The sequence below is a fragment of the Pholcus phalangioides genome, unplaced genomic scaffold (assembly GCF_987345545.1).
Source record: "Pholcus phalangioides strain wild (caught in Gottingen) unplaced genomic scaffold, Ppha-v1.0 ptg000030l_1, whole genome shotgun sequence".
NCBI lineage: Eukaryota > Metazoa > Arthropoda > Arachnida > Araneae > Pholcidae > Pholcus > Pholcus phalangioides.
In genome coordinates, this window is record NW_028301620.1 from 5,112,956 (window position 1) to 5,224,593 (window position 111,638).

General features: G+C 36.3%; 1 protein-coding gene across 1 annotated transcript; it reads right to left on the reverse strand.

Moving 5' to 3' along the window:
* Positions 1–41,288: 41,288 nt before the first annotated feature.
* LOC149067464 (WD repeat-containing protein 44) lies at positions 41,289–111,050 on the reverse strand. The gene is made up of 21 exons (XM_089252730.1): positions 110,785–111,050; positions 96,129–96,255; positions 92,528–92,564; positions 89,302–89,424; positions 82,157–82,612; positions 80,136–80,270; positions 76,498–76,686; positions 71,708–71,844; positions 67,648–67,743; positions 66,559–66,635; positions 59,487–59,656; positions 57,622–57,666; positions 52,675–52,768; positions 52,215–52,282; positions 46,134–46,232; positions 45,936–46,058; positions 45,368–45,559; positions 45,129–45,233; positions 43,062–43,177; positions 42,257–42,378; positions 41,289–42,138 (listed from the first exon to the last, which is right to left on the reverse strand). Exons 2-21 carry the CDS (start codon positions 96,197–96,199, stop codon positions 41,930–41,932), a joined length of 2,664 nt encoding a protein of 887 aa, XP_089108856.1. The 5' UTR covers positions 96,200–96,255; positions 110,785–111,050; the 3' UTR covers positions 41,289–41,929.
* Positions 111,051–111,638: the final 588 nt, after the last annotated feature.

The window sequence follows — 111,638 nt, forward strand, 5'->3', positions numbered from 1 at the left end:
CGCACATGATGCTTCTCTCGGAACCTTTGATAGCTATTAGGCTGTTCCGTGAATCCCTTGATTGGGCTGCTCAACGTAACTCAAACAAATATTTGAATATTTATCCCCTCCCCAAAAACAAATGTCCCTACTGTCGTCTCAAAATCATCATAGAATCAGGGCAAAATGAAAGAGGGCTTAGGCACTTTTTCTAATAAAACATGTTTTATTGCCGTACATCATTGTGCCAGATCTTATCGTGGTAGCGCCTTTACAATTAGGTCCCCGCATCACCCTCACAAGGGAGGGGGGCTGGGGGGGGTGACAGAGCTCCAGCCCAAAGGTGGTTTTTCTCTTTCTCTCTTCTATCATTGTTTGTTTTTCACACTAAAAATTCCTAATACACTCGAATCCCGTTAAAGCGAACTCCAAGACACCAGAGAAATCACTTCGTTATAAAGGAATTCCAGGTTTTTGCATTGTTCTTATGTAAACTTATCTGAGAATTAGAAAAGTGTTCGTTAAAACGAGATTTTTTTTGCTATAACGATATTCGTTACAACGCATTCGACTGTAGATGGGCCCGTTAACAGTCTGACCTGAGAGCCCGCTAAAGTTCCCAGCCTAGGAGATTCCTCTACTTTCTTTTTCTTTTCTTTCAAACCGAGCATATCTCAGGTCTATCGCCATGGGCACCTAGTGAGCTCTGCTGGAAGTGTGAATGTGTGTATCTAAAAGTTTGAATGCGTGTCTAGTGTTGTGTCTGATTTTTCAGTGCTGCCATATATATTTCAAAAGTGAAGTGTAATGATTGAATATTTGTACCATTTGTAGATCTGTTGCTCTCTATGGTGAGACGTTTCAACGGGGAGATCGATTCGCATTTGCTCCTCGAAGTTGGCAACCACAGAAAACCTAGTTCAACCGCCGACCCCCACTACGGCGACAGTGGGGTTCTAACCCGAAACCTCGCGAGTCATTATGATCACTTGACCACCACAGCGGGCTAGGGTTACTACTGCAAAATGTGAAAGCCATTGGTTCCCGTGCTGTGCCCGGATGAAACTCATGTTTTTAGATGGTCCTGAGTGTTCCGTAAAATGCTCGTAAATTCTGCAATCCAAGAATCATTTCTAGTGGATAAAAAAATTTCCGAACAACCATTCAAGATATTTGATTATAACCATCACTACACAGAAGAGAAGCTCCCGTACAAGAGCTCTACAATGGTATGCTTTAACTGAAATGATCTTTGATACTAATCTCATTGAATCACAGGGTGATCATCCGAGTTGTTGATGAATATCTTCCGAGTACGCGAAATCAAGTACTCGGAAGTACTTTCTCAATGGTTTAAGTCAACACCATCACAACCCCCCCCCACCCCCAGGATAGGCCTGGTAGGGTTCTAGCACAGTGTCATGCCATCACAGGCATACGTTTGGACATTTTTTTAATATATATATTTTTTTGTGCTCGACCCCGATCGCAAAATCGGCACATACACCTCTCCCAAGAATGTGTGTGTAGTCGCTGAAAAGAACGCGTGGTGCCTTTTGCCGGCAGAAAGTCATTATGGCGCAGTGTCAACGTTGAATCAACGCCAGGGACTTTAGGCTTGGTAACAACCAGAAAGCACCGGTTACAGTGACCACTACAGCACAGAACGACAGTCACATACGCCAGCGGCGAGCTCGGTCACGTAAACTTGGCGAGTTCGTCATCGCCAATGTGTGAAAACGTCGAGTTTGGTCAAGTACAAACCGAGAACACAGATGATGTAAACAGCACATCCGGTTGCCCATGTGAACTTTTCCTCGAAGCTCATGTGCGCACCGTCACTAATTTCGAAATGAGATTAAAACAATATCAAAATTCTCTCGAGGGACATCATAGATTCATCAATATCAACATCAATTCTGTCAAAATCAAGATCATCTATCCCGTACGACGCATATACAAAATATGAACTTTGTTTTGAATTATCGCTCGTCGACGACTCACCACGAGATTCCAGACCGCTAAAAACAAACTATAGTCCTATAGTTTGTTTCAGGTTAACTTTGCAGTGGAGAGAAAGGTAGAGAGTGTATTCCTTCGCCGCAAAATATAGTTCCATACATCGGAGGTTTATGATGATCATTTATATAGAATATTTCAAATTTTTTTATGATTTTGAAAAAGATACTGAAAAAATACCGTTTTGAACCAATGTATATTCGTTTAAAATTTTTAAATTAGAAAAATATTGGTTACCATTATCAAAAATCCATGGCGAGCTCAAGAACATTTTGGCGCGATTTCCAAGAAATTTTCCCCGCCAATATCACTGTCGTGCTTTTTTTTTTTTGATTGCTCAGTTATATATATATATTATATCGTCATTTTGTTGAATTTTTTCCGATACAATTTTTCATTCAGTTTTGCATGTAGTTATAGGCCTACACACCCAGACGAATATTCAATCAGGTTTTTTTTTCTCGCGAAAATAACCTCCAACGAATTCAGATATTCACTCACAGATTACAGGAAGTGTCCCTCTTTCACGACAGCGCCGATACCGTTGTGAGGCTCTCTTTATGGGGGTAGGTTACGGTTCCAGACCCCCCCCCCCCTCTCTTTTTTTAATATCTATTTCTTGCCGTGTTCGTAGGATAGGGGTGGTTTCTGAATTCCAATAGCCGATAGCGGAGGGTGTTGACATAAGTAATGTCTCTTTTCACCACACCAACTTCCTCCCCCACAGCAGAGGCTGCTCCTCCAGATGACCCTTCAGTGTCTCTCCAGATAAATATAAATAAGCAAGAGAGAGAGAGAGACCCACAATGGTTTAGGCTTGCAGTGTATTTTTTTCTTCTGTGACGGTTGTATCTTGCTTTTCACCAGAGATAGACACGCTAAAACGTTCTCCGTTCTTTTTGGCAATAATGCATAAAGCACGTTATTGAAAAAGAATAGGAATTTCGGATTGCAGGTGGCCTGATGGAACACATGTTGGAGCAACAACAATTAATAAGATAGTTCTACAACGTCAAGTGAGGATTCCATAGAATGGGAATCCGTGAAAAATGACTAAAACTGTAGTGATAATAAGTGGCATCGACGTATATGCGTTCGGGTGGATGAGCGACGGAAATTTCGGCAAGAAAAGTGAGTAAAAGAATTCTAAATTTTGCCTTATCATTTTTATTACTATTATTTGGGGCTATTCCCAAATTCAAACGTCAAAACCGGTTAATAAGAGTTACTAAGATACTTTTCAATAAAAAAAAATGATTTCAAAAACCGCAACTTTGATTTCTGAAAGTATCGACAATGATTTTTTTTTTTCATTAGCTAATTTTTTGTTACTAACTGACTGCAATTTTTTCTACAAGCATTACGTTACACGTAAAAAATATTTTTTTCTGCGAGATTGGCGAGAATCAGCCATACCTTACCAAGGCCGCGCATCGATACATAGGTTAAGAGGCTTTCGTTGCCATAACAACGAGTGATGCGGTTCCCTCGTAGCTTCCTCTTCACTGCAAAGTTAACCTGAAACGGACTATAGTGTAAGTGATAGTTAACGTTCATAGACTATGATATTCTCGACAAACTCCTCCGGGAAAAGCTTCCCTCATTTTTTTTTTTAATCTTTTTTTTTTGTGCACATTTTATTTTTTCCCTTTTTTAAAGTTATTTACGCAGAGCCTAATAAGTAATATTTTTAATCGCCCTGATATTTTAAAGTATGAATTTTAACAAAATCAATTCCTGCTTGAATGTCAAAATTTCATTTGTCATACGGAAGTAGCTATTTGTTCAGATTTAATATCCTTCCTTTTGCGTATAATAAACCTAAACTAAATTGAACCACCCTGTCGATCGGCCTAACTTTTTTGTATTTTGTCATTCCTTGTTGTTGTTTTTTTTCCTTTTCCCTTTTTTTCTGATTTTCACCACCACTCAAGGTAAGACGGACATCAAATCTCATTCATTTAACTTAATTTTTTGCACTAACTTTCATCACACACGGGAATCCGGGACAAATATTATTTTGTTTTATTTTTTAAACACTATAAATTCATTATATAGGAGGCTACTAAATACCTCAATCCAAAGAGCCTGGCTCGAAGTTGTGGGGGGGGGGGAGGGGAAAGGTGAGAACCACCGAGGTTCTCCCGGGAAAGGAAAAACTTTATTCCTGCATTAAATGTTTCCTTTTTTTCAGATAGTGGGCACATTATTTGTTATTTCACCTGCAACTGTATTTTCAAATACAGTTCTAACGTGTTTCAGAATGTTTTGCTTTATTTTTGGGAATCCCAGTATATTTGATCCCTTTACTTCTATTATTTACATTAAGCAAAAACAGCAATAAAAGATTGAAAAAATGATCAAAGTTATCTAATTGCAACATATATTTGATAAAGATGATGAAATGCTTTAAAAGTATATCAGAAATATCTGTTCAATATGATTCGAGCCACGATGAAGTGTTAGCAGGTGGACCACGCTAATTATTATTAATCATTTACAAATGTTATCAAATTAATTGAAATGCAATTCCCTCTCAATATATCGTGTTCGATCTCAACTATCAACGTGTTCCTGAAATAATGAAAAAGTGAGTGTAATAAAGTGAGTCCTTTCTGAACAATTTTTTCCCTTTAAGATTTATGTTCGTAAGTCGAAAAATTTATAAGTGCAGGAGTGACTGCATAAAATTTTTTGGAGGGGCTACAAAAATTTGTTTGCACTGGGCCGCGAAATTCCTAAGCCCGGCCCTTAGGCTACTAATGCCTTCTACTTCAGTATCTCATGCTACAGTGCATGAAATAAGAAAGGCCGTGTCGTATCTCCAGTGGCGTATATGGTAGCGCACTTGCCTGGTTTGCAAGAGGGCCTGGGTTCAATTCCCGACGGATACCAAATGACTTTTTTCTCGAGTTCTCAACTCGGTATAATATTCAGAAAAATATTTTTTTACTTCATTTAGATATAGAGTCAAAAAACATCGCCTTTTTTTCATCAAAAAACTTTTTGGAAAGGAATAACTTTCAATGCAAATATCTGAGCATTTGATCCTGTGAATATTTCGTGGTATAAAAACAAATTCAAGTACAAAGTTATACATATCTCTAATGTCTAATTTTTTACAAAAATTTTCAAAAAAACGCATTAAAAACAACTTGAGCACGTGATGAAATTGATGTAATTGACTCAAAAAATAAAGAAAACTCTTCAGTTCATAAAATGATGAAAATGATTCGAGATCCATTCATAAACACTTAAGTTATGAAAAAAGATTTAAAAATTTTTAATTCACTTTTGAATAATATTGTGTCAATAAAGCACTGAACAGTTTTCTTTATTTTGAATCAATTACATTGATTTCATGCAGTTTTATCACGCGTGCAAGCTGTTCTTATTAATCATTTTTTTGAAAATCCGTAAAAACTTGAGTATTAGAGATATGCAAAATTTTGTAGTGTCGTAGGATAGTATGCACAATGAAATATACAGGGTGGGCAAAAAGTCCTAGAAACTTTAAAAATTCATAAAAACCGGAAAAATAATCGAAGTAAAAATGGTTTGCAGGGTTAGCATCGCTAGGTCACTGGAATTTTTTAAGAAAGGAAAAAAAACTTAAAAAATAGCCGATAGGTGGCGCTGACGTACACAAGTGGGGGAAAAAAAAAAAGATACGCAAATAACGAACAGAAGGTCTCCAAATCGTTTATTGTTATATACACATTGCAGGCGAGTCACAAATCCAGCAACGGCAGAGTACAGCAGGTCTGGATGTATACATGGCATTTCTCGGCGGATCGCATCTTTCATTTCCGACAGATTGGATGGACTGGACGGGATTTGAAATATCTCCATAACCAGAAGTCTGCCGGTGTCAAATATAGAAACCTAGGAGGCCATGGGAACCTGCAACGCCTGCTAATGATTTTGTCTTCCCCGAACGTCTGTATCAGGATTGCCTTGACCGGAGTAGCAATGTAACTAGTTGCTCCATCTTGCATAAACGTGACGGTAGAAAGCGCATCTCTTTCGCGCAAACATGGCACGACCTTTTAGCGCAGAAGCGTTAAATAAACGCTGCACATTCACCGTAACCGTTCTCCATCCATTTACTGGGCTCTGCGTTTCTAAAAAAGAGAAAGGTCCTATGATGAACGAACCTGTGTGAACCCACACCACATTGTCACTTTTGGGGAATGCAATTGTTTCTGCGTGGATTAGACGTCGCCCAGATGCGACAGTTATGGATATTAACTTTGCGATGAAGTGAAAAATGAGCTTCATCTACCCACAAGATGTTAAATACCCTGGTGGGATTCTGTTAGATTTTGAAGAAAGCTCACCTCCCAAATGCTTTCCCCTGTACGGTATCCGCTGGTAAAAGTTCATAGCACGACTGCAATCTGTATGGGTACAGGCCAAGGATTCCATGAAGAATATTGCATATCGAGGATGGCAGTAAGCCGAAGCGTCTGGCAGCTGCACGAGCACTGCTGGTCCCTGCAGCTTATTCGAACACCAAAACGCTTCCATTTCGGCTGCAACACGTGGCGAACGTACCTTCCTTAAACATGGTCATCCGTCTCTTACACGATCCTCGAACGTTCCAGTTTTCTCAAACCGCTAAACAAGCTTTATGAGGCCTGTCGTTGTTAAGGCCCTTTTCCAGCCCCCACATTCTTCTGAACTCAGAATTTACGCAAGACAATGATCGCTGATTCCTGGTTCACGTAAAACAACTTCACCAACAAAGCTTTGTCCTTCGCACTCAGCATCCTTGTTCACATAAACGGTTTACAACGGTGAACTATTAGTGGATTAGGAGCGCAAGTTCTTATAATCGTCTCATTTTTATATTTCCACCGAAGTCGCTCGTACCAGCGCCACCTATCGGCTGGTTTTAGTTATTTTTTTTGGGTCGAAAAAATTCCCGTGACCTAGCGATGCTAACCCTGCAAACCGTTTTTCATTTCGGTTATTTTTCCGGTTTTTATGAATTTAGTGGATTAGGAGCGCAAGTTCTTATAATCGTCTCATTTTTATATTTCCACCGAAGTCGCTCGTACCAGCGCCACCTATCGGCTGGTTTTAGTTATTTTTTTTGGGTCGAAAAAATTCCCGTGACCTAGCGATGCTAACCCTGCAAACCGTTTTTCATTTCGGTTATTTTTCCGGTTTTTATGAATTTTTAAAGATTCCAAGGACTGTTTGCCTACCCTGTATGTGGTGAAAATTTTGAATAAATCAATGGATAAATAATATTTCTACATAAGAAAGTTTTTTGGCATGTTAGAAGGTAAGAGACTCTTTAACTCTCTATAACAGTTTTCCAACCCTATTTGTCCCATCGCCCCTTCTTCAGAAATTTTTTTTCTCCCAACGCCCCCCCCCCCAACGCAATCTAACCCATAGAATCCTATGCTAAATCCGTAGCTTCTACCGCCCCCCTGAAACATTCCATTGTCCCCCCCCCAGGGAGCGTTAACGCCCACGTTGGGAATCACTGCTCTATAATAACAGAAAAACGAAAGCCGATGTAAAGCAATTGAGTCACGTTCTCATTGAAGTCAAACCAATCTCGAGGTGATTTGATGTGTGCGTGATTTCAAATTTCATTTCCATTTCTTAGCAGCAAAGAGGAAAGAGAGTGTTTCGATTTTATAGCTCTCTCTCGAAATTTGTAGCATGGAACTTGGAAACGATGATGATTACAACGACGACATGATTTCGGCGTGGTTTGAAAACAAAATTGGGAAGGAGAAGTACCAAGAGTTTCTGGAAAACGTCATGAAAAAATTCCAGCGACGGGACCAGAGATCAAGAGAAGTTGTTGCAAGGCGGGCGATCATAAAGGTAATCGAGGAAGATGAAGAGTTACATGGTATCCTTGGAGCGACGGTCAGGAAAATCAAGACGGAGGAAGAAACCAGGAACAGCGCCAACTGATCCAAAGAAACCTCCATTTGGACTGAACAGTGCAGTTACTTCGTGATTTAGCAGTGACTACAGAGGAACTAAATTCATTCTAAATTCTAATAAAGTATATCGAAGATATTTTTTAGGGAAGGTTACATTTAATCTCGATAAAAGATTTAAGCGATATTTAGTCATAATCGATGTTTCTCATGTTCGTGACACTTGTCTTCAGTGGCGCATAGGCGCAGATACGGTGGGGCGTGGGGGGCATTGAACTTGCCCATTGAGGCTGACTTAGTGGGTCACCCTGTATGGGCAGCTAGTTCGAAGGGGCGACAAATTTTAAGAATGAATTAATGAGAAATATAATGGGAGAAATGGTAGCAGAATTTTATAAATAGTAAAATCACAAATTCACTTCTGCCTGGAGAGTGGAAGGCTAGGTGAGTGAGTGACCAAACGAGTGGCCTAAGTAGTTTGCAAGTACGAGAGTGACGGCCAGGTCGGTGAACGATCAAAGCAGCGTGCAAGCATGTGAGTGACCAAAGAATTGCCCAAGAGAATGAGCGACCAGGAGGTCGCAGGAGCTTCCGAGGTGAGTTGTATGAACTCACTTACAGCCAGGGGCTCTCGAGCTATGCGTCGCGAATCAGACTTGATTTGATTCACGCGGGCTTCCAAGACGGATAGTACAAATTTACTCACAGCCAGGAAATCTTGAGCTATGGATCACGAATCAGACTTAATGCGAGATAGGTCGGACGAATCCACTTACAGACATAGATTCCTGAGCTATGGGAAGTGATGAAAACTTGATTCGCAGGAGATTTAATGAGATGGGTCGAGGGGTCATACGAATCGACTTACAGCCGGGGGGGGGGGGGGGCTTGAGCTATGAGTCACGACCAAAACTTGTCTCAGGGACTTCTGAGATAGCTCGATTGAATCCACTTACGGCCAGAGCCTGAGCTATGGGACGTGGTCCACACTTGATTCCACATGGAATTTTCCGAGATGGGTCGTACGAATTCCCTTACAGCCAGGGATTCTTGAACTAAGGATCGTGACAAAAACTTGATTCGGCGGTGTATCCTTGATGAGTCGTGCAGGTCTACTTACAGTCTGATATAAATGCACTTATTGCGTCACTGGTTTCACTTATCTCGAAAAACAATCAATCCCATGGGTCGCGAAGCTAATCGTTTTGTCGATTTTAGGTCGAGTCAGAAAAAGGTTAAGAACCCTTGATTTAGAGTGTGTGTGTGTAAGCATGAAAGTGGTTTAGAAGCCCGCGGCCCGGTTGATATATATATATTTTTTTTTGTGAGTAGAAGGCCCATTCACACACACGACAAATGGAAAATAAATGAGGAAAAACGAAACAGGGAATCACTGACGGCCCGGTTTGGCTAATGGCAGGGCCCGCCGGTTGAGAAACACTGGCCTAGAGAATGTGTGAGCAAGGGAGTGACCAAAAGAGCGAGGGACCTGGGCAGTGAACGACGAAAAAGTGACCATTGAAGTGCTCAAGCATGTGAGTGACTAAAAGGGTGACTAACTGGACACCGGCGTATTTACAGTGGGGGTGGGGGGTGCTAAGCGGGCTCGGCGAGGGCTTAACGAGTATTGTCAAGGGGGGAAATTTTCAGCAATAATTGGTCAAGAAAATTAAACTAGAATGTGAGAGAGGGGTGACAAATTCTATGTAGCTCACGACCAGCAAAACCATAAATCTGCCTCTGCGAAGCACGCAGCCTGATAGGGCCAAACACTGGAGGACGAGTCTGACTATTGCCACGGCCGGATAATAGATTCTACTGTACAAACTGGATGGTTAAAATGCAGATACGGTCCACCTTCGGCAACATAGTTTGATTTAACAACTCGATTTTTTTTTTGCCAAGACAGCTAATCAGTGTTGCGTTGATATGACTCACTATCAAAGGACTGGTTTCTGATGAGTCAAATCCTTTTTGGACATCCGCCCGGTTAAGATTTATTACTCCATATCGAAGTGATATAGGATGATTCCCCTCCTAAGGGGTACATATACAGGAGTACGCGGGATTTTCTCGGGGGAAGAGGGGTATCAATTTTTTTTCTTCTGAAGGGTGGATTTAAGTTTTTTTCCAGGGAAATAACACCCCTCAGCTCGCCCCTTCCCTTGCGTATGCCAATGTGTACATACAAACATCCTACAAGTTATCTAATAAATTAAAACTTGAATTTCCGTTTCTTATTCGACGAGCGTGGCCGAAACATTTTTTGGCCAGGAAGTTCTTATCTTTCTTTTTATTTTCCACACTATAAATTCTCTATTGCGTGGCCATGAAAACTGATTAGGCTCCAGATCCTAGTAAGAACTTGTGAAAGAAATAATTTCATAATTATTGACAAATTAATTTCATAATTATTTTCTCAAATTTCGGAATTAGTGAAAAAATAATTACAGAATTATTTGGACGAATTTCAGAATTGATAAAAGGAATATTAAATCGGTAAAAAAAAAGAAACTATTTCAAAATAAATAAAAATTCAAATTTCATGAAAGGAATATAATTTCCTTTAAAAAATTAATAATTTCCTAATAAATAAAAATGTAAAATAATTTGGGGAAGGCTCTGTTTGTAAACGAGGAATGCCACGATATGGCTTAGGGGCACGCGGGCTTCCAGGAGAGTTTTAATTTGGCCCGCAATGACGGAAATTTTGAAGACCCCTGAACTAGGTCATTCTTATGGTTACTCCCATACTCACAAAATCTCTAGGTCATGGGTTTTTAACCTATGCCGAGGCACCTTTAGAGGTCCGTGTGCACTTTCGGGGGCTCTACAATCGTTCCAGGACAATGAAATAAATCAGTAAACTCGATTAAGAAAGGAAGTTCCGGCATAGCAATTCTGAGTTAGAAAGTGCTCTGCGAGTCAAAAAATAAGGTTGAGAACCACTGCTCTAGGTCATTCTTATGGTCACTCCCATGGTCACACACTTTCTAGGTTACGCCCATGGTCACACACTTTCTAGGTTACACCCATGGTCACACACTTTCTAGGTTACACCCATGGTCACACATTCTCTAGGTAACTCTTTTAGTCCCTCCCATGTTCACATACACTCTAGGTCACTCTTCGATCTGGTCATTAGCTCTATAGGTCATTCTCAAGTCACTCGCTGAAATATTCTTCTGTTTTTTACGTCACTCTTTTTGTCACTCACATGTTTTCAAACTCTCTAGGCATGTTCCCTAAAGGGGTGGTGGCTGCCAAGGCTCCAGCCCGAGGTCAGCGACGATTTTCATCATTTTTTTATTTTTCCACATTATAAATTTGTTATAGAGGGACCCGTGGCAAGTGTGACCTTTCTTTCTTTTTTAGGGCATCCAAAAATCCAAGCCTAGAAGTTCTGCTGCAGAAGGAGGGGGGGGGGCTGTGGCATATCTACACGTCACTTTTTTTTTCATTTACATGCTTGCACACTGTTTTGGTCATTCGCATGCTTGCAAACCCTCTAGGACAGCGTTTCTCAACGTATGGTCCACGACCATGGCATAGTAGGTCCGCAGGCGGACCTGATAATGAGATTCTAACTGAATGAAAAATAATATCCATACGGGTTCAAATAAAAGTTGTACCTTCATATTTAGGTTCACCCATACCTCATCAAGCAAAATGCAGGAAATTGCTAAACACGGGATATTACTGATTGCAGCCGAAATATAATTTATGATTAATTTACTAATTACTGCAAAAATGAGTGAAGGGTGGAGCAATAAGGGAATTGCAATTAAAAAATATATTCGACTAAAAAGAGCATTGCAATTAACAGATGACCGATGGATGACCATCGCTATGGTCCATGGTATTTAAGAAATTATCTGTTAACGAAAGGTGTCTGCTAACTGGGAACGCTTGTTATAGTCAGGAACACAACTAGGGAGATCTGGTGCTCCAGGTGCTGGAAAAGAGTAGGGAGGTTTGTTATTCACCGTTTAATCACTCCTTCAACATTACACTGAGGTACGAAAATTCACTCTTGTCCCAGTTGCCTACGTTTATACAGTAGTTATACTACAACAATAATAGATCATAAAACAACACAAAATAAATCATTCTAAAAGAAAATAATTAAAAAATATAACCATTCTTGTTAATCAACTGAAAAATACATGTGATATGACCAAACGTGAATTCGGTGTATCCCAACCGAGTAATTTTTTTTATATTTGTATTTACACACACATACACACATATATATATATATATATATATATACAGTCTAGTCCAGGTATTCTGAGAATACATATTATGGTAATACGGCATAAAAAAAAGTTTCGGAATATAGGGGAATCTCAATGTATACGCAGTGACGTCGTAACACATGGGCCCGACCCGTCCTTGGGGGCAAATGAGGTCTAGAAATTATCGAAAGTACACGTGTAAGTTTGGCAATCGGTTTTAGCAAGGTGTAGGGTCTCAGAAAAATCACTTTGCCAGAGGACCCCCATGATGCTCTTAAGACGGCCCTGTGTATAGGAATTACAGAAAATTAATTGTACCATAAGGGGGAGGGAATCCCCCATGGGTCTATGTCACAGATTTCCACCTGGTGTTCTGTTTTTTAGGGCTCCGCATCATCAAACGCTGCGAAACCCTTAAAATCCCAGCACTTGGAGAACTTTCAGAGAAGAAAACTTTCTGGTTACTGACACTCGAAAAACTGTTCTTTGTTTTGAATTTTAACGAGGTAGTTTTGTCGTTTAAAAAAATCCGGACCACTTGGAGGGCTAGAACCTAGAGAATGTGCAAGCATGAGTGAGGGACGAAAACATCGACCTAGACGGGGTGAAAGTAATAGTAATAGTGTAATAAAGTAATAGTGAAAGTAAAAAATAGTAACTTCGACACAGAGGCATATTTACGGTGTGGGGGGGGGGGGAGACTAAGTGGGCTGTGGTCCAGGGCGACTAATTAAGAGAATGAGTAGTCATGAAAACTAGGCTAGAATGGGTGAATGGTGACAAAATTTGTGCAGTCCACAGGCCAGAAACGATAAATCCGCCTCCGGAGGGGCTCCAGAAAAAAATTTCATCGGAAGGCCCTAAAATTATGTGGTTTTTGTCAATTTCTCGAATTTCCAAGTGGAAAAATAAGGAATTTACTCAAGCGACACCTGCTATTTATCATAGCACCTTATTTATTTATCGTGGCACCAGAAAAGGCCATCCGGGCCGTGCTTGGTATAATATAAGGTATAGCACGTATATGCTTCATTCAGATAAAACCATAAAAGTGGTTATCAAGGACTTAGAAAGAAATACCCCCTGTGAAGTGATCAAAGAGCCGCTGGAAGCCGAGGGCTTCGAAATTATAAATGTTGCTCAGTTAAAAAGCCATAGAGGACAGGGCCCCAGACAGAATAGTTGTACCAATTCCGATTTGGCTAGTGGAAATGCCCGAGTTGAGATGTATAGAAAACGCCAGGGTGTGGTCCAGTGTTTCAATTGTCAGGTCTGGCGACATACATCGAAGTCATGTCATAATGATCCACGCTGTGTCGTGTCCAGGGGAACATCACTCCTCTGAATGCAGTCTGAAGCGGGGTGAGCAAGACCCGATATGCACCAACTGTGGAGGAAAACACAGTGCAAATTACAGAGGCTGTTTATCGTGTCCCACTAGCAAAGGCAGAATGGCCAGAAATGAAAACACGACAAGACGTGCAGATATACCAAGAAACAGACCAAATATTGGTATGCATAATCGTGAAAATGATAGACAATCCGACAAGTTGAGACCAAGTCACAAATCTCAATATAAATCTCAAGATGACCATGATGATGACTGCTCAAGCATCAGTTCAGCTAGAGGCTGGCCCAAAGGAAGGAAGGGAAGGTTCAACGAACCTAAAAGTACTTCTACTGTACCAACGGCCGAGGCAGTGCTAACTCATGATGACGAGAGTGTCGTGGTTCAGCGGGCTACCGACGAGATGGTGCCTTTTGCCAAAATACTGAGGTCCCCTCCTCGATGAAGTGAATCACCGGCAACAGCTGTTAGAGACGTGCGGGTCTCCAAAGCAGCTTCCAATAGCAGTAAAGTAAACTGCAATGTGGTGAAACCAACAGCTTCGAATCAACGATCTGACATGTGTGGTGGCAACCGTGTGGAAAAAGAACCCACGAAAATAGCAAATAACGTTATCAATATGAACTCTAATAGCATAATTTTCCCGATTCAACAACTAATATCTATTACGAAGGACTGCTTTCTGAAAATCCTAAGAGCTACTTCAAACGAGGAGAAAATAGAAATCTTCTTCAACTGTTTTCTAACTGCAGCTGAACACTTATTTGCTTCAACACTCACAAATGTCTAGTACACCAAATGTTGTGCTGCATAACATGAAGATCATGGCCAAAGTAGCAAATTATGACTGTATCAGACAGAATAGAAGCTTTGGTCCAGGAGGAGGAGTAGCTATATATGTAAAGCGACACATTAATTATGATATTATTCAGCTACCTCCCTCGACACAATGTGAGGTGATAGCAATAGAGATCTACGTAAACAATCAAAAAATTAGGATAGGAGTGTGCTATAAACCTCCGAGAAACACTATAGACATTCCACTTTTTAACGAATTTTTCAATTGTCAGTACCCAGTGATAATGTGTAGCGACATGAATGCTAAATCCTTTCTGTGGAACTCGAACTCTACAAACACCCAAGGCAAGGTGCTCGAAAATTTTTGTACCGAAAGAGCATTCAACCTTATGTGCTATACACTCCAACTCATTTTCCTGACCAGGCTGGCCAGTCATCAGATATTCTTGACATAGCGCTTGCTAAGAACCTTACATTTGCTATGTCGGTTCACGTTCAACCTGTCACGGATTCTGATCACAACCCTATATTTCTGGTAGCGGATTTCAATATTCCTTTTATATGTAAACCAAATAAAATAGTGATATGGCCATTATTTAAGCGGAAGCTGGCCAGAATCACCTTGCCTTCCTTCACGGGTAGCAATATTGTTCAAATTGAATCTGACTTATTGTTTCTCACAGAAACCATCACTAACACTGCTAAGGAATCCACCCGAGATGCTCCCACTAATAATCCACTGGGTATTCCCCGCTGGATTAAGGAACGCATCAAATTAAAAAACAAATTTAGGAGGAAATGGCAAAGAACGTTAAATCCGTACTACCAAGATAGATACAGATCTATAAAAAGAGAAGTATCTAGAGAAATCAAAGAATTTATGAGTGAGCGTTACTTCAGCTTTTTACATGAGGCAAATTGTGCTGATGGCACGTTATACAAAGTGTATAAAACATGTAAGCCCACTTATTCGAGGATTCCTCCGATTGTCGGCACAAGCGGAACAGTATATAGTGACAGTGAAGTATTCTTTAGGGATATTCCCCCAGAACAACCCTCTGCTTTATTTCCTACGAACACTGAAGAAGTAACAAACATTATCAAAAACCTCAAAAAGAAAAAAGCACCTGGTCAGGACACCATCACCAACAACACTATCAAGAATCTCCCCGAAAATATGGTTCGCCAGCTGGTCAACATATTCAACGAATTACTCCGTACAAACCACTTTCCGGCAGAATGGAAACTCACTAAAGTTAAGGTCATCCCCAAAGCTGGGCATGACCTACACTATCCACAGAATTGGCGCCCAATCTCACTTCTCAGTTCATTAGGGAAACTTTTTGAGAGAGTGGTAGCCATCAGACTACACAAATTTGTAGAGGACAATAACATTATCGGTCCAGAGCAGCACGGTTTCCGCAGCAAGCACTCGACCACCACTCAATTATTGCGGTTCGTAGAACGAATTCAAGAAGCCAAAATTTATAAAGACACTGCAGCAGTAGCCTTTTTCGATTTAAAGAAATCTTTTGATAAAGTTTGGCACAATGGGCTGCTGTTTAAGATGATTCGCGTGGGAATGCCGTATAACATCATCAAATTTGTGAGCAATTATCTCGACTCGCATTCTTTCCGAGTACAGATAAATGACTCAATATCTAATTCTAGACAGATTCGTTCATCAATAGCTCAGGGAAGTGTGTTAGGTCCCATCCTACACAATTTTCATATGAATGACTTTCCAGTTGCCCCTAAGGGTTTCACCGCTCTTTATGCCGACGATAGTGCCCTTTGTTGCACAGATAAGGACCCTGGCAAGGCCGTTTCAAACTTGCAAGAAATGGTAAGATTGGTCGAGCGCTGGTGTGTGCAAACCCGTGTTGAACTGAATGCAGATAAAAACAAATTCATGTGGTTCACTAACAAGTCCTAATTACCACAACAAGCACACATAGAGGTACAAGGAGTTATAATCAACCCAGCCATTCACAATAAATATTTGGGGGTGATAATGGACAAGAGATTCAGTTTTTCCCGGCAGTGTGTTGATGCCATCCGTAGGGCGACCGTGGCCTCGGTCATGCTCAACAGACTAAGCCACAGGCACTGAAGTCTTTCAATTCGAAATAAAATCATTCTGTATAAGATGGAAATTAGACCGATTCGTCTGTATGCTGTGCCTGTCTGGTTGTTCTCGAAGAAAATGAATATCATCGCTCTGGAGAGATTTCAGAACAAGACTCTGAGGAGATACACCGGACTACCTTGGTACGTTAGAAACGTTAATATCAGACGTGATTCCGGAGTGGCTGATGTAACGTCATATGCAAAGAAACTGGCAAAGAACTTATTTGATAAATTGAACGATTCTGAATTTCCACACCTTGCGGAGATTTCATCATACGACAGTAGACACAAAGCACGATTAAAAAGACCAAAAAATTTTCAACACATGCCACGACCTGTGTTGCCAGGTCTATGAAGATTTGAAAACTTTTGAAAGAAAAAAAAAACCCTTGGGTCTCAGGTGAACCTACGTCTTCACCCACCTTATTAGAATCTAACTACCATTGCAAAGCGCACTACTGCACAGGAATTGGCAGAGTCATGATGAAGGGGGTTTGATGGATTATAACTATCCATTGGAACCCCGTTTCACCAATTACGGTTTTCGGTCACTTGATTGCGGGATGTCGGTTTTCTTATATACTGAACAGAGGACAGTCACGAATTTGGATCTTCATTTTTTGTGTTGCCTTCAGCGGCATCGTGAGTTTTTTGGCGGCAAAATGGTGGTTGCTGTAAGTGGTGAGTCTGCGGATTTCTATTTTACTGAGCAGATTTTTGCGCTTGCATAATTATGGGAAGTAAAAATATGTCGCAACTTTGTTTTTTGCACGGGATTTCTTTTGCCAGCTATCGTGCGGCATGGGATAAGGTCTCTAATGCTTATATTTCATTGATTGAATATGACATGAATGCACGTGGTGACGACGACGAGGCCCCAAACGAAGCTAGCGCTAGGCACGACCTCATAGTCACAATACTGAAAACTCTTAATATGCATTCGTCCCGTACGAGGCATACAGAGATTAAATCGTCTTTAAGGCGCGTGCAGAGGTAACAATTATTTCTGTGAACTGATTGAACTGGGCTTCAAGCTCGTAAATTGTGAAATTGACTATGACAAGTACGAAATTGAAGATGCTATGATCTGTAAACTAGGTGAAGTGCTCGACGCTGAGGCGTCATCTTGCGAGTTATATCGCAAAAACAGCCCTTCTCCCCGTCAATCATCTGATGACGACGCTAATAGTGTCAATGGAAAGGGAGCTCAAAAGAAAAAGAGGTAGAGGAAGAAAAAGAAGAGAGACAACGGCCCTAATGACATTATTAGTGAGCCCATTACTGTTGAAAGGTGTGAGGTGCCCCAGGGTACCCTGTGTAATGAAGATTCAAATGAATCCCCCCCCCCTAAGTGCATACGCTGTGGCCAGCGCATCAAAGGTCGATCCGACCAATGCCGCAGCAGTATGTAATGGCGTAGTTGCTCCGGCCAATGGGCAAACAGCTACTTGTGACGTCATTGCTACAGCCAATCAGGGCTCGATCAACAACAAGACGCGCAGGAGCGAAGCCGTTGAAGCTATAGCATCACCAAGTACCGTAGGAATTGCGGGAAATACGGGACAAAATATCGATAACTCTGGAAATAATACAGAAAATAAAGAAATTGCTGATCCAGATCCTGATAATCCTAATCAATGGAGAGAAGTCTCTCATAAGAAAGTTGGCATTCCTCCCTTAACTCTCACTAAATACGGGGACTGGTTACAATTATTGCAAAAAATCAGAAGCACTTGCAAACAGACTTTTTCGGCAAAAACAGCCGGTAAAAACATGATGTTATTCTTGAACTGTGAAGATGACCACCGTGCGATTACGAAAATGTTCGATGCGAATAATATAAGGTATAGCACGTATATGCTTCATTCAGATAAAACCATAAAAGTGGTTATCAAGGACTTAGAAAGAAATACCCTTTGTGAAGTGATCAAAGAGTCACTAGAAGCTGAGGGCTTTGAAAAATATAAATGTTGCTCAGTTAAAAAGCCACAGAGGACAGGGTCCTGATAGAATAGTAGTGCCAATTCCGATTTGGTTAGTGGAAATGCCCCGAAAAAATCGGAGCAAGGAAATCTACAAGCTGACATCTTTGAACTGTATCAAAATTCGAGTGGAGATATACAGAAAACGTCAGGGTGTGGTCCAATGTTTCAATTGTCAGGCCTGGCGACATACATCGAAGTAATGTCATAATGACCCACGCTGCGTCAAATGTCCGGGGGAACATCACTCCTCCGAATGCGATCTGAAGCGGGGTGAGCAGGATCCGATTTGCACAAACTGTGGTGGAAAACACAGTGCAAATTATAGAGGCTGTTTATCGTGCCCCTCTAGCAGAGGCAGAATGGCCAGAAATGACAACACGACAAGGCGTCCAGAAATTTCTAGAAACAGACCAAATTTTGGTTCCTACCGTCGTGAAAATGTTGGACATTCCGATGAGTCGAGACCAAGACACAATTCTTAATATAGATCACAAGAAGATCCTGATGACGACTGCTCTAGTGTGAGTTCAGCCAGGAACTGGCCTAATGGAAGGAAGGGAAGGTTCAACGAAACTAAAAGGACTTTCACCATACCAACAGCCGAGGCAGTGCCAACAAATGATGGTAATGAAAATATCATGGTTCGGCAAACTCTCGATGAAGTGGTGCCTTTTGCCAAAATTCTGAAGCCTCCTCCTCGACGAAGAGAATCACTGGCAACAACTGTCAAGGAAGTGTGGGTCTCCAAAGTGGTCCCCAGCAACAGTACAGAAACTGCCCGCAGTATTGCGAAACCAACAGCTTCGGTTCAGAGCCCCAATGTGAGTGGTGGCAACCGTGTGGAAAAAGAACCCACGAAAATAGCAAATAACGATATCAATATGAACTCTAATAGCATAATTTTCCCGATTCAACAACTAATATCTATTACGAAGGACTGCTTTCTGAAAATCCTCAGAGCTACTTCAAACGAGGAGAATATAGTAATCTTCTTCAACTGTTTTCTAACTGCAGCTGAACATTTATTTGCTTCAACGCTCACAAATGTCTAGTACACCAAATATTGTGTTGCATAACATGAAGATCATGACTTGGAATGCCCAAAGCTTGGTCTCGAGCATGACTGAGTTCAGAGACATCCTTGACACTGAGGGTGTTCACTTAGCACTGGTGGGGGAGACGTGGCTCCGTCCTTATCACACTGCAAAAGTGGCAAATTACGACTGTATCAGACAGGATAGAAGTTTTGGTCCTGGGGGAGGAGTAGCTATCTATGTGAAACGACATATAAATTATGATATTATTCAGCTACCTCCCTCATCACAATGTGAGGTAATAGCTATAGAGATTTTTGTAAACAATAAAAAAAATTAGGATAGGAGTGTGCTATAAACCTCCGAGAAACACAATAGACATTCCACTCTTTAACAAGTTTTTCAACTGTCAATATCCCGTGATAATATGTGGCGACATGAATGCAAAATCCTTTCTGTGGAACTCGTGCTCTGACTCGTACTGGTCAGGACGCCATCACAAACAACACTCTTAAGAATCTTCCCGAAAACATAGTTCGCCAATTGGTCAATATATTCAATGAGTTGCTCCGAACAAATCACTTCCCGGCAGAATGGAAACTTGCTAAAATTAAGGTTCTTCCCTAAGGCTGGGCAAGATTTACATCATCCGCAGAATTGGCGCCCAATCTCACTCCTTAGTTCTCTAGGAAAACTGTTTGAGAGAGTGGTGGCTAGCAGATTACATAAATTCATTGAAGATAACAACATTATCGGTCCAGAGCAGCACGGGTTCCGCTGCGGGCACTCGACCACCACTCAACTATTACGCTTCGTAGAACGAATCCAAGAAGCCAAAATTTTTAAAGATACTGCAGCAGTAGCCTTCTTTGACTTAAAGAAATCTTTTGACAAGGTCTGGCATAATGGGCTACTGCTTAAGATGATTCGCATGGGAATGCCATACAACATCATTAAATTTGTGAGCAATTATCTCGACTCGCGTTCTTTCCGAGTACAGATAAATGACTCAATATCTAATTCCAGACAGATTCGTTCATCAATAGCGCAGGGAAGTGTGTTAGGTCCCATCCTACACAATTTTCACATGAACGACTTCCCAGTTGCCCCTAAAGGCTTTACGGCTTTGTATGCCGATGATAGTGCTCTTTGTTGCACAGATAAGGACCCTAGCAAGGCCCTTTCAAATTTACAAGAAGTGGTGAAACTGGTCGAGCGCTGGTGTGTGCAAACCCGTGTTGAACTGAATGCAGATTAGACTAAGTTCATGTGGTTCACGAACAAAACATCACTACCACAACAGGCATTTATAGAGGTGCAAGGAATTATTGTCAACCCTGTCACTCACAATAAATATTTGGGTGTGATTGTGGACAAGAGATTCGGTTTCTCCCGGCAGTGTGTGGATGCCGTTCGCAGGGCGACTGTGGCGTCGGTCATGCTCAACAGGCTAAGCCACAGGCACTCAAGTCTTTCAGTTCGAAATAAAATTATATTGTACAAGATGGCGATCACACCGATACTGTTGTATGCAGCACCTGTCTGGCTGTTTTCAGGGAGGATGAATATCACCGCATTGGAAGACTTCAAAATAAAATCCTGAGGCGTTACACCGGTTTACCATGGTTTGTCAGAAACGTCAACATCAGAAAGGATTCTGGAGTGACTGATGTAACATCTTATGCTAAGAAGCTAGCGAAAAAACTATACGATAAACTTAGCAACTCTGAAATTCCACATCTCATGGAGATTTCCTCATATGACAGCAGAGATAAAGCACGTCTCAAAAGACCAAAAAATTTTCTTCATATGCCCAGGCCTGCACTGCCAGGTCTGTGAACATTGTACGAAGTATACAAAAACATTGCACATTGCTCTTGAAAACGAGGTGATGCTGCATGTCGGTACATTTATTTATATATATTAATACTCATATAATTATAATTATGCGGTGAGAGTACTCACCTTGGCCCTGATGAGATTCCTTTTGAGGGGGGGGGGAATTGTAAATACATTTAATCATTTTTCCTACCCGCATTTTTTCGTGATATTCAATTTTATCCTTGTGAGATAAGTCTTGCGAAAGCAAATTGCACTGGAACAGTGTAATACTCAGGAGTATTCTCAAGTATTATTTCTCAAGTACTTATTTATCAAAAAAAAATTTTGTCTCAGGGTCTCTTTGGGTCTCAGGTGAACTTAAGTCTTTCACCCACCTCGTTGATCTTTATTTTCTTTTCATTTGCAAAGCGCACTACTGCAACAGGAATTGGCAGAGTCATGATGAAGGGGGGTTTGATGGGTTATAACTACCCATTGGAACCCTGTCTCACCAATTATGGTTTTCGGTTTTCACTTGATTGCGGTTCTTATGCTTTTTTATTACAATGACAGGAAGGTGAAAAAAGTCATGCTTTGCGAGCGTACTAACATTAATTGTTAAAATTTTGCAGCAAATTGGGTTATTCAGTCTACATTATTGCTCAAAAATTATTTACTGATATCATACTATATTGCTCTTTTTCATGTGGCACACCAACCAAAAACCGGTCACCAAATCCACTCATAGAATCATAACAGTTGCGTTTTTTCTTTGATAGGTGGCAGAAGGAGCTCCAGTCTAATGATGTTTCTCAATATAATATACATCCTTAGGGTGACCATACGTCCCGTATTTCCCGGGACAGTCCCGGTATTTTCTGTTTTTTTGGCTGTTCCGACTTTTTAGCAAAAGTGTCCCGGTTTTTCCCGTATTTTGCACGAAACCTACTTGAATTTTTATTCTTTATTGAAGTCAAAGATTGAAATTATTTTCAAGTTATAAATTATATTATGATACCTACAAGTATAAATGAGTATATGAATCTCCCACATTTGCCTTAGTGAAATTTTTTTTTCGTGGAATTCATTTTAATCCACTGCAATTAGCAGTAATGCTGCATTTCCCGTCATTGTGATTTCTCCATTATTTCAACAATATTTGGCGACTTTGTTCGGTTTTGGCGTCATTTTTGGCAATAATTGGCGATGTCCCGTATTTTCCCGTATTTTGAATCCCAATGCCCCGTATTTCTCTTGAGGAAATATGGTCAGCCTATACATCCTATACTATAGAGCATTTTCTAAAAGGCATGTTTTGGCTGATAAAATTCTGTTTTCACCCGTTTGTTAGTTATGAACAAAAGTAACTAAGAAACCATTTTTTCATGGCTAATAAATAAGTTCACAAATTACACGTTTACACTCGGTTTGAGATAACCGAGAAAGTTCCCGTGTACACAGAGTTTATTGCTGCTCAGAAAAATGTTCCTTAGATTGTATAAGGTAGCATGTTGTTGTTTTTTTTTTTGCTTTTTTTTTTTTGTCATTCTGCACAGATATTGAAATTCTGTGCACAGAGAAATAAGTCAATGTGCTTCCCATTTGCAAGAAAACAAAGTTAGAGGACACACACACATTTTAGTAGTAGGTTTTTGTGCAGATCTACAACATTTCCATAAACATTAATTAATTTTAATGTAGAAATAGTATTTTTCCTTTCCCCGTGAGCATTTCGGTGCTCGTCGTGCCTCCCCCCCCCCCCAGACTCTGAATTGTTTAGTGGGTTTTCCTCTATAGTGAATTTACAATGTAAAAAAAATAACAATTTAGCTATAAAAAATAACTTTTATGATATTTTAACCGATTTCTGTTAATTTTAATGCTTTCCAAGGGTGGTAACTCAAAATTTCTCAAAAGAGCAATTTTTGTACCCCCAAACCTTTTTTTGCTCCCTCCAAATGTCAACCCTGCTTACGCTTGCATCTATACACTGCCCCTGAATAAGAGGAGGTGGTGACAAAATCCTTTTTCATTTTGCCACGCTTTTCTTGGGATAAATATTCAAAAATTTGTTTGAGTCCCCCCCCCCCCCATCGATGTTGATGTAATACTTGAATGACTCCTTATCCCAATATTGACGAAGTTAGATTTAAAGCCCTTTACCTCCGGCATATAGGATTTATTCATCGGTTTGAAAAAAACAAATTATTCATTCATTTCACGAAAAAAAAAAATATTTAATTTATTCATTAATTAAAAAAAAATAAATTTATTTACAGTATTTTTTCGAAAAAGAAAAAAAAAAATATTTTTTTGTAATAAATAATGACACTGTTCCAACAACAAAATTGTAAATTCAACAAAATTAACCAATTTGTATGAAAACAAAAATGGCAGGAAAAATTGATAATTAGCTCTAGTTAATCTTATCGTGCAAGTGTCGATCGTGGTGAATTGTAATGCTGTAGATCAGCGTTTCCCAACCGTCTGAAGTTCGCGGCACCGTCGGGAATAACATTAAAAACCTGGGGCACCCTTCCTTGAATACCGAATGCAGTTTACTATGTGGTAATGCTAGTGCTGGTGGATTTACGCGAAAGTTCTAATTAAGAAGATGTACCTGTTTCTTCTGTAGTGTTCGGCATATCCAAAAAAAAAGTTCAGCACAATCCAGGAAGAGAATTGGTGAGATGCCCCTTCAATCAGTCAGCAAACGCACCACACACAGGGAAAAAAGAAGAAAATGCAGCAAGTCACATTACAAAGCGAGAAAGAGTAGTTGCTTTCGTTTTCGCGTTCGTGGCTGTCAAACATCTGCTTTACGCGGGTCACCAGTACTGTGGTGATGCTAGTGCTGGTGGATGTCAGATTATTTCGACTTTTATCGACAAACTCGATCAGGGTATCGATGGGATTACTAGCAAATTCGCAGATGATGTGAAGCTAATGGGGGGTAATCGGGAATGAAAGCGATAGGGAGTTGCTCCAGACCAACTTAAACAATTGCAGCATGGGCAAATGAATGGAGCATGACGTTTAGCGTTGATAAATGCATGGTCGCTCATTTTGGTTCGAACAACCCACGGTTCTCTTACGAGTTGAATGGTGTCACTATCCCGGATTCAACTAGGGTCACCGATTTGGGAATTCTCATTGACGAGCGACTTAGGTTTTCTGCACATTGCTCAGTGGTGGTCAAAAAAACGAATAGAATGCTTGGTCTTATTTTCAAAAAGGTCTCTTCGCGTTCTCCTAAAGTCATTCTTCCGCTTTTTCGAGGCTTAGTTCGTCCTGGACTGGAGTATGCTGTAAGGTTTTGGAGACCATGCCTACAGAGGGACATAGACTTGGTTGAAGGGGTGCAGAGAAGAGCTACGCGTGTCCTTATTGGCACACAGGGCTTGAGTTATGAAGAGAGACTTCATTTTTTGAATATGTTTACATTGGATGAACGCAGGTGTCGAGGAGATATGATCGAAGTGTTTAAAATTTTCAATGGGATGGATAGGATGGACCATGAACTTTTAGTACACCGCCAATCGACTGCTTTTACAAGGGGACACCAGTATCGATTGGTGAGGGACAATGCAAGGTTATGGTGTCGCAGGGAATTTTTCTCTAATAGGGTTGTTAATAAATGGAATAGCTTACCCCCGGAGGTAGTAAATTGTAACACAATTGACACGTTTAAAAAGAAATACGATAAACATGTTGGGGTAAATCGAGAAGCTATCCATACTTAGAATAAGACAACCATAAGTATTCTTTATGGGCATTGTATAATATTTTATCATGTGTATATATTGTTTATAATTTGTGTTAATTGCATTTTTAATTGGGTTGCTGTTTTTTTTTTTGAAATATATGACATCCATATTTTTATGGGCATCTTTTTATCAGCCACCTCGTTGGGCATTTTGCCTGTTGTGGCGTTGTATTTGCATAAAATCATGTACTGTGAATAGGGATACGTAAATTTCGTATTTACGAAATAACCGCGATAAATGCGAAAATTTGCCAGTTCTGACAAATAAATGCAAAAATTTGAATTTTTACTACTTTTCTGCGAAATCTCGATAATTAAAATTTTATCGTTAATTTTTCCGTTTGTTTCTAAGCCAGTGTTTCTTAACCGCTGGGTCGCGGCTCGGTATCGGGCCCTAATATCATTCATACCGGGTCGCGAGTGATTAGCCGTTTTCTTTTTTCTCATTCATTTTCTGTTGTTCGTGTTTGACTGGGCTTTCAACTAACAAAAATGAATGAAACTGGGCCGCGGGCTCGCAAAGGTTGAGAACCACTGAAATGAATGAAAGCTATAATTGACACCTTAAAAGAATACGAAACTAAATATGAAAATAAAGGATCTAGTATCAGACTCCGCGCATTACATGACTGCGTGCTTCAAACTATTAAAAACTCTTCTTGGTGACAACATTTTGCACTACCAATTCTGGGTGCATAAAGGGGATTTTGTGGGTGACGCATTCATTAAAGAATTCAAATAATTTAATTCTGTTGTGGCCAAGACGAAGATAACTTTTTTGCACTCAAGCAGTGCGTATTTAAGCTACCAAAAAAGTAAAAAAAGTATCACTGTATAACTAGGCTATTACTGGCAGCAAAATTCTTCCCGACGCCTGTAGTAACGAGGCAGAATTCGTGGTTCAAAGGTGTCATTCATTTGAGCGAATATCATATATTGCTGCTCTTCTCAATAAATATGAAGACGATTACTCCAGCATAAGTTTCTAAAAAATAAGTTTTGACACAATGAAATTATAGCTCCTAAAATACGAGTTCTGTAGGAAAATTATGCTAATCGACAATTTGAAAAGATCAAACTTTCCATTCGCACGTTTTGTGGACTAAGTTAATAGATTTGAAATCTTTTGGGCGCAAATTTCAAGGGCATTTTTACGAGAAAAAAAAAAAAATTGACAAATGAGTACAGTTTTGATCGTAGTCTGCTTCCCTCACGAGTGCCGTTTCTTCGCTGCCAAATCTCGCCATCTTTGCGGCATAATTATGTCGATTCCTGTAGCTGCTTTTTGTTGCTTAATGTATTTAACTGCAGTTTCTAGAGCCTTAACTCAGTCGTTATGTGAAATTCCGGAAGCTCAACAGTTGGTGCTTGATCTTTTTCTTTTTTCTTCTTCTTTTTTTGCGGTGGGACGTCGGATAATACGGAAGGTCGGATAAACGAGACTACTGTATGCTGGAATTGATAAACGCATTTCTGCTGAAGACACAGCAGCCGAAAACAGTTAAAATAAGTTGTCTATACACATGGCATCTAAACAGTGTAGTCTTAATGCATAGGTCCGACCGAACACGGCCCAGAAACCTCTAGTGCAGAGGGGCAGCATGAAAATGAGATCTGGTTCAAATTATGGAGAGAAAGCATTTCTAGCAAGGTAGGGGGGGGGGGGGGCTCAGAAAAATCATTTTAGCCGAGGGCCTATGATATATACCTATATATATGCTATTTTTTTAAATATATTTTATTTTTAAAAATTTTTATTTTTTGTGAACAAATACATTTCTGACCTGAATTTTTTTTGCGAATAAATGCAAAATTTGTGATTTTTAATTTTTTTTTTTTTTGCGAAATTTACGTATCCCTAATTATGAACTACGTATATAAACACAAAAAAAAAATGACCAATAAGAAATTTATAACGCAAAAATAGATTTACTGCACTAATTTTGATTAGGAATCTCATCAGTTGAAGTTAGGGCCCTTTCACACGGAGCGGATGCGGGTCCGGAAGAAGTTTTAACAATTGGAATATACTGCGCCTTTCAGACGAGCCGAAAAATCTCTGCACCTAGGAAATGTTCATGCGGGTCCGGACGTCGTCCGCATGTGTCAAAACCTAAGTGCGGGCTCCGCATCCGCACATAGAAGTTTTGACAATAGGTTTATTCGGAGCTATTCAGACGATGCGGATGCGGAGCGAATTCGTCCGCATCTTTGGCTACTTTTTGAAGGTGATTTTTCACGGAATTTTTTTAATTATTTGCCATAAATACCCTTAAAAACACCATATGATGGTCCCTGCTCATTAATATAATGTACCTACATACGTCTATCCCTCCGTTTCCTTCTGAGATGGAGATATAGCAACTTTAACAGCCTTTTGTCCATATTTCACAATTTTATACAATAAAACCTGTCAACAACGGCCACTGACGGGACCAAAATTATAAGCCGTTCTGTTAATTACGAATATTTAATTGACTAAATACTTTAATAACTTTTAAATTTAATTTAAAAATTTTAATTTTTTTCTTTTTAAATTTTTAAAATTATTTAAAAATATAAATATCTGAAATATTATTTTAAATATTTGTTATGTTTTTAAATTTTTAATCTGTTAATTTTTTTAAACTTTAAAAAAAATACTTTTATTAAACAACGTTATCCACGGACGGTGTTCACTCAGAGCCGGATTAAGACGTTTGAAGACCCTAGCACTTGAATATTTTTGGTGGTTCCCCCGATACCTACAAGTTTATTTTACTCGATATTCAGTCTATAAACTGAAAAAATGAAATTTTATATTTCAGAAGTGACTAATCTAAGGATGGGATTTCACTCTAAAAGGTTTATGAAAGTTATTTCATAAAACTTGAAAAAAGTAACTAATAAATTGCAAGTGCAACCGATAATTTTATTAGTTGCTTTTTTAAAAGAATTATTATAAAATTTTTATAGTGTAATCCGTACTTGAGGCCGGGATTATACTATAAAGTTTTGTAAAAGATCTTTTATAAAAGTTAAAAAATTCAACCAATAGGCGCATCGGTTGCATTCAAGCAAATGCAACCGGTGATCTTAATGGTTGAATTTTTCACGTTTTATCAAAGAGCTTTTACAAAACTTTTATAGTGTAATCCCAGCCTAAGACAGAATTGTGATGTGAATATTTCTAAGCACAGACATTTTGAAAGTCCCAACCCCCCCCCCCTTTTTTCATACTTGCAAATTCTTTGATATTTGCTGAATTTTTTTTTTTTTTTTGGAACATCGAATGTTTTGGATGTTTTTGGATTGGATTTTTCGAACATTTTTTTATTCATCTTTCATATTTTTCCGAAAAGACAGATTTTTTTTCAAAATTTTTTGGAAATATTTTAAGATATTTTCTCCTATCGACTACTTGTGAGGATCGGAATGGAGGTATCTTTAGGCTCAATGATAAAAACCACCAAAGAATGCCTCTAGGCTGCCTATGGGCACTGAATCAGGGGTGAAGGAGAAAAATAATTACAAAAATTGCGAAAAAACAGTTTTTATGCACGAATTTCGAACTAAAGATGCGGGCGATTCGTCCGCATCGCTCGTTTGAAAGGGTATGCGGACCCGCGTCCGCTCCGTGTGAAAGGGGCCTTAAACCTAAAGATGCGGGTGTTTCGCCCGCATCTTTAGGTTTAAGGCCCCTTTCAGTGCTCGTGTGAAAGGGTATGCGGACCCGCTTCTGCACCCGCATCCGCTCCGTGTGAAAGGGGCCTTAGGCAGTGTAGATTAGATTTTTAGGTAGATTGCCGAAGATCGAAACCAGCGTTCACGTTCATTCGAAACAGCATCTGTTGCAGTGTATTTCAACCTGTGTCCACGGAGATCTGGGTATCCGTGAGTACTTTGTAAGGGGGTTCTGCAGATCATTTCCATTTACTACCATTTCACGTATGACAAATTTAGTGCTGTGAAATTATAATTCATTACCTCAATTTTTTGACATGCAAAAAAAAAAGAAAACATTATTTTTGGATTTTATGCGGGGGAAGGGTTGCTCGAAATTCAGGTCAGAGCTCTGAGCAGGCCAGAGAATGTTTCCTTCATGATTCGGTAAACCACCGCTTAACCGACATCATTAAAACCGGGCACATTAACCTGTTGGAACAGGTGTTTACAACCCCTCTTACACAGTACAGGAACAGTATAAGTAGCACCAAATTATAAAAAATATTCAGGGATAGAGATATAGGCGTAATAGGCTCAATTGTAGCATGCTTGCCCGGTTTGCAGGAGAGCCTGGGTTGGAGATCAGATGACTTTTCTTTCTGAGTTCACCTCAGCATAATGTACAGAAAATGTGTTTCCTTGATATTCAGGGATGTTTCAGCAATTCGCACTACAAGCCGCAGGAGCCATCGGGTTTCCATAATTGTAATCCCATTGATCAGGTGTGCAAACACATTTTTTTTTCCAATGTGGATCATATGGGAGATTGGAAAATGGTGTAAAAGAAAAAAAAACAGATTTAATAATATTAAAGTTACAATAGAATGTTAAGAAAATTTATTTTTCCACTAAACTCTCTGCAAAAGCATTCCACAAGGATTTCCTCTGAATTTTAAAAAATATAAGAACTAAGTATGTATACAACAAACATTGAGCACAAAACGATACACATTCGAAAATATTAAATCACTTACAAACGTTAACAAGAAATATTTTCCAAAAGCATATAATCAAAAAATGTCAATAAATTTGGAGCAATGAACAGATCCATGATAAAAACTACTTCCATAAATTCTAAAACTCAAGGGAGGTGAGAAAAAAAACTAACCTTCAGTAAAATGAATAACAGCCGTTTGTTAAATTGGGACATCAATCATGAAATGAATTACATTAATGAAAGTAACACTTATCAGTTCTTAACATGTAAATTCTGACACAATGAAAATTTTCACCTCTGGGCTTTGAGAGTAAATAAAGGGGTAAGTTAAGTAAAAAACAAATTCAAAAATAAACAGCCATAAATGTGTGAGTTTATGTGGAGACAAAATGACACAAAATTTTCAAACATATACCATAATATGTGAATAGAATTCTTCTCAACGAAAATTTAATGGCATTTTAATGATGCATGTACGGAACACCTCGAATGCAACACAAGCATCTTTACTGATGATAACTGTCATGGCAAAGCCACTGAAATAAAAACAAGTATACATTTTTGCCATTGGTCATCCAAAGATGTAAATGCAGATTGCAAAAGAAAAAGTCACATGAGGCAAGCTCTGGGGAATAAGTTAGTTACAGTATCGGAATGTGATGTTTTACCAGGTAATCTGACACTAGGAGGGACCTATGAGTCCTTAAACGTCTGCATGATTTGATGAGATGCAAGTGATCCAGATCTCGGAACCAGGCCAAGTCTTGGGTGATCCATCACAACAATGTGCCAATGGCAAAAATGCATAATTGCACTTTAAAGGAAACATCAAATAATCAGGTTCTATCCGTATTCATTCTTACATATAATTAAATAAGTCGCAGAACTTTTTGAACGTAGTAATGTGCAACAATGCTGAAACATGAAATTATCCATTTTCACAACTGATTAAACTTACATATTTTAATATTTCTTTTTTAGAGAGTCAGATTAAGAATGTTTTTAATAAAATCAACAAATAGAAAATCATGAAGACAAAAAACCTCTAAACTTCTCATTTAATTGTATATTTTGTGAACTTTTTTACATGCTGTATTTTCAAATTCAATACATGTCTCAGCAAACACTGTGTAAATAAATTACTCTATTTTAGCTTCTTTTAATTTATATATAACCTGTGGAGATATTGGAACCCTCATTGCATCCTTGCCCGATACTAACAAAAAGAACCAAAGATAACATAAATAGCAAGAAAAGCGTTATAAAGTTTAATATTAATATGTTATCACACACTATGAGTGTCAACTTCAGAGGATATAAATGAGGGGGATTAAAGTGTCAGAGTGGTGCAAGTCGATTAATCCTGATTTTGAGAAAAAGGTTTTACTGTTTTCAGAGTCCCGTGTTAAAAATTTTGCCATTTCACAATCTAGTGGCAAACTATTGAAGTTGAGACCTGATTCATTTTTTCTTTCCATAGTTTAGCACTTCTCAAGTGTATTTATGGACTTAGTCAAAATTGTTGAAAATATGACTAACACCACTCTAACTTTAACCACAATCATGCTGACTGCTGTATCCCACTTGGGGTTTTTTTTTAAACAAATCTCACTGCCTATTAGTTGCCTTTATTTTGTTGGTTCTTCCCTTTATATAACACCGTTGCGAAAAATTTCAACAATATGAGAAGTACCAAACCATGGTAAGCTTGAGATATATTTGTTAAAATTAGGCTTTCTAAACTCATTAGAAGAATAATTTCATCTTTAAACTGCACAAATAGTTTTGAGATACACCTCTTCATCATGGGTCTGTTCTGCCAAAATTTGCATCCGTTTTCCAAACCCTTCACAAAAAAGAAATGTGGATCAGAAAAATGGACTTACAAAATATAAATTAATAAACCAAAATTTGGCATTTCATTTCTTATGAAAAATTAACTAGATCATTTTGCTTGTCACAAAATTCATTATTTTTCATTAAATTAGTGACCTTTTCCCAAAAATAAGGAAAATTTTCACAAAAACGGGGCCCTACAAAAAAGTCTGGACAGACCTCCTGTCTTCATACACGCAAGAGAAAAATTTGCCTTTCCCCCTCCCAATCGTAAATCCTAAATAAATGATTCAGCAGCTGCTCATTGTCTACAAGCAATGGAAGCAGTTTAAAGCTTAAAACACATCTTTAATCAATTTTATAATTTCACCTAATAAGAATAACTCGAGAGTTTCCAAGATATTGAAAACTGCACTTGCTAATTTGGGCTGTCATTAAAATTTTACTTCCAAAGAAAATTTTGTTCAAAGAAGCTATACCATATGCATACAAGTGTAAATTGAGGACTCTTTAATCATTTGCAATTTGTTTTGAAACTCATAACAAATGTTGCATTCATTTATCATATGTTAAATCATTTTTTAAGCCATAAGAGTAAAAAACGTGAACAAATATATTCTTTGAAACTGGAAAAGTTCTCATAGGTGGGTTGTTTTGTTGTAAACAGATTGACAAGTTTCAAGCCGGCACCCAGTACAACTTAATAAACATACAGGGTGAGCGCAACCTGTTCTGCCAACCCAAAGGGCAGTTTCGTTTCAATGAGCCCAAGTGGAACATGAAACACTCCACCAACCCTTCTTATCTCAAACCGTTTTCAAGTTATGATAAATAATGGAATATGGAAGAAAAATGAGACAAGTCCAAAAAAAACAAATTTGTGAAACTTCTGAGAGACCCGCAAGCAAACTAAGCACATATTTGGAAAAAGAAAAAAATTTCTATAAAGTGACACCGATTCCATCCAAATGTCTGGATTTACTGGACAGCTACAAGTGCTGAATAATTAGCAAAGTTCAAAATCAAATTATCGCCAAAAATTTTAATTGCTAATTTTGTAACCCCCCTTCAGCTGAACCCATTCATCACTGAAATCAGTGTTTGCCAAAGTACACCTTAGAGACTGAGGAGACAATTTAATTTTCCACTTCGCCAATATCTCAGCACTTGTAGCTCGCCATTACGATTTCTTCTGCAAAATCAAATTGTCCCTAAAATCTGTAACAGCCAATTCTGAATTGCCGTCTAATATCTACTTCGACGGATGCCAATTTCAGTAATGTATTACAAACAAAAATATAAATCTCTCTTAAGGACTTACCAGAACACTGGTATGATTTAATGTAGGCTCTTTCAAAAGCTGCTGTAACTGACATGTTTTTGGTAAATTTGACTGATTGTAGCTAGAAGGGTGTTTTAGAAATTAACGATTAAAATTTTAGTGTAAATTGAATTTTGAACATTGCCAATCTTTCAGTGCTTGTAGCTCATCATTAAATCCAGATATTTTGATGAAAATGGTATCACCTATTCTATGATTTTTATCTGCTCTTTCCAAATATGTGCTTAGTTTGTGTGCAGATATCTCAGAAAATTTACAAATTTGGGTTTTTTTTCAGGCTTGACACATTTTATTTTCCATAATCGATAACCCACTATAATGGTTTGAGATAGGACAGGGTTGTTAAGATGTTCAACTTGGGCTCGTCTATCACCCCCTTTTGTTTGGCAGAACAGATCATGTTTGCCTTGTATATAGCACAGACCTGCGTGATCCTATTATACGGTTTGAAAAAAAAAGAAAAAGAAGTCTATTATGTAAATCGTATGTGAAACAAGAAAATAGTACAAAGGTTAAAAACTGGGTTAGGTTCCAAATGCTTTTTTTAAATGAATAAGAGACGTACATCTATTAAAACAATGATTAATCAAAAGTAGTATATTAATTTTGCATAATGATTTCTTTGAAGTCATTACTAAATATTATCAATTGAGGGATACAAGGACATTTTATTTCAGGCAAAAACAGAATGATATATTTTCTTTAAATTGATAGAGTTATAGGTTCTATTTTTTTGGAGAAAAAAGAACGTTATTTTCAGTTGTTTGCTTTTCGGTTAGGGATCATCAAAAACTTTATTTAGGAGACTGTATTTCAATACTTTGTGTGTTATCTACACGTGTTACCTTTGAATATTACAGTATTCCTCATTATAATGGATTTCACTTATAACAGTTTAAAAAAATTGTAATAATAATAAAGAATGCTTATTTTTGCCTGACAAGTTCAAAACTTATTTTAAGCATTTAAAAAAGTATTAACTGGTTCAAAAAAGCATTTTCAAACCAGTGATTACACATCGAACGTTGTGTTGTTTTGTGTAAACGTGGATGTGCTGCATGACTCATACCACTAACCATCCAGAAAAATTAAGGTTAAAGCAATATATACATTCACATCTTCAATTCAACCTATGTTAAAGGACATTATTTATAGCTAACTACTGTGCTTTCATTGATGTACACTTCATTGCATTACACTCTATAAGAATCATCTATATACAGGGTGAATAGCAAACAGGGGTATATGAAATTTTACTGGTGAACTGTTGATTTTAGAGGTATACTTCCAATTAGAAAAAATTTCCAAATAGCATGTAGTACTCAGATATGTCATTTATTTTTCAAGAGGGGTTGTATATAGTTATTAAAATATTAACTTTTTATAGAGACCCTGTGTGCCTCAAAACCCAATTAGAAAGTTGTTTCTGTCTCTCCTGATGCCATGTTTTTCAAATTTGAATATCTCAATGAATATTGCACTCAGAAACTTGTAAATTTTTTTTTTTTTTTTGGCATTAGGTGAGACAGTTAAACAACTTTCTGAGTTTTGGGGCACACGAGAACTGTATAAAAAGTTTCTTTTTTTTTTATTTTAATCAGTCAGGTGGTTACAAAGGCATATGCCATCGTGCCGATTTTTAATCTAATTATTTCAATTTTTTAAAACTAATTAGTAGTTATTTCAATTATCATATTTTTTTGTTGATGATTTTAAAAAACAAGCAAGAACATGTCAGTTTAAATGTATTCATAAAAATTTTAATCAAAAAAATTCATTTTATCAGCTACAAACTTTTATTAGACAGCTGACTGGTTAATATCAGCACTTATACCATGCACTTATCTACGTTTAGCGTTCATAAGCGCATGGTCGCTCATTTTGGTTAGAACAACCCACGGTTCTCTTACGAGTTGAATGGTGTCACTATCCCGGATGCAACTAGGGTCACCGACTTGGAAATTCTCATTGACGAGCGGCTTAGGTTTTCTGAACATTGTTCAGCGGTGGTCAAAAAAGCGAATAGAATGCTTGGTCTCATTTTCAAAAAGGTCTCTTCGCGTTCTCCTAAAGTCATTCTTCCGCTTTTTCGATGCTTAGTTCGTCCTGGACTGGAGTATGCTGTAAGGTTTTGGAGACCATACCTACAGAGGGACATAGACTTGGTTGAAGGGGTGCAGAGAAGAGCTACGCGTGTCCTTATTGGCACACTGGGCTTGAGTTATGAAGAGAGACTTCATTTTTTGAATATGTTTACATTGGATGAACGCAGGTGTCGAGCAGATATGATCGAAGTGTTCAAAATTTTCAATGGGATGGATAGGATGGACCACGAACTTTTAGTACACCGCCAATCGACTGCTTTTACAAGGGGACACCAGTATCGATTGGTGAGGGACAATGCAAGGTTATGGTGTCGTAGGGAATTTTTCTCTAATAGGGTTGTTAATAAATGGAATAGCTTACCCCCGGAGGTAGTAAATTGTAACACAATTGACACGTTTAAAAAGAAATACGATAAACATATTGGGATAAATCAAGAAGCTATCCATTCTTAGAATAAGACAACCATAAGTATTCTTTATGGGCATTGTATAATATTTTATCATGTGTATATATTGTTTATAATTTTTGTTAATTGCATTTTTAATTGGGTTGCTGTTTTTTTTAAATATATTACATCCATATTTTTATGGGCATCTTTTTATCAGCCACCTCGTTGGGCATTTTGTCTGTTGTGGCGTTGTATTTTTATTTGTATTTGTATAATAACTATACAAACCCTTGAAACATGAATGGCATATCTGAGTACTACACGTTATTTTGAAAGTGTTTCTAATTGGAAGTATACCTCTAGGATCAACGGTTCGCCAGTAAAATGCCATACCCCCATTTGCTATGCACCCTGTAAATAAAATTTATTCTCTGTGTGCATGTTCCTATACAAATATACAATTCTAGACAGATCACCGCTAAATTTTGCATATTTCATAATCAGGACCTGACTTGAATGATGCTCTACTTTAAAAATTTGTCAGAGCTGGGTAAATGGGCCAAAAAATTGTCAGGTAACAATGGTTTGTGAGCCCCAAAAATGACTTTCGGAATATTTATTTTGGTTACTGTGGTTCCCTAAAAATGTGTTTCAGACATATATATGCCTTTATAATGGTTTATCACTTCTTTAATCTTGTCAGTATATGGGGAAAACCCAGGCATCAAAGGGTATTACAGCTAGTTTGTTACAAACCAGACTTTCATTAACATTGACAAATTTCAGTCCCCCCCCCCCAATTAGTCTGTTATAATGAGATTCTACTGTATTTCATAATTCTGGGTTTTCAAGAATGAGTTTGGAAGTAATGTATTATTTCTCCCATAAAATTCAATGGTGTTTCAAAAACTACTACAGACCAGTGTTTGCTAATATGCATCTAGATGCATGATTCATACATCGAAATTCAGTACTCCTCCAAATTTTGTTGAGGTTCACACATTAATTTTGTTTTTTTTTAATAGAACTATTTCTGTTTTTCACTAAAAAAATTTTTTAAAATACAAAATTATCCTTTAGAACTTAAAGAGAAATGAAATTAATCTTCAAAATTATTTTTTCAGATAACACTTGCTACAGACAAATTCTGAACTTATATAACATTTTTCATTCATCAAAAAGTCTTGAGCATTCTAACCCATTGTACTTTAGAAAAAAAAAAAATTGCAATCAAGCTTAGAACAAAACTTTGTTTACGTATAGGGTTAATCAAGATATATCATTTATCTAAGAATATGTCTGAGACAACTAACACACATAATGGCAGCATTAAGAGAATTAAAATTCCATTTTATATTCTTTCAATACCATCAATGTTGAGGGGGGTTATCAAAAATTTAATGAAGGAATATAGCGACACATACATTACACTTTTAAATAAAACTAATAAAAATATACTAGCTCCTACAGAAGAATCTTGTTTGAAAAAAAAATCTTTTTGAAAACATCACATTATGAAGTTTATGATGCATGAAAATATTCATAAAATTTAATTATAAGGAATGATGATTGCTTACATTATAATATATTTTATGCATTTTTGTTCTTCGAGAGAGAATCATGGCACCAGATACAAACGCATTCATAACATGAGTCAGGTTTTATTCAAGCTTTATATAAAACCTTAAAAAATATAATTTTCCACCATCTAAAATAAATTTTATACCAGTTATCAAAAGCATTTGTAGAGCAGATTAAAACAATGTTATATTTTTTCAAATTGAATATTAAAGTTAAAAAAAAAAATCTGAGTAATTTTCAACACCCATGAAATGGCTATTGGGCACACAAAAATCCTTGATGTAAAAAAATTCATCTCAAAAACTAAACCTAGAATAACATGATATATGGGTGTATGCATGTTATTTAATACAGTTGTGCTATTAGTATATGTTTTCACTTGCTGTGGCATTACCAGAAAGATTTTTAAAAAAATGCTCAGCATCTAAAATGATAGAATAATTTTGATTTTATTTTTTAAATTTCACTAGTTCATACCAGAAATTGAAAATAATTATATTGCTGTGCACTAATGAATCAGCATGTATGAATTAAAACATTTCAGTGCACCAGGGCTGCACAAATCTATTGCCAGACATGCCTAAAATATGAAAAAATTCTTATCGACCATGTATTTTTTCAATCACATGCTCGATGCAAGAACACTAAAAAAATGTGAACTCTTTAGCGTTTTTATGATTATGATAATCGGCGGCAAGGCAAGTGTTTCTCCAGCATCCCTACTTTGTGACATTGAAAAAAAAAAGACCTTAAAAGACTAATTTTTATGTTACTGAAATTACCACAAGGCCGAGATAAATAATTTTAAGACTCACCACAATAAAGCCCTGTTCACATGTGCAAATATTGCGGTCACTGCGGTTATTGGGAGTTCTAGTACCCGCTTGACGACGTTTTTCCTTCATAAGAAAAGAAATGGAGAGCAGTCATTGGTGAAAATTTTTGAAGCGGGTTTTAAACTCACTTTTTCTATTTCCCATGTGAACGGGACTTAACTGTATGGTGTGTAATTAGGCAACTATGGGTTTTTATGGCATATATACAGTGTGCCCAGAAAGCTTAATGGGGCAAAGAAAAATAAATGACCTAAAATGAGCTTGTTATCTGGATACTTTTTATAATTCAATTATGTTTCCATGACCAGGTTGACAAGAAAGCTTTGGTAAGGACTTCCTAAACATGCTGCACAAAAGGTTTGTTGATGGTACCTCCTAAATAATTTTTATTTATGAGCTACTCATTATTATTATTTAATTTCCAGATAGGAATTTGTAAGGCAGTTGTGATGCATTATACAGTCGATGCACCTTTATCTATTTCATTTTTACAGTCTTTAATATTTTGGAACCTGGTGCTGGTGCGTTCCTTGCACCTGTCTGGAACGTAAATCACACAGCTGAGATTATGCAAAATAACTATTACATGAAGTTATTTTGTGCGTTCTTTTCAATGATGAGAAATTATTTTTACAATGAAATAAGTAAATCCAGTACAATAGTATTTAGTAATATCTTTCAGGCACATAAATTTTTGGATATTTGTCCAGCCATGCAGTAGACAAATAAATTAACCTTGTTCCAATTTTGAGAACTAGTAACTAATAACAAATGAAGAAACAAGAAAAAAAAACCTACCACATAAACATGACATAATACCATCATTATGTACGCAAGCGATGAAAAAAAATCTTTTGAGAAGTAAAAAGTTGTGATGAAGGCTTCACATTTAACAAAAAAGTTCGAAGAAGCACTCTGACATGAGTTACTGCTAGCATCACAAGAGGAAATCAATCTAAAATTAATCATTCCTATCGCAAAAATGGATTGAAATTCAAAAATTGGAGCACTGCAAATTAATGTAATGAAAAATAGCAATTTTTATCATTAGAAAGAACAGAAATGATTGAGGTCACTATCATCACAGTAACATGGAAGATCAATATCATACATTTCAGGTTTCTTCGAAACACAAAACAAAATGGTTGCTGAGCTTTATATTTTTTACTCTATGTGACAAAAAGAAAGCCAGACAGAACATTAATGATAATTCAGAAAAAGGGATTGCTAATCTGACAGTATTTAGTGCCTTAATCATGTTAGCTGCTGAGATGCTATAAAGATAATTGTTCTTTTATTTAAAAGGGAAAAAACTATTGTATAACCAATGTATAGTCAAATACCTGCTACAGCCAAATCCTGATTTAATAAATCAGTTAAATCTGATATTTTTTATGAGTTAAATCAAGGAAGATAATTATATCAGGCTGAGATTAACATAAATATAAGTGCAGAAACTTAAAAGAAATGTAAAAAGGAATTCAAGGAATTCATTAAAGTAAAGTTTATTTTGGGATCTGACTGTATAACAGATTTCAAAGGATCAAAGTTTTGGTTTGCTATATTCAGTTCAAAGAGAAAAAATAAATATTTTTTTACAAATATCACGGTCACACCTAGCTAAATACACCGATAAGATAATTATTACTGGGAAAACAGATTGGGTATATCACTGATGACTGATTATATCCATTTGATACTTAAATCAGTTTTGACCAATAGAAATGAATTTTTGCTGCCTGGAAACCAGTTAGCCTCCAGGCCACCTCTAAATACAAATGCAAGAACAAATATGCTGTATTATATGAATATGCAGTGAAACTACCATATAATGATACCATTCATAACAATTTTCTTGTAAAGAATTATAAATTTCAGAGATTCTTCGTAGTGATAATACACATTAAGTTAGATTCTAAGTGTTATAAATTTTTTATAATAATTTTCTTCCAGTCTCTTGAAAATTATTATATAGAGGTCTCACTGTACTATGTAGATACAGTAGAAATTTTATATAATGATTCCCTCTATAACGATAACCACCTATATAATATTGTTTGGTCCCAATGTAATTTCAGAAAAGTTAATATTATTATTCTTATATTGATACATTTCTCGGCTCCCTTGAGGTATGTTATAAAAGTGTTTCACTGTATATTGTAGGCAAAGTCATGTGATAAAACCTATCAGTTCATCTCCCTACCCCTCCCCTCAGTACACCATGAATGAATGACAGAAATGATGAATTCCACTGAGCTTACCCACTGGTGAGATCTCTTCCAGCCCAGTTTTGCCCCGCCAAAAAAAACCTGACTATGGCTGAAGTAAAAAAAAAGCTGCATTTCACATACTTAATAAGGCTTGATACAAAACAGTATTGCATGTATAGGAAATCTAGCGGGCCAAAACTTTGTTCCTTGCGGATGTTTGTTATAAGCTATATTTGCCTATATCACAAGGGATGCACAACATCTGGAAAGCAGGACAAATATGGCCTGCAAAAGGATCCCATTCCACCTGTAAAATATATTCATAGAAAATATCAATCCACAAAATACGAAGAGTACATCAGTTTGCAACTTGCAAGCGGTAGTCACCTTGAATACCTTGCCCATAGAGCAAAAAGTTTGTGCACCTCCGGACTATAATATTAAAATTTAGAGTTATACAAAAATTAATTGTGATGGTGTATTAAATTATTCAAACTTAAAAGAAGGTTCATTAATTATTGCGGCAATCTATTTTTCCAAACATCATGCAGTTAAATAACTGACAAAAGGCAATTAAAAAAATATTTCCTGATCAAATTAGAAAAGAAAATACACACACCAATTCAACAAAGTAAATTTCCTTTTGTCAATTGCTTATAAAAATTTCTAAAGAATAAACAAACACTCAGAGAATAACATCACAATGCTATGAAACTATTTTTCAGTTATTGTGCCAAAGAATTTCTCTTTTCCAAATTTGAGAAAAATTAAAAATACATTACAAAAATTTACGCCTTATGTGCAAATGAATTTCTGTTACACAAATACACAATATATAATGCTTCAGTTACTTGAACTTTACAAACTTTTGTCATGAATATATGCAGCATTCTTATGCAAAAGCATTACTGCTGATTATGTCTTCCTAGAACCAATATTCAACCATATATATGGGGGGGGGGGAACGCATGTAAAAATTCTGTTCAAGTTAATGATTATACATTGATACACATAATAACAATGATTAATTTTCAACGCTCAATTTTTTCATAGTATATTAATATAGTTTTATGTAGTTCAACAGATAAACTTATGAAGTTCAATATTTATAATGTAACAATATATTAGAATTATAGCAATATAGCATCTTTACGAATTCTGTTTACACACACACACCGCACAACATAAAGACTAATATACAAGACAAAAAAAAATTGTACATCAAAATAGACGCAAAAATTTAAGATAACTTGAAACTTTTAAATGAATAAATCTGAATCAGAAATTTCAGTAAAAAAAAAATCAGTTTTTTTTCTTCCTTTTCTTGACATAAAAATTAGAAACTGTATATTTTTGATTGGCCAATCATTAAAATCATATAGACTAGGTTTGACTCACAAAAATAAAGACAGATTGGTTTTGTACAAGCTCAGCTTGTTGCTAGAAAATAAGTTTCTTCTCCAAATATTTTTTTTAAAATTTTCCATATAAACTTTGGCATACAGAGCAGTTTCTTCCCCATTTTTTCACTAACGCACTTTCACCCACAGAAAATATTTTCTTATACTGATTTTCCATAAAAATAGCATTTGCATTTTCAAAAAGTAAATTTAAAAATGACTACTTGCTGTACATATAAAAAGGAAATGCAATGAAAACTATAAAATGGGGAAATTACTGCATAAATAGCTGCAAATACATTAGCAAACAGTTTTGCAAAGCAAAACTGAAATTTTATCAGATACACTCACACACACAAATATAAGCATTTATAATTTGGCCATGCACATAGGATTAGAAATCCATACATGGTTCAATGAGACCAAGATAAAATATTTATTGATGTGTGTGTGTGTGTGAGAGAGAGAGAAAAGAAATATGTATACATATATATATGAACATTTTTCCCCCTTTAATTTTGACATTAGCTTCATAAAATGGACTAGTCAAGATAGCATTTATGTTGTATCTGTAGCACCAGTTTTGGACTTATGTAGGAATACTTTGATCGTTCCATTATAATCTGCACTCACTATCACATAGCACGTTGAAGCACCTAATTCTGAATTTGCACCTCGTACACTTTCATGCTGATCACGTTCTAACTGCTCTAAAATTATTGAAGGGTTTGGTGAAAAAACAGCAGACGTTACAACAGCATTGTGAGCTACAACAATAGGGAAAAAAATCATAAATTTATGAATTAAAATAATTATGCAATGCTTCATCAACACTGTATCGTATAAGATCATTTTTCTAATATTATCATAAACACAAAATTTTACCTTTGATTCGTTCCCAGAATTCATTTCTATCTCTACGAGAAGACTTGGTATAATCATGAAAAGTCTTCCATATATATATAAATTGATTCTCAGACCCACTGACGATATATCTTCCATCATGACTATAAAAAAATATATATACTATAAAAGAAAACCACCATGCATCACATTATTCCTTATCATTTCTGCAAATATCAAATAGGATTTTAGAAACCTAATTCAAAGGTGTTTTGCCTACACTTTGCCGCATTGTGGTCATTTCTACATGTCCATACATAAGCAAAATTTTTTTCACGAGGATTCTGCCTGTAGTCATTTACTTATGATTACCCAATCATAAGTGGCATTTTGGACAGAGGTTAGATTTACAAGTCTTAGCTGACATCCCGATGCGCAATGTGGATAGCACAGTAGTCATAATTCTAGCCCTATCGCGTTAGCCACAGATATATAAATTGTTAAATTCAATTCATTCTGTGGGATGAAAAAGAATTAAACCTACAATTGGAAAAATGAAGATATTACACCATGGTTGCATGGGTGAAATGATTTAGTAAGGGGAAAAAATTTCAGTTGATGCCAAAGGAAAAGAAAAACTTGAAATTAAAAGTGTGACAAAAAAAAGGGGAAATATATATATTTTTTAAGAACTTCAAATAAGAAGAAATTAATCTTTACACACAGTTTCTAAACACCATAGGACATATTTTGATAATATGATGGAATAGATAATACATATGATCAAATAGATAATATAAATGATAATAGATAATACTGAAGAAAGTAAATATAACTAAGCAATTACCTGAAACTGGCTTTGATTTGGCTGCTGAGGTTTACATAGCCTTTATATTTACAGGTCAATGAAAGATCTCTCAAATCATACAAACGAATTCGTGAATCATTAGAAGTAACCAGAATCTGTAAACATAAAACATGTATAAATAGTTGAGTACATTTATAACATACCCTGGATATAGCATATAATTTTGTAATCCCCAATTTTTTGCCAATTCACTTCCACATATTTTTACCTCTGTTATTATATACCTTGCTTAAAACATACACTGTGGATATAACATATCAAAAACACTTTCCTAACCTAGAAAATGATTCAGATATAACATGCTGCAAAGAAAAACTTGGAAAAATTATGCCAAAAAAGTGGTTTATTTGTGCAAAATTCATTGTATTCACAGGGGTGATATCTTGATGTATTCTTTCACAGAAAGTTTTGAAATTTTTTTAATAACAAAAAATTTACTTTAAACAATTACATTTACTACTACTAATACTACTTCTAAATGGTTGTATAATGAATCAGAAGTGAGTGCCCTCCCTTCTCTGGATCCAGAATACATAGCTTCCAAGAGCCAGAAATAATGGTTTTGCCCATAAAATATGGGACATATATTCACTGTATGCCCTTTGCTCACACTAATTTGCCCTTCCCAACATAATCTGGATCCGCGCCTGTGATAGATGGCTAGAAAGCGCTACATGTTAGTATGTATCTGTATTTTGTGGAAAATTTCTGATTTAAAAAAAAAACTCTTTACTCTATTTCTGTGAAAACTGCATTGTTGATGCTTTTCAAATCATTGAATTGCTTTCTCTGATACTTTTGGATCACCAGGTAGATGGTAGTGATTGTGGCAACTGTTGTGATCAAGTAAAAAAGAAATTTCGTCTGTTTTGAAAGCCTCAAATTTCTACATACAAATATAATGCCACAACAGGCAAAATGCCCAATGAGGTGGTTGAGTGACAGAAAATGCAACAGCATGTTGATTGATGGCCAAATTTATGAACATTAGTTTCTTCTTTATTAGTTAATTATAAATATGCCAACTTTGAATGAAAACTATTAGCATGAACCCAAATGTCAGTTAAATCAAATATTTGGTATATATCATATAACCTAATAAATTTTTTAAATTCCTCAGTATATATAATAACAAAGAAAAAAAATATATATATTCTATATTAAATTTAATTATGTGCTGCATAAGCTTATTTTGTATGCGACAATCTCAACAAGGCACTTTGTGCATGTGTACAACTGCTATATAAGATAATTACAAGAACTTGCTTAAATTATGGTTGCTTGCGTTATGGTGTCGCAGGGAATTTTTCTCCAATAGGGTTGTTAATAAATGGAATAGCTTACCCCCGGAGGTAGTAAATTGTAACACAATTGACACGTTTAAAAAGAAATACGATAAACATGTTGGGGTAAATCGAGAAGCTATCCATTCTTAGAATAAGACAACCATAAGTATTCTTTATGGGCATTGTATAATATTTTATCATGTGTATATATTGTTTGTAATTTGTGTTAATTGCATTTTTAATTGGGTTGCTGTATTTTTGAAACATATGACAACCATATTTTTATGGGCATCTTTTTATCAGCCACCTCGTTGGGCATTTTGCCTGTTGTGGCGTTGTATTTGTATTTGTATTTGTATAACACATACACGTCAGTTAAAACATACACCTCTTGAATCACCAAGGGAGTATGTTATAAGCAAACTCGACTGTGGGAATATGCATGAAGGGGATTAAAGTCAGAGTGATATAAATCAATTCTCATTCCGAGGAAAAGAAGGTTTTACTAGAATTACTGTCATAGGTTCCCATGTTAAAAAATTCACTATTTCACAATCTAGTGGAAAATTATTAAAGCTGAGACTTGGTTTATTTTTTATTTCAACAGTTTAACACGTCTAGATCACATTTCTGGACTTAAGTCAGAATTGTTGAAAATGTGACATACCACTCTTACTTTAACCCCTCTCATATAATCTAATTGAGATAAATATATCATATTCTGATATATGTATTTTTCGCATTATATAGTTTTTCTTACTTTCCTATCTTCACCAGGCATAGCTTCTATTCCACTTATTTTGCTGCCATCTTTTTTTCTAGCTCTGGACCTCCTAACTAGTATTTGTGTGTGGTACTTTAATTGCTACACAAATACAAAAAAAATTATACTTTTTTTATAAGCATACAGCAATAATTTTTTCTGAAACAGAATTACAATAACACTGTGTTGGAGATGGAAAAACCAAATTTAAAAAAATGTGCATATTGATCATTTACCTCAGTGTGATAAAATATGCAGCGTCCATCATAGGAGCCTACTACTGCAATTTTCCCATTTTCACAGAAATTTACAGCAGTTATGAGTTTTGTGTGCACATCAAGCTCATGCCACAAAGTCACTTTTTTATCGGGTATGTTCCAGAGCCTGAGTTTGCCATCCAATGATCCACTCAAAAAGTATCTATCATCCTTAAAACACCAAATTGAAAGAAGTGTCAAAAGTATGTCATAAATACTCATATGAAAATTTCAGTTTTTATATTAAAAGTACGTGAAATACATAGAACTTTACAAAATTTTCAAAAAAATATTCAGATATAAAATATTACATCTCAGTGTTCATAGTAATCATCTTAATATAAAAAACTGCACACAGGTACACATAACAATTACAATTTCATCTTTTTAAAGGCACAGTCATTTAGCAAAAAAAAACTTCACAAGGAGACTATATTTTTTTGTAAATAAGAAAACTTTTTGCACTATCTGCTTACGAAATAAAATGATCATCAACCTTCTATAATTATTGAGTATGTGTTAGTGATTAAACAAAATTTATACTTACTCTAGGATGAAAAGCTATTGCTGTTACAAAATCAATATGCTGAAAGCAGCAAAGACACTCTTGCCTCGACATGTGCCATAGTCTCACTGTTTTATCCATTGAAGATGAAAGGATGAAAAAATTCTGCAAAGAAAAAAACTTGATGAAAAACGACATAATCGATTAATGTATTAAATAAGAGATTTGTACAAGACTAACCTTTGACCATGACACATCCAGCAATTCAGCAGTGTGGCCTTTGTATCTACAGAAGGGTTCCTCCATAAAAGGACCTTTTGCTATTTCCTCTGTTCCTTCCTGTAAGCAGACAAAATAGATAAACTCTCATAAAACCCTTCCATCTATAATTATAATCATATATATATAAAAATATTACTCTTTGGTTACAGATTCCTCATAGCAATAATTTACATTAAATCAGATTCCATCTTGTGATGATAAATCCCATATAACAATGCTTTTTTATGGCTCCCTTGAAAATTGTTACACAATAAAAGTTTATATTGCGAGTAACTTGGTTTACAAGTACAATTGTCCCTCAGTATTTGCGGTTTTCATATTTGCAATCTGTTTCCAGTTTTCTAGAAAACGTTGTTGCTATTATAATTCTATATCTGAACATGATATAAGTTATACACGAAAAATAAATGCTTAAAAAATCTCTCATACAGATTTTTCTGGTGCTGCTGAAAACGTTTCTACAAGACCAAATATATACAAGTTCAAAAAAATTGACAAAGGTTGGGTTCATTGCAAAAAGGTGCAAAGTCGTTGCAAAGTAGCCCGAATTACAGAACCTCGTTATAAAGGACTAATAGGGGCTAAAGGATGTCTGTTTTAATGAAAGTTTGGTTTATAAAAAATAATTCTTGTAGGGTACAATGCAACGAGGTGCACAGTAGGTAGCAATGAAAAGTGTTTATTATAAGTATGTCAAATAAAAAACGGCCTTCAACATAGGTTGAATTGAAAAAAATGTGCACGTATACACTACTACTATACCATAATTGAAATAAAATAAAAATAAATTAATTGAGATAAAGTAAATTTAAAAATAAATAAAATGTACATTAATTAGTAAGTAATAATTAATTGTAAAGTAATAATTATTATTCAATATTCATCACTTGATATGATACATCATTTGATACATTTACTTCAACATTACACTATATACTGTCCACTAAATACATTAACTATTTGCATCGCCAAATAGTGAGTCAAAAAATTAAAACACTACTGTAAACATTTTTTTTCCCCAGTGGTCAATAACAGAGTATTTTCTGTATGTAGTTCACGCCCTTTGCTGCCTGACTTTCAGTAAATAATGTAAAAAATGCCAGAGTTATTATGCTATAAAGCAAAATTTCTGCAGTTCTTTGTAGGTTTTTGACAGCACCTGTATAAAACTTCACCCAACATTTTTTTCTCCTGAAAATGGCGACATTCACCTAATCTTCATCCTATTTTAGCTTTCTCTAAAATTTTCAACAAGGGTGTCTATATTAGTGGTGTAAGGTTCAGTTTGTACGTTGTCGTCTAGGTTTATGTAATCGTCAGCACTGCATTCACGGAAAGCAGCTTGCATGAAATTTTGTACAGCTTAGATATCATTTGGAAATTAAACTTTTGCAGTGGCTTCTCCCATAGAAAAGCCAGCTTTTCCAAAAGATTTTTTAACAATTTCAGGAAGTAACTGTCTTACCACATATGGCTTATTAAAATCACAGAAACAGTTTTTGCTAATGTAGGGGCAGGGGCGGATGATGCAGAACTCACATTGGCAAGCAGAGATTGAATAAAAAATGTTAATAGAGTACTTCAACATTTTGTGAGATTCCCTTGGCCTATTAGTTTAGGAAACATCTGTAGTGTTTGTATGAAATTTTTGTTAAGAGCATACAATTTTCCTTTCTGTTTCCACATTAAACAGGTTCAGTTGAATCCAGGTTTCACCGTATCTAACTTAAGACAGAATTAAACTAAGTTTGATAAAAGTTCTTTTATAAAATTTGACAAAAGCAACCAATAACATTATCTGTTGCATTTTCTGTCAGATTCAAATGTATCTAATAATCTTATTGATTACATTTTTCAAGTTTTATAAATAACTTTTATCAAACCTTTAGTGTAATCCTGGCCTTAGTAACTGTCTGTACTGTCTTATGTACTTTCTTTATGTGTACATCTTATATTATGTCTAACTATACATTTTTGGTGCATGTTAAACTATGTTAAGGTTACTAGGTTAATAAATTGACCATGCAATAAGGGAATAATTGTTCAGACACGAACATGCCCACTTCAGCATAATTGTGTCTGAACCTTGAGTTGCATGCAGAACTGTAGCAAGAAGATTGATTCTGCTAAAATAAATGAATTTGGATAATGAAAATTCTGAGAAATCTCAGATAGTGCCTGAATTTTTTTCTCCAAATTTCTCAAACCCTGCAGTAAATGTATCCAAAAGTGTCCTGATCTGTCGAAAATAATACCTTTAGCTATGTAACCAATGTTCAATTCAAGAACCCCCCCCCCCCACCCTCACATAAAGTTATTTTCTTTTCGTTATGACATAATGTTATTTTCGTCTCTTGATATTTCAATTATGAAAGTCTGATGTACCTGCATAGAACTTATAAAAAAGTAATGCAAACATGTAAATATTTTGTGAATAAAAATTCAGTTAACATACATTGGTTTACTTCTTCACAGACGCTTCAATTTATTTATACAAGAATTTGTGTTAGTGAAAAATTATTCTGTATTACAAATAAGCAATAATTTCTGTGGATATGCTTATCACATTACATATCGGGTATATTTGTTAAACTAAGGTCCATAGTAAAATTTTCTGTTCGTGGTTTTTTGTAACATTTTAATATGTGAAACTTGCATCTAAATGCTTTCATAAAAAAAAGGTAGTCAGAAGAATTATAAAAAAAATGTGTTTGTAAGATTCCAAAGAAATTTTTTTTTCACATTTTCGCTCCTAAAAAATTCATTTAAAAAAGTACTTCAAAATTACATATTTTAAACACTGTACTATGCAGCAATTTTTGAAATACATAAAAAACCTCAAAATAAAATGTTAACCTGAAAGCAACACATTTGCTTGGAAAACAAACAATTTTCCCCCAAAAAAACCCGGGTTTTTTAAGCTAAAAACCTAGTCCAGAAGGGAAAATGGGTACCTTCCCAGGGAGCAAATTTGGCAATCCTGGTTATAATATGGTTCATTATAACAAGGTTCTCCAGTGTTCCAATGCCTCAGGGATGGGGGAATGGTCTAATAAGCATGACTTATAAATGCTATCTGTGGAGCACCACATAATCACTATTGCCACATGACTACAAAAAAATAACCTGGTATAGTTAGCACATTAGTGCCATTTCTACAGAATCATATACCCACTTGAGCAAAGCAATGCATTGGGAATCCTATGAGCTTGCTACCTGGAATAGTTACGATTACTATAATTGATATTATAACTAATGTTGATTATTATGAAGGGTCTGGAATGCTTGCATATACCTTGAGTTAAAATGGCCCTGACATCAATTCTGATATAATGCAGACATGACGATGTTGATCAAGCTTATTAAGGTATGCAGCAATAAATCAAGTTAATAACAATTCAAAATACATTCGACCCTCAGTATTCACAAATTTCATATTCACAGCCTTTCCTAGTTTTTTTTGGAAAACACTGTTGAGATACTAATTCTCATATCGGAATAAAATATAAGTTGTACATGTTAAATAAAAATTTAAAAATCCCTCTTAAAGGTTTTTCTAGTACTTCTGAAACTATTTATACACGACTATTGTTTACATTTCTATAAAAGTGAAAAACTTGGAAGGAAAATTTGAAATACTGACAAAGGTTAGATTCATTGCTTCATTTCCCTGTTATTACGGTATCAATGAGTCTACAGTCAAATATATCAAGAAATAAGAACTTAAAATTTCATCAGTTGTTGCTATCACTACACCTATATAGCTCTGGATCCACATGTCTCTCACTTAGGAAGCGATGCTTTTCTGTGGGTGCGATAAAAAAGGTATGCAAGTTATGTATATGAGGATGATGTCACTCTTCGCTACCCATATGAAGGTTTTCAACAGCTGGCTAATGCAAAGATGAGAAAAGAGAGAAAATTCAACTTCCCCTGCAGAGAATCAAGCCTATGTCCTCTCATTTGCCGGGTGAGCACTCTAGATCACTAGACTACAAAAGAAAAGATTTTCAATCTTTCCTCAGAAATCACTAAACGGGACCGTTTATAGACGGTCGGATGTAGTGACACGATACGATCTTCAGATAAGTCGCCATTTTGTGGTAGTGTCAGCAATTATGAGCTTTGGCCTGAGTTAGGTCCGACCAGTCCTGTTCAGCACACACAAGCTCCAAAGAAAGATTGAGAATCATTGCCTTTGTATTAAGAGATGGTATTTTTTCGGGCCAAAATACATTGAGAAATTGAATTTTTTGGATGTTATGCCGAAACTAATATTTAGAAAGAAAAGTGAATTGTCTCCTCCAGGAATCGAACTGGGGTACCCTTGCATACCAGGTTAGCGCACTTGCCCGGTATGCAAGGGACATCGAGTTCGATTCCCAGAGGAGACAATTCACTTTTCTTTCCAAATATTAGTTTCGGCAAAACATCCAGAAAATTTAATTTCTTGTTCCCTTTGTAGTTTAGTGGTCTAGGGCACTCACCTTTCAAGTGAGAGAACATGGGTTCAATTCCCCACAAGAGCAGTTGAATTTTCTCTTTTTCCTAAATTCATCTTTGTATCAGCCAGTTGTTGAAAACCTTCCTAAGTTATATATTGCATAACTTGCACACAATAGCCATCATTATTTAATATGCAAATACATGAGGTATTGATGAAAAGAATAAGTCACATCTCCCAGTATTCTGTATGAACAATGAAAAAAAAAAAAGCTTCGACTACAAAACCATATTTTCTGGATTGTTAATGGAGAAATGTTCTACTGATGCAGAGAGAAAGAAATTAGAGAATTAATTAACAGCAATGAAGAAATCAACCGAGCAGGGATTAATCGAGCTGACTGCTTTTTCCGAGGCTTATTTCGTCCTGGACTGGAATATGCTGTAAGGTTTTGGAGACCATACCTACAGAGGGATATAGACTTGGTTGAAGGGGTGCAGACAAGAGCTATGCGTGTCCTTATTGGCTTGAGTTATGAAAAGAGATTTCATTTTTTGAATATGTTTACATTGGATGAATGCAGGTGTCACGGAGATATGATCGAAGAGTTCAAAATTTTCAACAGGACAGATAGGATGAACCATGAATTATTAGTACACCGTCAATCAACTGCTTTTACAAGGGGACACCAGTATCGATTGGTAAGGGACAATGCAAGCTTATGGTGTCGCAGGGAATTTTTCTCTAATACGGTTGTTAATAAATGGAATAGCTTACCCCCGGAAGTAGTAAATTCTAACACAACTCACATGTTTAAAAAGAAATACGATAAACATGTTGGGGTAAATCGAGAAACTATCCATACTTAGAATAAAACCACCACAAGTATTCTTTATGGGCATGGTATAATATTCTATCATGCATATATATTGTTTGTAATTGCATTTTTAATTGGGTTGCTGTATTTTTTAAATATATGACATCCATATTTGTTATTGGCATTTTTTCATTAGCCACCTCATTGGGCATTTTGCCTGTTGTGGCATTGTTTTTGTATTTAAACCAAAGTGATACCTTATAAAGATGATCAAGATCGAGAATTAGAAAACAAGTTTAATATGAGCAAACATAGCAAAGGTTTCGTAAGTTTAAATTGGAGGTGGATCGTTTCCATGAAATAGACCCACCTACGGTACATTTTGTACATGTAGTAGAATTGGTAAAGGAAGCCTTGTTAGTATACTTTAACAAATAATTGGAATTTAGAAGAAACAACTGACGCACATTGTGTTGTTCTTTCCAGATAGCATCACCTTGAATTATTGGACAACTCCCCACCCCTTCTACTTCTTCCACACAAAGCACATACTTCAAAAACAAAATTCCCAAAAAACAAAATTTTAGGGTTTGGGCAATTCTCAGATTTCCTCTATTTGTCATCATGACTGTAATGTAACTGCTGAGAATACGGAGGGACAACTGTAACACATTATATTTCACAATCATCACGGGCATCTTTTTCTCAGCCACCTCATTGGGCATTTTGCCTGTTGTGGTCTTGGTATTTGTACAAATAAACTATTAAATGACCTTACCTCTTTTACAGCATCTGAATTTGGCGATGACATACAACTGTCTTGAGAAGGTGTAGGTGAAGATTTGCCTGCAATGATGGGTACAAATTATCATAACAGTAAAAAAAACAACATAAACAGAAACATTAATAGTATCACACAATAGTTAGAAAAGAACTAAACATTTGATGGACAGATATCCTAAAATTAGTACTTTACAGTCATGTCATGATTTGTTGATTTGATAATACATCATTTACAACTGATAAATATACATAATCAACAAAAGAAAAAAAGGATATGTGTGTATTTTTTTTTCTTCAAAATCTCAGAAGTTAACAGTATGCTACATAGGAGTTGCTATTTGGGATCAGTTTATATGACACTAAATTTGAGTTCATCCATTTCAAAATGGAAGCTTCATCTACAGAAAACAGTGGACATAGTAGTGATAAATGGACATAAAAACATAAAACTATACCTTCTGCATTGAACTTATGTTTCATGTCATCAAAAAACTTGAAGGAGTCTTTCAAAACCCATATTCGAAGATCATGGTCTTGACCAGCAGTTGCCTAAGAATTTGGAAATTTATTTATTACACAAACACATAATAAATTAGCTTAATAAAATATACTTTTTTATCTTTATACTTTAAACTGCTTCCATCACTTATAGATGATGATCCCGCCTAAGCTAATAATGTCATTTTTTTTTTAAGTAGGGGTGAAACAATTTAATTACTGAATACCATGAAATTGTTGAGGAATTCAGTAATATATTTCAGAGATAAAATTATATTGAATGTAGCAGGGGTGGAAAATATAAAAATGTTTTTTGCAGCAGAAAAAATGATTTTCGTAGGAAGAAAAATGTATTTTTGTAGCAGAAAGTTATTAGTGTTGTAGCACAAAATTCTGACATTAAATACACTGTTTTAGCAAAAGGGATATATACATAGGGTAGCGTATGTATTGTTTTTTTCAAAGAGGCAAAGGTTTCATCTTTATTTCTTCTCAATAGGGGTTAGTTTTCCACTGCAAAAGGGAAAACCCATAATCTCACTGGGGAGGAAATTCTCTTCAATTTTCAGAAAGAAATTGTGCATTTTTTGAAAGACTCCCTGATATTTATATTTTACTCATCTTCTACAATACCAAAAAATAAAAGCTAATCTACTTCAAATTTTTTTAAATAATTTTAACACAATAAAAGTATGCATATGCATTTATAGAATTTTGAGAAAACAGAACCAAGTAACCACTCATTTCAAAAAATGACTATAGGAGTCATTCAAACTAGATTCTTCGTTAGTAAAGTAATTATCTTTCTTGTTTTTGCCACTGACACAAGTTCAAGTTGTGTTTTCTTATTTTCTTATGCCCTCTTTAGTACAAAATTTTTCTAATGACCTTTTATCTCAAGTAGAATAGTAACCGAAAATTCTGATGGTTCTTCATCAAAAGAAATACTTAAAAATCAGATGCGAAAAACTAGTGCCAAATGTGGAAAAAGGTAAAGTTAAATCAGGGTTTGACAAATTACAAAAAAAGGTGTAGGCGTTAGATTTTTTTAGTGCACTAAATATTATTTTTTCACAAAAAATTTGTATAAAATGTTTCATTCAACTTTTCCAGGGCACAGTGACTGCCTTCAGTACTGATAGGTATGCTAATATAAATTTAAAAATTTTCTTATTGTCTTCAGATTTCAATTTAGCAACAAAACATAGAAAATAAAATTTTTAGGGGCCAATACCAATTTCTTAATCGCCACGGTGGCCTTGTACCTGAGATTTGTCAAGCCTTGAGTTAAATCAACCAAAACCGCTATAGTAACTGCCCCCCCCCCCAAAAAAAAAAAACTGAGATGAAAAAACTGTGATACGTCTGAAAACAGGACCGCATTGGTACTAGCAGTTTGGCGAATTTAGTGTTTTCCTCACCCTTATCGGCATGATTTGGCGTAATACGATATTTAGATAAATGAATTTTTTGGAAGTCTGGGAGATAAGATATGAATTCTGGAGACTTGACAGCTATGCCATTGTATTTGTCATTCTTTCTAGACTCTCCCGTTACATCAAAGCATTTTTCGCTGCGCATAGCAAGACAGCAAAAATCAAAGTCAAGAACTCATCAATCAACAGGATCAATTTTTTTCTGGAAAAAAAATAACTGGGTAAACCACGATTTCTGTTGCATTTGAGGCAGTGGTTCTCAAACTCTTTTTATCCTGCGGCTCCCCTTGCTGTCATATGTCGTCAGAACCACAGGTGCCAAAACCCAGGGTCCCAAGCAATACAACTCTAAAGTGATATTGGCTCAAGCCACTGCCCCCACATCCTGAAGCAGAGCTTCTAGGTTGGAATCTGGAACCTTTCACGGGGCCACTTCATAGTGAGTTTATAGCATAAAAAGAGAAAAAATGAGAATCATCCAGGTCCCCACCCTTTTGGAGGGGCCATGGGTCAACCCACTTATGGCCTCAAGAAAATAAATTGCAGCACCTCATTATTCTTCCTTTTACAAGCAAAAACACACGAGAAAACAAATGACAAAATCAAAAAATTTGTTTTCACATCATAACACATTTTTAAAGTTTCCTAAAGGAAAATTTTGTTTTTGGGGCAAGATGTAGCAAAGTTGAATTTTTTTTTTTTTCAGTGGTTTTGTAGCAGAATTTAGCAGACATCCGAAATTGTAGCACTTTGATGCAATTAGCAGATTTTCCACCTATGATGTAGTAACATGGCTATGATATCCAACTAGTGAGTCACCATGTAGCCTCAAGATCAGGCAAGGGGTGCCATGAGATATTTAAAATTCTTATCACGTAAGAACGCAGCAAAGGTAAACAGTTTGGGAATCTCTGATTTACAGCTTTATGGTAATTTCAACCGGTGTTGAAAGAGTTGAATTTGTTTGGTGAAACTAGTACAAAGATATTTTGGGTGACTGAACCTGATAAAGAAATGTTAGCATTAAATACAAATCCTTTTTTTAAAAGGCAATGTTTATAGTTTTTACTTAGTTTATCAATTGAAGCTTTTAAAAAGTATTTCTCTAATAATAAAATTTTCTCTGGCAAGTTTAGTAAGGTTCATATAATCTAGTTCGACCTTCAATTTCTTATCAGGATCCTGGTGAATTCTATTAAATTTATGCCTCTAGTAGCACTTTTGGTGCAGGATCTGAAGAATGAAACTGTAGGTAAAGAGTTATCTTCACTTATCCCGTGCAGACCCCAGCATTGTTTTTTTTAGAATTTTCAAGATGTTTTTGCATTATTCATACTAAAAAAAAAATACATTAAATACATAAATGTCAGCAAATTTTATGAAATTTTGGAGTTTTATAAATAAAGAAATAATTCATCTCATTCAAATTTTTTCAATCGAGATGATGCAGAGTATATTTTTATTCCCATACAATTTTTTTTTCCAGAATTTTATTGCTAAATTTTATATAATACATCACATTTACCCTAGATGCACTTTCTTTAAAATTCAGCTTTAAACTGAACATGGGAGGTCATGGGAATGACATGATGTCATTCATAACGAGTAACAATTGTTCTAAGTCATCTTTAGAGCCGTCCTAAAGCATAAAAGTATAATCCATGTATCTCTGATAAAATGAGAAGGGCACGATGTTCAATGGACAACTTTGAGAGTAAGCTATCGAAAGTCGTGCCCTTCTCATTTTATTGGAGATATGTGGACAATACATTTGTGCTTTGGGACAGCTCTAAAGATGACTCAGAACAATTGTTACTCATCCTGAATGACACAGACTCCCACGTTCAGTTCCCAGCTGAATTTGAAACTAACAATGAACTCTTTTTCTTGGACGTATTAGTAACTAACAGGGTTTAAGCTGGATAAAAAATTCCTTTTGCAAAAAAGCGAAAATGGGGGGGGGGGAAGCTTTAGCAAAATGCAACAATGCTAATGTAATGATTGATGGTTGAATGTCTACTCGTTGCGTACCTCCTGTACGCATTTTTGCGAAAGTGGCTATTACTTTTTTCGCATTTTACGATTTTCTTTTGCATTTTGTAAAAAATGCAACCATAGCTTAAACCCTGGTAACTAAACAGAAATCACATTTCCAAACCTCGGTCTATTGTAAGCCTTTCTCTGTTTCATTACCACCTCATTTCAGATCTTGTCATACCATGCAACAGAAACTTTCAGTGTTTCATACTTATGTCACGAGAGCACTTAACATCTGTTCAGATTGGAACACATTAGGCCATGAACTTGAAACCATCAGAGCAACTGCGAAAGACGGGGGTTCACCACTAGGATTGTGGATGAAATAAATAGAAAATTCTTGAAAGAAGGAACCACAAACAAGGAACCACTTTAGAAAACATTACAGAGAAGTCACTCAAAGAAAGCGTAGTCATACCCCAAGATCCAATACTCTCACTGAAGATCAAACCGGTTCTTAAAAAGTTTAATCTAGCAACCATCGATGTGTCTACTAAAAAATTGTTTCATGCCCCCCCCCCCAAAGATGCTATATCACGGAATAAACAATGGGGCATCTATTACATTCTATGTGGTGATTGCCCTCTTAATTATACTATCTTGATTATATAGGACAGACAAGGAGACCCATAAAAGCAAGATTAAATGAACACACTTGCTGTGTTAAGAATCAGGAATGTGAAAAATCGATCATCACCGCTCACTGTTGGCAAGAGGGCCATAGATTTAAATTTTAGGAAGCAAGAGTTTTTCACAAAGTCCACAGTTGATTTAGATTTCTACGAAGGCACATATATTCAAGTCTTCAAAAATATACTAGTAAACGATAATAAATTCACACCACCGATCGCAACTAAATGGCTTAAATTCATTTCAATCAAGAATTCTAAGAAAATTCTAATAGACCAAACGGGTAGCACCATTTTGCAAGCATCCAATCAGGATACTGCAATGACATCACACGCAGGTTCTCAGCTTCATTCAGACCACTATGTTTGAAGTGAACAAACAGTTTCCTGCTGAGCAACTGAGAATTAAGATTTGGTATTCAACACATGTGGGAAACTCAGTCAGCATGATTAGTGGTTAAATATTTTTCCTCTGAAGACGACGCCCATTGGCGTCGAAACACATTAGGATTTTTTATGTTTTCCGTGTTAATTCGTTAATTCGTTAGTGTCTTCTTATAACATATAGCTTGAAACAAAATTTAACTTGCTGGTCGAACATATTATTTTCTAGAATATTTTGGCTGATTAAACTTTTTAATTAAATTTTTCAAGACACAAGAAGACTAAAAAAATGCCTAATTAAAAAAAAGAAAAAATACAAAACAAATAAATGATAGAAAAAAATAAAATACAGTATAATTAAATACACTTATTATTTTTTTTAAAAATTTAAGAATGTTATGGAAAATAAAATTCTTACAAGAAGACGTCCACATGGAGAAAATTTCATAGTCCAAACTGCTCCCTATCATAACAAAGGTATATCTTCAAATGGGCTATCAGCATATATACACACACACATATATAGACAAATATATAAGAGAAGGGATAAAAGAGAAATTTGAAAAGCTTATATTTAAAAAAATTCAATCATGAAAGGAGTATTCAGCAATACACCATATGCAAACTCAGAAGCATACACAATTTTTTGAAATGAAAAATGCACATTCTTCCAATTCAAGTGCATCCTGGAAACTATTGCTGAGATAGTGATGATTATTCAGTATTAATCAAATGAAAACTGTTTGGTCTGAATCTATAAATTTCAACCCATGGGTGAAAGTCATTTTCTTGACCCAAATAGAAGCAGTACGTTTCTTTCAATGAACTGAGGTGTCATCAAAATGTTCAAAGCATACTACACATGACATTTGTTTGTACAGATTTGAAGGAATATGAGAGTTTTTTAAGGACAAGATTGGCACCACAAAAGCAAGTTCGATTTTGGATGCCATCAATAATGAAATAACTTTTTTCATTCTGCAGGAATAACTTCTTCTAAACTAAGCACAACAATGTTATATTGCCAATTATGGGTAATTTAATACCCTTTATATCCTTTCAAGGGTGAGTTGAGCCAGAAGTGGGTTTCCTTAACAGTGTGTGTATGTAATATTGTGTTAGAAGTTAATGCAGCTATCTGTTGTTCAAATTGCAAATGAAGTGCAGGATTAAATATTTGTACAATTTTGGCGTTCTTCAGGGTATCAAGCCACTGTGCCCTCACAATGCGGGTGAGTACACTAGACCTCCTATATATTATTCACGTGAGTGTCATTTCAGTTAGGTTTCACTGTATTTATATTTTATGTCAGAGTTTAACTTAACAGATAAAAGCTGTTTTATCAGTCCATATTCTGAAAATTTTTATTAGTTTGATCACCGAATGTGTATTTCGACTTACTAGTAATGTTTTAGAACATATTTGAGTAACATGGCTTTATCACTGAGCTTTTACAAAATAAGTGGGCTGAAATATTTCTATATACAGTGAAAATCCTATACAACAATAACTGCCTATACAATTATGCTGATCTCTGGTTCCGATGCACTTTTCATAGTGTTAATGTATTCCATTCTGTAAAGGTAACTCTTTGATAATGATACCATACATTTCTTTGATGACTTGTGTATCGTTATATAGGTTTTTTTACTGTATTTTTCAAATGTAAAGTTTTATTTAAAAACAAGCTTGAAAATTAGAAGCCATTGTAACAATATACAGGCAAAAAAATATATTTTTTTTACCAGCATAATAAACTACTGACTAAACAAAAAGAATATACAGTAGACTCTCACTAATCTGGCACATATCAAACCAGGATATGCCGGATTACCGAAATGATTGGATTACTGGAAGTTAGTTGGCAAAGCCCATTTATAAATAATATAAACTTCTGTGCATAGACATGCAATGACAAGTTTTCCTCCTCTGCTCAAAGAAAAAATGTCCAATTACACAACAGGCTTGGCAATGTATATCTGGATTATCAAAAGTTCTACTGTATGTACAGTGAATCCAGTCTAAGACGGACACTGTATGAGACAGTAACCTGTTTTGAACAGAATTAAAAGATATTCCCATCAACGATTAACGCTTTGACCTTTATAATACAGAAACCTGTCTAAAATGGAACATAATTTCAGTCTTTTGACATTCCATTTCATACAGAGTTAACTGTATATTAAAAGTTCTGGAAAATTTTCTCAAAATTACTTAAAGATTATCAAAATGAATGCAATATTTAATCAAAAATAAAATTAAGTAAAAAATTCTGTACTTACAATATGTTCTCCTGAAAGCTCTTGAACCAATCTTATCTTTTCAAATTCGCTTCTACCTTTGTCCACTGATTTCAGTTTGTTTGAAACTTTGACTTCAATATTAGACTTTGCATCAGAAACTATATCATCATCACTCACTTCTTCTTCACCTCCGTGGCGGGAATGATGAACTTGAAAGAGCAAAAAATCAGTTATATAGGGGTGTAATCATTACTGATTTACCAATAAAATTCAACAGAACAGGATTCCATAAAAACACTTGGCTCACCAATATCGTTTTCATAATCAGATGCATATAAGTGCTGCCAAACAGTTAATACTAACACATTAAAACCTCCACATGATTAATAAGTTTAATGAGAGAGGGATTGTTTTACTGGAGCACTCATCAAACTCAATGCCATAGATAGCAAAATTTGTGCAAAAACCCAGCCTTGTCAAAAACTTTTTTTTTTTGCGAGTAAAATCACACCATATGCATAGGAAAAAAAAAACTTTTCACGTCAAAAGTTTTTTCTACTAATGTCTACATCTGGAATGAAATCTACAAAGAATGTTAACACATGGTTTGTTGCAATTGAAATTATGGAATAACGTAAAGTTGGAGAAAGTGTCAAAACTTGTTTTATTATTTAAAATTTTCAACCGAAAATTACATTAGACAAACTTAAACAAAATTAATTAGACAAACCTAATTAAGATGAATTTTTGCTCTATACAAATTAAATTTTTGTTACGCAGAATAGTAATAGGAAATAATAACTATCTAAATTCAATAAGAACATGCATATCTGGAACACAAATTTAAGGCAAAGTGAAAATTGCATTTCAATTGTGAGAAAAACCAGATTATTCTCTTCAAAATTTCTCTCTAGAAATGTGTTACAGTAACTTTTAGTTTACCAATACTTCTACAACAGTGTTTCTCAACCACCGGGCCGTGACATCAATCGTACCGGGCCGTCAGAATATATTCATTACCCTTTCATTTTTCAAAGCATTTCCATGAATAACTAATTGGTATATTTCACTCTATTATGGTAATTTTATTATTTTAATTTTTCAGTCTAAAAATCATACAAGGGGAAAGATGAAAACCCTCCTCTAGAGTTCCAGAACAAAGGCTTCCAGCCGCAATTATAGAATCCCTCTTCCCCTTATCGCACTGAAAATCCTTCGTTTTGTTGCTAGACCCAAAGAAAGGGAAACATGTCTCTGGTCCTTCCTCCCCTCGAAACTAGTATTTTTTCTTCTTCTGTTGTTTGCATGTTCACGGTTTGCCATTGTCGGCACCACAGAAAATGTCCTGAAGGCAATAATGCCATCCACTCTGTATCCCACATTCCTTGGAGACTGGAAAAACATCTGTGCTACTCGCGCAGCCGCATAACTTCAAAAGGGAATAATTGTGAGTGATTAGGAATTTCCGGGCACAATTATAGAAAACCACCTTCAACCATTGGACCCGTTATTTATGGCCAGTGGTAAAAACCTCTAGCAGTCATTGTAACGATTTAGTATGTGTTCTCAGAAACGAACGAAGTATTTTACATATGCGTGGCAAATGTCAGCGCCTAATCAGTGAAACACTTGCTGCACACAGAAAATAGTATATTTTGAATTTGTCATCAAGGTGCACATAACTACTGGTGATAACTCAAATACTGGGGTTTTTTTTTCAAAAACGCAGTGAATTACGTTGCGAGGGTTTTTGTTTTGATTTATTTTCCAGTGTGGATAGGTTCACAAATCTAAATTTTTGTTAAAAAATAGAGAAAAGTTTAAGTTTTAGAGTAGAAAAATCGCGATCAAATTTTTGTAATTTATCAAGTTACGCAATTTTACATAAGCATCTATCGTGAATATACCGAAAAGAGTGTCTCACCCAAAACTGAACTATTTTCTGCTCTTCAGTGGACTTTTTTATGGTGAGTTACAATATATACATTTTTATTTTATATCATTACCTTCTTTCTAGCTGAGATTAAATACAAAGTTCGATCGTAAGATATATTTTACACTAATTAAGTTATTTAAGTAGTGCTAATAAATAAGTGCTGCGTCGATGTCAGCACAAAAAATTCCATTGTCCACTATGAATGAAAACTTCGTATTTTTACACACTATGCGAAATTATTCTATGAAATTGAATATTAATATATTTTTAGATTGATTTATGTATGACCAATTGAATCTTTTAATGAGGTAGAGGCACCAAAATGAAGAAAACATTGAGGGGGGGGGGCTGAAAGTTGCCATTTGTCCCGTATATACGGTTTCAAGCCCTTATGCAGGAGAGGGAGTGGATCGTTGCATTGTATATTGATTATTGGTGGCTCAGCCACGTCGTAAAATATATTGGGGCGCTCAAACAGCCTCAATACCCAGGTTCCGGCACCTAAGCAATGAGGATGTTTACTGCAGTTGCTGATAAAACATTTCGTTTATGTTTGTCTGCACGTTATTAATACTTTACCGAAAAAAAAGTTGCATCACTCCATAAGATAATAATGGATTCAATTCATTAAATGTGTTTAAATTAATTAATCAACTGATTAAAAGGGTTTAAATTAATTAATCAACTGATTAAAAGGGTTTAAATTAATTAATAAACTAATTAAAAGGGTTTAAATCTATCATTCAATTAAAGAGTGATTTAATTAATTAATTGATTAAATTAGCTTTTAATTAATTAAATAATTAGCTCGCAATCAAAAAGTAATTGGTTGTTTATTAATTATTAACTTATGAAAGAGTAAGCTATTCCAGACCGGGCCGTAGACTCATAGAAATTTGATTCACTGGGCCGCGGTTCCCAAAAGGTTGAGAACCACTGTTCTACAACCTGTAACACTTCCCCCCCCCAAATCTTACTTTAATAATGAAAAAGATTACCTTATTTACCTAAATTTGCTACAAGAGATGCTATGATTTTAAAAAATAGATTGAGTAAATTGACTCTACAATAGATAGACTCAACATTTATCATTTAGCAACAGCAGAAGAAAAAAAAAAGGGCTTTTCCTTGTGAACTCTGAATACATAAGATGATACATCTGATATTCTGAATGCATCTAATATATATGAATAATTCACTTAATTCTATCCCTTTTTTCATTAATTTGAAAGTTTTTATATACTTCTAAGAAATTCATGTCATTGAAGACAACAAAGTAATTAAATATGGTACAGTGAAACCCTAGTTTTATGTTTCCCTGCACCATATATTATTTTTCTGAGATCTCGTCCAATTTTTAAAACAATAATGAAATTTTTTTTTGTTTAACATATTGTTCATAGATTACTTTCTGATTTGAACATGTTTTGTACATGTTGAAATTAACTTTCCATTTTTTAAAAAACATGTGGTGCAAATAAGGTTTCTATTCAATCAAAGTACTGAGTCACTTTTTATATATGCTATGAACAAGTACTTCAAATTGTCCTGCTTCAATTGTCTGTAATAGCCACGACAAACTATTATGATAAGGAGGTAGAGGTCATGAAATATTAACCCTCTGACTGCTCAATTATTTTTTATCAAAATTGCTTAAAAAATTTCATATTTTTTTATTAAATATTTCAAATCTACATGTATTTGAGAGTTAAAGTATGTAGCACATTTTTGTAACCAAAATTTTTTTAATACAGATTTCATGCATAAGCACAGGCTTTCATAAAAATCAATTTTAAGAGTAATCATATAAAGACTAAAGTTCTGAAAATAAAAATATTGATTAAATTATGATTTACTTTAAATAGAGTACAAATGTAAAGTATGCATGTATACTAATGATAATATTCAATATTTACACAAATTACACTAGAAATTAACTTTAGTGTGGTAAATTTAAAAAAAAAAGGGGGGGGGGAAACTGGGTTCCAAACAAAGTCCTATTCCACGTTCTTCGCACCAAATTTGTGTTTTCGTGTTTCTTTGTAATTTTTTTTTTCCAGTTGCAGTTTTTTCGGAGCAACAAACAGCACACTGTCTGCTAGGCTCTTTTTTTTATGGATTAGGAGGTATATGGCTTGCAAAATGAAGAGCTGTCTGTCAATCTTAAAGGATTGAGAGTAGAACTAGGTCTTCCAGGTGTACCACAATCAGTTAGTGAATTCCATGCAAATACAAGAATTTAGGCAACAAGTCACCTGTTGACCAGAACATGACTCAAAATCTAAATATTGTAGACCATGCATTATCAATGATTAACTGCGAGAAAAAAGTGGGATGTGCTTTTAAATAGAGGGGAAAATTACATATACCCGTGAAAATTGCGAGATGAGTAAATGTTTTTTACTTTTATGTTACCTGTGGAAATCGTGACAGCAAATCTCGCCACAGAGAGCAACAGGCCTACAACGTTACATTAATTCAATCATTACACTTCACTCAGTTAGAAAAATTGATGGCAGCACTACACAGAACAAGCATTACACAGTAACAAACTTCACGTTAGGGTCACAACATGTACATGCACATTCTAACATGTACTAATTCATTACAAATTCCGCAGAGGAATGTGGACGAGGCATGTGTGGTTTAGTAGTTTTGCAATTCAACTTAGTTCAATTTTTCAAAAATATTGAAAGAATACATGGAGCTAAGCCATATTTTAATGCCATGTTGTTTTTATTTACTTAAGCATAACTTCAAAAATGATCTTAGGTTTTTCTTTAATCAAAAACTTTTTTTTTGAGTCCACTCATTTTGAAACAGAAGAAATATGAAAGATTCCTAATGTGTAGCACTGGCTTACCACAGATTTTATTTCTTTTTCACTCACCATGTTGGTTAAATTTTCTTGCCACACCCCCATAAGCCATAGAAGAACAACCCTTCTTTCCCAACAGTTCAGCAAGTTAATTCCGATTTTAAGAGATCATTTTTGGAATGTTCTGTACTCTTGTGTTAATTTTCAGAAACTTGTTTTTGAATTTGTTATAACTGAGTTTTCATTTCATCACATCAGATTTGGCAATACATTGTTCCGACATAAACTTACTTAGGGATTAGAAAAATTGACATTATAACAAGATTTTCAGTATAGCAGTATTCATTAAAACGGGATTCAACTGTATTTAATCAAAAATTGATATTATTGGTATACCCTACAATCAATGTACCCTCATATATGATATAAAATCCAATCAACAACAAAACAAAATGAAAAAAATCTTGCAAGATTTTCGAAGTTGAATGATTTAGATTCATTTTTCATAATTGAATAAAATTAAAATAACTTTCCATTCAAAAATTTTGGACAATCTACACTGTTCAAAACAATTAGGGGAGCACATGGTTTTAACAAAATTACTCAAAGATGTATACCGATAAGTAACATAAAATGAATCATCCATAATTTAAAGCCTAGCAGGAAATGGAAGAAGAAAACTTCATATGCAAATCAAAGTTCATGACGTCAAAAACCAGAAAAAGGAGATAAGGGCAGAAATCGGGATGTTGCAGAAACGTCTGTTTTACTGCCGTAACTGTGAAATTCGATTGTGCAGTATTTTTTTTTGAGACAAGGTGACTTGAGGATGTCTCAACAACATGATTTACCGGAATCCATGGCATGGCGTGTTATAGGCAGACTGGAATCCGGGCAAACACAACGTAGTGTTGCGGACGCCGTTGGAGTCACCAGAAGTGTTGTTGCAAGGCTGTGGAATCGATTCCAAGAAACAGAAAATGTTAGACGTAGACCAGGGCAAGGTCGGCCACGTGCCACTACAGCAACTGATGACCGGTATATACGGTTAACAGCCCGTCGAAACAGAACTGAGAATGCTACGCAGCTGCAAAGACGGTTGCTCTTGGCAACAGGACGAAGGGTGTCCAGCCAAACAGTACGTAATCGGCTTCATGAGGGAAGGCTCTATGCACGTAGGCAAATGGTCTGCATTCCATTGACCCCACGCCACCGTGCAGCCCAAAGAAGATGGGCTGCTGAACATCGAGATTGGGAGCAACATGATTGGAGCCAAGTGCTGTTTACAGACGAGTCTCGATTCAGTCTGGAGTGTGACACCCGACGTGTTCTGGTATGGAGGGACAGGGGCACTCGAAATAGCCCCGCATTCATTCGTGAAAGGTCACAATACAGACGAGCTGGTTGGATGGTATGGGGTGGAATCAGCATAGGCGGACGTACGGACCTGCATATCATTCGGAATGGCACTTTGACGGCCCGAAGGTATGCAGACGAGATACTGCGACCTCATGTCATCCCTTACGCTGGAGCCATTGGAGATTCCTTTGTTTTCCAGGATGATAATGCCCGACCGCATATAGCTCGTCTGGTGGAGAACATGCTTGACGCTGAAACAATACAGCGTATGGAATGGCCAGCGTGCTCTCCTGACCTGAATCCAATTGAGCATGTTTGGGACATGCTCGGACGACGCATTGCTGCGCGACCAAGGCCGCCTGTTACTGTCCGAGACTTGCAGAGTGCACTTCTTGAGGAGTGGAACAGTATTCCCCAAAGTCTAATCGATAACCTCATCGCATCCATGGCAAACAGGTGTGCAGCAGTCTTAGCTGTTCGAGGAGACCACACGCCCTATTAAAACTCATGCATCATGTCTAAACAGTACTTTTTTTTATTGTTTACATGTAACCAAATTGTTGCCCTAAATCATCTTTTCATGTTTTTTCCATATTTTCAAAGAATTAAAGCTTTATTCCAAATTTTTTTACGTCTTTTTTCTGTATTGCGCATTGATACGTGTGTACTATCCATTGTATGCCAATACGTGGCTGCCTCGCACGGTTTTCTTCACTTTTTTGCTTGCTACCCTAATTGTTTTGAGCAGTGTACATTTAAATTTATAATTCTAATTTAAATTTTTCATGGCATACTAATTCAAATTGTTTGAAAAGTTGTGTTTCCCTCACAACCTAGATAAATTTTTTTTCGCTTTGTACATTTTTTTTCCCGTTGGTTCCACAAAGACTTAAAACAGGAATTCTGCTATATTATGCAACATATACTTTTTATAAATATAATAAAATTCACTTTGAGTGATAACACAAACGTATAATGCAATTAAAAAAATTACGTACCTTTATCAACAACCACAGTCCTGAGCTTATGGATATTATTTCCAATGTTTTTACCAATAAGTTTGCCTAATCCCTTCCTGAAAATAAAAATGAATTTGATGAAATGTCCTTGCATATATTTTGAATAATTTATAATCAATTTAAAAAAATGTGATTTCCTTCAAAAAACATGAATTACTTATTAAAATTCAAGACTAAATATTCAGTAATTTTATTACAATTGAATTTAAACCAAACTCTCAAATCAGGAAAGATTTAATAAAGTAAATTGATTCTTGATCCACAAGGAAAAAAGTGGTACCTTTCTATTGCACTGATCTTTTTTGCATGGTCCAAATAATGTACATATCAAGTTTGAATAAAATAAATCCACCACAACAAGTGCTGTTGTCCATAAAAACGTGTTACTTTATTATACCACATCTTGTATTATCGTGTATATATATATTTCTTTTTTTTTGTTTCTTTTTTCAATTTTTTACATAACAGTTCTTAGATTACACAATGGTTTTTGGGCAGCATAAAGCGTGAAAATGGATGTAAAAGAAACATGAAAGATAATTTCTCTCCATTAGTATATATAACCCTACCGTTTTTAGCAGGTGCCTTTGCAATGTACAATATCCATTTTAGATGGGAAGTAATGGCAAACTATGTAATGAAATTCTACCTGCTTATACTCTAAAAGCCATAGACCATAGTTCTCTTTGACCAAAAATGTTTCAACTAAATGACGAGTTTCTTTCTGAACACTTCATACACACACTGAAAATGCATATTCAGATCCTAATCTTGCATACCTCTAGTGTGAATTCGTGATTGAAAATGGAATGATATTAATGGTTTTTTAAAAAAAACATATGACTGTAGGTATTTTCTAACCAGGAAGCAGCAAATTTTTTGGGGGGATACACAAGAGTGTTTGAAATCACTTAATGATAAGTTCTTTAAGCACTACCTCAAATATAGCATGGAAGACGGACGAGCAGATTTTGGATGTTCAAAAAAGCACCTACAGCAAGTTTGAAAACACTTATATTAACACCGTGGGGGGTCCGCCCCCTACAAAATAAAGAAATAATAACTCACGTTTTTGTCCACACACCACTAGCATCAAATATGTCTGTTTTTCTAGAGCCAACGCTCTCTTCATCTGATTCCCGTTCTTTATCCAGATCTGTATTACTATGCAAATAAATTAATTGTACAGTTTCATCAATAAAAAACTAAATACAAATATATATGCAAATACAAATACAACGCCACAACTGGCCAAATGCCCAACGAGGTGGCTGAGAAAAAGATACCCATAAAAATATGGATGTCATATATTTCAAAAATATAGCAACCCAATTAAAAATGCAATTAACAAAAATTGTAAACAATATATACACATGATAAAATATTATACAATGCCCATAAAGAATACTTATGGTTGTCTTAATCTAAGTATGGATAGCTTCTCGATTTACCCCAACATGTTTATCGTATTTCTTTTTAAACGTGTCAATTGTGTTACAATTTACTACCTCAGGGTAAGCTATTCCATTTATTAACAACCCTATTACAGAAAAATTCCCTGCGACACCATAACCTTGCATTGTCCCTCACCAATCGATACCGGTGCCCCCTTGTAAAAGCAGTCGATTGGTGGTGTACTAAAAGTTCATGGTCCATCCTATCCATCCCATTGAAAATTTTGAACACTTCGATCATATCTCCTCGACACCTGCATTCATCCAATGTAAACATATTCAAAAAATAAAGTCTCTCTTCATAACTCAAGTCCCGTGTGACAATAAGGACATGCGTAGCTCTTCTCTGCACCCCTTCAACCAAGTCTATGTCCCTCTGTAGGTATGGTCTCCAAAACCTTACAGCATACTTCAGTCCAGGACGAACTAAGCCTCGTAAAAACAGAAGAATGACTTCAGGAGAACGTGAAGAGACCTTTTTCGAAATGAGACCACACAAGCATTCTATTTGCTTTTTTGACCACCGCTGAACAATGTTCAGAAAACCTAAGCCACTCGTCAATGAGAATTCCCAAATCGGTGACCCTAGTTGCATCCGGGATAGTGACACCATTCAACTCGTAAGATAACCATGGGTTGTTCGAACCAAAATGAACGACCATGCGCTTATGAACGCTAAATGTCATGCTCCATTCATTTGCCCATGCTGCAATCCTGTTTAAGTTGGTCTGGAGCAACTCCCTATTGTTTTGATTCCCTATTACCCATATTAGCTTCACATCATCTGCGAATTTGCTAGTAATCCCATCGATACCCTGATCGAGTTTATCAATAAAAAGTGAAAAAAGTATGGGGCCAAGGACACTTCCTTGAGGAACTCCAGTTGTGACATCTGTCCAACCAGAGAATTCCCCGTTCACCATAACTTGTTGCGACCTATCTCTTAAACACGATTCTATCCAATTCAGCAAGTTGCCCCAATTCCAATCTCATGTAAACGCTTCACGAGTTTACCATGTCGGACACGATCGAATGACTTCTGGAAATCAAGGTAAACAACATCTACATTTTTGCCCTTACCCAAAGCCTTCGTCACGTGATTATAGAAGCAAAGGAGGTTAGTTACACATGACTTCCCCTTCCTGAACCCATGCTGATTATCCGACAATACATTATTCTCATCTATCCACTTCACAAACTGCCTTTTGATGATAACTTCCAAAATTTTCGAGAGGGAACTCGTCAAACTCACTGGACGATAATTGGACACAGCTTCTCCATTACCCTTCTTAAATATCGGAACAACATTAGCAAGTTTCCAATCACCTAGGGACGATACCCTCAGCAACACTACTCCTGTATATCTGTGCGACTGGCCCCAACAATTCATTAGCACATTCCCTGAGGACCCCTGGGATAGATAACATCTGGTCCTGGTGCCTTGCTTGCACATACATTTCTTAGAAGATTTAGGACCCCCACGTCTTCTACTTGAATATCGTTGAGGGTTTTATTACCCCATGCAACACCCGTATATCGAATATCACTATCTCCATTAAAAACCAATGCGAAAAAGTCATTGAAAGCACTACACATGCCTACATTGCTCTCTAACCTAGAGCCTCCTATCAAGAGGAGGCCAACTATCCCCGTACATCCATTATTGACGTATCGAAAAAATGATTTTGGGTCAGAGCCAATGTTATCTGCCAACCTAGATTCAACTTCCTTTTTACTATCCCTTTTTACAATCGCTTTCTTCAACAGTCTTCTTTTATCAGTAAACCATGATAGGTCACCACGTCCACTTTTATACTCTCTGAATGCTCTTTTCTTTTCAAGATAAAGGTTCCGCACGCTATCCGTGAACCATAGAGGGTGTGATGTACAAACATGCTTTTTTCGAACAAAGGGTATGACGTCGTGCAAAACAGAGGACAGCTTCGTACTAAATTCTTCCCATTGACTTACCTCCCCTACTGATTCCAACCGGTCTTTGAAAACTTCCGCTAACCTTCCTCTCAAAACATCAAAGTTAGTTCTTCGAAAACAAGGAACCAGTCTTTTGTTATTAACCTTACCTGAAGAAAAGTTAGTGAAATCTGACTATATGATGATCACTGGAAGAAAACTCTTCCCCCACCGAAACATGTTCTACAAGATTCTCAGAACTAGTAAGAACTAAATCCAAAATAGCAGTACCCCTAGTGGCTTCTGATACATGCTGATACAAAAAATTTTCGAGCACCACCTTAAGAAAGTCTCTTTCATAATCAATACCTGGGTAATTGAAATCCCCTAGTATGACAACCCTCTTACGCTTACACATATAGGAAATTTCATCATGAAATTTGGCGATGTAGTTTGAATCCCTATTCGGTGGATTGTAACAAACCCCAACAATAAGTTTATGATGTCTTTTGTTTTCAAGCTCAACCGATATAGTTACAATATCACTTCTCTTCACATAACTACTTCTGTTCATTATTACTTCTATGTTATCACTTCTTTTCTACTGCTCAAAAATATCTTTAGATTATGAAATTTATACTGTTTTGATTTAAATGGGTCTCAATGGTCTTGAGAGAAGTTCATGACACATTAGAAATTACTAAATTCAACATGCAGAATGAGTAAGTAAACTCATAAAAATAAACTTATAAAACTGATGTATTTGAAATTTTTGAAGGAAAAAATATTATATTAAACAATATATGTGTGCCAAAAATAAAAGGAACTACATTTTAAGGTAATCATTAACACTTATTTACCTGAAAGATAAAAATATACTACTTTGTAATAACATACGAAGTAGCACTAGAAGGACAATCATACTAGAAGGACAATCACATGGTAAATACATAGGAAAGTATGAATTATATAAAATTCAAAAAACAAGGAAAAAGTCTAAACATGAACAAAAATTGATATATGCTGGAAAGAGTATGAATTTGTGAAACCAAGAATTGATAGCATATAATCTAGAACAAATGAAATTTATCACAACAAAATAGCTAAATACTTGTAATAAAAAAAATTAACAAAAGCGTTAATAAAAAATGCATAAACAGTAGCTGAAACATCCGCTAATTTGAATGACTTATTTTGAATCAGAATACATAGATAATAAATAAGAAAATACATTATTATACGCCCAGTAATTACTAGATAAGGGACCCTGGTGTGGTCTTTTGGTGGGATGAATAATTTTCATTAATTTTTGTATTTTCACAGTAAAAGCACAACCACCTAGCTTTATTGATAATCATTCATTATTTAGTGAAGAAACACATTACTGTTAGAAATCATATAAAGAGGGAAAAAACTAAAGTTTCCAGTATGCATAAAGTGTACGAAAAAAAATTATGAAGCAGCTTTAGTTAATCAACTTCAAACTTTTTTTCCTTTTTTTTCTTGAGATTCAGTCTTATTTCAGTTTTTAGATGGATTGAGTGCTCTCAATAATCATATTATTCTCAGAGTTTTGAGCCAATTTATTATACTGAATTTAACATACAAAGATTTAACAAGTTAATTTTTTTTTAACACAAGTTGTTCTAAAAAATTAAATTTTCCATACATGGGAATGAAATGAATGAACAAAATGAAAACACTTAGGCTATAATTTTGCAGAAATGAAATATTGATTGATAAGGAAGAAAAAAGGCTGCTACCTAACATATTCAGAAGTTAATCGCATTATATGGAGTGAAAGAGGATTCAAACACTTGGGCAATCTTTCTTCAGCCAAACTCAACGGAATTTGTTCACCAGTGTCCAGATTGACAACTTTTACTTGTTCCAAGATTTCCTAATATAGGGAAAAATGACATTTTTTTATTACAAAATCAAATACTTTGATGAAATGTTTTTAACTTAAACCATGACAAAGAAAAGAAGTAGAGTATCGATAATGGAACACCTTGGATCACTGAAAACTTATATGAAAAGCAATGAAAATTGCATAAGAAATCAGTTTCATGAGAAAAAAGACAATACAGTGATACCTTGGCTCACGTACTCAGCTTACAAAATTTTCTGCTAAAAAAGAATTTTTTGACATCTTTTTGCCTCAGCTAACGAACACTTTAGTTGAAATGGATGCATGCGCTAACATGAAAAAACTGTGTCATGACTAAATTTTTAAAATGTGATATAATAAAATTAATCCAATGAGTTGATAGAACAAAATTATTTTTTTTCCACATGGGAATCACTTTCCAAATAAATCTTCCTTTTTCAAAAATATTTCTAGCCAATTCATGTGAAATGAATGATTTCAGCTAATACATATTTTAGCAATCTTAATGCCAAACAACAATCTAACCATTCTAGGAACTTACCTTTTACATCCGCATATGTGTGAGAGAGAAATGAGCTGACTATCACATATTACACCACCAACCACACTTTTTTTTTCACTGGCTCATGAACCCGACTGCATAGCATACATGGTGTAAAATAAAAGATACATTCTGTTTTTCATCTTCCTTTAAATTCTCCCACATGTAAATGTGAAGATGTTTATTTCAACCTTTGGTCAGTATTTGTATTTTTTATAGTGCTTTTTAGTGTTTTATGAAACTTATCTTCAAATTTTAGGCCATTTCTGGGATGAATTGCATGTCCCAGAAACAGACGTTTAATGTTTAATTTGTATCAGAATTAAACTTTTTTTTCAATTTTTCTATGAAAACTGAAAACCTATGGAAAATCGTATTTTGGCTAATGAACGTGATTCCGGAATGGATCATCCTCATTAGCCAAGGCATCGCTGTATTGCAAAAAGTTACTTACATTTAAGGAGGTGATAAGACATTTTTTATGAGATATGATTAGTTTTAATCAACACAATTGTTTGAATTGTTTTCTCTGCAAACTTACAATACCCATACAACAGCACAGTGGCTGCTGTAAGATCAAGCAGGAATGCTGCAAGACATCTGAATTTCTAATGTAGCACATAAGGGTGTTAAGGATCTGAAAAATTATGAATAAAATATTTTGATTTCTCAGAGGTTTTGAAGTTTAAAAAAAACCTTGTAAGGGTACTAAAAATTGTGATTTCTACATAACTTAATACAGACAGAAAAGCTTTTAAATGTCAAGAAAGGTGCTTGTCAACATAATCATGAAGATGCTGTAATTTATGTTTTATGGTTGGAACCCATGTTAACAGACTTGGTAATAAACCAAAATGGAGTTGTAAGAATCTCTGACATTTACTCTTATTCCCTGACTTTTCCATGTTGGTAGACACCGTACTAAATGACAGATATTGAAATGAAATTCTGCCAAATAGATTATGATTTAACTTGCATTTGTTAAGAAAATGGTTTAATCATTCCTATTTTACCAATGTCAACTACTTGAAAACAACTACTGATTCACTTCATTGGTCATAAATTTTAAGGCTGCAAAGACCACTGTATGGTAACATACATAATACACTCATTGCCATAAAAATTTGCGTACCCAGAAGAAGTCGTCAAAATGAAACGAAATTTTACACATGTAAGTACTACGTTGATATAAGTAAGTGATTAGAAAATCCAAGAAAAAGGATCATTTATTGCAGAAAAAAGTACAGATGAACAGAAGTTTTAGTACTCTGTTGGACCCCCCTCTAGCACGAATGCACGATGCGATACGAGCGGGCATTGAGGCATACAAGTTCCGCATGATGTCCTGAGACATCTCTTTCCACAGTTGCTGTAAATGCGCCTCTAGTTCGACCAACCTCGTAGGGTGTCCAACTTGCCGTCCCAAATGATCCCAGATATGCTCGATTGGTGACAAATCTGGGGATAGAGCAGGCCAGGGAAGGGTGGCAATGTGGCGGAGGCAGTCGTGTGACATCCTTGCTGTGTGTGGCCTAGCATTGTCTTGTTGAAAAATGGCTCCTGGGAGCCCTGCCATGAGTGGCAACACATGTGGCTGAAGGATGTTATGGACGTACCGCTGGGCTGTCATTGTGCCATGGATCAATATTAGGGGTGACTGTGTATCGTAAGCAATGGCACCCCATACCATGACACCAGCTGTGGGAGCGGTGTATCGCTGTAAAGCGAAGGCAGGATTGAAGCGTTCACCATGGGGCCACCACACACGAACACGATTGTCATCACTGCTGAAGTTGAATCCCGATTCGTCGCTGAAGACGACCTGGTTCCATTCCGTTGCAGTCCAATCCCGTCGTGCCCGACACCACTCCAAACGGAGGCGTTGGTGGGTGGGTGTCATTGGCAGCACACGTAATGGGCACCGCGATACCAGATGTCCTTCAGCCAGGCGCCTTGCGATGGTTCGGGAAGACACAGGGGCCCGTAGTGAAGCTGCTGCCTGTGTCTGGATAGCAGCCAATGAGGCAGTTGGCTCTAAGCGTGCGTTTCGGATGATGTGACGGTCTTCTCGACGACTGGTCTGTCGAGGGCGTCCTGAACCTGGTCGCCGTGTAAATGATGTCTCTTCTGTCCACTGGTCCCAACACCTCCTCACAGTAAAATCAGAACGGCCTAGTTGACGAGCTACTCGCCGAGCTGACCACCCAGCTTCCATCATCCCGATGATTCTTCCCCTATCGAACTCTGACAACTGCTCATATGGTCTTCGACGGCGGCGTAACGGCATGTCTACCTCAGCATTTCCTTTGCAAACGATTAAATACACTCCAGAAAGCTCTGCTTACCTGTTTTATACTCCAAAGAGAACAAAGTTCAACGCCCTCTAGTGGCATTACGCAATGCGCAATCACACTGTATTTCTAATCATTTGCATATCTGCCCGACATGTACCTTCAGGCCAACTTTCGTTTCGATCCCACAATTATTTCTTGGTGCGCAAATTTTTATGGCAATAAGTGTATATTCAAATACAAATACAAATACAAATACAACGCCACAACAGGCAAAATGCCCAACGAGGTGGCTGATAAAAAAGATGCCCATAAAAATATGGTTGTCATATGTTTCAAAAATACAGCAACCCAATTAAAAATGCAATTAACACAAATTACAAACAATATATACACATGATAAAATATTATACGATGCCCATAAAGATTACTTATGGTTGTCTTATTCTAAGAATGGATAGCTTCTCGATTTACCCCAACATGTTTATCGTATTTCTTTTTAAACGTGTCAATTGTGTTACAATTTACTACCTCCGGGGGTAAGCTATTCCATTTATTAACAACCCTATTGGAGAAAAATTCCCTGCGACACCATAACCTTGCATTGTCCCTCACCAATCGATACTGGTGTCCCCTTGTAAAAGCAGTCGATTGGCGGTGTACTACAAGTTCATGGTCCATCCTATCCATCCCATTGAAAATTTTGAACACTTCGATCATATCTCCTCGACACCTGCGTTCATCCAATGTAAACATATTCAAAAAATGAAGTCTTTCTTCATAACTCAAGCCCTGTGTGCCAATAAGGACACGCGTAGCTCTTCTCTGCACCCCTTCAACCAAGTCTATGTCCCTCTGTAGGTATGGTCTCCAAAACCTTACAGCATACTCCAGTCCAGGACGAACTAAGCCTCGAAAAAGAGGAAGAATGACTTTAGGAGAACGCGAAGAGACCTTTTTGAAAATGAGACCAAGCATTCTATTCGATTTTTTGACAACCGCTGAACAATGTTCAGAAAACTTAAGTCGCTCGTCAATGAGAATTCCCAAATCGGTGACTCTAGTTGCATCCGGGATAGTGACACCATTCAACTCGTAAGAGAACCGTGGGTTGTTCGAACCAAAATGAGCGACCATGCACTTATCTACGCTAAACGTCATGCTCCATTCATTTGCCCATGCTGCAATCTTGTTTAAGTTGGTCTGGAGCAACTCCCTATCGCTTTCATTCCCGATTACCCCCATTAGCTTCACATCATCTGCGAATTTGCTAGTAATTCCATCGATACCCTGATCGAGTTTATCGATAAAAAGTGAAAAAAGTATGGGGCCAAGGACACTTCCCTGAGGAACTCCACTTGTGACGTCTGTCCAACCAGAGAATTCCCCGTTCACCATAACTCGTTGCGACCTATCTCTTAACCACGATTCTATCCAATTCAGCAAGTTGCCCCCTATTCCAATCTCGTGTAAACGCTTCAAGAGTTTGCCATGTTGGACCCGATCGAATGCCTTCTGGAAATCAAATCACTAAGGAAATTTTTTTTTCACATTCAATAACTGCCATTTCTCTTTAATGAATGACAAACCAAAATTTCTTGAATGTTACTAGTCTTGTCTAGACAGCGCCTCTGCCTAATCTCAAAGTGATGAACAAAATAACATGTCCTATTTGACTGGGAATAACAGAATTACCACTTATTTTGTTAATACATATGTATTACCTCCTAATATTTTACCTCAGAAATAGTCCACAGCACCTGTGACAGATCTCAGGGTACCCAAGGGAATTACTGCCTTAATTAGTAAACTAAAAAATTATATCAATACCTGGTCAGTCAGAGGTCTCCCAGAATCTGTTCTCGTTCGAACCATGTATGGTTGTGGTTCTTCTTCTTTCTTCTCTTTCTCTTCTATAACTCCCACTTCTGCACTTGATCTGTCTTCATTATTATTTGCTACTGCTACTGGTACAGGAGGAGGAGCAGCAGCACCTTCTGCTCTATCTTGCTCAAAATCCTACAGATGAAGAAATATGCTTAACAAATTTATGGAAAAATGCCAACTATAATAATGCTAGGACCATGAAAAAATTCAAATTTTGTATCACAGAAGAAAAAAACAGGAAAATCATAAGGAAAGTCATTATAAAAAAACTAAAATTTCATTCAAGTATATGAAAAATCTAAAACAATGCAACATTCAAGAATGTAGGCCTTCACTACCAGTGTTAAGGCTAGAAGATACCCGGCTAACAAGCCATAGTAAGATTATGCTCTTTGAGGGAACAGTTCCAAAAGCAGAATCTTTTGCATTGTTCAGCAACAAGCCCTCAACTGACTGAAAATTTTCTGCAGTAACAATTCCCACATATGCATTTCCTACACAGAAAAGAGTTCTTTTCTTAAAATTCTTCAATAGATTATTCTGCAGTAACAATGGTTATTTCACAATGTGCTTCAAAGTTTTTCGCATATACTGTTTTTGGGGAAGGAGGCTTTGCTCTTTAGCATATAATCTTCAAACAAACACTTTTTTGACAGATCAACACATAACATAAAAGAAACAGAGGTAGTTACTCTCATTAATTATTGCATTCAGCAAATAAGCACTTAAAATCAATAAAATAATTTAAGGGCTTGCAGCAAAAAGGGGTTAGCTCCACGTTAGGCCCTTTTGAATCGAGTCCACTTTGTCGTTAAAGAGAAAATATTTCCTTCATTTGGAGCTAAAAGAAAGGAACTCCAGCTGTTAGTTTCTGTGTTTTTCAATAGATAGAACTAACACCATTATAACATTGGAGCAAGAAAAGGGACCAACTCCTTCTTGGCAAAGTGGAAGTGGGGCTAACCCTTTTTGCTGCAAGCTCTTCAATATTTTTATATCATCAATTAATTGAAGCCATTAATGTTATGTTTGCTATAAGCAATCAAAATTTAAAAACTACAGATAAAACTTTTATTATAATCAAGTTGAAATTTTAATTGATTCCAATCCCTAGTACAAATTACTTGTATTAGTCTGTTTGTGGCTAACTTTGCAGTGAAGAGAAGGGTAGAGTATTTACTCTCCAGCTGCAGAATATAGTTCCTGCATATTGGAGGTTGTTGAGAAGCATATATACACAGAAGTTTTGTGTTTTTTGTAAGGATGAAAAGATTAAAATTTTTCACTGGTTAATCAAAAAATTTTAATCGATTAATTGACTGATTGATCAAATTTTAATCGAATATTTTCAAATGCTATTCATTCATAGCAAACGTAGTGTCGGTAACTGTATAAATTGGTGCTATAAAAATATATTTTATTCATTTCTCGCATCTATCTACTGATAGATGTAAACAAATATAGAAATAGATTAAGAAATGTAGGCGGCCACTTGAAGCTATTTAATATTGACCCCCGCTTCGCCAGAAACATGAATGTGCAAATTTCTAGAACTTGGAAAACGACTTTAGAATTTTTACTCCACCTATGGAAGTTTATCTCCTAAAATGTTTTGTAAAAGGTGTTTCGATAAGGGATACACATTGCATTTCTGGCAAAACTTAGTATAGCACAATGAGTGATCTAACCAGCTGATAAACCCAGAAGTCAAAATTTGCACATTCATGTCTATGGCATAAGGGCGACGATATGCTGAACATGCTAGTCATATCTTGGAATTTCTTAACTTGGATCTTGTAGGCTTTTTTAACCAGTAATTTTAGAAATCATCACTAGTTTACGTTAAATTGACTGGCGTTTCCCCATGTTGAAAAATTTGATGAAAGTATTGATTCAAATGTTTTAAAATACGGTCACTTATCTGAAATGTTATGTATAGGAACATAATTTAAGACATTTAATCGATTTAGTCAAATAAATCAAGTTAAATTATAAACTTTTAATAAAAATTTTAATCTAATTTTGATCAGAGTGATCGAGATGATTAACTCAACTAAAATTTTTAACTGCGATTGACAACTGATCAATTAACCGACCTGATTAATCGGACCAGCCCTAGTTTATTGTGGTCTTAAAGGGGGAGGGGGGGGGGAATATATATATTGTTTAAAACCAACAGATCGAATTTAAAATAAATAAATAAGAAAAAAAATATTGGTTACCATCATAAATAAACCATAGCAACTGTTCACATTTAGCTCTATATCCTCGAAAGTTACATTGCCAAAGTCACTACAACGTGTTTATCTATGTCTTGTCATAATTTTTTCAATTTTGTTCATTTGTTGATGACTAATAGTCAAAGCACTTTGATTATAAGATATTCAACCACTTTGGCTATAGTTTTGTGCTTTCATGCAACTTGTTTTTGCTCCCTGTAGCTTCCAGTGGATGACCGGCCTTAAGTCTAAAGTTATGCAATCCATAACACATTATAAAATTGCACGTGGGAGATTTTTTCTGTGAAACTACATATATTGGAATGATAGGTAAACATCAGTGTTTATTCAAAATGTTTCCACAAATAAAATGTTATTTTAGTTTAAGCATGTATTAGAAAAATGGTTCAAACATTTTTGTGTTTTAGTATATATAATAGAAGGCATTTCAAACTTTGTACTTACATGGCCACATGTGTTAAAAGTATCCATAAATTGAACTTTTGTGCAATTATGAATAGATGTTTTTTGGCCAGTATGCCATAGGCGAGAGCACATGCTGCATTTTGTGGCACAGATTACAGCAACCACACCCTCAAAATTGACAGAATTAACTAATTCTATTATTATGATCATATCCTACTCTCCTACACAAAGCCAAGCAATAACGGGATCTAAAACACTTACAAGGTCCCTGCTTCCAGGAATATGAAGTGCAGCTGAATTTTTTCGAATGGCTACCTTTTCTAACTGGAAATATGCCTCTAGGATCAACGATTCACCAGTAAAATGCCTTATGCCCTGTAAACATATGCACCAAGGTTTAACCTATGGTCGAATTTTCGCAAAATGCGAAAGAAAATCGTAGAATGTGAAAAAGTAGTAGCCACTTTCACAAAAATGCGTACAGGAGGTATGAAACGAGTAGACATCCAACCATCAATCATTACATTAGCATTGTAGCATTTTGCTAAAGCTTTTTCTCCCATTTTTGCTTTTTTGTGAAAGAAATTTTTTTATCCAGCTTAAACCCTGCTATGCACCCTGCATATATATATATATATATACAGGATGGACCAACAGTCCAATGAATGCTTAAAAACATAATATGAAATCCCTAAAGCAGAATGTTTTGCTGCAGTGAGCCCTCAGCTGACTATAAATATCCTGCATTTAAAATTATAAAAATAGTATTTCCTACAGTTTTATTTTAATTCCAAACTGTTCTGTAGCAGTAGTCATCATAGTTTTTGACATATCTTGTTTTGAGGATAAAATTTACCAATCAGCATATAAGAATGCAGTCGATAATAAAATACATTGTTGTAGTTAAGAAATTTTTGTTGAAAAGAAACAGCTTACCTGCGGTTTCACAACATACTGTCCCCGGATTGCGCTTTGTATGTCAAGAGAATACTCCGAATCTTTTTCAGAGTTTTTAGCTTGATCTTTACTTGTTACTGTTAAGTTTTCAGGAACTGGGAATGGCTCTTTGCTCTAAAATAAGATACATATTTTCAAGCATACAAAGAAAAAAAATTAATCAAGCTATTCAATTAAATCTTTAACTACATTTTCATGGCAAATTGTATACATCATAAATCAATACATGGGTTTATTTGCTTTTAAAATAATACAAATCAGCAAATAACCCCAACCTGACTTCGGGAGGGCGGGGGGGGGGGGGAAACCACACAGAGTTACATTGATATAAATGAGAGAGAGAGAAGACAACATGAATTCAAATCAAAGCTCGGGCATGGATATGTTTGAGCAACTGTTTGGAATCAATTTAGGCTATATTATTTGAGTATTGTAAATACTAATACTCTCTGTATAATTTGTATTTATGTGCATAAAATGAATGAAAAGTACAGTTCCTGTTCCAGAGATATAAAAATCAGTTATCAGTACACGCTTATATACATGCATAAAATGAGCCTGCATTGGTGATAAATATCAGAAAAGGTTATGATACATGCTTTTAGGTCTTAATGAAGTTTTACTTCATCTTGTACCACCTCCATGTTGTGAAATAAAGCTAAAAAAGAATTTTGGTTATGAGAAGAATGTAAACAAAATTACAAGAAGGCAATGCCATTACGATGAAGGCATACTATTTGAATGCATATGTTTATAATACAGTGAAACACCTATACAACAATACTCAGGGAAGTAACATACGAGTTATTGCTCCAGATGGAATATATTAACATTATGAAAAACTGGGCTGGACAAATCAGAGGTGCCAGGTCACCATGGTGACTAAAAAATTAATATTGCCACCTGAAATTTTTTCGTGTATTTACTAAATTGCAGGCTGAGAGCACAGCAAAATGTTTAGAATTTATAGCAGCATATTCGTCAACATGGGGGAAAAAGATACTAAGCCCTGAAAAAAATCAAAAGAAACATTATTTTGGACCCAGGTAAAAAAAATTTTTGAGCCTTAAAAATTGTTCAGGCATCTAGATTTTTTTTGCGATTTGTCCAGCCCTGATGAAAAGTGCATTAAGACCAGAGGGTAATAATATTATATAAGGAATTATCATTACAGAAGGTATCGTTATAAAGGATTTTAACTGCATAAGAAGCAATTTCAGAAAAGTAAAAAAAACCATAATTATTAGAGTTTGAAATGCTTAAAATAGTTTTCACAAATATAGTGGTACTTCTACCTAAAAGCTCAGAATTATCTCTTCCCATGAATAATACAAGTTATGTCAGAAAACTATTCGCAAAAAAAGCACCAAATTCTGATTGTAATACTTGCCTCATGAGCATGAAAAGATGAAAAAAAGCTTATTCAACATACAAAAAGCTCTGGTGCTCTGAAGTGAAACCCAACAGTATCTTGGATTGTGCTATTTTATAACTGCCTCGTAAGCAAAACTACTCGTAATCTGCATAGAACAAATGTGTTTCCTACGATTCTAATTGATTTTAATTTAGTATTAGTATTGTGTGGAACAAATATTACCATAATCTCCATTATTTTAAATGGAAAAGTTTGGTTTGAGATATATTTTTTGTAATGCTTAATATTTTTTACATAATTTGTCATAGTAAGGTAGCTTCTTTCAGGAATGAATTAATTGTATAAGTGGAGTTACCACATAAAACCAAAAGCCATACAAGCCAAGACCATAAGCAGAGGTGAGAGGGGACTAATACTCTGGGGGAAATCACCAAAAGTATACACTGTTAACTCAGGAGGCTAATGACCACTTCTGCCTATACCAATACTAAAAATTTGTTTTGCTGCTCAGTAACCTCCTATAGCTAAGACTGCATTTTTTATAAGAAAAGTTCGGAGAAGAGAGCGGCAGAACATTAACAAATATTTAAAAATAGTTATATATATACTTATTTTACATACTAACCTCAGTAGGTGTGACACTGGCAGACGTGGGCTTATTCCTCCTTTTCATTCGAGGTGGAGCAATGGGTCGAGCAGGTACTGAATTAGAATTCTTTGTGCTTGCTACTACATCTGGTTCTGAGCACTTGATGAGGTTTGAAGAAGTCGTATCTACATATGAACCAGACTCACTCAATGATGCCGAAGATACAGTGTCAGGATCTTTCGTTTTGCCTCCAAGAATAGAACCTACCTTCCCCAAGCTCATAACACTTTTCGTTTCATCAGAGTTTGTTGATGATAACTTGGTTGCATGGCCCAAAGTATTAGAAGGATAGATCCCATCAGTTGACGATGCTAGACTGCTTTGTTCAGACGGTAGTTCTAAGACCTCATCATCATCTTTCAACATGCGAATCCTTCTTTCTTCTACTTTACGCCTTCGCTTTTCACTCTCTTTGACTTTTTTCTCAGCAGCCTGAAAAATCATAAAAGTATAAGTAAGTATCAAACTTTATACTGTGAAACCTAACACAAACACTGTATGAGACGGAAACCTGAATTGAACGGAATAGAAAAATAGTCTAGTGGAGATAATTAATGGTTTTTCAATAATGGGGAAAAGTGTAAGACAGACACTGTCTAACGCAGAAATGGAAGGCATATTTAGTCAAATTTCGGATAAAAAACCCTGCTGAAATGGAATTTTTGGCCAAGTGCACGTTTTTATTCTTTGGACTGGAAGGAAGTTAAATCATACCAATCCCCCTTTTGTAAGGAAACTCTGTTACTTCTTGGAGAAATGACGATTGCTCATTATCTATCTGAACTAGTCCTAGAAGTAAGGGGTTGGGTGGAAGCAGATTTACTATTCAAAATTTAGTAAACGCCCGTTTAACATTTCACCTATAATGGAAATGACGGTTTTTATTAGAAAACACTCATTTTTCTTGGACACATTTTGATAATTTACATTTAAACTAGTTTGAGAGAAAAATAGGTGAGGGAGACTGATATTATTGTTCACAATTTAGTGATACCATGTTTTGGCTACTGCAAAGGAAGAGATTACCTCCAGCCACAAGGAAAGTGTATTGAATTCGAACACAAAAATGGAATTCATAGAGGCAAGCAAAAGCAAAATTTAAGCGTTGTAGAGATGTAGAATATTTCTTTCACAAACATTATTGGCTGTTGATCTTCTTGTCACTATTTTCAAGTAGGTACACTATTTTCAAGTAGGTACACAATTTCTCAATTTTTTATTTTAATATAATTTTTCATTTTTGACAAAAGTGTTCATTCTCTACCGATATTCAGGAGAATGTTTTACATTGGAATTCAACTACTAGCACATTAAATACGAAATTTCAAATGTATAGTAATTTGAAACAGAAAAATGAAAAAATTAAAAATAATAATATACATGTCTGTTTTAATACTCATTGGTTTATAGTAATTAGGATGATATTCTCAAAACTTAAGTTTCTCGTAATGGTAGAAATAAATCTCCACACATATTTTTGCACACACCTTTATAAAATGGAAACCTGTCTGGAAAAGAAAATAATTTGTTGTCCCTTAATGTTTCGTTTTATACAGGGGGATATACACTGTATCCAGGGCTCCCACTCAAAAAATGAGAAAAAGTAGGAAAACGCAGGACTAAAAAGTAGGATGGGGGAGGGTAACCCCCTTAGACAACATAATCATAGCATAATGGAAAAAAATTCCTAAAAAATTTTTTTTTTGCAAAAAAAAAAATTTTTAATTAACTTTTTTTCCCCTAGCACTATTTCAGTCAAGCCAAAACAAAATGACAAATGGCTTGGTTACAAAACCAATTTTTGGCCAAAACAGTGCACTAGCAACCACAGATAATTCTTTGCTGTCTCTCCTCATATATATTACATTCTGGAGCCTCTGGTCGTCGAGCCACCTGTTGATGAAGAAGCAATCTCCACGAACAACGACATTTTAGAGGGCGAATGGGTGGTCGTGGATGAGGTAGAGGGGGATAGTGATAGGGGTTTAATCATCGGCGATTCTATGGTTAGGGAACTTGGGAACCGAGTGTGTAGGGATTTTCGGGGTTTCGAGCGCTGTGGTCTTCCTGGGGGGAAGATTGGCAACATTCGAGACGTTTTTCATCGCCGAAAGTTGCCCTTGCGGGTGATTCTGTGGGTGGGAACAAATCAGGTAGGAGCGAATATTAGTGAGTCTCTGTAAGAATACCGGGTTTACTATTATCCGCTAGGGAGGGGGGTTCAGATGTGGCAGTGATTCCAGTGCTGCCAAGGGGTAGTAGGAGATATAGGAGTAGGATCCACCAATTCAATATAGGCCTGAAGGACATTTGCTCCTCACTTAGGGTCACGTTCTTGGAGCTTCCCGCATTTACCGATAGGTGGCTTCGTTCGGATGGGATCCATCTAAATAAGAGAAGGGTCTGGGAGGTTTACGATAGTCTTAGGTCAGGTTTTTTACTCCCAGACCACGTGGTCGGGAATGCGGGTTAGTTAATGATAATCACAACAGTACTGACTTGAAATTACCCACCTCTGACTTGGATGGCTTCTCGATTGACAACAAATCACCGGGCAAATTAAAATGTGTGTTAATAAATGCCAGGAGCTTGGGTAATAAGAAAGATTTTTTAGAAACTATGATAGTTGTGGAGGGCTTGGATCTTATAGCCATTACAGAATCTTGGGCAAAGGATGGGGATGAATCTTTCTTACACATCTCAGGATACGATACTTTTTTGAGAAATAGATCTGATAGGAAAGGGGGTGGAGTGTTGATATACGTGAAATCCTGTTTGAAGGCTAGAGAGTGTAACGTGCAGAGAAGTGATATTGAAACCATATGGGTTGAACTTGAGAGCAAAATACGTCATAAGCTTATTGTTGGGGTTTGTTACAATCCACCGAATAGGGATCAAAACTACATTGCCAAAATGCATGATGAAATTTCCTACATGTATAAGCGAAAAAGGGTTCTCATACTAGGGGATTTCAATTACCCGGGTATTGATTGGGAGAACCTTTCATCTGGAAATCAGTATGAAAGAGACTTTCTTAAGTTGGTGCTCGAAATTTTTTTGTATCAGCATGTATCAGAAGCCACTAGGGGTACTGCTATTTTGGATTTAGTTCTTACTAGTTCTGAGGATCTAGTTGAACATGTTTCGGTGGGGGAAGAGTTTTCTTCCAGTGATCATCGTATCGTCAGATTTCACTGTAACTTTTCCTCGGGTAAGGTTGATAACAAAAGACTGGTTCCTTGTTTTCGGAGAACTAACTTTGATGTTTTGAGAAGAAGGTTAGCGGAAGTTTTCAAAGACCGGTTGGAATCAGTAGGGGAGGTAAGTCAATGGGAAGAATTTAGTACGAAGCTGTCCTCTGTTTTGCACGACGTCATACCCTTTGTTCGAAAAAAGCATGTTTGTACATCACACCCTCTATGGTTCACGGATAGCGTGCGGAACCTTTATCTTGAAAAGAAAAGAGCATTCAGAGAGTATAAAAGTGGACGTGGTGACCTATCATGGTTTACTGATAAAAGAAGACTGTTGAAGAAAGCGATTGTAAAAAGGGATAGTAAAAAGGAAGTTGAATCTAGGTTGGCAGATAACATTGGCTCTGACCCAAAATCATTTTTTCGATACGTCAATAATGGATGTACGGGGATAGTTGGCCTCCTCTTGATAGGAGGCTCTAGGTTAGAGAGCAATGTAGGCATGTGTAGTGCTTTCAATGACTTTTTCGCATTGGTTTTTAATGGAGATAGTGATATTCGATATACGGGTGTTGCATGGGGTAATAAAACCCTCAACGATATTCAAGTAGAAGACGTGGGGGTCCTAAATCTTCTAAGAAATGTATGTGCAAGCAAGGCACCAGGACCAGATGTTATCTATCCCAGGGGTCCTCAGGGAATGTGCTAATGAATTGTTGGGGCCAGTCGCACAGATATACAGGAGTAGTGTTGCTGAGGGTATCGTCCCTAGGTGATTGGAAACTTGCTAATGTTGTTCCGATATTTAAGAAGGGTAATGGAGAAGCTGTGTCCAATTATCGTCCAGTGAGTTTGACGAGTTCCCTCTCGAAAATTTTGGAAGTTATCATCAAAAGGCAGTTTGTGAAGTGGATAGATGAGAATAATGTATTGTCGGATAATCAGCATGGGTTCAGGAAGGGGAAGTCATGTGTAACTAACCTCCTTTGCTTCTATAATCACGTGACGAAGGCTTTGGGTAAGGGCAAAAATGTAGATGTTGTTTACCTTGATTTCCAGAAGTCATTCGATCGTGTCCGACATGGTAAACTCGTGAAGCGTTTACATGAGATTGGAATTGGGGCAACTTGCTGAATTGGATAGAATCGTGTTTAAGAGATAGGTCGCAACAAGTTATGGTGAACGGGGAATTCTCTGGTTGGACAGATGTCACAACTGGAGTTCCTCAAGGAAGTGTCCTTGGCCCCATACTTTTTTCACTTTTTATTGATAAACTCGATCAGGGTATCGATGGGATTACTAGCAAATTCGCAGATGATGTGAAGCTAATATGGGTAATAGGGAATCAAAACAATAGGGAGTTGCTCCAGACCAACTTAAACAAGATTGCAGCATGGGCAAATGAATGGGGCATGACGTTTAGCGTAGATAAGTGCATGGTCGCTCATTTTGGTTCGAACAACCCATGGTTATCTTACGAGTTGAATGGTGTCACTATCCCGGATGCAACTAGAGTCACCGATTTGGGAATTCTCATTGACGAGCGACTTAAGTTTTCTGAACATTGTTCAGCGGTTGTCAAAAAAGCGAATAGAATGCTTGGTCTCATTTTCAAAAAGGTCTCTTCGCGTTCTCCTAAAGTCATTCTTCCGCTTTTTCGAGGCTTAGTTCGTCCTGGTCTGGAGTATGCTGTAAGGTTTTGGAGACCATACCTACAGAGGGACATAGACTTGATTGAAGGGGTGCAGAGAAGAGCTACGCGTGTCATTATTGGCACACAGGGCTTGAGTTATGAAGAGAGACTTCATTTTTTGAATATGTTTACATTGGATGAACGCAGGTGTCGAGGAGATATGATCGAAGTGTTCAAAATTTTCAATGGGATGGATAGGATGGACCATGAACTTTTAGTACACCGCCAATCGACTGCTTTTACAAGGGGACACCAGTATCGATTGGTGAGGGACAATGCAAGGTTATGGTGTCGCAGGGAATTTTTCTCTAATAGGGTTGTTAATAAATGGAATAGCTTACCCCCAGAGGTAGTAATTTGTAACACAATTGACACGTTTAAAAAGAAATACGATAAGCATGTTTGGGTAAATCGAGAAGCTATCCATTTTTAGAATAAGACAACCATAAGTATTCTTTATGGGCATTGTATAATATTTTATCATGTGTATATACTGTTTATAATTTGTGTTAATTGCATTTTTAATGGGGTTGCTGTATTTTTGAAACATATGACATCCATATTTTTATGGGCATCTTTTTATCAGCCACCTCGTTGGGCATTTTGCCTGTTGTGGCATTGTATTTGTGTTTGTATTTGTATTCTATTTTGCAGTCTTCCAAAGTGAAGAGCTTGTCAACTCTCTTCGACAAGGCACAGCAAATTTCGAAGAAATAAGTTTTTTAAGAATGACGCACCTTCGCGACCACTTTCAAAAGCACAATGCAAAATGTGTAAATTACAAGATCCGACGTTAATAAGGCAAGGTGAACCAGATAGTTTTACTGTGTTGTTCATCATTTTTTAAATTTTACTGTTTTGTTCACATTTTACTGTTCAATGCCAGTGTAATCATTTTTGACAAATGAAGCACTTCCATTTCTAGCTCTTTGCTGAGCATCGTAAATATTGTTTATGCCTCTTCATGCCTTAAAAATACAGAAGACAACTGAATGCTATTGGGTAGCATCAGAATCACCAAACCTAGAACAGGCCTACGTATGCAACTGCTTTCAAATGCAAACTGTTGTTTCACCTATTTGCACCATAATTTTGAATGATGAAGGTTACTGTCCAAGACCATGAAGTAATAAATACAAAATTATTTTTCCATCCAGGCAGAAGTTTTTAATGACTACTGTACTTGAACCCTCAAACTAAGCAAATGAAAAATTTATCAATCAAATGGCCCACATACACCTCCCCCTTTCCAAATTACCTTGAAAATTATACAATTTATGCTTTGGCAGAATCATTAATTACATTCTCCAACATTTGTAATATTTGGCAATATATCAATAATTTCCTGCTCAATTAAAATCAATTACACAAATTTTGTCGATAGGATTTGGTAAAAAATTAAGAAAAGTAGGACAAAAACTAGAAAGTAGGACAAAACCGAGAAAGTAGGACAAAAGTAGGACATTTTACCAAAAAGTAGGAAAAGTGGGACGAGTGGGAGCCCTGCTGTATCTTACAACGAGTAATTTACTTAACATGTAAGTTGCTTAAGTACACTAGGATTCAAATTTTCATCATTAAAAGCTGAATAAGGAAAAAAATCATCAGTGAATCTAAAATTTAATAGGCATCCAGATGTGCAAATGTGAGATTTGATGCATTTAGAGGTACGCTCTCAGGAAGCTTAAAAAATAATGAATGAAAAAAAGTGTGAATATATGCTTATAATATAAATATATATGCATGCACGACGAACTGAAATAAAAGAATACGAAGCCTTTGGGCTTGACAAATTTAAAAAAATTTAGGTTGCAGCCAACTTTCTTAGTGATCAAGTATATTTTTGCAAAGAAAAATAATGATTTATAACTTTTCTGGTAATCACTTCTATTTCAGTAGACATTAAATTCTGGAAAATATTTGTCTCAAAACTCAAATTTAACAGACACAAAAAAAAACCTTTTAGGCATCAATACCAATTGCATCTGTCAGACTACACACGACCCAGGCTCTGTCCCTTATGGGATGTAAGCCTTTTACCCGTGTGGGATTTGACAAGCCCTGCATTAGCTTTCAGGAAAATAGTTTCTAAAATTGAGCTGATAAAAGAAAAATACTCAAATCAACCCAAACTGGGGCATAGTTTCAAGATCTAAAAATATGTATTGAAACATATTGCATGATTTAAAAAAAAAAAAAAAACACACACACACACAAAAAAAAAGAATAATTACCTTCAGATCTTCATCAATTTGAATCACTGGAAAATGTGCTATGGTTGGTGATTGTGCATCAGTTTTCTTTTCCATTACCTGCCCTTCTGAAACACTAACAGACATTTCCTGAATTCCCAAACACTAAAAGGGAAGAAAGCATTGTGGAACTTGATACAAATTAAAATATCTACTTTAAATTTACAAGCATAATCCAAACTAACCGAAAAAAACAAAAGTTTCACAGCCTAATTAAAATTTATCTCCTTCCCCTTAAACTGCAGAAATAGTCAGAAATATAGCTTTCTGTATGCACAAGGGAAAAAAATTATTAACCTGTATAGCAAATCATCAAAAAACAGTTCAGCAGCATACTATGCTCATCATTTTTTTGTAATTTAAGAAGCTCAAGGATTATTGGTTTTTTTTTCAGCAGCTCAACTCAAAAAAAGGAATGTCTCGAATTAACTTTTTATAGTCTCAAGTTTTTACAAAACTAAATAAAATGTTGAAAATTGAAACTAGATCCTAATACCTGGACTGACATAAAATTTGGACATAATTCCCCCTTAATTTATTTCACACTCATGTCCATAAATTAAGGATAATTCAGAATCACATGGAAATCGAAATCTAAAGTAAAAATTTCACCTGTAGAATTATCACACACATCTGCAAGAATGATATGCTAATTTCAGGAAGCCACCAGATGAGGCCGATAGTACGTCACAATGACAAGAGTGTAATAGGGGGGTATATAAGGAATGGTGGCAAAGAAGTAAAATTGTTCACAAGAGTTCTGTAAGGCGCTCAGTGCCATAAGCGAATAGTTATGACACACAGAACGCATGTGGATGATTTTTTACGTGGTAGAATTATCGGCCGCCTGGAATGTGGGCGTACTCAGATGGAAGGTATCCATCAGAAGGTATCAGAAGGAAGGGCGTATCCGAGGAACTTGGAATTGCCCAAAGTGTCATCTCTAGGCTTTGGCAACGATTCCAAGATAATGCAAATGTCAGTAGACGTTACAGTATAGGTCGCCCCCGAGTTACAATGCCGAATGAAGACCGGTATTTGGCAGTAACTGCCAAAAGAAGCAGATGGAGCACAGCATCTGACCTGTCTCGTCAGCTATCTGCAGCCACGGGTACCGCAGTTTCAAGGCAAACTGTGTACAGGCATTTGGGAGATATTGGTCTATATGCTCGCAGGCCTGTCAGATGGAACCGCTCACAGCAACTCACTGTCGGCAGCGATTAGCCTGGAGTAGAGAACATGCAATGTGGACATCGTCACATTGGGCTTGTGTGATGTTTTCCGACGAGTCCAGTCGAACAGTTTCCCTTTAGATTGCAGTCTGATTCACGTGACTTTCATATGGAGAATGCCAGGTACCCGTTACCACCAAGACAACACCATTGAACGACACCGTTACGGTGGTGCAGCATTGCTCGTTTGGGGTGGAATTATACTGGGTTCCAGAACAAATCTGCATGTTCAAACCGGAACCCCGAAAGCCCAAATTTATCGGGACATCATTCTGGAACAACATGTACGTTTGTTTAGGGGTGCCATGGGCGCAGAATTTGTGTTTATGGATGACAACGCCCGTCCTCACCGAGCAAACATCGTAAACGAATGCCTTGAATCTGAGGAATGGCCAGCATTCTCACCTGACTTGAATCCGATAGAGCATGTGTGGGACATGCTTGGCCGACGAGTTGCAGCCCGTCAACCACCTCCTACATGTGTACCAGAATTTCGGAGAGCATTGCTTGCTGAGTGGAGTGATCTTCCCCAAGATCAGATCGATAATTTGATACTCAGCATGCCTAGGCGTTGTACGGACTGTATTTCATCGCATGGGAGACAAACAATGTATTAACCATCATACCCACCATGTAATAATAAGTTTTTGTAAAGGAGATATTTTTTACAATTGCTCCAGAGAGCAAAAATCATAGTTTTTATGAATGGTATCATACATGCACCATCGTTTTTGTTCTTTATCTTTTGTTTAATAAATGGGCTTTAAGAATAAGTAACGTTTGTTTTGTTTCTGAACCTTTATTTGCCGGAGCTGGCATTATACTTAATTTATGGACATGAGTGTAAATACAGTTTGTAGAAGCTCACTTTCACAAATTGTTTACAATTTTTTATTTACTTTTTTTACCCTTCCATAATTTTTATTAGTCATTCTTTCTATTCAATTTATTTTTACACAGGTTTATCTGCAATATATGAAAGAAAATATCACTCATTGATGATCGTTGTGAGGTTAAATTTTGATGATTTCGGCAGACAGGAAAGTAATTCACAAGGAATACTGAAATTTTGTAATGCTTAATTAAATATTCAAATGATTTAAATTCAAAATAATAGTGCAGGGTATATATACTTGATTCTTTTAATGCTAATTTTATTCACTTGATTCTTAATTACTTATTAATACTTGATTTTTTTAATGCTATTATTTTTTGCAAACATGTGCTCAAACTGTTCATGCTACGTGGCAAATACAATAAACATCTCCAACAGAATCCCATTTCTATCCTCAGCAAAATCATCATGATCACATTAGTGAAGAAACCCTAATGTGATCATGTTGATTTTGAAAGATTGTGCCTTGATGGTAAAACTCTTGTGCATAGTCAAAATTTGAACTATGGTTTGTATTATGTATTTGAACTATGGTTTGTATTATGTATTTGAACTATGGTTTGTATTATGTATTTGAACTATGGTTTGTATTATGTATTTGAACTATGGTTTGTATTATGTATTTGAACTATTGTTTGTATTATGTATTTGAACTACGGTTTGTATTATGTATTTGAACTATGGTTTGTATTATGTATTTGAACTATGGTTTGAATTCACAATTGAAAACAATATAAAATTTTAATTGCAGTGTCTGTTGATGAAGTAATGAATACCTTTTACAATGATATATATATATTTTAATTTATACAAAATATTGTTACATTAAAATTTCACCATGCATATATTTAAAAAACAACAAAAGTAGAAAAAGAATTTCCAGCAAAACTCTGAAAGCATTCTAATTTTAACAAAGTTATTGAAGCACCCATGGAACTTCAACTAAAAATATTTCTAATTAAAAAAAACAAAAACAACATAGCATTCAGTTATATTTCGAAAAGTTCATTTAGGAGAAATGATACCACAGTTCTTTTAAAATTAAAACTAAGTATGTAGAAAACTTTCACACATTAATTACCTGTTCCTTTTCCTCTGCATTTCCATTTCCCTTTGTTCTGAGAGAGAAGAAAAAAAAACATTATTGATCATTTGCATTCAAGTTCAGGAAATTATATATAAATTATATATAAAGCAAATCGTAAAAAAAGATTCATTTCCAAAAACTTCCTGTGCATCAAGCGTAAATATAAGCACGAATTTTTACGAACACAAAATTTTTTTTTATACTTTTCTCTGGTCCATGATAACTAAAAATTAACCAAAACTAATACTTAAAAGAAAAAGATATTTGGCCAATGAAAGTAGAAAAATTTATAGTAGAATACTAAACTTAAATATTGTTAATTTCTTGTTATACTTAAGATAAATCTGTATAGCACTTCTTTTAACTTAGGAAATCTGACTTTTTTATGATAGACTTTAAAGAATAATTTCTAATGATGTGTATCCCAAAGCTGAATGTTTTGTGTTGTTCTGCAACAAGCACTCAGCTGACTGAAAATGTTCTGCAATAAATTTCCCATAATAGTACTTTCTACACAGAAGAGTTCTTAAAATTCTTTCTGATAGTGTTCAGCAGAAGCACTGATTTAGACATAGTTTTGGGACGCTGTAATTAATGTAGAGGTTGCAGTTTTTCAGTTCTAGAAGAAAATTTTTCACTATGGTATCTGTAAGCATCACATTTTTAATTTAAAAAAAATTCTTATTGTCTTCTCTACAAACAATTTCGAATGCAGCATTTGGAAATAAATTTTTTCTAGTCTCACACATTACTAATCAATATGTGACAATGAAAAAAAGCAAACAGTTTCAATCCTCTGTTACCCATTCTATTCAGCTGTGAAAAAAGGGAAGAAAAAAAAAAATAACAGAGTTTAAAAAAAAGCCAACTTGATATTATAAACAAAATTTTTTTTCAATTTTTTACCAATTTTAATTAAATGTAATATCTCAGTTAAATGAAATAAGTAGCAAAAGAAATAAAATTATTTATACATGGAAGAAAAGGAATAAAAAATAAACTGTACACAGTTTAATACCAAGTATTTGAGTTAAAACAAAAATTTAAGTGACAACTTGCAGATTTTTATATATATATACGTATGTATGTAACAAAATATTTCGCTGCCAAAGAAACCATGTCATGCAAATAAAAGGGAAAAATAGTGGTTTTTTTTTGGTTTTTTTTTGGAGATTGCGTACAGTGATCATACAATGTGTTTTCCAAGACATTGTCCCATTTTTCCGTAATTTTGGCCACTTGACTTTATTTTTATAAAGATCCCTCGTTTTTTCGACGAACAATGCTTGAATTTTTATTCTTCACTGAAATAAAGGATGAAAATTATTTTGCTAACTTATAAATTACGTTATGATAATTATGGATATAAATACATATGTACATTTTTTACCTCACATATAATGTCATGTTAATTTTTTTTTTCTTCCCATAGAATTCATTTCAATTCACTGTTTACTGATTTGCAGTAGAGCTTCAATTTCCGCTATTTTTTCTATTTTAGCAATAAATTGACAACTTTTATACTTGAAACAATTGGTGATTTCCCATATACTTGAAATCCCTATTTCGGGAATATTTTTCTTGAGAAAACATGGTCAGCCTAGGATTAGATTGCAAGCCTCAAGGATTTTTTATTTTTTCAAAAGACACTTAAGGGACTTTTCCATTAAGATGAGTTTACATGAGATTGTGATTGGGGGCAACTTGTTGAATTGGATAGAATCATGTGGTTGAGAGGTAGGTCACAATGGGTTATGATGAGTGGTGAATTTTCTGATTATACAGGTATGAAAAGTGGAGGAAGTGTCGTTAGGCCCATAATTTTTCATTTTTTATTGATAAATTCAATCAGGGTATCGATAGGATTGTTACCATGGTGTAGCCCCATTGGGGATATGCTAAATTGCCCAATGGCGATAGAGCATGGACCGTGTTTGGTTTGAAATAAAGATAGTATTGTTAGTAAATTCAATGTAGTCGAGAATCTAAGTGATAGGGAAATGCAAGATATACGGAAGACTGGATGTTGTGAAGATATTTATTATTTGAGATGTTAATTTTTTTTTTTTAAATATAAAATTAACATCTCAAATAATAAATATCTTCACAACATCCAGTCTTCCGTATATCTTGTATTAACAAGTGAAGAGCGACATTCATGTCATATATATAGCCATCTGGTGGCTTGTCGTCCATGAGCTATTGACTGATCGGTTCACCGTCCATTGCACGGTTCCGTTTGGCACATATATACACTCTAGCGAAGGAAAATCTCTATCTCCTCTGTAGCTTAGTGGTCAGAGCACTCGTCCGGCAATCGAGGGACCCGGGTTCGACTCCCGGTAGAGGCAGAGATGAGTTTTTCCTTCCTTAAAAAAAAAATTAACATTTCAAATAATAAATATCTTCACAACAACCAGTCTTCCGTATATCTTGCATTAACAAGTGAAGAGCGACATTCATGTCAGATAGGGAAATGCTTCAGACAAACTTGAATATAATTCCAGCATGAGATAATGAATAGAGCATGACCTTCAGTGTATATAAGTGAATGGTTGCTCATTCTGCTTCAAACTAACTTTTCACTTACAAGTTGAATGGTATTACTATCCCGGATGCAACTAGGGTCATCAATTTCTGAATTTTTATTTATGAGCGGCTTATTTTTTCGGAACTTTGCTCAGCGATGGTACAAAATTGAATAGAATACTTGATTATATTCTTCCTGCGTGCTCTTCTAAACTCATTCTTTCGCTTTTCCACAGCCTATTTCCTCCTGGACGAGAGTAAGCCGTCAGGTTTTTAAGATCATAACTGCAGAGGGGCGTAAGACTTGGTTGAGGGGGAGCAAAGAAGAGTTATGTGTGCTCTTGTTAGCACAAAAGGACTATGAAGAAAGACTTAATTTCCTGAATATGTTTACGTTGGAGGAACGTAGGTGTTGGGATATGATAGAAGTGTTTAAACCTTTCAATGGGATGGATAGGAGGATTACACAAGAGTTATTAATACACCATCAATCAACTGCTTCGACAAGGGACACCACTATCGTTTAGTAATGGGGAATTCCAGGTTGTGGTGTCACAGGGAGTTTTTCTCAAATAGGGTTGTTAATAAATGGAACAGCTTACCTTCGGGATGGGGGGAGGGGGTCGTGAATTCTAACACAATGGACAAGTTTAAAAAATAGTGGGATAAACCAAGAAGCTATCCATGCTTAGAAAATCATAATGTTTTTATACACAGTGTATTATATGCTATTATTACTGAGATACATGCTTTTAAATTGGGTTGATGTATTTTAGTTATACTTGTGTGACATCTATATTTTTTATGGGCATTTTTTTTTTCAGCCAGCTCCCTGGGCAATTTGCCTGTTGTGCCCTTTGTGTGTGTGTCTATATTTGAACAATCAGAAGAATCTGGTTTATTGCAATATTTTATGGAGGATACAAAATCAAAAAGCTTTTGGGTAAATCGGAAGCATTGTACCAATCCAAAAAATACAAGCATGTGTTTTTTGAACTTTTTTTTAAAATTACCTAGATAGTCACATAAAAGTAATAACGAACCTAAAAATGTTAATGAAACTTACTTTGCTGAGCGGACAGGAGTCGCATCTTCAGCATCAAAAAAGACATCAGAATCACTTTCTGATGACATCATTGATTTAATGGTTCTTTCACAAGCCTATCATATTTCCACACAATTCAAGATCATTGCTAAAATATTAGATAACAAACAAATAATTAGAAAATTTTTATCAGAGTACTGAGGAAAAAAAACTCATGTTTAATAATTACATTACATATGTAGGTCGTCCCTCCCATTCACACACATTTATGTTTTATCACTTGTAAATCTAGAATCATTTTGAGTTGCAAACGCAGCAACATCTGTACTTATAAGAGTCATAGCCGCAAGTAGGGGTGGCAAAGGGGATCCTGGTGCCCCAAGCACTGAATCACAGATATCTTCATTATATATGTTATTAGCCCCCTCCCCCCCCTATCATAAATTCTCTGTACCAGGGAAGGACTATCTAATTCTATTGCACGACATATGCCCAGGGCAGAAAAAGATCCCAAAAATAATGAAATTTTTTTAAAGGTTTATGAGAAATTTTGAGAGTTCATCAAACAAATGAGAAATGCAAAAATATATGTTTTTCATCATTTAAATTCTTGAGTAAGTATTTTCATCAACAGATGGCAATACATTTATTTTGAATGTGCAGGGAAAATATTATTAAAAGAGAAATTTTGTTAGAGGCCACACTATAAAATTTTTTATAAAAGCTCCTTTAAACACTTGACAAATGCAACCAATGAGCTTATTGATTGTATTCGCTCGAATGTAACAAATATGTTAATTGTTGCATTTGTTAAGGTTAGTGCAATACCAGCTTTAGAGACTAGGTGGCCATCACTGATCAAAACTCAGGGGGGGGGGGGATTTCCAAAATCAGTCCTTGTGGGAAATTTCGTAGTATTATAGAAAATCCTGAGATTTTGTCAAACAAAGGAATAACTTTATTTTTTTAACGTGGTGCAATACTTTTAATTTTCTATATTATCTGGATATTTTCACAAATATATGGCAGCACATTTGTTTTGGGCAATGTCTTTAAGCCATGTATTTTTTAAGTTACATGCTTGGTCAGGCATGTACATTTTTCAGATTTGTCCAGCCCTGCTCTGTACCATTTGGTACTCACTGGAAGAAATGGTCATGGTTTTTTACCAAATCATGCAGTGGAAAGCTATAGAGACAGGCCCGTTCTTCATAAATTCAGGCCCTGGGTAAACATAAATTTTGAGGCTCCCCTTCTTATATAAGTTCTTTGAGGTTATGCAGTCAGAGTTATGAATGTTTGTGTTCTACAGGTGCTGCCATCTGGCTTCCATACTTTGAAGTGAAAATGGCATGATGTCATGCAAAAGTTCTTATGTACACTATAGCATTTTTCCCATACTTAGATAAGACAACCATAAATATTTTTTATACATGGGCATTGTATTATATTTTATCATGTAGCATACATATAGTTTTGTGTTTTTATAATTGCATTTTTAATTGGGAGTTACTGTATTTTAGAAATATATGGCATCCATATTTCTTATGGGCACCTTTTTCTCAGCCACCTCATTGGGCATTCTGCGTGTTGTGGCCTCCTCATATTTGTATTAATTTGCTTTCTACTTCCAGTAAGGTATTCAATTTTACATTTGAAAGTTCAACAAGATGAGAAATTAAACATGCAGACAAACTTATAATTTTGGACTGTAAAAATAAACATGATGAAAATACAGTAAAACCTGTCTTCAATCAAATCGCAAGGGTTGGAATACGCAAAGATTTTCCGTTGAACACAGGTTTCTGCTTAATAAAGGTTCAGTTGATATGTGTAAAATAATGTAATGATCTTGGGTGAGATTGAAATAAAATTAAAATAAATTAATAGGAGATATAGTAAATAATTTAAAAATAAATAATATATATAATTAGTCTATAGTTACTAAATACTGTATTTAGGTTTTGACAACATCTGTATAAAATTACAATCTACACTGTTTTTCTTCTAAAATAACAACATTTACTTTCTTTTTAACTTCCTCAAAATTTTTCAATTAGGATGTCAATATGCCTATCTGTCGTGTCACGTTCGGTTTGTTCATTATCGTATATGTTTATGTAATCCTCAGCATGAGGGCCGTAGCTAGGAGTTTTGTGAGGGAAAGATACACTGCTAGCCACCGTAAATGCAACACCCTGAAAGAAGCATGCAAATGCTTCCTTCATAAGCTTGTTCATAAACTTCTACTACGAAGCAACATTTACTCCCACTTTTTTTTGGAATTTTAAGAACACAAACTGGGATCTTTTTAATAGAAACCTGGAAAGCCAGCTCAACACTCTCGCCAACCCCTGTGACGAGATCTTAACAGTAGATGACTTGGATCACCATGCTGCCATTCTGACAGAGGTGATCAGGAACTCAGCGAATCAGGCGTGTCCACTCAAGCCTGACAAATCTAAAGTCTACTCAAAAAATTGGTGGACTAAATATCTTGAACTCCTCCGTAAAGAAACGAGGAAGGCACACAGGAAGGCTGTTAGGACTAAACTTGAATCAAATTGGACTTACTATAAGGAAGTCCAACGAAAGTTCAAGAAAGAAATCAGAAAAGTGAAAAATAGTTCTTGGAAGAAGTTCTGTACAGAGATGAATTCACTGTCAGAAACTGCCAAGGTTACCAAATTGATCAAAAACAATTCCTATGATAAAATTAATGTTATAGAACGACCAGATGGTAACTATACTGCCAGCCCAGTGGAGACGCTGGAATGTCTTCTGGACTATCACCTAGGTGGACCAATGGAACCAGACTGTGGTGTACAGGCTACGCCCATCCTGGAACCAGTAGACACCTCAATAGCCAACATGATAGTTGAATATGACAAATGTACCGAAGCCTTGAGGGGATTTTCTCCCTTCAAGTCACCAGGCACAGATGGAATATATCCTATCTTTTTACAAAAAGGATGGAAAGTTATAGGCATTGAGCTGATTCGCCTCTTCAAAGCCAGCCTAGTTTTGGGATATATACCAAAAGTATGGAAGAGCTCCAGAGGTGTCTTCCTACCAAAACCAGGAAAAGACACCTATTATAAATCATCATCCTTCAGAATGATTACATTATCTTCTTTCCAGTTAAAGTTACTGGAAAAACTGATACTCTGGCATCTTCAAGAGATTCCTCTCTTAATGGGTAAGATTAATGTGAACCAGCATGGTTTTAATACAGGGTTTTCCACTGACTCTGCTCTTCATCAACTGATTTGGAGAATTGAAAACACAATTATCAATGGACAATTTGCTGTTGGTATTTTTCTGGACATCGTTGGAGCCTTTGACAACGTTACTTTTGACTCTGTATGTAAGGCACTAATAGATTTTAACATTCCACCTATGTTAACTAGATGGATTGATCATATGCTCAGGAACCGAACAATCACTGCTCATGTTCTTGATGCCCAAGCTGAAAGAGCTATCAGAAGAGGATGTCCGCAAGGAGGAATCCTTTCTCCCTTTCTATGGAACATGGTCTTCAGCTCCCTGATCTCTGATCTAATGAAAGGACCAGGGTATACACAGGCATATGCAGAGGACTTAGTCGTGCTCATTCAAGGGCATGATTTATCCACAATGAGGATTCTTGCTCAACAAATTTTAAACTCTGTCAGCAGATGGGGTGACAAACACCAACTAACATTTTCCCCGGAAAAAACCAGAATTGTGATTTTCACATGGAACAGAAAATGGGAAATTGGAAACTTAACCCTCAAGGGACAAGAATTAACCATATGTGACAGAGTGAAATACCTTGGATGTCACTTGGATTCTAAGCTCTCCTGGAAATCCCATATTCATGAACGAGCTAAACGGGCCACTAATATACTTATGCTGTGCAAAAGAATTATTGGTAAAGCCTGGGGTTTAAACCCTAAAACCACTCAGTGGATTTATACTGCCATAGCACGCCCAATGCTGAGCTATGGTTGTGTGGTATGGCACCAGGTGTTATCAAAGACCTCTTATGAAACTGTCTTGCAAAAAGTGCAAAGACTAGCTTGCATTCTTATCACGGGAGCCTTACCCAGCTCTCCCTCCATCGCCCTTGAAACTACTCTTAAGATACCACCTCTGAGATGGTACCTACAAGGAGAAGCGTTTAAAACTATGTATAGGATGGAAAGAAATGGTACATGGTGCAATCGACCATATATGGGATACAAACCTTCTTTCAAGAATCATCTTGACAGCTGTCTACTGGGAAAAGCGGAGATACCCTCTCTACTAATGCCAAAAGACTCCTGTTCCAAAACAAAAAATTTTACTAAATGCTTCACTATCCACATACTCAGGAGAAATGAAGTTGCCCACATAATTGATAGCATCTCAACAGGAGTTATTGAATGTTACACCGATGGCTCTAGGATTACTGATACTGGGGCTGGAGCAATTTTCCGCATCTTTGGAGTGGATCACGACTACCATAAGATACATTTGTATCTAGGCAAAACGTCGACGGTCTTTCAAGCTGAAGTATTAGCAATAGCCATACTGGCTGAAAGTCTGATTACCAAAGGGTATCATGGAAAACAAATTGTTATCTTCTCTGACAGCCAAGCAGCACTATTGGCTCTTGACAACTTCCTCAAGTTTCAACTGTGTGTAAAATACTGCACTGACATGCTGAATAACTTGGCCGCATTGAGCAACAACATCAACCTTTACTGGGTTCCTGGTCACGTAAATTTCCAGGGAAATGAACTCGCAGACCAGATAGCCAAAGAGGCAGCGAACATGAAGCTATCTGGTCCTGAACCTTTCTATCCTGTTTCGATGTCAACCATCAAAGGAGATGTCAAACAATGGATAGAAGACAAACACATGCGGCAATGGAACTCAAGGCAGGACTGCAGACAGGCCAAGCTGGCCTTGGGAACCCATCCGAATATTGCTAAAAAACTTATCTCATTGAACAGGAAACAAATTCGACAGGTTATACAGATCATCACTGGTCATGCTAACCTAGCGAAACACCTACACAACTGTAGTTATACAGATTCACCTATTTGTCCTGCGTGTGGAGAAGAAGACGAAACTCCACTCCACTATGTGGGACGATGTCCCGCCTTCTCCATCCCGAGAAGGAACTACTTCGGTGATCATCAGGTGACTCTAAGTGAAGTTGTGAATGCTCCCAGCATTTACAACTTGGTAAATTTTCTAAATTACACTAAACACCTAAATTCATGGTGAGTTTCAATTCTGCTTTAACTTGAACTTTCATGCATTACTATTTAATAACCTCATGTTGAGTTCTCAGCCATATCCCTGAGACCTTCTCTGCTCCTTTTCTAAAAGGGCACCGCAGACAGGAGCAGCCTCAAATTCTCTGACATGGCTTTACTGGTTGCGGTTCTCCTTAATGTCCCATACAGAGACCCAATACAATGTGGTAATAGACACCATAACTCTCGTCCCCGGAGCAGTCACCAAACTCTGGGTATTTCCACAGAATAATATCTTTCTTCATTCTTACATGACCTACAACTCATGTTGAACCACTTGGTGCTAGAGCAATGGGCAAAATTTGCCTAAGCTCTTCCCCTATGGGACGCCAAATGATGATGATGATGATGATGAAGCATGCAAATAATATGAAATTTACAACATGCATTAGCGGAGGTGAGATATGTAAATGATTAGAATTTCAGCGCAGACGCACATCACGCGCGCCTGTGGCGCCACTTCAAAGCGCTATTTAAGGCTTGGAGATTTCGACGATTTGAAGTACGGCAATTGTGTTTTTCTTGTGGTTTTTTCAAAAAAACGATCAATTATGCCTCGTAGAAAACAGCAATCATCTTTTGATCAAGTATCCGAGTTCGACAGAGGAAGGATAGTGGCCTACCGAGATTGTGGATTATCTTTCAGGGAAATCGGTAGTCGTGTTGGACGAAACCAAACAACTGTAATGCGGATATGTGATCGTTGGATGCAGGAGGGTACGACGGACCGACGTGTTCGATCGCATCCACCTCAGTGCACCACTTCACGTGATGACAGGCGCATTGTGCGTATGGCAGTGACGGATCGCTCAGCCACATCACGAACCATAGCACAGCACATTCAGTCTGTACCGCATCATCCAGTGTCTGCGCGTACCATTCGACGCCGTTTACAGCAGAGTGGTCTGTCCGCAAGACGTCCATTGCTTCGTCTACCCTTGGCGCAGAACCACAGACGTCTCCGCCGCCAATGGTGCGATGAAAGAAGGATGTGGACCGCACAATGGAATGAAATTGTCTTTACTGACGAGTCACGCTTCTGTCTGCAACACCACGATGGTCGGATTCGAGTCTGGAGACACCGTGGAGAGAGGATGCTGAACAGCTGCGTTATGCACCGCCACACTGGTCCTGCACCGGGTATTATGGTATGGGGCGGTATTGGATATCACTCTCGCACTCCTCTAGTACGCATTGCCAGTACTTTAAAAAGCCAGCGCTACATCTCCGAGGTGTTGGAGCCAGTTGTCCTTCCTTACCTTCAGGGCTTGCCCACAGCCATATTTCAACAGGATAATGCGCGACCACACGTGGCACGCATTGTCCAAAGGTTCTTCGTCAATCGCCAGATTGAATTGCTTCCCTGGCCAGCTCGCTCTCCGGATCTTTCGCCGATAGAAAACATGTGGTCCATGGTTGCTCAACGATTGACCCAGATTACATCCCCAGCTGCCACACCAGATCAACTTTGGCAACGCGTGGAAGCTGCTTGGTCTGCTATACCCCAAGAACACATCCAAAGTCTCTTTGAATCAATGCCGAGGCGTGTGGCAGCGGTGATCTCCAACAATGGCGGCTACTCTGGCTACTGATTTTGGCAGGAACCACACTTCACAGAAGTCTATAAATTTAATCATTTGATGCTTGGTCAACATGTTATCTACAAAATAAATATTGTTGCGATATCTCTTGTCTTTCTTGGTGTTGCAATTTGGGTGGCCAGCAGTGTAATTTTGCTGCCCCTACCCCACTGTAGAATTCTATGATTTTATAACAGTGTTTTTGTTCCACCTAAAATTTGCCATACCAGAGCCTAAATTTTGCCGCCAGAGCAATTGCCCCCCTTTGCCTCTCTCCAATTAATGCCCACCCTGCTCAGCCTTACTATCATGGAATGCATACAGGATGTTCTGTTAATGGACCAACAAACTCAGAGGGTTAGTAGGCATGAAGAGGAACAAAAATTGTAATGGAACATGGTGTCACAAAACATGTTCAGAAGGTGAAAATCACGAAAAACACATGCAAGCTCTGAGTTCAGAAGAGGCAAAAGGTGGATGTCAGTTGATCGCTGAATGTGTTCGTGGGTTTGGTCACCATATCATCTGACACAAGCAGCGCAAAACGCTGACCTTAAATGACTCGTTTATGCGACGCCTGTGGACACACCGGAGGATCTCATAGAACGGATCGTCGCTGCTGCGGACAACATCAAAAACATACCCGGTATCTTCAAATGGTCCGGGAATCGTTTTTACATCGTTGTAGACTGTGCAATGACATCAGCGGCACCCATTTCTAATAACTAATCAAATAAATCTTTTTGTAGTTATTATTGTACTTTCTGTTGTTCCAGCATGACATCAAAACCTGCATGCGCGTTTTCCGTGATTTTCCCTTCTCAATGTGGTTTGCAACACCATGTACCATTGCAATTTTTGTTCCTCTTGATGTCTAGTAACAACCCGCTGAGTTTGCCTGTCCATTAACAGAACACTCTGTATACCTTGCACACAGTTTAGTGGGTCTTACATATCTGGAAATTCAACCTTTACACTGATTTCTCGCGTGGAAAAACCTGCTTTTCCAAAAAATTTTGTTACAATTTCAGAAAGCAACTGCTTTACTATGTATGGCTTATCAAAACCACATCAAATACAGAAACGGTTTGTGATAATCTAAGGGTAGATGATATAGAACTCGCATTTGCAAGCATAGATTGCGGAAAATTTTTTTGGCAGAGCACTTTAACATTTTATATGATCCTTTGGTCTACTGGTAGCCAAACACTCACAGTGTATGTGTGAAATTTTCTATTAAAGGGTACAATTTTCCTTTCTGCTTCGGCGTTAGACAGGTTCCATTTAATCCAGGTTTTTAGTGTGTATTTTGGCATTGAAATCATGGGACCACAATTTTTTTCCATTGAAGACAGGTTTTACAGATAAGGGGTTAATATAGGTTCCATTAAAGACAGTTTTTATTACATAAAAAACATGATGCACAGTGAGGATTTTTTTTTTTTTTAAATATCATGATCCTCACAAATTCCAAACAGATCTCTAAGATCCATCCAGGGAATTTGTTAGTGTTAGTAGACACACACACACATACATGCCCGAACCAGGATTCGAACCCAGACCTGCACAGTCAGAGGCTCCAGCAAACCAGACACGACCCGGGCTCTGTCCCTTCTGGGATGTAAGCCCTTTACCCATGTGGGTTGGCATATACAGAGGCTAGCTCCCTCACCACTGGACTGCCAGGCAGCAGTTTTTTTTGTTCCAACTAGCGTATACTTCCATGAAAAAAGCATTTGAATATTATTTGAGAATCAAAATTAATAAACAATTATGATTGAGACTATATTAACACATCTTTACAAATTGATTAAAAGCATGAGAATTGTTGTCACATATTTTTTTAATAAAATGGAGTATCAAATTTGTGGGCCAATCAAATCAGCTTTTTTCTTCCCTTCAGTGCCTCAAAGTCTGTAATGAGATTGTCATATTGCCAATTTGAAGTGATTTCTTCCAAGTGAAGTACTGAAAGTTTGTATTGACGAAGTACTGTTCTTGGGGTGACTTCAATCTTTTCAAAAGGGAAAATTCACTCACTTGTACAATTGCTTATGGGAATAGTCAAAATTTTTTAGCAGTCTCAACATTTGGGAATGTTACTCTAATGCATTGGTTCTTAACCAGGAGGGTGTGGACAACTGACCATTCTCAAGACTGCGAGCAGAGAATTCTGTATTCCAAGTGGTACTAGCGTTGCATCAAGCTCTTAAGAATGCAACCACACTAAAAATTCTGACGCATATCAAGTCTGATGGCAATAAAGTCTTGGATCAAAGCTCGTGCAGGACTGTGGGGCAATGAGGAGGCCAATAGATGTGCTAAGGAGGCAACAAGAGATGGAACGGCTTTAGAAACGTATACCTCCCTCACTCGGCAGCCAAAGTAATCCTATGGAGAGATGTGATGCAAGAGTAGCAGCAAGCATGGGATACTGTTGACAAACCAGGGAGGTCAATGCACAAGATACCACCGAGGGTCAGAAACAAGATGGGGGTCAACAAAGGGGTCAAGGGCATGACCCCTTTGCCGCCAACTTGCAAAAGTTTAAGGTGGTACCGTCAGACAGGTGTGGCCAGATAGGCACAAAAATACACTACACAACAGCCTGCCTTGCCTGCACATGCCACACCTACATTTCAACGCAGCAGCCGAGAGGTAGATCACAGCTTGGACAAAGAGCATCCTGGACAGACCTGAGCTGACAAAAAAATTGGCAGATCTTGTTGCATTCCTGGGAACAACCCAGGAAAAGTCAGATATACGGGTCCAAAGATACTGGAAGCCGAGCAGATGCAACAAGAACCTACACCACTAAGGCGATTGACGAGACTATCTACCAGGCACTGATACACTGAGATATCTACCTCCATGTTGGAGTCAGAATATAGCGAACCATCTGCCACCGGACCAGCGAACCCGAAGCTGACAACCCACGTGAAGAGAAAATCTTGAAAATGGAAAAAGAGGCACGGTTCCCACCAGTTAGCACAATGAAAGAGTTCACAAGCCCACACGTCATAAACAGCAAAAGAGGCAGAGAGCAGATGATAAGCTTATGCCACAATGGTGAAAAGTAAAAAGAGGCTAAAGGCCCATTAGTTGCAAAAGAAAAGAGGCCAAGGAGCTTGCTCGATATTAATATTTTCTTATTATTTTTATTTATACTTATTACTTTATTGTTATTTTCTTTCTATCATTTATTTTTCTTATTTTTATAATTATTATTTTTTTCTCTTTCTTTTAAATTATTTTCTCTCTCTCTCTATTTTTCTCTTACCCGGCAGGACTGCCAGATGTTTTTTAGCATGACCGCACCCTAAGGGGTACAGAGCTTATATTGCTGGTGCGACAGAGCCTGGTCATGCTCAGTTCATTTCATTCAGTTCATGAGTTATTATTATCTGTAACTGCCATTACTGTCAGGGCCGTCTTAAGAGCATCATGGGCCTCTTCGAGGGTGTGCAACAGGTGTGGTTCACCAGGCCCCACAGTTTCGGAAAGAAAGAGAGAGAGAGAAGCCCCGCATTCAAGGTAATTCAACCACTTCGATCCAGGAATTTTCACCAATGTAATTATAACTCTCATTCATTCTGAATTTTCATCCCTAAATTCTAGGATTTTTACTTTAACAGGGCTTCTACTCAAAAAATTTGAAAAGTACGAAAACACAGGAATAAAAAGTAGGACGGGAGGGTAACCCCTTTAGACAACATAATCATAGCATAATGAATAAAAATCCTAAAAAAAAAATTTTTTTTTAATTTTGAATAAAAAAAATTTTTCATATCACTTCTTCTGTATCCTATATGATTGACTCAAGCCAAAGCAAAATGACAAATGACTTGTTTACAAAACCAATTTTTGGCCAAAACAGTGCACTAGCAACATCACAGATAATTCTTTTTTCCGTCTCTCCTCATATATATATATATATATATATATATATATATATATATATATATATATATATATATATATATTACATTCCTTTTCTGAAGTCTTCTAAAGTGCAGAGTTTGTCAACTCTCTTTGACAATGCACACAGCAAATTTTGAAGACGTATGTTTTTTAAGAATGGCACTCCTTCAAGACCATTTTCAAAAGCACAGTGCAAAGTGTGTAAATTACAAGATCTGATATAAATAAGGCAAGGTGAACCAGATAGTTTTACTGTGTTGCCCATCATTTTTTAAAGGGGATCTGTTTACATTTCACTGTTCAATGCCAGTGTCATTGTTTTTTACAAATGAAGTACTTTCATTTCTAGCTCTTTGATGAGCATTGTAAATATTGTTTATGTCTCTGCATGCCATAAAAATACAAAAGACAACTGAATGCTATTAGGTAGCATCAGAATCACAACCTAGAATAGACCTATGTATCCATATGCTTTGTAATGCAAACTGTTGTTTACCTATATGCAAAATTTGGACTATAATTTTGAACAATAAATGTTAGTTACTGTCCAAGACTATGAACCAGTAAATACAAAATTATTTTTTCTATCCAGAAAGAAATTTTTAATGGGTACTCCACTTGTTGAACCCTCAAATTAAGCAAAAGAAAAATTAATAAACCAAATGGTTCATATACAACCCCCAAATAACCTGAAAAACAATACGATTTCCTGCTTTGGAAGAATCATTATTTGAATCATCAATCTACTACATTTGCATTATTTTTGGCCACCTATTGATGATTCCCTATTTAGTTAAAATCAATTACACAAATTTTGTTGATAGGATTTGGTAAAAGAAAAAGACAAAACCGAGAAAGTAGGATATTTTACCAAAAAGTAAGAAAAGTAGAACGAGTGGGAGCTCTGCAATTCTAATTGATTTAAAAGGAAGTTCAAGTGATGGCTACATTAACTTTCTCAATACAAAATTTGATAGGCAACAACTGGTGTTACAGAATTTCTTAGCTTTTGATGACTGTGTATGATGAGCCATTGTTGCTGATTATTAAATTCATGAACATCAGTCCTTATCTCTGAAGAATTCACAGTACCACATTGTTGCCCATAAATGCCGCTGTGGTGGTCGAGTGGTCATAGTGACGGACTCGCATCGCGGGGACCCGGGTTCGAGCCCCACCATCGCCCCAGCCGTGGTCCGCTGAAGTTGGTTTTCTGTGGTTCCCAACTTCGAGGCGCAAATGCGAGCCGATCTCCCCGTTAAAAAGTCTCGCCACAGAGAGCAGCAGTCCTACAAACAGTACAAATATTCAGTCACTACACATCACTCACTTCACTTCTGAGATATAGATGGCAGCACTGAAAAATGATATACAACACTAGATACGCACTCAGACTGTTAGGTACACACACACTTACACTTCCGGCACAACTCACCAGATAGTAAATTGCCTATGGCAATAGACCTGAGTTGTGCTCGGTTTGAAAAAAAAAAGTTCCCATAAATGGAGACTATTTCTCTGTGGGTATTCACTGGATACTCACATTCGAGGAAATGTATGAGTATGATGCTGTGCACATCACAACAGGTGGGATTCTGAATTGCTGCCACCATTACAAACTCTTGTTACTGAAGCCAGACTCAGCGATAATTTGTACCTATTTATAAATCAGCTGTGAAACTAAAGCCTAGAGCATAGTTTTTGTTCATTTTATATGTTACCCATTGTTCATTTCATATGTTGCTTCATTTTCAATCTCAATCCTGTATCTCCTCTAGGATATATTTTTTTTAATCCTGATTTCTTATTTAATCTAATGACGATTTGTGCTGCACCACTGTTATTTTTTACACACAAGAGCTAATTAAATTTATTGGTGATTCTAAACGTTAGTCTTATACTCTCCAAGAGAGGTTGGTGCATTAACTGCTCAGCATGGGCCGCCCTGCTGTAACAATCTTTCTGTGGTCATGCCGCCATTCCTATTATACCCACGTATCAGGAAAGTTTCTGACAAAGACAAATCGGGAATCAAACTCATGACACCTCTACAACATCCTTCAGTACTTTAGGTGAGAATCTGACTGACCTGAGCCTTAGATTCGGGAGCTTTTAGGCATTAACTTAAAATTACCTTCAGTGCAGAATTTTCATCAATATTTTTTATGTGAATCTACATTTAATAGTGTTGTTAAAAAAAATTTTATGGATATTTTTCCAAGTAACTCCTGTATATGTTGAAATAATAGATGCTGATGCCCCCCCTTAAAATATATAAAACTGGGGCAAAGGGATCCGAAACATTTTTGGTGCGCCATGAAAATTATCGAGACGCCCCTCTTCCCCAGTCTAGTAAGGGCAGTGTCGATGACAGAGAGCTTCACCTTTTTAGCCGTCTTCAGTGATGCAATGTTCTTCAACTTGCGCTCCGACCTACACAAAAACGGAACAGCTTTGGTATAAGGGACATGCCAACTTTTTTCCAACAATAAGTCGCCACGCTCGGGTTCCTTGTTGTTCGGCTGGGTTGTTGTTGTTTCAGAATGTTCTATTCTGTTCATGATTTTAAAAAAAAACAGATGGCGCTGGTTGTTGTTTTCTCTTGTTCCTAACACGTCTTTTGAAACTTCCAACTGCCATTTTGTCGTAACTGTGTGTGTGATTCTCTTTCCCTCTTCTTTCTTCCAAATAACGTCACCCCATAGCCTGGGCATTTTGAAAAACGTTGGTAGATGAGATCTTTTTTCGTGATTGAGATCTTGATTTCCAAATTGTAGTGCATGGATCATATGGCGCGCTCTGGTTCGTTGTTCTGCTGGGTTGTCGTTGTTCGAGAATGTTCTAAAGTTGTTCTGAAAAATTCCGCCAGTTGGCATTAGTTGTTGTAGCGCGTCTTTTCAAACAGTCGTACAGCCATTTTGTCGTGTTCTATTCCTATTCAAATCTTGATCGATTTATTTTTATCCACAGTTTTATTTTTTAAACAGGAAGGGCTGTTGTTTATTTAAAAGCGTCTGGATTCTTTATGTTTTAATTATTATATTTAGTAATTATTATGTGCTTGTTGGTTGCCGTTGTTTTTTATGCTGGCGAATTTTTTTTCGGCACCCATAATGTGTCTGCCCGCCTTGGCGACTTTTGATCGGGTCGTCAGACATGTTTGGCGCCGAATATCGCCAAGCAATACTGAAGCTGTTCTGGGAGGGTTGCAGTGTTCAATTATTACCCAGTTTTATTCTGGAATCATGTTATTCATCAATATAACATCATTACTCTTATAATATGTGGCTTCATTTTCAATCTTGATCCCATATCTGGTCTAGGATGTAATGTTTTAATTCTGATTCCCTTTATTTAGTGTAAGATATTTTGTTTGTTTTTATAGTTAGTTTCTTATCATTTTTTCGTTTTAACAGCCCTAATATAGTCCCTTTTTAGCGATGTGTTTTTTTCTGTGACAAGGAGAATGCCTGAAAGTGTGACTATTGGGGATTTCTCATTATGCTTTTAGATGTTTTTCTCACCAAAAACAAAATCAACACGTCATTAAAAATGAATTGTACTATAGCTGCTCTTGTGTCCTTCAATAATGTGCGTGCGGGGAGCTATTTCGCCCGGGGCCCTAATGACCCACCCATCAAGAGGTGACTGATACAAGTTGATAGCAAATTGTCCTGAATGTGTTTGAAACTGCTTGTGTTTATCATCACTTTATTAATGTCAACTCGAATTTGCAACGTGATGAAGAGAAAAAATATCAACCTCAACCTTTCAATTTTTTGTCCCATATGAAATGCGTAAAATATATTACAAGACACACAAGGAAAATTGTAGCAAGAACCGTCATTAATATCATCAATCAGGGAAAAACATGGGAAATGTGTTAACCTGATGTCCACGATTCGATGGATCCACCCAAAATAAAGATCATTCAGCTGAAGGCTATGGATTCATCTGCCCGTTTTTTTTTGAACGGAAATTAATAATTTTTTCATAAGAGGACGACATAACAGCAACAAACATCAAAATTTTGATACATCATGAGTTTCCGTTGTTTCTGATGAGAGCGCCCAAAACGAAAAAAGTGACTTGGTTCCAGACATAACAGGTTGAGAGTTTCCTTCAACCAAACCCAAAACCATCCTCAGAAGTCATCATTCAAAGAAGTCAAACCATCCTCATATAGCTCAGTGGCTATAAATATAGTTCATAGTAAGGCGACTTTATAAGTGTCAAGGGACCCCTATTGTAGTGGCTATAGCTCATAGCTCAGAGGCTATAAGTATAGCTCAGTGTCAGAATTAGCCAAAATACTTGAACTTGTGCTGCCATCTAGAAACCTACATACGAGCTACATTCTAACGGTAATCTAGCCCAGTGGTTTTCAACCGGGGGACACTGGGATACTTCAAGGAGGCCACAGAAGAAAATGAAGAAAGGGGCCATGACAGGTGGTTTGGAGAGCTGAGAAGAAAAATTAAGGTGTGAAGAAATAAAGATTTTATATTAGTGACTAACACTTACAGTGAGAGAGAGAATCCAACAAAACCACCCAGAAAAACCAGGGCCTTCTTTAGGGCATGGCCTCACCGCCTACATTTTGCAACAAGTTCCCTAGAATGGTGTTTTTCTCAACTCCCCGGCAAAATTTTTCAGACCCCCTTCTCTGTATGAAATTTACTGTAGGAAAAACAAAAAAAAAATGATGAAAACCATATTAGGCCCCGGGCTGTAGCTCTGTC

Bases quoted from the DNA above. Each gene is read 5' to 3' on its own strand.
- LOC149067464 (XM_089252730.1), bottom strand. From the start codon at position 96,199: ATGATGTCATCAGAAAGTGATTCTGATGTCTTTTTTGATGCTGAAGAT. The intron at 67,744-71,707 runs GTAGCAGCCTTT...TTATTTGCATAG, and splicing joins TTAACTTCTGAATATGTTAG to TAATACAGATCTGGATAAAG. The intron at 52,769-57,621 runs GTAAGAATTTTA...CCAAATTCTTAG, and splicing joins CTCCATGTGGACGTCTTCTT to GCAACTGCTGGTCAAGACCA.